The sequence below is a fragment of the Acartia tonsa genome, chromosome 7 (genome assembly GCF_053477335.1).
Source record: "Acartia tonsa isolate MP-2025a chromosome 7, ASM5347733v1, whole genome shotgun sequence".
Classification (NCBI taxonomy): Eukaryota; Metazoa; Arthropoda; class Copepoda; order Calanoida; family Acartiidae; genus Acartia; species Acartia tonsa.
Window position 1 is genome coordinate 30,517,263 of NC_137266.1, and position 144,179 is coordinate 30,661,441.

The 144,179-nt window shown below is 30.3% G+C and overlaps 1 protein-coding gene across 1 annotated transcript; it reads right to left on the reverse strand.

Moving 5' to 3' along the window:
* Positions 1-9,492: 9,492 nt before the first annotated feature.
* On the reverse strand, positions 9,493-110,192 carry LOC145325258 (opioid-binding protein/cell adhesion molecule homolog). The gene is made up of 15 exons (XM_080168192.1): positions 110,100-110,192; positions 67,641-67,741; positions 67,078-67,166; positions 66,475-66,547; positions 65,358-65,412; positions 58,016-58,119; positions 54,634-54,719; positions 38,608-38,690; positions 34,084-34,168; positions 27,589-27,713; positions 26,531-26,593; positions 25,380-25,504; positions 22,916-23,021; positions 13,142-13,246; positions 9,493-10,440 (listed from the first exon to the last, which is right to left on the reverse strand). The coding sequence occupies exons 1-15, from the start codon at positions 110,170-110,172 to the stop codon at positions 10,298-10,300; spliced, it is 1,416 nt and encodes a 471-aa protein (XP_080024318.1). The 5' UTR covers positions 110,173-110,192; the 3' UTR covers positions 9,493-10,297.
* Positions 110,193-144,179: the final 33,987 nt, after the last annotated feature.

The following is a 144,179-nucleotide window of genomic DNA, read 5'->3' on the forward strand; positions in this document are numbered from 1 at the left end:
AATGGACATTATCAAATACATTGCAGAAATAACTCAAATACAGAAGGCTTAATATGGACATACTTACAGTTTAAAGACTTGATTATAGAGATTTCTTGACTATGTTAAATCCTAAAATTTAATACTTGGCTGAAATTTCCTGAACTGTTACTGGATGCAATATGTCAAGTTCGATATCCAACATAAAACAACATTTTAGCTATTCGTTACAGAATAGCTAGATCTCAAATGAACGTCTAAAATTTGAATATATCATCTATATAATGCAAAAAAAAATTGCACAAAAAAAATTATTTAAAGTACGTTGGTTAGAATTTAGAGATATATATAAAAATTATATTATGAACTTTATGCACCTTGAACTTAGCAAAGCAGTTGATAAAATGTATAATCTATATTGGACAATCTAAATCAGTAAATAACACGTAAGATATTATCACCAAACTAATCAGACGACTGGCCTTCTAAGATTCAAAAGTATCATCTCCAATTTAAACAATACAATTGCCACAAATGAAATTATGTTATATATATTATTATAAGATGCTTTTCTTTGCTAAATGTTTAATTTTAGTTTAATATCTGATCACATTACAGACGCAGCGCTAGTATCACATTATTTTTAAACTAAGTTTTCTTTGATTTACTATTTTATAAATTGATTTTCTATTTTATGAATAGAAATTTAATACTTTAATATAATTCAAATAGCAACATGAAATTAAAAAAAAAAGAATTTATTCTTTATAGAGTAAAATAATGGGTCTTAACGTTCTGGTCAATGAGAATTTATTATGGATTTATGGAGCACTATGAGTATTAAACACTCTACTATTGGAAGACTCGAGCTCATATATAGACGTTTATTTCCTATATAGATCTGTCATGGATCTTGATGCAATAAAGCATGCCGTTTTATAAAAAATCTGTCGAAAATAATTCATAAGGTAAAAAACAGAAAAAGTAATCGCTCATATAGGTATAGAATAATGAAAAAAAGTATGAATTTATGTAATAAATCGAAAGGAACAATTATTTTTTTTCTTTCGAGAAACACATTCAAAATAAGACAAAAGTTGTAACAGTCAATAGAAGCGCAGTAAAAAAATCTGTACTAACATAAAAAAATGTGGGAAATACCTATAAAATTAAAAGATGAAAATCCAACACATCCAAAGAATAACATAAAATGATTGACAAAACAGGAAATAAAAGGCTAATTGAAGCAATTCTTAGTGTAAGTAATGTTTTTTTTAGTAATGACGTACAGACCACCAGGGCCAACACAACTGATACAAAGAGAAGCTTCGCTACAAAAAGAAATTGTCTGTCGCCAGGAAATTAAATTTCAAATACAGAAAATTGCAAACTTATGATGAAATATAAAATATATTTTCTTTTAACTTTTTAAAAATTTTCTTTAATAGTGTAGGTCCATCCGTCCGTCCAGAACAGATGTTAGAATTTTAGAATTGTTCTATCGATTGCAAACTTTGCATGATAATTCCTATAAAAGTTAGGTACGAATTAAAAGCATAGCAACTCTTTAATCATTACCAAAAAGTCCGTACTTTCATTTTAAACATGTTATTTTTTTACTTTCTTTAACAAAAAAAAATTTCGATTTATCTGATCTTTAGAATTCGAATACTGATTCTTAGGACAGTCAACAAAGTACAATTTTGTACGCGAAGCATCTCTTTAATCAGGTCTTAAAAATGTAAGTATGTCCTTAAACATTATCATGTATTTCAACAAATTTTCTTACAATTTTGTTTCGACTTTTATACATTTTTTTATATTCTGATTATTCAGTTTTTACGCTCTACAAGTGTTAATGTTTGTTTGTCCTACCGTCTCAGAGCTTCGCTTTTATGGATGTTGTCATCCTTTTTTTGTATGACAGTTTGTACAAGGTTTTTTGGTGCACGTTATTTTTGTTCTGCTAGGATTAGATTCCCTTAAAATGCTTCTCGTTCTCCTATCTAAAAATATTACTAGAAAAAAAAGTTAATGTTTTTGAGAATTGAGAATTGACATACATATTCTTTTATATATTGATATATATTTAATATAAAATATTTATATGTGCAAAAAGCTTGCATTTACACATAGAACCAAAGTAAGATCAGTTAGCAGGAGAAAAGCTCAAAGAAAAAATCTAAATTTTATTTAAGTATTTATAAAAGGAAATAATGAAGTATATACAACATTTATCATATTTTTTAACCCTTAGCGGTCGGGGGGGGGGGGCATTTGAACGCCCCCCCTCCTCCGGTTTTTTCTATCTCATTTTCTGTGTGTGAAAGATAAAGAGCCCAAACTGCATGACTTTTTAAGTATGGATATGAGAGTTGGCTTTCTTTTAATATCTTCATCCTGGCGGGCACAGGATGCCAGCAAACCTGGCAGGGTCATCCAGGTAAAGAGCAAAAATATTATTTTGACTTAAACAAAGCATTTTATCTTACCAAATAGTAAAACATCCTCTAGTAGTATATCCTCATATGAAATACAGGTGTTCAAGTCAATTTCAGGTTCTAGGTATGATCCTGCAGGTCCTGATCCTGCAGGTCTCCAGAAATATTTAAAAGGCTCCTGTGGCCGTAATTTTTTACTTAGATACTTCAAATTTTAAATAAAAAAAATGAAATTTTAAAAAGATGGAAGGAAAGGGAAGTGAGAGAGAGGGACATATAATCTCTAAAAAATGATGAAAAAATGAAACTAATGTCGTAGTATCTTTAAAAAATCTTTATGTGTATGACTTTTTTTGTAGTTGGGTTGATATTCAGTGATTGGACAATGGAAGAAAAAGATTAATATTCAATCTAGCCAATAGCGGGATAATTTTAGAACGCAGCCTCTAGTCGTAAAATAACAGACACACACACAATCCCATATCTAACTACTTAAGATTTTCCTTTAAATCAGAGAGAGAGGAAGCAATTGGCTGTTTATTACACTAGTCCCCAAAGTTTTATAATATCGTTTTTTGTAAGTTGGCTTAACATCTTTGGGGACTTCTGTGAACTTTGATTGTTTGTTTCACTAAGGTGAGTGTTCAAATGTTTTAACCACTAATTTTTTTCACTAAAAGGTGCAATTTTATACCAATATTGGGGACGTACAATTTACATCAATTTATCTTCCATTGTCTTATCCCTTTAGATCCCTGTCTTAAATTCTGATTATATAGTTAATAGGTGCAAAATGCAAGGTAGCTATTTTATACAATGTTCTCGCTTAGTTTTTCTCTAAAGGTGATACAAAAACGAGAAAAAGATTTAATTACGCATAAGATATGGCGTTAGGTTAACCCTACGCAGTCTTTCACAATGTTAAGTCCCTCTAAATATATTTTAAAATAACATATTTTTAACGGGGGAAAAATAAATTTACTTTTTTGTAAGTCTCCTAATCTAAGAATTTATACTCGCATGAAAACAAAAACTTCTTCCCTGGTATTTTTACACAAAATATCTTGTAACACTGAACCCCGACCCCCTCACTCATTTTTAATCAATTAAATATTAGGGGCTGGGTAGTTTTTCGTAAGTTTTTAATACCTTTTTATTTTTAGATCAGGTTAAGTTAGATTATATTGGATTCTGTAAGTCCAAAGGGTTGGGTAAAGGAATAATACTTACTCTTTCTCTCATATTAAATTTCCATTTTTTAGGGGGAGGGGTCAGTTAACAGTGCTTAACACTGCGAAAGCGCATCTTCTCTCTCTCTCTCTCTCTCTCTCTCTCTCTCTCTCTCTCTCTCTCTCTCTCTCTCTCTCTCTCTCTCTCTCTCTCTCTCTCTCTCTCTCTCTCTCTTTCTCTCTCTCTCTCTCTGTCTTTCCCGCATATATGTTTTGCTCTCTATTTTCGTTTATTAAGATAAACTTTAACAACCCCCTTAATTTCAGGAAACAAAGGTTAGATGAATCAATAAAACTTAAAACTTTTTTAATAGGATAATTATCTTTTTTATTTGAAATTAGTTGCTACCTTTCAAGAGGCCTCTAGGGGCATCTCTTTTTCATCCCTTATTCCGTGTCGAATATACACAAACAAACACTTTCTCTCTGATAAAAAATGCAACTTTTTTAATTAAAACTTAAATAAAAAAGTTATTATAATATTTTTTTCTTTTATTGTAATTCATAAAATATAATATATGATTGATTCTAAAATTTTTATCTAAAACGAAAATTGAAATTGATTGCACACTAACAGCTGATTTTGTAAATAAGTTAAAAAAATAATGAATTATTCATTTCTTTATCATTTCAAAGCCAATAGGTGTTCAAACAACCTTTGATCGCACGATCTTTGTCTATAAATACTAAATGTAATTGTAAGGAGAGATTTAATGCCATTACCCTCCCGAAAATAAGCTTGTATATTATGTCTTTATGCTGGATTTGCGAAAATGTTTTTCAGACTCGAGACGTAAATGTTAAAAATAGCTGGAAGTTCTTAGTCTATAAAAAGGAGCAACTTTCACCATTAAATTATACAGTAAGAGTTACTACAGTTGAGTTAAGTACACCCAAGGACTTGGAGAGGGGAGGGGGATACCATAAAAAATTTAAGGTTGACGCTCCCCTTAAAGCATTTTTGCAGATATTTTTATACATCAAAATGTGGACTGTCCCTCACCTTTAAATTTTACCCCTCGCATATTAATGTGTTGGGGGTCAGATTTTTAAAATTAAGCATAGCCAGTAAGGATATCTTTTGAACGATAAAAAATGGGTGACATAAATAATCGATGAATATATAAACATTTTTTTGTTGAAAATTGATACCAATGCATATCTGATCGACTATCTAAATCATAGAATAAAAAGCTTAGAACATACATTGAATATTATAAACTTTGTTCATCAATGGGTCTTTGGCCAATCAAAGTAAAAAAACATTTATTAATAATATGGAGAGAAAAAGTTGAAGACAGCTTTAAAAATCAAATAAATTATACATTAGGAGGAAAACAAGGCTAAAGGCGACATCTATTTTTGGGGGAGAGAACCGTTTGATTCTATAATTTGGTTGCGGTTATAAACTGTTTATAAATTGGAAGTTACATTCTGATTCTGGCATAAAATTTTTATTTTTTTGGCAGTTGCTGGCTACAAAACCGCTGAAATGGCCAGGTAACAGTTCTTTAGTTAACCCTTAACAGTGGGGCCCCTTGCCGCACCTTAATCGGTCGGGGGGGGGGGGAGGGGGGCGCGGAGTTCAACGCCCCCCCCCCCGGCCCCTATTATCTCAGTTCCTATAAGAGCTAGAGGGCTAAGTCCGAATGAATTTCCGACCTTAAGTAAGTCTAAGTCAATTTCCGCTTTATTCGCCCTTTTATTTGATAACCTTTGTTTTTATGTCCTTTTTTATTTAAAAATTACAAACGGCTGTAATTTTCTTTTGTTTGAAGCTAGAATTTTTTTTTGCAGAAAATGTTTATCTTTATGTAAATTTTATATTAGAAATATCAAAACATAATTTTCAGCGGCCGCAGCTGTACTTGGCAGCTGCCAGCCGCCTCAGTCGGCGGTGGATCTTTATGAAATTTTAACACATTATGTAGACATGTAAAAAAAGCTTAAGTTTAAAATTTGAAGTATCTAAGTAAAAAATTACGGCCACAGGAGCCTTTTAAATATTTCTGGAGACCTGCAGGATCAGGACCTGCAGGATCATACCTAGAACCTGAAATTGACTTGAACACCTGTATTTCATATGAGGATATACTACTAGAGGATGTTTTACTATTTGGTAAGATAAAATGCTTTGTTTAAGTCAAAATAATATTTTTGCTCTTTACCTGGATGACCCTGCCAGGTTTGCTGGCATCCTGTGCCCGCCAGGATTAAGATATTAAAAGAAAGCCAACTCTCATATCCATACTTAAAAAGTCATGCAGTTTGGGCTCTTTATCTTTCACACACAGAAAATGAGATAGAAAAAACCGGAGGAGGGGGGGCGTTCAAATGCCCCCCCCCCCCCCCCGACCGCTAAGGGTTAAAAAATATGATAAATGTTGTATATACTTCATTATTTCCTTTTATAAATACTTAAATAAAATTTAGATTTTTTCTTTAAGCTTTTCTCCTGCTAACTGATCTTACTTTGGTTCTATGTGTAAATGCAAGCTTTTTGCACATATAAATATTTTATATTAAATATATATCAATATATAAAAGAATATGTATGTCAATTCTCTATTAATGCATATACATATATACCAAACAAGAATAATAACATCCATAAAACATGAAATTTGGTTGCACAGACGAACATCATGAAATAAAGAGAAACAACGCATTTAAAATTCAACATTATTCCGTGTATGTACATATATCCCAAAATTACTTAAAAACAAGATTTCTTATTATGGACATACTTACATTTTAATACTTGATTATACAGTTGCTTTCTGACTTTCTCGTATATATCATAGAGTCTATACGCTTTTCTAATTATACCAACTTATAGTTAAATTAACATAATTATTTATATATCTATTCTAACATGCCTAAATTATAGATAACAGCTACGGACCGACCCTCCTAAATATAGAAAATCGGCGCTTTAAATCATGGACAGTAGCAACTTTCGGAGTATATCATTACTTGTAGAGAAGATACGCCACTAAATAAAGAATTGCAAAGAAATGCAGAAGAAAGGAAAAGTTTAGACTTTTTAATGTCGCTCTAGCAAAAAATGATTTATTGCATAAAAAAAGCAAGGACTATTATATCCATTTATGACCCTTTCAAAGTTTGTAATATTATGAACAATAAATGGTTATTGCTTCAGGGTAAAATGCACAAGAGAAGGAAAGATGAAGAGATAAAAAAAATTGACTGAGAGGGATAAAAAAGGTGTCAAATCAATAGACGATATTGAATGAAATTCATTTGCAAACTGTATTATTGATGGACATACATGACTAACAATAGAGTAGCAACGCTTCTTCAAGAAGGACTTCTCATAAAAAAGTTACTGCAATAATAATAATAGAAATGGATTTTGTTTTATTGTATGTTTTCATGTAATTGTCCTTTGCGTTACAATTATTGGTTTATACGAAGGTTAAGATAAGATTTCCCTAGATAAAGGGTCCTTAAATCGCATTTTAGTCGTTCCGTTCATAAGCTACAAATTCAATATATTCAATATTTGTTTTGAAGATTCATCTGATCTGCAGTCACTAAGTATGTATATCCTTATTTCTATATCTAATGCCTCTAGGGGGATACGTTAAATGTTTCCTTTTCAATATACTTTAAGATCAGGCATTTTCCAGAAATATCCGCTGGGCGACGCTCTATATTTTTATTGATTTTGGTGATTTCTCTTAGGTGGGTGGTGTCACCCACGCACACCCCCAAATGGCTATAAACCATCCCAGGACCTATGAGAAGCTACAATGTAAACAATGAGAACCATACTAGTTAAATGGTTAGCAGCGAGTACACACAGACATCCTTATACTTTATTATAAGAATTATTTTTTTCGCCTCAGCTATGTTTGAGCTAACTGCAAGAAAAAAAGTGTTCTTTTTTTAATCATTAATAAATTTCTAATACAAATTGAGTTTGGAAAATCCACGAAACACAAGAACAATTATAATTGATGATAAAGAATTTACTTATATGAATGTTGAATTATTAAATGTATAATTTTAGGAAATCTACAATTTCTTATAATCTTATATATTCAGAAAAATAATTTTTCTTTCAACAAGGATAAAAAAAATCTAAATCTCTAAATCACTGTAAAGGAGAACTATATCGTTCTAGCGATTAGTGAGAACTTTTTATATACGGACATTAACATAATTCTATCATAGCTTTGGGGATTAGAGCCTATCAACTTTAACGAAATAAAAAAAACAGGCACTTAAAAAGAACATACAAAGTAACTAATTGAAATGCTTTGCTGGTGAAGTAACTCCAATGGAGAAGCCTTTAGGTAATTTTGTCCGCAATTGTTCTGCTGTCAGCTAAACCATTCATTTATCTTACAATATTCACACTCAACCAACTTTCCAGGGATCAAGGGGATGTAAATTAGCATTACGTTAAAAAATACTTTATATTTTAGGGATCTTAAAGGATATGAAAATGGCCAATAAATTGATGTACATCCCCAATGATTATACACAAAATTATGCCTTCTGTAGATTACAATTAGTTGTTGAAACGTTTGGACACTCACCTAAATAAACCAACCAATCGAAATTTACTAAAGTTGTTGAGGGAACAAATACTTTGGGAAATTTACAATTGCAATAGATCAGATATCTTATTATCAGAGTAGCTTCACCTTAGTTTTCATGAAGGTTTTGATAAATAATTGGGATAGATCAAATTCGGAAACCATAATGGAAAAACTTTAGACATTCATAAACTAATACTTCCCTTTAATTGCACTAGTGGCTACGCCCCTAGAGGCATCTAGGGGTAAAGGAGGTAATGGGGGCTTGAATTCGACCCACATTTTTCATTTCTATTTCAAAAATAAAATTTAAAAAAAATTGTTGAGGGTGGCGGTATCCTCTTCCTAAATTGCCTTAAACCTTTGGCCATTACCTATTTGAAATTTCACTGTAAAGGAAAACCATATCGGTTCAGCGATTAGCGAGATACTTCGCTATAGACAAAAAAAACCTAATATTTTTGTCATAGAATAGGTTTCTTTAATTTTGAAATGCCTTTTGGTACAAAAATGTTATACCTGTAAATGATTCTTTGATCAATAAAACTTTTGTTAAACATTAATTTCTTCTGATCTTTTGAAAGTTTATTCATTTCAAATTTAGCTATTATATATACTATGGATTAAATTTTAAATATATATTATTTTCCCTTCTTGTGAATAACCCATTTTTGTTTTACATGTAGATGCGCTGCGCATAAAGTAATTATTAATAAAACAAGGATGACCACATCCATAAAACCGAAGCTCTGAAATGGAAGGACAGACGATTATTAACACTTGTAAAGTGTCATAACCGAATAAACTTAGTATCAAGTCTATACAAAATTTTAAGTAAATTTGTTGCAAAACTGATTAAATACACAATACTGTTTAAGGACATATTGACTTTTTTAGGACTTGATTATAGAGACGATATGCTTATAATATTGTACCTTGTTGTAATAGGAATCAGTAGAATCAGAAAAATGGGATGATAATTTAACATACAATAATTTGTAGTCAAAGGAGTAAAAAAACTGCTTGTTTTAAATGGAAGTACGGACTTTCTGGTAACGATTATAGTGTTGCTACAACTTCTAAGTCGTCCTAAATGTTATTAGAATCAGCATGCAAAGTTTGAAATGAATAGGACAATTCTAACCTGTTTGAATTAACGAATAGAGCTGATCGTTTTGGACGTACTTACGGACGGACCGACCCTAATCATAGAAAAGCTCGCTTTAAAAAAACCAGCTAATTAGGCCTTACAAGAATTACAGAGATAAAACTTTTTATATACTAAATTTATTATAAATTTTTTACTATACAACATTACATAGAAACACAAATATATTTTTATTTTTTTACATTATTATTAATTAAATCATTTAAAAATAATCAAATATCGCATTTAAATTAAACCTAGAAAACTATTAAAATTAAACCTCATGAGTTTCTTTTTTTTTCTCTACTGAATATTTATCTTTAAACACACAGTGTTTGAAATTAATTTTAAAAAGTGCTGAAAAATAATTATTTCCTTTTTACGCATGCTTTACCAATCACAGCAGTAGTAAGCAAAGGACAATTACGTTCAATAGAAGCCACATCAACAATCTTTAATTCTGGAAGCTGTTTATAGTACCCATAAAAAACATTGACGCCAAACAATACAAATTACCAATCGTTGGCTGATACATAGACTAAATTACCAATTACAGGCAACTATATATGTAATTTAATTGACCAATGGTAGGCTTACATGACGTCATTTTTTTTACAAGGCACTATAAAAAGCTTCTTGAACTTAAAACCATAGAAGCTGTGTTTACACACATATATATTTCTTTAGATGAAACATCATTGCCTACCGTTAAGCTTATAAACAACCAAGGACGTCTCAGCTTTTGATATTATTTTATTTTTAGGGGGTGGGGGGTTAGATGATTTGGAGGCGGGGAGGAAGTAATCTAATGTACTTTAACAATTTTAGGGTAGAAAATATCCCTTTAATCACCCTTATACGTCCCTGAGATAAAGTCACCACAATATATATAGACATGTTGACAAACTTCACAAACCTCCTAGCAATAAATATTTACTTAAATACAATCATTCTAAAGATAATAAAAACAATTAATAGTACAGGGTTACAAGATACATTAGAAGAGCCAGATAAAATGAGCTGTGGCTTGGGATCATTGGCATTGGGTACACTTGAACTCAAGGATCTACTTGCTTCTGAAAATAAAAAGGATATCTTTACTAAAAAATTATAAAATCGTCAATATGTAATAGTATTGACAATACATTTTTTTTCTTTTATTTTTTGAATAAATTACAGATCCTAATATGAAATTTCTAAATATGAGTAATAAGAAAATGATCATTTCAAATTCCTTCAATCTATCTTTTTAATGTAAAATAAGGTTGTTAAAATTTACACAAAATTAAACGCTGTACTTAACATCCTTCTTCTATGAAGCTAGTAAAAGTGGCTGACTCAGATTATGACGTCAAAAAAAATAAACCAATGAGATGCCAGTATACACTGTAATTGACCAAAGGTAAAATTTATAGTGGCCTCTCATTGGTTAATTTTTTTGACGCCATAATCTGAGTCAGCCAGTTTTAATAGCTTTTTCTTTTATAAGTCTAGTAAAATAATCAAATTATTTTTATATTTCTTGCATTTCGCGCAATTTTTAAAATTCACTAATAGAGGTATAATTGCAACAAAATATGTAAAAATAAGTAGCACAAAACTTGAATAAAAAGGTAAAATCTTCTTGGTTTGTGTTATAATCATACAAATACATAATTTGACGGGATGAAATAAATTATCTTAAAATAGTATTATTTTGCACCCTTAGTTTAAATTAATAAATTGTAAAATTGAAATTAGGTTTTCAATATAAATGGAAATATTAAATTTCTTACTTCTATAGAAAAGATTTTGTTATATTTAAAATAAATGTAAAGGGTAACAAAGGTCCATGAAATAGGAAAATAAACTGATATATTAGATAGTGATGGGATAGGATGTCTATATGACTGTGTATAGATTAAAATGAAACCGATATGGTTTTCCTTCACAAAGAAGCTAACTAAATGTCCAAGGAAGGTTTATAACTATTTTGGGGGAGGGCCCCACCTCCCTATCAAGAGAAAATATGAACCTCAGAATATTTTTTTACATTTTTTTATTTTTAGAACTAAAATTAAAATTTGAGTATCAACTTCCAACATCAACCCCTTTCACATAAGAAATTCTGTAAGAATCTAGGGGCGTGATCGCTATCGCATCAAGAAATCAGAAAGAGAGGGGACAATGGGCTGTTTATCACACTAGTCCCCAAAGTTTAACAATAACTGTTACTGATTTTTAAGTGGTTGGTTTATTAAGTTGTGTGTTCAAACGTTTCAACCACAGCTAATTTAAATCTACATAAGGGGTAATTTTGTGTGTCATCATTGGTGGTGTATATCAATTTATCAGCCATTGTCATATACCTTTAGATCATTGTAAAAAAGTACCTTTGGTTTAAAAAGATTACATAAGTGTTATAAAATATAAGAAAAAGTATAAAAGTTAGATAATTAACAAATCTAAACTTTTGTCTAAATTATAAAGTTATCAAACTGATGAAAATGGAAAAAGATTTATAGAAGACAAAATTTTACTTTGATATAAAAGTATAGAGTGGTTATTTATTCAATTGACAAGAAAATACCTTTATAACTAATAAAAACTTTAAACCATTGTTATATTAATTTTAAAATAGCAATCTATGATTTATAGCTAGATCTTTTTTTTCCCAGGGCTCGGCAGCCGCGCTTCAGCCGCGCGCCAACCGCCAGTAAGCCTCAGGGAAATCAACCTTTTGCTATTTAAAAAACGCTTGACGTGCGTCTGTCGATAACAGTATTTTTATAAATTTTATTTAAAAATCTTTTTAAAAATGACTGTAAGTTTATAACACCCTGTAGGTATTAAATATTAGGTGCATTGCAGGTCATGACAGCTTATCGAAAAACCAACATTTTTCTTATTCTTTAAATTGGGTAAAAAATTTGCAATGCGTTGCACTTGTAAATAATGATTATTGTCATTTTAACAAGCTTATTTGCTGCTATAATTTTGATAATTTTTAAAATATATATTTGAAAATGAATGAATATGCTTTATATAGTATTTTCTGGTTGTTTGCTCTAATTTCAACTTAAAATAAATCTCAACAGAAAATTTTAAATTAGCTTTACCACAATTCAAGAATAGTTATTTCTTTCATCGTATTATAAACGGCTTTCCGCGGATATAGAATGTGCAATTATAAGATTAAAACCGTTTTTTTAGCCTCGAGATGCCGAAGGCACAGGCTAAAAAAACTGGTTTTAATCTTATGATTGTACATTTCTATATTCGTAGAAAACTGGATATAATACGATGCTAGACATAGTTTTTTCGTATGGATGAGATCCGGTTCCTATCCACCGGATTCGAATGAATACGAGAAAAGTTATTTATCGCATCGTATTATAAACAGCGGATATGAGAATATTTATTTCCTTCATCGTATTATAAACTGCTTTCCGCGGATATAGAATGTACAATTATAAGATTAAAACTGGTTATAATCTTATGATTGTACATTTTTATATTCGTAGAAAGCTAGATATAATACGATGCTAGACATAGTTTTTTCGTATGGATGAGAACCGGTTCCTATTCACCGGATTCGAATGAATACGAGAATGTACAATTATAAGATTGAAACACGTTTTGCTAACCCAGAGATACCGAAACTGGTTTTAATCTTATGATTGTACATTTCTATTAGCGTATAATACGATACGATACATGATTTTTCAGTTTGGCTTAGAACCAGTTCTAATCCAACGGATATTAGTCGGTTTCGAAGCCATACTGGAATTCATTTACCTGATTTTGGAGTTATCACATATAGAACGTCCGATTCCTGACTCCAACCAAAGATATTATAGCTCTGAACCATAACCTCGTATCTTGTATCGGGCCACAGTTTATCTGAAATAATATCCATGGTAAAAGATGAATAAGGGAAAGGAAACAAACAAAAATCACAAAACCTTTTTTTGCAACTATTCTGATTTGTTTTTGTAATTCAACCATAACCTTTATCCATGACTAAAAGGTAGCCAATTTATTCCTTTCTGACTAAATAACAAGTGATTTAAATGAAGTATCATCCAATAGACAACCAACTGTTTGTTTGAATGACCTTTGTCTGGAAGTCTTAACTGTGCATGGTAATGATTTGCAATGGTTTTTGGACAAGGCATTCTTTCTTCTCTAACTATTAATGTATCTCAACTGACATAACAGCTGCACAAATTATAACCTTATAACTGGTACTTGGCAACAATTTTTATAAAGTATTATATAGCCAACATTCATTTTATTATTTAGAATAGATGATCTAAATATAAGTATTCTTTTATTATTCTAAATAAATATAAAAAGTATGAATAATCAAAGAGAAATATATTGGAATGTTACATTTCATTTCTGTTGTCAATGTAAAAAAAAATAAACCAGAATTTTCTCCTTTTTTGAATTTAGTTGGAAAAAATAGGAGAAAGAAAAAAACATTATAAAATAATAGCGGTTTATGTGTAAGATTAGATGTGTAAGTCATATGCCAAAGCATTAACCCTACGGTGTCCTAGCCCTACTGGTTTACCATGTACCTAACACAAAAAAAAACTCTCCGCCTTGTTTCGACTATTTATCTTTCATAAAAAGTGGTAGTGGCTGATATAATAAAGACAAGCTCTTTTTACAAGAATTTGACAAAATTTACTTTGGCTATATGCCTTTAATAAAAGTGTTCGTTGCTAACATTATATCGACATATCCACAGTATAGAGGGGTAAGGGGTTAAATAACCGTATTTCCCACCCTATGGGCTTTGATTTGGGTCTTTCAATATCAGCCAATGGCATCGTAAATTTTAACTCAGCCAAGTTGCTACAAAAAAGTAGAAAGAAATTTGCTAGCAGACGAAAAAGACCGGGGCCAGGTAGTTGTCTGGGTTATTCATGTATACTTATTACATTTATTGATCGACCATAAGTATACATTAAGGCTCTAAATAATCTCTATTGTTTAAAATGCTAGACAATTAACTAAAGCTATCTAAATTAGATTAATCAATCCTGGAGTAGGGGGAAAATTAGAAATGACGGAAATATAAACAAAACAGGAAAATATACGAATCTTTTGGTATTTTTTTGTAAACCTACATATTTTGGACCATTGAAACCTAATATTCTGTGGTCAAGTTTCTTTATCCAAACCTGACCAAATACTAAGGTGCTCTAATATATTTGATATTAGACAGAACCCAATAAATATAATGAATAAGATTCTTGAATTGTGTTTTTCAATTATTTTCCATTATGGCCTCGAAACCGATTAATATCCACTAGATTAGAACCAGTCCTACACCATACTGAAAAATCGTGTAACGTATCCTATTATATACAAGACTAGCGGCTTCGCCCCTAGCCTCTAGGGGCTTTGCCCAAAGAGGTTTGATCAACCTATTTTTGTTTTATCTAAATTTAAAAAGAAAAAGAAAAAAAAATTAGGGGGGGGGAGGAAATTTTTTTGGGAAAGGGGGGGTAGTCGACCCCCTATTAAAATTTTAGCTTTAAAAAGAATTTTTTTTTGGGGGGGGTTATTTTTCATTTTTTGGGAGGGTTGGGGGTGTCCCAGCCCCCAAAAAAGAGCTTAAAACCATCACAGGACCAGTAGGTATATTCCCTGAAGAGTAGAGCTCAATCGGTTCAGTGGTTAAAATAAAAAAAACCTAAAATTTAAATCAGTTTTGTTGGCCCGGGTTTGGAAATAATCTCATAATTTTTTATTTTTCTTTCCGCAGAAAGCTGTTTATAATACAAACGATAAAAACTATTTCTAGCCTTATTGTGCTACCGTGTTACCCAATATTAGAAAACATTAAGATAAAAGACATTTTAACTAGAAAATGTGCACTTTTCCAAATAAAAGATCTAACCTTTCTAGAGATCAGAGGACAAGAAAATTCATAATTTTTTTATCATTTATGGAATTAAAGTTTTTTTTTTATAAAATATACACTGACGTTCAGTGCTTTATTAACAACTTGAGGGCAGGAGGGGGGGGGGGGGAGGACGTCGACAACCCCAATTTCAATTGTAGTTTTAAAAAGAAAATGTATTTTTTAGGAGGGGGGGGGGGGGGTTTCTATCGATTTTAAATGTAGAAAGTCTAAATGTTCCATTCCTAAATTGAACCAATAAGAACACAGTGTAGGTATGATCTGACCACATTATTGGTTTGAAACAAAAGGGCAGTTATTTATCATTTTGCTTTGCTTTTGAAAATTATATCATCGAAATATTTCGTAACTCTTAGCATGAGATTTCAGATCTGTTTATAAATTTACTTTATATTAACCCTTAACGGTCGGTCCCCTTTACATACCTTAATTTGCTTCCATCACCCTTTAATTTAACAACATTTATTTTTAGTTCCTTTATTACTTAAATTTTTAAACAGCTTTCATTACAGTCAAATTTAATTAAAGTGTTTATATTAATTTGTTTATTCGCTAAAAAGTAGTCTCCTTTAAATTGAAACTTATACATATAGATTTAACCCTGAAAATTTTGCACTTCCTTCGTTTTTCTCTCTCCTAATATAGGAAATTCACCTTTGACACTGAGAATTTATACAACTTTAAAACTGCATTACCAAACCATTTTCAATTTCATTCCACACATATATAATATTTTTCAAATCAGTTTCAAACAGTGGTTTGTAGGGTTGTTGTCTAACTATTTACAATAACATACTTATAGGTCCCAGGGAGAAGTTTAACTATATACACCCTCCTTAAATAAATCTCCCATTTTTAAAAATAAAATAAAAATTTAAGGGGTCAATCTCAACCCCACACCCCACTCCCCTTACTGACTTTTAGGATAATGATACCCCCCGAACTATTTTCATGGGGGGTATATCAGGGACAGTAAACTCCAATCAAAGAAGTAAACACCTAGATCATAAATGAGAGAAAGAGACAGAAGGAGAGAAATAGAAGGAGTAAAGAATATCAAAATGAATGAATTGATAACAGAGAACAAGAAAAGGGAGATAATTGATTTTAATTTCGAAGGAAAAACTTAGAATTTATAATCTTGTTGATACATTCTTGCTTGGCCTACACATGCGTTGCCTTAACCCTGTGGGGCTACCCAGTACCTAAGATATCTTAACCCACCATGACTTAAATTAAAAAAAAAAAATAAAAAATACTTCTACCTTTATTTAAGGCGGGATAAGTTTTGTGTCTGACTAGGCACTTTAAAAGGAAAGGAATACAAGCGAACATCAATTGAGGTAATTTTTGTTTTTAACTTTTCTATTGTATTAAAAATATTGTTAGTTATCATGACTACGATATTTATGAACGTAGTCATTCATGTTTGTCAGTATGATTAAAAAAATAAAATTGAAAATTAGGTAAAGCTACTAAATAAGTGGGTTTGTCTGTCTGTCTTGATGTTGTGTTTGATTTTAGCAAATAAAAAATTTTAATAACTTATGATAGTATTTTTCCCTCTTGCTTTTTCTTTTTGTTTCTTTTTAAAAATTTTTCTCTCTTCTCTATTTTTATTTTTCTAATCCTCCTAACAGCTTCTTTCAGACGTTATCGTTTTTCCCCTGAAATATGGACAAAAACATTTATTTATAAATAGTAGAAGAATTTTATATTTAGAATATTTTTTCTTGTTCAAATATTTGATCAATTTAATAGGAAAAATCATTGTTCTGTAGTTGAAAATATTTTTTTAAAGTCTTTTTTATTCATGAATTGAATATGATACGTATTTTCAATATTGTCAATTATGTCCAAAAAAAGCTAAGATTTTTTGTAATGATTTGTCCAAGGAAGAGGTATGCCTATCCTTAAAGCTAAAAGGTAAAGCTATATTGAGCGTTACTGACAGACAGACGGTTTATAAATATATTATTCAGATGAAAAAAGTTAAAATATATCTTTGAAACTTTCAAAGTGGATTATATCTTAAGATATCTGTCTGATTTCTTTGATTATGTTCTTGTTACTATATTATTTTAAAGTCATGACTATAATTGGTAGTTTCATGTTGTAATTCAATAATTCATGCCTCACCCATGCTTGCTTGGGGGGAGGGGTATGATTAAGTATGATTTGGATTAGTATTATTCAACTCCGAGGGAATATTAATTTTTTTTACAATGTAGTTGTTACAAATTACATTAAGCCACAATGGTTGTGAAGCATTTCTTCAACTTTTCTATTTGGCAAGTTGTACAAGTTTATAATTTACTCTTATAATAATATCCAAAATGAGTCGGGGAGGTTATAGGTTCGAATCTCGGCTTAACACCGCGTCATAAATAAAGACGTTAAAATGGTTCTACTGCTGCTATGTCAGGTGTGCGACATAAATAGTTAGAGTGTTAGGAGGAATGCATTTTCCTAAAACTCATTACCATGCACAGTTAAACTTTTATAACAAAGGACGTGCAATCAAAGGCTTGGTTGTCTATAGGGCTGTGGACGCTTTACACTGGAATTAAGACGCGGAGTATGTTTTAAGGTGTGTTGAGAGGTCTAGAACCCAAAGCGACACCTAACCCTCTAATGATCATCATTAAATAAGGAGAACGACTAAACTACATAACTTTTGTGTCACTTTTGAGGAAGACGATTCCCTTTTCTCCCATCTATTTTAGAGATATTTTCTTCCTCCCTTCCCTTTTTCTTTTCCGAAATGTATATGACGTCACATGAATCGTCTTCCTCAAAAGTGACACAAAAGTTATGTAGTTTAGTCTTTCTCTTAAATAAGCAAAAATCAAACTTCAGAACAATGGAACGAAATATAAATTAACTCTAAAGCAGAGTCTATTCAAACGTTTACTAAAGAATTGTGCCTTCATTCAACCTTGAAATTTGTAATTCACAAAATCATAAAATCATTAAAAATAGCTTCTGTAAACTAAAACAGAGCAAATGAGAGAGAAAGGGAAAAAGAATAAATTTAATCATAGGAAGTGAAACAACGCCAAGCTTGCAGTATTATTTTTTTTTTTTTGCAAATATCCACGATAAATTGTTGTGCATCTCCAATGATGACACACAAGATTAATGTAGCTTAAACGTTTGAACTCTTAACTTAATAAACCAACCAATCAAAATTCAGTAAAAGTCGCTAAGTCTGTTAAGCGAACACAGTAATAGTGTCTGACTGATTATGACGTAACAAAACAAATTAGCCAATGAGAGGCCGTTATTGACTAATGGTAAAATTTATAGTGGCCTCTCATTGGCTATTTTTTTTGTTACGTCATAATCAGTCAGACACTATTACTGTGTTCCTGTTAAGCCAAATAATAAGAAAACGTTATTATAAAACTTTGGGGACTAGTGTAATTAACAGCCCATTGTCCCTTCTCTCTCTGAGATTAATGATGTCAAAATTCGTATGATACCACTTGTAATATTTGACGGACTGTGGAATAACTGTCATAGTTGCCCTACCAACATTAGAGAGTCAGAGAGTTGCTCTATAAACTTTGAAAGTGGAAATAGCGATAATTCTATTTTTTTCCACCACTTTTTTTGCTAAAAGTTTTGAATTGCAATTCCATTAATTTGCAATTATATGCAGCAACAATACACTAGTGGCTGTCACTGATTTTAAACTCTGCTTTAAATCACATTCACGTGCATAATTTTTTGTATGTAGCACTTAAAAATTTGTTGTTTGTGAAAAGAAGTGGATTAAATTCAGGATAATATAAAAATGGGCAATGTTGCTACAATTGCGGGTTGTTTACTTTCTAGGAGCAGAATATCATGATTAAAAACGGTGACCAAAAAAAAGGAAAATATAGGCGGCTGCTATCAAAGTGGTATTAATCAGCAGGGATTTTCTTATCGAAACTTGCTGCTGAATAATTGTAGAAGAAGATTTTTAGAGACCTGCAGAAAAAATAACTTTGCTATCGAAGTATAAGGAAAAAATAACCATAAACAGCGCAGCATAAATGAATAAAGATGATTTTATCTAGCATAGGAGTATAATTTTAATGTTTGATGAATAAGGGGGGGGGGGGGGAAGTTCTGCCACTTTCGCGTAAACAGTGTGCAGTGGACTAGGTATTGATTTTAGATTATAGGTTATTTAGGATAAAAGTTTACTTTTGGGTATTAGTTCACGTATATTTAATCATTTTTTGAATAGGTCTCCAGGTCCAGGTGCTGCAGGCTGGAAGGTCGTTTCTGGACAGGTAAAAAAATTAAAAATTTTTTGTTTGAAGAGTTAGAGAGCAACTTATAAAACAAAATATGCTTCTTTTTGAATTTTATTAACATATCTGCAGAAAAAATTAAATTCGGCCTCCAGGTTCAGGTGCTGCAGGCCTCCAGGTACACTCTGGACAGGTAAAAATTTTAAAAAAATTATTTGAAGAGTTAGAGGTACACTTATTAAACCAAATATGCATCTTTTTGAATGTTATTACCATATTAGAAGAAAAAATGACAATTGGCCTCCAGGTTCAGGTGCTGCAGGCCTCCAGGTACACTCTGGACAGGTAAAAATTAAGTTTTCTTATTTGAAGAGTTAGAGGTACACTTATTTAACCAAATATGCATCTTTATGGATTTTATCATCATATTTGCAGAAAAATTTAAAATCGGCCTCCAGGTTTAGGTGCTGCAGGCCTCCAGGTACACTCTGGACAGGTAAAAATTAAAATTTCTTATTTGAAGAGTTTGATGTACACTTATTTAACCAAATATGCATCTTTTTGGATGTTATTACCATATTTGAAGAAAAAGTGACAATCGGCCTCCAGGTTCAGGTGCTGCAGGCCTCCAGGTACACTCTGGACAGGTAAAAATTAAAAACATTTATTTGAAGAGTTAGAGGTACACTTATTTAACCAAATATGCATCTTTATGAATGTTATTACCATATTAGAAGAAAAAATGACAATCGGCCTCCAGGTTCAGGTGCTGCAGGCCTCCAGGTACACTCTGGACAGGTAAAAATTAAAATTTCTTATTCGAAGAGTTTGATGTATACTTATTTAACCAAATATGCATCTTTTTGGATGTTATTACCATATTTGAAGAAAAAATGGAAATCGGCCTCCAGGTTCAGGAGCTGCAGGCCTCCAGGTACACTCTGGACAGGTAGAAATTAAAATTTTTTATTTGAAGAGTTAGAGGTACACTTATAAAACAAAATATGCATCTTTTTGGATGTTATTACCATATTTGAAGGTAAATTGACAATCGGCCTCCAGGTTTAGGTGCTGCAGGCCTCCAGGTACACTCTGGACAGGTAAAAATTTAAATTTCTTATTTGAAGAGTTAGAGGTACACTTATTAATCTAAATATGCGTGTTTTTGGATGTTATTATCATATTTGAAGATAAATTGACAATCAGCCTCCAGGTTCAGGTACTGGAGGCCTCCAGGTCAACTCTGGACAGGCAGTTAAAATATTTTTTAATACTTTTTAATTTGGAAACCTTACCTGGATCCTGTTGACTGCTGGTTGTTGGTAGCCAGTTAAAAAATCCTAAATGGTTATTTTTGAATTTATAGGAATGGTTTCTAAAAAGAAAATGGCTAAATTATAATAATTTAGTATAATATAGCATTTAAGGCTCCAGACAGGCTGTAGGCGGCCTCCAAGAGCCTGCTGGACAGGTAAATCAAATGTGTAATCTTTTATTTAAAAGAAAGGTATACTATGTAGAAATAGAAAAGAAACTTTATATAAAAAATTAGAGCATAAAATTTGCAATGTTATCCTAAATAATATTCACATAACTTTCGTCATTTACTTATTTCCAGTGAACAATAAATTTTTCTTCATTTTAGAACTCTGAAAAAAATATTTTACAGATCAAATTATCTTTTTTAAAATATGTACAACTTACAACTGCCTGTCCAGAGTGTACCTGGAGGCCTGCAGCACCTGAAACTGGAGGCTGATTGTCAATTTACCTTCAAATATGGTAATAACATCCAATAAGTTGCATATTTGGTTTAATAAGTGTATCTCTAACTCTTTAAAAAAGAAATTTAAATTTCACCTGTCCAGAGTGTACCTGGAGGCCTGCAGCACCTAAACCTGGAGGCCGATTGTCAATTTACCTTCAAATATGGTAATAACATCCAAAAAGATGCATATTTGGTTAAATAAGTGTACCTCTTCAAATAAGAAATTTTAATTTCTACCTGTCCAGAGTGTACCTGGAGGCCTGCAGCACCTGAACCTGGAGGCCGATTGTCACTTTTTCTTCAAATATGGTAATAACATCCAAAAAGATGCATATTTGGTTAAATAAGTGTACATCAAACTCTTCAAATAAGAAATTTTAATTTTTACCTGTCCAGAGTGTACCTGGAGGCCTGCAGCACCTGAACCTGGATGCCGATTGTCATTTTTTCTTCAAATATGGTAATAACATCCAAAAAGATGCATATTTGGTTAAATAAGTGTACCTCTAACCCTTCAAATAAATGTTTTTAATTTTTACCTGTCCAGAGTGTACCTGGAGGCCTGCAGCACCTGAACCTGGAGGCCGATTGTCATTTTTTCTTCAAATATGGTAATAACATCCAAAAAGATGCATATTTGGTTAAATAAGTGTACATCAAACTCTTCAAATAAGAAATTTTAATTTTTACCTGTCCAGAGTGTACCTGGAGGCCTGCAGCACCTAAACCTGGAGGCCGATTTTAAATTTTTCTGCAAATATGATGATAACATCCATAAAGATGCATATTTGGTTAAATAAGTGTACCTCTAACTCTTCAAATAAGAAAACTTAATTTTTACCTGTCCAGAGTGTACCTGGAGGCCTGCAGCACCTGAACCTGGAGGCCGATTGTCATTTTTTCTTCTAATATGGTAATAACATTCAAAAAGATGCATATTTGGTTTAATAAGTGTACCTCTAACTCTTCAAATAATTTTTTTTAAATTTTTACCTGTCCAGAGTGTACCTGGAGGCCTGCAGCACCTGAACCTGGAGGCCGAATTTAATTTTTTCTGCAGATATGTTAATAACATTCAAAAAGAAGCATATTTTGTTTTATAAGTTGCTCTCTAACTCTTCAAACAAAAATTTTTTAATTTTTTTACCTGTCCAGAAACGACCTTCCAGCCTGCAGCACCTGAATCTGGAGACCTATTCAAAAAATGATTAAATATACGTGAACTAATACCCAAAAGTAAACTTTTATCCTAAATAACCTATAATCTAAAATCAATACCTAGTCCACTGCACACTGTTTACGCGAAAGTGGCAGAACTTCCCCCCCCCCTTATTTAGTTAATATAAATATTACATATAAATAAAGGACATTTATGACCATAAGAGCAGATCACAAATTGATTTTGAAAATAAAACTTGAAGCAGCTTACAATGCATTATAAAAATAAAGTCAAACATATCAAATGACCAATGATAGGCCAATATACATTTTAATTTACATATGGTAAAATTTATATTGTATGCCATAATTTTTTATTGGAACTAATACCGGCTTCAAATAAGACAATTATAACCATATGTAGCACAGCACAAATTAATTAGACATATTGAACTCACCTAGTACATAAGTATAATTATAGTGTATAGAAGAGGAATTATTTGTTTCTCCTGGCACCAGAAGTAATTCAACCCAAGCATAGAACTGATCCAGCCCTTGTGTATTCTGAAAAGAAAAGAAAAAAATTTATTTTACCTCTTTTAAAAAGGAAAGATCTGTAAGCCTGTAAGCCTTGGTTGGAGATTCTTATAACAACAAGGTATAATATTGAAACTTTATGAGCCACTCTAAATGCATTAATATTTGGAATTTGAAATGATGATTTTGAAATAAAAGTACAACACTACTAAGCAGCATTTTCATAAATCTAATAACAAAATGATCCTGATTGTCTTTGAGTCTTTTCTATTTTCAAGGTATTACTTTGTTGTACTTGAAGATATCAAATAAAATCTTTCATCTACAAAAATAATAGGAAAACTTTTTTTATTTAATTGTTTTCTTTCAAAACACGCAGACATACAGAGAGACAAAAAAAGTAATTAAAAGAAAATTCTTTAGGGATTGTTGGCGAATGATATTATATTGTAAAGAAATATAATCTTTTATCAAGGTGTCTACACTAAAGTTATAACGGGGGGCGTAAAGCGAAGCTTTTTCCAGTGCCTATAAAAAATGACATCATACTGGCCTGCCATTGATCAATTAAATTGTATACTGCCCTACCGTTGGTAATTTAGATTGCGTATTTGCCTATCATTGGTCATTTGTTTTTTTTTATAGGCACTATAAAGAGTTTGAAGTGGTTTACACATAGTAAATGTTATTGGTGGGTTTAAATAGTTTACTGTAGGAGGAGATTGTATCGCCGTCATATTAATCTGAATTGATGTAGAATCACCTCCCCCCCCCCCCCTACCTGTAAATTTTGATTAGCATAATTTCTCATATTTGACACACCTTACACACCCTTTAGCACGCTCTTTTCATTTCTTAATACAATCAAAATATAACTATTTTCTTAAAAGATGACTCCAATCTTAAATCTTACTTGCGAAAAAATAGGAAGGTAACATTTACAAAAAGCTTTTTTAAAGATAAAGATTAGTCTTTAATAATTAATATTCTTTTCTAGATATGCGGAAATTATCATGTGTGACGTCATAAAAATATGTCTATTATTCATCTCTTTTTTAGGCAGTTTTCTTTCTCACCTGCTTCCCTTCTCTAATCCTTTCTTTGTAGACGTATTTTTATGACGTCATACATGACACTTTTAGTTATGCAATTGTAGAAAATAAACAAAAACTTTAAAGTAATTTTAAATTTTTGCTAAAAAATAAAAATGACACATAGGAAAATTGTAAATATAAATCCTATAGAGAATATCTTAAGTTAGAGAAAATTGATACACACGGATATATCTACTATTTAACTTTTCTCATTAGATTTGTTTTTCTTTTGTAGCCACAAACTTTTTAATAACATAATTATAATTAAACCTTTCAATGTAGTGTATATGTGATACAATGCTGTTGATATTATTTATTAAACTTTAATTTTTGGTTCTTTAATGCTTAGGCAAAAGGAAAAAACTTTTAAAAAATAAACTTTTCAACCAAAATGTTTTATTTATATATTTTTCAAAGCTAAATTAAATAGACTTGGGAAGAAAAGGGGTGGGATAACCTTCTCTCAATATAACATGCTCACATACGTAGGCTTGTCGCATATTTAATAACATTAAGACAAGGAAAATTATACTATAGTTTTTATTGTTTTAAATATAATTATTATATTAATTTTTATCATAGTTTATGTCTCCTTATTATGTACACTAAACTAAACTAAACATATTCTTCTAGGGTTGGACAAATTTTTCCTTGCAATAACAAATTATTTTGTCATTCAGTGACAAGTTTTAAAATGCACAGGAAAGGCATTCAACATTTTTAAAAGTTTACATAGAACTTTCACAAATCAGTCAAATTCAAATATGAGGTGTTTAAAAAAATATTAAAGAATATAAAATTAAATGCAGTAAATCTTTTTTGAAAGCAGAAAATAGTGCCGAATAAAAATGATATGCCAGCATATATTTTACCATTGCTCAATATAAATATACACTGGCCTATCATTGGTCATTTGCATTGTTTGACGTCAATTTTTACTAGGCACTAATTGCTGTTTCTTTTTTTGTTGTAATTAGAGTCAGTTTGACCTAAGAATGACATTTGATTAATCGGAAAATTTTAGGTGAGATGTATATAAATTAACAATTCTACCGGAATTTTTTGTGCTCACTAATGAGAGTACTAAGTGGTGAGAGAGATCTTTTGGTATAGACAGACAGACAAACATGCAGAAATTCTAACCCTTTAACAAAATTATGATAATAGGCGAATATTGATTTCAACAAATTGGTAATACAGGAAATAAAACATTTTTTTTACAAAAAGGCCAATAGATTGATTTCTAATAATACTGATAATCACAAATAACATGTCTGTAATAGTCACAAACCTGCATTTTCCTGTACTGAAGCTTGTACTTGAGTATAGGAGAATAACTGATGGTATTCCAGAATATTGAAATAGGAGAAGACAGCTGACTCTCCAGCTCGTGCAGGTCTGAAGGCTCTGGTAAACCTAAAACAAGATCAATCATGGTAATCAAAAAATTAAATTTGCTCACTAAAGGTATGAAAACACATTGAAACTTAAAAGCTAAAAACTGAATACTAAACGGGCTGATAAGCCATCCTCATTCCTCATTATGGATGATTAGACATTTGATTATGGTACATTATGACATTTCTATTTCCTATTTTTAGACAAGGTAGTACCCGATATTAATATTAATGCAAAAAATCCTTAAACATAACAACAGCAATCAAAAATTGTTTTTTTTTATTAATTTGATAGATGAATTTTGTTGAATATTTGTCATGTTAAAGTATTTCTTTACAAATATATTTGTAACCAATTGATTCAAATTTGTCTTAATAGAATTCGCAATATTTTAAGTTTCTTTATATATATTGAAAAATTGTATTTAAAAAAAATTACTTATATACAAATATTTTCCCAAAAAAAAGATAAAAATTCAAATTCATAAAAAAATATTTAAAGATCAAGGAAAAATTTATTTAAATTAATTTCAATATTTTTAATCTGTTTAATTTTAGTCAATATGAAAAGTAGCAGGTATTGCCCTTCAATCATTGTTAAGCTAATAAAAAAATCGTAAATTTTTTAAACTTTAGTAGATTTTCCCTGGACAGTAAATAGTTACCAACCACTTGACCAATGCAAAGTTTACAAAAATATTTTACATACAAGTTCGATTTAAACTTAGAAACAAGGACAAGTAGTTAGAAAAAAAGACATATTTAAGCAGGGATATACAATGAATTATACTTTAATGCATAATCTAAATCAAAAGCATGCTTGAACGTCAAACAATTAAGGGCTTAAGGACAAGGATTGTAAGGGTGGGGGTGTCGAAACCTGATAAAACTAGATTAGCAAGGATATCATAATACCTTTGTTATTCGCAATGGACACCAATGCATGCAATACTTATAATAATAATATCCTGTCGTTGCTGTGGTACTAATGGACATAATTATACCTATTTTCAAACATCAAATATCTGTAAAAGTTTGAATTTACCTGTTAGCTGAATATAAGCTTCATTTTTGCCAAATATATTGCTGGCCACACAACTGTAATTTCCTGAGTACAAATACAAAACTTTAAACTTTTATATACACATTTCTACACGGAGAAAAAGATATATTAATATGGTATAAGCTGGTTTATCCAAATAAACTTTTTTTAAAACAAATCTTATCTAATTTGTTTTAGGTTCGGTGGGTAAAATCAATATTCTATATTATAAAGTAGTTAGGTTTTATTTGTCTAAAGCTATAGATCTTAGGAACTGCTGGTTTGAATTTATTTTACTTTTCAGGGAAGCATTCTAAGTGTCTTTGGGTTTCCTTTCGACCACCCCTAAAGGTTAGGGGCGCAGCAACTAGTACTTTTAAATATCCTGAATGAAGTTATCTATTTAAGCCTTTTTGAAACCACGCAGAAAGACTAACTATCCTATTATATAAAGTAGTAAACGTTTTTTGTCTGTCCCAAAGGATCTCGCTAACCGCTGAACCGATATTGTTCTCCTTTACAGTGAAGCTTCTTATAGGTTCTGGGAAGGTTTTTAACTATTTTTGGGAGGGTTTTACACCCCCCTCCCCCCCAAAAAAAATGTTCTTTTTGACTCTTTTGAAACTCAAATTTGAAATGGGATAAGGTCAACTAGAGGCTTCTAGGGGCGTAGCCGCTAGTACATAATAAAACAAAGGATAAATAAATCACAACTATTACTCAAACCCTGAGAGCATCTACATTTCATTTCAAAAGTCGATACTCAACTTGAAGAGAGAGATCATATTAGTGACACATAAGCTAAGATGAAAGATAAAATAAATAGAAGTTCAAGTATTTTTTTTATATTTGTACATACAACATAGCAAGTGGTCTTTCTAAATATGCCTTTTTCACGCCCTTTCGAATTTCTTTTTCCACTTCTCATTGGTCTTTTTTCTACCCTATACTGATATTCACAAGTCTTTCGATTGATTTCATAATGAATTTTACCACCCCCAACTTATAATGCTGCATAACGCCATCTATTGGTAAAATTTCACACTAAAATGTAAACTTACCAAAATTTTGCATCTGCAGACGTCTGATGGTCATTGTGTGCAGTGTTCCTTTCTTGTGGAAATATATATTGTTGTCAGACTCCAGTAACATTGTGTCACGATACCAGGATACTTCAGATACAGGGCTGAAAAATTAATGAGCTGAGGATGGGACACCTGCCATTAAAATATCAACTTATGTGTATCTATCCTTAGGGTTAGGATGACACTAAAGTATCTCTTAAAAACTGAAGCTTCTTATATGTCCTAAGAAGGTTTTCATCTATTTTGAGAGATGACAGCTTAATCTTTTTAATAAAAACGTCCTTTAAATCCTTCCCTATCTTTGAGCTACCCTTTTGTGCAAGCAATGCTTCATTGAACAACATTATAAGATTAGACTACATTTGGAACCTAATATCGATTTGATTTTTTTAGATTTCCTCATATAGGTTGACATTGAGTTTGAAATTGCAAATGTAAATAATTTATCTAGTAAACAAACACAAACATTTAGTCCAAATAGTTACCTAAACATCTAACAAAGTGTCTATACATTGTAAACTATTTCTATAAAAGCTAATTTGCTTAACACTTAACTTTTTAGCTCGTAAAATTTATTATAGCAGTTTACGATTAGATCAAGAACATCAAAATTTAAGTAAACCATGATTTAAAGTTGATTTAAAACAATACTTGAAATTGTATTTACAACCTTTTAATTATATTTATAGAGGTACTCAAGTTTATAGATTAGATAGTGTTAAATAATCATATTGATAACAAAAAAATACATTCAAAAAAAATAATAACCTGTGTTTGTTAGAAAATCCTCTAATGGTTTTTTAAAAAACTGTAAACAAAGTAACGCTTAAAATGATCCGCATAAACTATCCCTTTTTACTATAAACACACCTTAGATTAGCAACAATTTGTTAAGGTAAAAAGTTTGACTTGTTTGTTTAAACCCGTGTCAGCAAGTATAATAAACATAATAGAGGCACAATTTGTAAATTATGTAGGTCCAAAATTTAATTAACCCAAAACTAAAACTGTATTCAATGTAAGAAATTCTAGATTATTACAAAACAATCTATCGTATTATTTCAATATTTCAACTGATAAAAACGTTTAAACAATATTGAAGACATCAACATCCAACCCCTCCCCCCCTCCAAAAAAAAAAAAGAAAAATTTAAAAAATTGGGTTGTATTTGATCGTACTAAAATGATACAAAATACAAAGCATACAGAAAACTGTGTATATCTACTTTTTAACATTTCTATGCAGAATTAATCTACCATTTCCGAGTTTCAAAGCCCCACTTCCTTTACTTCCTATATTCAAATATCCATACCTGGTATAATTTTATTTCCCTTTTCCATAACCCTCCCCCCCCACCCTCCAGCCACCCATTCTATATAATATAAACTTGACATTGTGGAACTGGAAATTTGTTTGATATTTTGTCAAAGCTTGCCAACCGCCTGCAAAATATTCTGATCAGCAATAAATCCAAATAGAACTGCTTTTTTTAACACAGAAAGAGAGAAGGGACAATGGGCTGCTCTTACAGTAGTCCTCAAAGTTTTTTAATAACGTTTTCTTATTTGTTGGGATAACAACTTTGGGGAATTTTGATTGGTTGATTCATTAAGTTGAGTGTTCAATTGTTTCAACCACAAATTTTAATTTACAGCAGATATTTTGTGTATCATTATCGGGGTTACACATCCTTTTATCCCCCATTGTCTTATCCCTTTATATCCCTGTCTTTTTAACGAACTATTTTTTTTAATTTAAAATTCGCTGCCAGTGTTACTAAGAATTTCAACCGTAGCATCAGCCAGCCGCTCTAAATCTGGGCAGCTGCCAAGTCATGTATTTTGTCTACTGTGATGTATATTTTGAATATGCAAATATTTGTTTATATCTATTTTTTATGGTTGAAATATTTTATGTATATCTTAAAGTACATACACTTTCATATTTTTTTTAAAGAAAAGAAATCAAAAAAGGTATTCTTTAAGAAGATAAGATACAAATTATAGAAATTAATTACAATGACTTATTTTCCTTTATTTTTATTAACAAAACAATAATATAAGGGGGAGATTATCTATCCCACTCTTGAGGTTAAGCCCCATTAGGCTAGAAACAAAGCCACTTTTAAGACTTTGTCTCCAGAAATCAGCTCTATAAAAATTAATGGTGAATTTACTAAAATAATCATGCACTAATTGATCCTTAAATACTTTATTTTAATAATGTTACAATTATAAGGACTTTTTCTACTTAATTTTAATTTCATCAATCGAATATTTTGGTACTTATTTTTGTTACACAAAATTGTACAATCAATTAAGTTTAAAAGATTAAAATGTAGTTAATAACAAAATATTTAAAAGTACATAGTACAAAATTATTGATAATTTTGTTCTTTGTAAAATTATTAAAGTATATAGTACAAATATTTTTGAATGAATATAATTAAAAGAAGGTGAAAGACTTAAAATATTAATTAAGGACATGAAAGAGAATTTTATAAATTTCTTAGTTTATGAAAGTTTTTGAGAAAAAATTCGCAAAATTCCAAGACGTCACTTAGTGCATGTGCTAATTTTTGGAAAATGTTTTCTACGGCATGACTTTTTAACGCCTAGACTTCTACTTATTTCTTAGACTTTTGGAGCATAAAAGGTTATCAAATAGAGAATCTAAAGTGTTCATCCTGTTGTTAATACTCTTAGACAAATAATGTCGTCCAATGAAAACTACTACGTTTTAAGTAAGAAAATTATATATAGTTCTTACTTCTACTATGTCAAACACGTGTTGAGAGGCATAATCCTTTATAAAATGTTTGGACCCGCAAACAGCCAAAAGTTAGTAATTAAGGGTAGTATATTCAAAGAGTAAGAGGTAAATTGCTGAATATATAATGACTCCCCAAACAAATAAAAAAAAACAAGACCTAGTGGTACTCTAAAGATCAAATACAAATATACATCCTACTACTTAATGTATTCGTTTTCTTGTAGAAAAATTAACTTGTAGATATAAATCCGTGTGAATGTTAATAATAAAGTTTAGAGGAATTGTTGATATTTGAGAACTGAATAATAATACAAATATATCATAATACTAAACAGTATACACTATCAGACATACAGAGATAGGTCAATAAAGAAATAATATACCAAATGAAATAAAGGGTTCATAGTTGACATACTAGCGACATTTGCGAGCTTTATTTCACGGGCGTCCAAGCTGTTTTTTTGGAGGGGGGGTAAAAAATTTTTAAGGGGGGGGTAATTCGTTTTTTGTGGGGTAAAATGGCGCCCGAAGCGTGCCGCAAATTTTTTTTACCCCCCCTGAAATCTTTTGGCAGGGGTAAATCTAGTTTACCCCCCCAAAATTTACCCCCGGGGTAAAATTTTTTTGGGGGGGGTAATTTAAATTTTATTGAATATATAGTATTAAAAATGAGCGCGAAGCGCGCAAAAATTTTTTATTAGAGATTTTTTATTTTGGGGGGAGTATTTACCCCCCAAAAATTGTTTGGGGGGGTTAAATACTCCCTCCTAAATGGTTGGGGATGCCGTAGGCACCCTCAGGGTAGGGGTAAATTTTAAATGGGGGGGGGGGGTAAAATGAAAAAAATCGTTTGGGGGGGGTAATAGCCCCATTACCCCCCCCCCCCTTGGACGTCTATGCTTTATTTGTTAACCCTTACAGATCCGGGGGGGGGGGGGGGCTCCAAGAGCCCCCCCCCCTCTAGTTTTTTCAATCTCATTTTTTTTGTAGGTAAGATGGAGAGCTGTAACTTCATGACTTTTTAAGTTTAGTAATTATACGTCGGAAAGAGTTGATTTTATTAGGATATCTGGTCTGTGTCGGTCGTGGTGTCCGGTCAAAGTCGGTTGGGTAGCAAAAAAAATAGAAAAAAATTCTAAAAAAATCTTAATTTCTACATTATGACTTTTGTGTATAAGGTAAAAACCTAAAATTTTTTTTGGTGAATACTTAGATATCAATGACCTTCTGAGAAAAGTGGTGTTATGACCGTTTGACCGCTCCCTGACCGATTTTATGACCGATTTTTGTCTGTCTTTTACTACAGACATATATCATGAATATCGTGGCTTCTATTACAGCTAGAGACCTATAATTTTTTTTGGTAAATCCTTGAGCAATAATAAACAGATAAAAATAATAATTTGCGCCGCCAACCGCCGTTTTACCGCCGTAACCGCCGAAAATGGCGGTATCCGTTATTTGCCGTTTTTTGGCGATGATCAGAAATAGTAATTTTTTTGTTATGAAAAATAAAAGTTCGTCCTAAAATTTGGTCATCCTAGCTGCAAAATTGCCTGCTCTACAGCTGTTTTAAAATTTAGCGGCTGGCCGCTAAAAAGCGGCTAAGGAGCGGTCTGACTGCTATGACTAGAAAAAGTAATTTTCTCTAAAATACACATGAACCACCAGAAAAAAATTTACGTCTTTATCTGTACCAGGAGCCGAGATAGAGGGGGGGGGCTCTTGGATATTTTTGACATTTTTAACGACAAGAAACATTTATAAAACTCAAGAATAAAAAATATGCATTTACATAGTAGACAGTATATTTATCTCTTGGAGATTAATTTTTCTCTCATTATCGAATCCCTAAATACTTGCCAAATCATGCATATAAACATATATTCTGTCAGATAATTTTACATATTCAAATCTTCAACAGAGAATAGATAGATAGAAAGAATAGTAGTGGTAGAGAGAGAGAGAGAGAGAGAGAGAGAGAGAAAGAGAAATTTCGATGAAAGGGTGAGAAAAATGAGAATAATAGAAATGAAGAATGACATAAAGATTTGAATATTAACATATGTTGATATGATCATCATATCATATGCAAAATATCTGCTGTGCCTCCAAATCCGCACAAAAAAAAAACAAAGTCAACTTTTAAATTTGGCTATTTTGACATTAGAGTGAAACACAGAAGGGGAAGTGGTTGAATAACTGTATATCTCCATCCCAAGGAACTTGTGCCATTTATTTGAAAATCAACCAATAGTGTCGAGAATAATAAGCTAAGTACAGCTAAGTAGCAGAAAACATTAGTTAGCGGACGAAAAAAGGTCCTTGGAAAAGGGGGGCAGGTAGATATTTGTATATACATCTATACTATTTTTGATGGTTACGTTTTTAAAGTTTTCATTTGGATGTTAATCTAATGATTAAACATGATGCTTTGTTAACAATGTACTTGGCGTTTTTATAGAAAAGTATTTTGGACTATCTGAAACAAGATTTTTACAATATGGTCATTTGCGTTCTGATTAAGCGATAATACCAGTTGGGGCTACTGATACTTATGCAGAAATGATGCCACACCATGTAAAATATCTATGAGAAATATTATCCTTTCTCAGATTATATATCTGTAAAATCCTTGTATTTTTTAGTTGACCCAACCCTCTTTATATAAAATATTTGAGCAGTTATTCAATTAAGCTAAGAAAAAATATTCATATCTTTATTAAGGGAGTAGTTACAGATTGGTCAGGGGAATTTTAGTAGTTTATCTCATATAGCAGCTGAGAAACTAATCATTCCCCATTGTCACAAAGGACGGCTGGTAGAGTATATCTTTGATCAAAGGCTATCTCATATAGCAGCTGACTAAATAACAGCCAAAGTAAGCAATCAATAATTTTTGTTGCAAAAAACAAAACAATATACCTAAATATCGTTTTTAGGTCCAATTTAAGAAGAATGGAAATTTACCCATATATAATGTATCTAATGTAAATTTATATGAATTTTTATAAAGAAAATACTGGGAATTTAAGTTTGCAGGAAATAAATTTGGATTAAAACTCTCTTTCATGTAAAGTCAAAACATTAACTAAACATGTAAGTTCTTATTCAATATTTTTTCTAACTCTTAGGTAACTTTAAAAACCCAGGGGGGGAGGGGACATTGGCCTGTTTATTACACTAGGCCCCAAAGTTTTATAATAACGTTTTCTTATTTGTTATCACTTTTGAGGATTTTTATTGAATTTTGATTGGCTGTTTCATTAAGTTGAGTGTCCAAACGTTTCAACAATTAATTGTAATCTACATAATATTCACTGAATTCTTTTGTGTAAGGTTCTGCAATCGGTCCTTAGAGCTGTTGGTAAGTAAAAGCTGTAGTTGAATTGTTCTATCTTTAACTGATTTTCAATTTTGTATTAATTCTCTAGGGGCTTTTTTTCTACAATGCCAAATAGGCTAAAGACAGCTGTTTGGTAGATATAAGTGGATATATTACCTATTACAAAGCTTGTGATTAAAAAGTTCGAAACTTTTAACTATCAACAGGATAAGTGACACCTCTACTAACGTTTATCTTAAACCAAGATGAAAAGTTTTAAAATCTTCAAAAATACAGACTGGATAATAGTGACCTTCAAGTACCTATCCTTTAGACACTGAGTTAAATGTTCGAAACCATGATGAAAATTTACCTTGAGTAGACAATGCAAGAAATGTCGACTGGATAAGCGGGTCCACCATGTACTTGTTTACGTTCTGCATGTACTTCAGGAGCATCTAAAAACATAATTCACAATAATTATACAAAATAAATGGTTGATTGTTTGCTTATCCAGTAAATTACAATCTTTTGGCCTAAAATGTTTTTAGTCTAGGAAAAAATCCTTTCTTTAAAAACAACTAATTTAGTTGGGGTAAATCTGTAACATTTTTTACAGAAGGCTCTAAATAATGAACACATTTTTCCTTAAAAGAATAAAATCTTATTGGAATTATTTAGCTGGTAATTCTTAAAATTAATCAGTAGATCCGAGGAAAGACGAAGCAATGAAAGGAAAAATGTTGGGACATCATTTTTCTGAGTTAAACCAAATAGGACATATGTTATGCGTATTAAGGCATTGATAGAAACATGTATTTCACATAATAATTGAAAATAAATGAAGGATTAATATTAAATGTAAAGAGTATGATTTTTTAAGATAGACTGTTAATTTTGAATATTTATCGTCCAAATGGCCACATTGTATATAACTTACTTTGCTGTCCATCTGTTTAAAACACAATAAAAAATTGACTATAAAGTAACACATATCCCCAGTAATTATAAACAAAACTACCCTTTTTGAAGATTAAAGTAATTGGTTGTAAACCAACTAACCAAAATTCAATAAAAGTATCCAAAGTTTTTAAGATAACGAATAAGTATATAAAGATTTGGGGATCAGTATAATTTACAGTCGAGTCCAATGTTCTGTCCCTCCCTGGTATAATTGCAAGACATGTTGTAAGGATAAATTGATTATAGAAGCATTTGCCAACATACGAATATTCACAAAATATATTATATCAGTCTTTTGCAATATGATTATATATACGGTAATACTTATATGTATGGTGCATTATTTGCCAAATGTACCACTTTTCTGCACTACCTCTCCGATTTTGTTAATACTCTATATTTTGGTCCGTTGGGTCATTCAAGGATGCTGGATGGTCAAAAAAAAGTTTCAGAGTCCCTGGATGTCTAGATATCTAGCTATCTATGAAGGTAGGTAACAAAAATGTAAAAAACACCCATTTTTTCACAATTTTAAAAATTAATTTTTTCATCAATCTTACATCCAATCTATACATTTTATACACCAAAATGATCGTTTATTCATGTAAAAAGCGCACATAATGCTATTTTGGCCAAAACTCTAATTTTACAGGGTGTCCAACAAAAAGTGTATTTTGGATATCTAGCGTAATACCCAAAATACCTGTCCGAAAAAAATCATTTTTTTTGGCTTAAATCCTGTGTTTTATCTGTGTGCATATGTGGTATATAACGGTTCGGACCACCCGGGACTATAAGGTTGTCAAATTTCACTTTGGGACACCCTGTAAATGGGATTTTTGCGTCTGTTGAGCTAAAACTTGGTCCAAATTGGCTATTTTTTTCAAATTACTCTAATATGTGTCTTAGTATGTTTGGCCATAGTGTTTTCTGACCAGATCATTAATTTCATATTTTTTGGACACCCTGTATTTTTAAAAAAAGAGAAAAAAAAATTTTGTTTTTTTTAAAATTTTTTTTCTATTTTTAAGTTACTTAAAACTGTCGTATAGATACAGATTTTGACTAATAACAATAATATTTGCCTATTTTACAATTTTTTACACTTTTGGGACACCCTGTGCATGTTTTTGAAAAATGATGGTTTTTGCCCATTTTTTGGGGGAAGGAGTCGTTTTAGGGCCATAGACTATTTCTTCATTTTTGTAGAACTTTTCAAGACACATCATTTGTTATTTATGCAAAAACCGCAAAAACCGAACCGTTTTGCCGTTATTCACCGCCAAAGGCGGAATTTTTTTACGTTTTTGCCGTTCCGGAGGTTGTAATGGGCATTTGTGGTAAGAAAACGTTGATTTATCAAGATCCCTCTTAAATACTTTTATTTAGGTAATTTAATTTACTAAATTTCATATTAAGTAAAATTTTTTGTGCAGCTAACCGTTTTTCATCGAGATGGATTTCAATTGTTAAAACAAGAAAATTAAGTGAATATAACATAAATAATTGCTATAACATAAGTGATAAAAGAAACATAAATCATGTGCATTTGAAATTCCTTTTGACAAAAATCGTTTGGATATACAAAAAAATTTACTTCACATGAAATTTAGTAAATTAAAATGCCAAAATAAAAGTATTTTACAGTTATCTTGATAAATCAACGTCTTCTTACCACAAATGCCCATTAGAACCTCGGGAACGGCAAAAAACGTAAAAAATTCCGCCTTTGGCGGTGAATAACGGCAAAACGGTTCGGTTTTTGCGGTTTTTGCATAAATAACAAATGTTGTGTCTTGAAAAGTCCTACAAAAATGAAGAAATGGTCTATGGCCCTAAAACGACTCCTTCCCCCCAAAAATGGGCAAAAACCATCATTTTTCAAAAACATGCACAGGGTGTCCCAAAAGTGTAAAAAATTGTAAAATAGGCAAATATTATTGTTATTAGTCAAAATCTGTATCTATATGACAGTTTTAAGTAACTTAAAAATAGAAAATAATTAAAAAAAAAAAAAAAAAATTTTCTCTTTTTTTGAAAATACAGGGTGTCCAAAAAATATGAAATTAATGATCTGGTCAGAAAACACTATGGCCAAACATACTAAGACACATATTAGAGTAATTTGAAAAAAATAGCCAATTTGGACCAAGTTTTAGCTCAACAGACGCAAAAATCCCATTTACAGGGTGTCCCAAAGTGAAATTTGACAACCTTATAGTCCCGGGTGGTCCGAACCGTTATATACCACATATGCACACAGATAAAACACAGGATTTAAGCCAAAAAAAATGATTTTTTTCGGACAGGTATTTTGGGTATTAAGCTAGATATCCAAAATACACTTTTTGTTGGACACCCTGTAAAATTAGAGTTTTGGCCAAAATAGCATTATGTGCGCTTTTTACATGAATAAACGATCATTTTGGTGTATAAAATGTATAGATTGGATGTAAGATTGATGAAAAAATTAATTTTTAAAATTGTGAAAAAATGGGTGTTTTTTACATTTTTGTTACCTACCTTCATAGATAGCTAGATATCTAGACATCCAGGGACTCTGAAACTTTTTTTTGACCATCCAGCATCCTTGAATGACCCAACGGACCAAAATATAGAGTATTAACAAAATCGGAGAGGTAGTGCAGAAAAGTGGTACATTTGGCAAATAATGCACCGTATGTATTGCTATTCTTTTTTATAAGCGTAGCTACTCTAAAGATTAATTTAGTCTTATGAAATTGCCATTTCAACCCAACAGGTCTTAAAAATGTGCAATTTCACATGTATAAGGTACAACCAACCAGCGAAATAAATCAAAAATAATAATTGGGAGGCAGATGGAATGGTCGTCATTTTCACTGTGTGTTGCCCCCCAACGACAGCTGAAAAACACGTATGGGTTTCGTGATTTTTTTCGAATTATTTTCGTTGTTGGTATAAGCTGGCAATTTCAGAAAGAATAATATCCTTTAAAATTAAAATTTATCTTTTTTCACCCTAACAATTATTCTAATTGCAAGATCCATTACTACTCTTTAATTTATTAAATTGTATTTGCTGCGTTAGTTTTTAGGATATACTTCATATGAATTACTTTCTATTTTGTTTCTGCAAGTAAATTGTACTCGTAAACTAACATCTTACATAATAAAATTTTGTAAATATTAACAAAAGACAATTGATATTAGATTTTCAAAAACTAATTCATTTTTAATTAATAGGTGAAAATTAATCTATTTGGAAGATTTTTAGACCAATGAGAGATTCTAATAGTATTGAATATGAATTTTAATGATATTTTCGGACGCTTATGAAAGAAACAAATCAAAAAATTTAGTCTTTTATTGATATTTATATAAATTGTTTTACAATTTTAGCTTCGTTACTTTAATAATAATGTCAGCCTTGTTGTTTTTATACGTAATGCAATTAAGTTTACAGTTTCATATTCATTGTTTGCGAGTTACAACATTTAATTAAATTTTAAATTAATAAATGGACATATAGACATTATAAAATATATTTAGATATTTACTTACAATCAACTAATGTTTTAACAGTCTTTCTGACAAATAAAATATGGACATACAGATATTGTAAAATATAGAATAGCTTCGGTACTTTTAGATATTAACTTACAATTAACTGACAATCTAACAAACATCTATTGTAAAATATAGAGTAGCTGCGCAGTTTTATATATTTACTTACAATCAACTGATATTCTAACAGTCTTCCTAGCCGGATAACCAATACATTTACATGGACATACATACATTGTAAAATATAGAGAAGCTGCTCAATTCTATATATTTACTTACAATCAACTGATATTCTAACAGTCTTCCTAGCCGGATAACCAATACATTTACATGGACATACATACATTGTAAATTATAGAGTAGCTGCTCAGTTTTATATATTTACTTACAATCAACTGATATTCTAACAGTCTTCCTAGCCGGATAACCAATACCATTCTCTGCGGAGCAGGCATATTCATCTTCTGTGTGCCTATAATAGATAGGAGTGATACAATATAACAAAAACAATTAGGTCCAAAAATATCAACGAATTTTTTATTACATATACATTTAATTAATAGTCAATTTCAGGGGGTTGATCTTCAATTAAAGAATATCTGTCTTTATTTAGACTTACTGTAATCAGGGCTCGGAGTCGGCAGCCATGCATAAGCAAGGTAAAAGCCGCTCAGATGTTGGTGTTTCGTAGCTTAAAAATCAGCTTGATGTCAAAACATATCCTTAATTTGGCCATATGTGCATGAAGTAGTAGGATTAAATAAGCGGCTCCTGCGATATTGCTAAAACTTTCTTTTTTTCAGCGTTACCACTTATTTTTTATTATTTTAATTTTTAGCTCAAGACAAAGCAACATAAACCCTAAAGTGTGCTTTTTCCCTAATTAATTTTGTAGTACCTATGGTAAAAAGTTTGTCTATCCCCATGAATATTAGAATACATAGACTTTATCCATCCATGCGCTGCCCTACCATGTTAATCTTTGGTCATGGTATTTTATCAACAACATATCGTCTTACCATCAGAATGTCGATAATTTGAACTTGTATGTTTCTAGTAGCCTTTCTTATACATATTCATAAAGTAAAATAAAAAATTTTACCAACGGGTCTGCATTTTGTCAGCCATTACCACTTTTATTAAATACAGTTAGTTTGATAGAGTCTTTTGAAAATGTATGGCAACAAAAGTATTACAAGGTTTAACAGGCCAGCCTTCACCAAAGATACACTAGTACAAAACTTTTATGAAAAATATAAATTCCAATTTATGTCAGGCTTCAAATAATTTTAATTTTCTATTTTGGCTTTGCCTCCTAGCCTTTAAAAATTCACTTCCAAATTTGCTGTTGTTATTATTTCTCCATCAGTATATAGAAAGTACTCATAATGTCTTTAGGATAAATTCATCACAATAAAAAGCCAGTCATAGCCGCTTTTGATAAATGGCATGAAATCGAAATAATAATATATTTAAATTAAAATTATCATTTGATTAATAGCATTTCGGTTTAATGTGTAAGACATTTTCTCGTATTCATTCGAATCTGTTGTATAGGAACCTGTTCTTATCCATACGAAAAAACTATGTCTAGCATCATATTATATTCAGCTTTCTACGAATATAAAAATGTACAATCGGCAACTCGGGGCTAAAAAAAACTGGTTATAATCTTATAATTGTACATTCTATATCCGCGGAAAGCTGTTTATAATACGATGCAAGAAATAACTATTATCTAATACATAGTTGACATAAATTATTGAAATTGCCTCGACTAAAGGGATTTACGGGGTCGGGGTAATCATTTCCCTCATCATTGATGGTAGATAATTTCTATAGAGGGGTGGGATGATTGGATTGGCTGTTTTTCTTAAGGGGGTAATATTTCATTCTCAAAACCAGAGATAGTCCCCAAAGTTTTACTATAAAGTTTTCTTATTCATTGGCTTTACAACTTTGGGGACTTTTACTGAATGTTGATTAGTTGGTTTATTAAGTTGATTATTCAAACGTTTTAACCAATAGTTTCAATCTACAGAAAGGGTAATTTTATGTGTCGTCATTGGGGATGTACATCAATTTATCGGCCATTTTCAAAACCCCTTAGGTCCCTGTCACCAAACTGATAAAAAAGTGTCTAAAGGATCTAAAAAAGCTTCCCTCCTTGTAAACCAAGATAATCTTTTTGCCAACATTTTCAACTCGACCAACTTAACATAAATTCTAATTCAAAATGTAAAATTTTCCATCCTGATTTTAATATTTAAAAATTATGCAAAATCAAATGTTTTCCTGAATTTTTAACCTGACTTTGATCATACATTCTTTTTCAATCTAAATAATTTTCACCAGAAACTATAAAATTATTTTTTTCATGAAAAAATGTTATGAAATTAGATTTTTTTAGATAAAAGTGTTAAAAATGCATATACTGCACTTATATAAGAAAATAAAGGGAAACTCTCTTACTTTAATTTAATTTAAATTAATGACCAATACTTCAGTTTTACATTATATCTTGTTTTTAGTTGAAAGAAAAGTAAGAAAAAAATTACATTGCATATAAGGAATCAAAAGCAAATTAATAGAAAGGATGTTTTCAGCGTTTTCAATATGAAAATTATTTGACTACAAAGCAGTGGCGTGCTAACGGTTTTTACACCCCCTTGTTCCAAAATCTAGGGGATTGTTATCTTTCGGGGGTAGATTAGGTACAACAAAAGGGTTTTAAAGGTTTTAAAGGGTGGATAAATCCCCCTTGGTATCCATTAATTAATTGAAAAGTCAAAAAAAGCTTCCCTGGATAAGTAAATTGACCCGAACAGCGTACAAATTTTTACCCTGACACCCCGTCGGCTGTATTAGGGGGATGTAACAGGGGGGAGTAGACCCTTATTAAGAGAGTTGTATTTAACCCCCTTAATTTTGCAAGGGGCCGGATACACCCCCTTCAATTAAGTTCAAAATATACTAATCGCCCCCAAAATTTTTGTTTTACCTTTTTCAACTTTAAAAGAAACCTTTATTTGACATAACACTACTTTTTAATTGAAAAGAAAACAGAACTAATGACTTCCCCTTTGTATACAACAGTTTTACTGAGTCAGGATAAAGAATTTTTAAAATTAAATTGCCACGTTTTATTTTTTAGGATAAAAAGTAACAAATGTTTAGTGCTTCTTAGAGCATGTACAATACTTTTTTAACAGGAAAAAATACAACGCATAAAATCGTAATAAAGAAACCTTTGTATTAAAAATATGAATTTAAAATGATATTAATAGTTATTTCTCGCATCGTATTATAAACGGCTTTTCGCGGATATAGAATGTACAATTATAAGATTAAAACTATTTTTTTAGCCCGAGGTGCCGAAGGCACCGGCTAAAAAAACTAAAAAAACATGACGGATGAATGGTAGATATGTGTGATAAAAGTGTACATTATCATAGGTCTACCTATTTGTAAGGGTTCCCAGAAAAAAAAAAAAAAAATTCCTATTTTGTGAGACATTGGGTCTTTGAAGATCAACCAATAGTGTCAGGAATATTAATAACGCCAAGTAGCAGAAAAATTAGCTCCAAGACGAAAAAGGTCCTTGGAAAATGGGGGCAGGTAGTTATCTGTATATACATCTATTAGGAATATCATAAAACACTGAAATATTTTCATCTATTTCTTTACAGAAAAAATTAGCTTATAGCCACGTTATTCTATTTATTGGCTAAAAACTTTGGGTTCTTTTCATTGAATTGTTTTGTTTCAAAATACAATTATTAATCAATTATTTTCAAAATATAATTTTGATCTATTGATGGGGTAATTTTTTATTTATCTGCATTGGGGGTGTACATTTATTTATAGTCCATTGTCTTATCCCATAATATCCCTGTAGATAGGGGAGTACGTATGGTATACACATATTGTATCATCTTAATATGTCAGAAACTCAACTAACCATAAAAAATTATGCTTAACTTACAAAGTATAAAAGAATGTAATATAAGATTATATCAATGAATAAGAATTATAAAAATCTGCTCAACAATTTATATATTGCACGTTGCTGCGCACCTAGCCTCCAGGGGAGGACGAATATGTCAGGAAAACAGCCTAAAACCACCCCCAAGACATGTATAAACCTACCCGGAAAAGAATTACACATAAGGATCAGCCATTTACGAGATCTTTAGCTAAAGACTAAAAATACCTTACAAATTTATTTTATAGGATATAAATATTTCTAGCCCCCTAGCACGAAGATTTTGACATTTTATTTTGATATAAATACTTTTCAAATTTACACCAACAAATAATAAAATAAAATAGATCCCATTGCAAATTACAAAATGAAATGAAATTGTATTCTGAAGTATACTTAATAAATATTTTGAAGCCCCTTTTTAGTAGCGATGCTACTATAAAATCCTAAGATGATAATACCAGATTACCAAATCTGAAATAAACAAATAACAATAATGAAACTCAATTCAAACTATAATTTAAAAAAACATTGACTGGTAGGTCTGAACAAAAACAATAGTACAAACGTAGGTAAGTTTCATTCTTAGATATTGAAGGAAATAAAAAAGCACATTGAAAATGTGTATTATATTACATATGGGTTGCAAAGTAAAGATAAAAGTATGAAAAGAATGACAACATCCATAAAAGCGAAGGTCTAAATTCAGTAAAGGACAAACGATCAATAACTTTCATCGGTGTCAGAAATTAATAGGCTTAACATTAATATGAAAGTCTAAACAATATTGTACATAAATTTGAACGTGCGTGACTTTTATAGTGTTGCCACGCTTACTAAATCGTACCTAAATGTTATACGAAACATCATGCAAGGATTGAAATCGATAGGTTAAATTAAGGTTACATGTCTAAATTAACGAAAAGATACAACCTATACGGACGGACAAACGTAGGCCATCCCTAATCATAAAAACGCTTTGCTTTTAAAAAGTGAGACTTAAGATTTTGTATCGTGTATTCTTATATCTACGTCAAAAGCAGCAAAGTTTTGGAATTAGATTAGATATTGTTTCCCCGTTTTAAAACTTTCGTCATGAAGGTTTTAGAACCACATTGTCTCTTTCATCAAAATAGACTTGTTCTTATAGTTTATGTCAACTATATGACCATAAATAATTGACATTTTGTTAATTGTAGCAGACGTAATATTGAAATCTTATGCTGATGTAATAACAACCAGAGAGAGAGGGGACAATGGACTGTTTATAACACTAGTCCCCAAAGTTGTATAATAACGTTTTCTGGTTAGTTGTCTTAACAACTTTGGGGACTTTAGTGAATTTTGATTTGTTGGTTTATCAAATTGAATGTGTTTCAACCTCTAAATTTACACTACAGAAGGGGTAATTTTGTGTATCATCATTGGGGATGTATATCAATTTAACTGCTATTGTCTTATCCATTTAGATCCCTGAATAACAGCATTACCAATCCTTTTTTTTGTACTGCCAAGTAAACTAAAGAGTTGTATTTTTGTTACAATAATATGTTGATGCTATTTTCATGTTTTTACACGGAAATCTTGACATTTATCGTAAACTTTTAATAGTAGTTTCTTAAATAGATATAGATTAATGTGTACAAAACTAATAGCCTATATATGTGTGTCTGTCTGATATTATTCCCTTAAGATCTTGCTAACTTCTAAAATAATTTGAATTTTTGAAAAAGATTTAAAGGGTGTAAACAAACCTCTATTTTTCATTATTAAACCTCACACTTTGGTCCTAAAGTTATAAAAATTATCTTATTCATGTTCAAATAATGACAAGAAATCAATTATGAATAGTGAATCTGCTTATACCCCCACGGCCCACAGGGCACCAATAGCTTGAGATCTAGCTCTTGTTTAGAATTTAGCTCTACCCAGCTGAGTATTTTTTCTTATTTTATTAAAATATTAGTTTCAGTTAGGTTTAAAACATTCAAAATATTTTCATCTTATGACAAAGCTCTAATTTGCCAACAAATCTAATATATTAACAATGTCTTATTTCAATAAATAATTAAATCATTTTACAAAATTGTGCTAAATTTTTTTATGTCTATATTTGACAACAACAGAAATTAGATTTGACATTTAATAGTATAAAACAAAATTTCCTTGTTTTGGAAAATTAAATTTTGTGTTTACAAAAACACATTATGACATTTCATTGTTAAAAGTTATGAAACAAAATTGAAAAGAAGGTGTATTAACTTTTATGGATCATATGAAGAAAATGAAGTCATTCCTAAAAAGGACAGAAATTCCCTTCCTTGGGTAAAGGAAGGCTATTTACTTTCCTTTTTCTTACAAATTCTCAGTAAGGAAGGTGATTTCTGTCCACTATCTTACAAATTCTCACTAAAGGAAGGTGACCTCTGTCCACCATCTTACAAATTCTTTCTAATTCTTAGAAATTCTTCCTTTTCCTCACTATTACAACTATGCTTAATAAATCTACCTTATTTACCCAAATTCTTACTTATTCTCAGAAATTCTACCTTAATTACACAAATTCTCCCTTATTCTAAGAAGACCTACCTTATTCTAGCAAATTCTTCCTTATTCTAAGAAAATCTACCTTTTTCCCTCAAATTCTTCCTTATTCTAAGAAATACTTCCTAATTCTATGAAAATCTACCTTATTATAAGACATTCTTCCTTATTCTAAGAAAATCTAACTTATTCTAAGACATTCTTCCTTATTCTAAGAAATTCTTCCTTATTCTAATAAGATCTACCTTATTCTAAGAAATACTTCCTAATTCTATGAAAATCTACCTTATCATAAGACATTCTTCCTTATTCTGAGAAAATCTACCTTATTCTAATAAGATCTACCTTATTCTAAGACATTCTTCCTTATTCTAAGAAAATCTACCTTATTCTAAGACATTCTTCCTTATTCTAAGAAAATCTACCTTATTCTAAGACATTCTTCCTTTTTCTAAGAAATTCTTCCTTATTCTAATAAGATCTACCTTATTCTAAGAAATACTTCCTAATTCTATGAAAATCTACCTTATTCTAAGACATTATTCCTTATTCTAAGAAAATCTACCTTATTCTAAGACATTCTTCCTTATTCTAAGAAAATCTAGCTTATTCTAAGTAATTCTTCCTTTTCCTTACTAATTCTCTCTTGTTTTCAGATAACCTAGCTTATTCTATGAAGTTCTTCCTTAATTCCCCTAATTCTTCCTTTTTCTCAGATAATTTTCCTAATTTATATTGGGATATCATAACTGAAATAGAGGTATAGAGAATATATAAATTCTGCCTTTTCACCTTCCTTATTCTCTCAAAATCTTGGTTTTTCTCACATATATTTCCTTATGTTTATTGGGATATCAGAACACATGTGTAGGATAAGTTTGGGTTGTATCTTTTGACCTGAGGTGGAATGTTCATAAAGTACATTTTAATAGAAGGAACCACAGTCTGTAAAACAAGTATGAAATTATCTTAAGAAATAATAGTACATTCAGTATTTTTTTGGTTGTATCTTTTGACATTTAGTGTTTATGTTTTTATTCATAAAATTATTGATAATATTAACATAATTTTACTGAGAAATAAACCTTATAATAACAGGATGGCAGAAAATAAGAACAGGAGTCTTCATAATCCTTCACTAGCCAACACATACAAATATTAGACCAAGACCAAAAAAGTAATAATTTCAAAAAAAAATTAAATATTTTGTATATTTTACTGATATTTTTTTCAATAACTATATGTAATTATCATTCCTTTTATAAAAGTAACAGGATGTTTGTCTGGGCTCCCAAGAGAAATTGCTTAAAGAAAAAGTTCCTCCCCTACCCATCAGAAGAAAATTAATTTCCTTGTCAAAAATAAAATCCCAGGCTTAGAGTCAGACATTTTTATTTGATTAATTACCCTAAGTGTCCATGGAAGCCTCTAGTGGCGTAGCTGCTAGTCTCAACCAATGTAATTTTTTTTTTTCACATTCCCATTTATGTGGTACAAACTCTATAGAAGGTTGGCAACTTATTTTTTTCGCCGGAAGTGATTGAACAGCTGATACTTATGAAATCAATTCAAGGGCGTACATTGAAGTTTTACTATTTAACCAAAATGGGGGTAAAAGTTTAATACATAGGTAATAGAAAAAAATAAATAGAAAGTAGTAATTAATTAATTAAACTTGGAAATTAAAATTATTTTACCGGCCATTATCTTATCCCTTAGATCTTTAACTCTGGTTTTCACATATTATCCACCCCATAAACTGCAGACGGAAGCAAAGATTTTCTATAATTAGGGTCGTTCCGTCCATGTGTTAGCTTTTTTCGTTTATTTAGACATTCAAAACATGCGGATTTTTTTACAACTTTTTGTATGAAACTAGCGGCTGCGTCCCTAGCCTTTGGGGGCTTTGTATTTCAATGGGTAGAAAAGAGCAGAATAGACTAAAACCATCCCTAGACTTAAATTAAAATAAAAAAGTTGCCTAAAACCATCCTGTACCTATGTAAAGGTTCTCTAATCGGTTCAGCGGTTAGCGATATATCAAATTTACTTTATATACTTGGAATAGCGGCTGCGCCCCTGGCATCTAGTAGACTCTTTCTGTTGAGGGGTAAGGAGGTGGAAGAAAAATAGCCTAAAACCATCCCAAGGCTTAAATATAAAATAGCCTAAAACCATCCCGGGACCTATGGGAAGGTTCTCTACAATGGAGAACCTAATCGGTTCAGCGGTTAGCAAGATCCTTTGTTACAGACCAAAAAAAGCTTACTACTTTATATAATACTAGCGGCTACGCCCCTAGAAGCCTCTAGGGGCACTGCACTGGTAGGAGAAGGAAAAGTCGACCTCATCCTATTTTAAATTTGAGTTTCCAAAGAGTTATAAAAATATTTTTTTGGGGGGAGAGGGGGGTTAGGACACCCTCTCGAAAAATAGTTTAAAACCTTCCCAGGACCTATAAGAAGCTTCACTGTAAAGGAGAACAATATCGGTTCAGCGGTTAGCGAGATCCTTTGGGACAGACAACAAACGCATACTACTTTATATAATAGGACTAGCGGCTACGCCCCTAGAGGCCTCTAGGGACATGTAATTTTTTTTCTCTTGTCAATCTATTTTAAAATCAGCTATTTACCAAAAATATTTTTTCGCTGATAGATTGTGTTAGTTATGTTTTTTCCCGGGACATATGAGAAGCTACCCTGTTAAGGAGAACCCGATCGGTTCAGCAGTTAGCAAGATCCTTCGGTACAAACTTACAAACACAGAGACATCCTGTTACTTTATTATAAGGATTTATTTATATATGTAACATGGGTTATTTTTTTTACATTTTATTAATGGAAGACAATTGTTTCACTATTAAACAGATCATCGGTTCCAATTAAAATGTATTGTATAAAAAGAGTTACATCTTTATATAATAGGATAATTATCCTATTCACCATACTTTGGGAATAATGATTCCTAGGACAACAAGGTACAATATCATATTCAAGGCATCTCTCTAATCAAATCCTAATAAAAAAGTACATATATATAAACAGTATCCTGTATTTAACAGTTTAAACATTTTTACAGTAACACATTTACAGTCGGATTATTTAGTTCTTTAGTTTTAATGTTCTTCTTTCCCGCCGTTTTAGAGCTTCGGTTTTATGGATGTTGTCATCCTTTTTAAAACTAAAATAGGGGTTGTGGGTTGACCTCCCCTCACCTTAGGTGCCCTTAAAAGCCTTGAGGAGCGCAACTACTAGTCAATATTCAAAATTAACATTGTGTGTTTGTGTATATCTGTCAATACCTGGATTATAAATGTATATCGAAAGATCTCGCTAACTGCTAGACCAATTTCTGGTTCTCCTTTGCATAAATTGGGGAAGGTACCCCCACTCTCCCAAGAGAAATTACTTAGAGAAACAGGGTTCAATGGGTTGTTCAATAATAGTCCCCAAATTTTTATTATAATGATTTTTATTCGTTGGCTTATTAACTTTGTGGAATATAGTGAATTTTTATTTTTTTATTTTTTGTGTTCAAACGTTTCAACCACAAATTTTTAAGGAGTAATTTTGTGTATCATCATTGGGTTGTACATCACTTTAACGGCCATTGTATTATCCCTTTACATCCCTGGAAAAATCAGAGAAGAAACAACTTTAAAATCAAATTAACCAGCATAAAAACTAAAGGCTTAAAAATAGTTCCTACTATCTCAACTGCGCGACATTAATAGTTAAAGTATGTAGAATGCCTTGGCCCCAAACAGTCACAACTCATTACCAATCCCATTTAGGACTTCTCCGACAAAGGTTTTGCAATCAAAATGGTGGTTGTCTGATGGGTGTTAGTGTTACTTAACCTAATACCTCGGGTGTTTGGGCAGTTATTTTGGTTTGTTGGACCTGGCGTTTGAATTAATTGATAATACCCAGGGATCTAAAGGGATAAGATAATGGCTAATAAAATTATGTAAATCTCAATGTTAAAAAACAAAATTACCCCTTCTGTAGATTACAATTCGGGGTTAAAACATTTGGACACTCAACTTAATACACCAACCAATTAAAATTTATTAAAAGTCCACAAAGTTGTTAAGCCAACTAATAAGAAAATGTTATTGTAAATATTTTTGGACTTGTGTAATTAACAGCCCAATGTCCCCTTTCTCTCTCTCTCTCTGCAAACACCAATATTCACTGTTTATGTAATACTTTTTGAACCACGGTAGCGCGTACATCCCCAATGATTATGCACAAAATTATCCCTTCTGTAGATTAAAATTATTGGCTGAAACGTCTGAACACTTAATTAACCAACCAATAAAAATTCACTCAAGTGCGTAAAGTTGTATAAACTTACAAATAATAAAACATTATAATAAAACTTTGGGGACTAGTGTAATAAACAGACCATTGTCCCCTCTCTCCCTGAAATAATAAAAGTATAAACAAAATTAAACATGGATGACAGCATCCAAAAAAGCGAAGCTCTAAAACGGTAGGACTTACGGACACTAACACATGTATAGTGTCAGAACTGAATAATCAGAATATAAAACAAGGATGACAACATCCATAAAAGCGAAGCACTGAAACGGTAAGACAAACGGACATTAACACTTGTATAGTGTCTGAACTGAATAATCAGAATATAAAAGTATAAGAGTCGAAGCAAAAGTGTAAGTAAATTTTTTGCTAAACTGCTTGATACAGGATAATGTTCATGGACATACTTTTGCTAAACTGCTTGATACAGAATAATGTTTATGGACATACTTACATTTTGATGACTTGATTATAGAGTTGCTTCGCTTATAAAATTGTTCTTTGTTGTCCCAGGAATCAATATACCAAAAATCAGATCAAACGGATAATTAGATCACATAAAAATTTTTTGTTAAAAAAGTAGAAAAATCAATATGTTTAAAATGGACGTACGGACATTATGGTAATGATTATAGAGTTGCTACGCTTTCTAAATCGTACCTAACTACTACAGGAATCACTATGCAAAGTTTGAAATCGATAGGACAATTCTAACATGCCTAAATTAACGAATAAAAGCTATCTATCTCGGACGGACGGACCGACCCTAATTATAGAAAAGCTTCGCTTTCAAAAAGGAGTCAAAGCAAAATTGTGAGTAAATTTGTTGGAAAAACTTCTTGATAGAGGATAATGTTTATGGACATATTTTATTTTTTTGGACTTGATTATAGAGTAGCTTGCTTATAATATTGTACTTTGTTGTCCCAGAATCACTATACCAACAAATTATAACAATCGGATTATTAGATCACATAAAAATTTGTTGTTAAAAAAGTAAAGAACCAACATGTTTAAAATGGACGTACGGACATTCTGGTAATGATTATAGAGTTGCTATGCTTTCTTAATCATACTATCTACTAAAGGAATCACCATGAAATCGACAGGATTCTAACATGCCTAAATTAATGAAAAAAGCTATCTCTCTCAGACGTACGGACGGACGGACGGACGGACGAACGGACGGACTAACCCTAATTATAGAAAAGCTTCGCTTTTTAAAAAAATGACAACATCCATAAAAATGAAGCTCTGAAATCAGAAGGACCTCATTGTTATAGGAATCATCATGCCAAGTTTAAAATTGATAAAACAATTTTAACTGTTTAAATTAACGAAAAAAGCTAACTGTTACATACAGACGGACCAACCCTAATTATAGAAAACCTTTGCTTCGACCACTTTGAAGTCTCAGGGATTTAAAGGGATAAGATTATGTGTTCAATTTTTCAACTATAAGTTAAGTCAGTATTTAAATTATGTATCGTACAGACTTTAAGGTTAAAGAAAACATTCACACTTTTAAAAGAAAATATACAATTTAGATAGCCTGATATCTAGTTGCCGAATGTGTACGCAGTTTCCTGAGTGTTTCCTCATCCTCGCTCAATATTTACTACTAGCTACAAATCTTCAAACTTCCCTTAAAAAAATCAAAATTTGAATGTGTAAACGATTTATACAATATACATTATAAATTTGAATTTTTTAAATTTTGATTTTTTTTTTTTGAAGTTTGAAGCTTTTTTAGCTAGTAGTAAATATTGAGCTAGGATGAGGAAACACTCAGGAAACTGCGTACACATTCGGCAACTAGATATCAGGCTATCACAATTTAACATTAGCGATTGGGTGGGGGTGGGTAGATAGATAGATAAATACTATGCTATTTTTTGTACAGTTTACATGATTTGTAAATTACATAATTCTAATCTTACGTACCTCCAGTCTTGTATATTTTAATGTTTTTATTTGCAATCTTAGTTCGTTATCGATAAATAATTGCTATTCTGCATAATTTTACACATTGCTATCGTGTTATATAAAGATAAATGATGATCACTGTTCAAAAAGTTTAATTTTAAATATTTCTGGAGAGAACAACAAAAACTTTCTTTATACCCCAAATAGTAAAAATTCATAGTACGCCCTTGCATCCATTACATAATTATCAGCTGATTTATAGACAGACTGAAAATTAAGTTGCCAACCATTTGAGGGGGGGGGGGGGTTGTACTTTTCATTATATACAAATATCTGACTCTCTACCTGGGTTTTTATTTTATTATTGTAAAGAAAAATTTTTTTTCATCCATGTTTTTCCATTTTGGTCTAATATTTGTATCAGTTGGCAAGTAGAACAGATTATTGATACAGCTAGTGTGTTCTTTAATCCTGATTAACAAGAATTATAACTAAGAAGTTTATGTAGTATGCAGCTGTTAGGGAGATCCTTCAGTGCACACAGATAAACAGACAGACAGAGATTCTGTTTATCTCTAATGACTGGGGTTTCTAAATTTTATTAAATGTACTTACACTTACCTGTCCAAATGACTGGGGTTTCTAAATTTTATTAAATGTACTTATTACCATTCTGAATGTACTATTTGTATGTAGGAAATAATTTCTTATTCTTGTTCTGATATCCCAATATAAAAGGATCAAAAGGTCAAAGGATACAACCAAAAATGCACTGTACAAATCCTACTTATTATGTACTTATATATTCTCTATACCTGTATTTCAGTTCTGACATCCCAATATAAATTAGGAAAATTATCTGAGGAAAAGGAAGAATTAGAGGGATTAAGGAAGGTGTTGGTAGAATTTGAGGGAATAAGGTAGATTTTCTTAGAACAAGGAAGAATGTCTTAGAATAAGGTAGATTTTCTTAGAATAAGGAAGAATGTCTTAGAATAAGGTAGATTTTCTTAGAATAAGGAAGAATGTCTTATAATAAGGTAGATTTTCATAGAATTAGGAAGTATTTCTTAGAATAAGGTAGATCTTATTAGAATAACTAAGAATTATTTAGAATAAGGAAGAATGTCTTAGAATAAGGTAGATTTTCTTAGAATAAGGAAGAATGTCTTAGAATAAGGTAAATTTTCTTAGAATAAGGAAGAATGTCTTATAATAAGGTAGATTTTCATAGAATTAGGAAGTATTTCTTAGAATAAGGTAGATCTTATTAGAATAAGGAAGAATTTCTTAGAATAAGGAAGAATGTCTTAGAATAAGGTAAATTTTCTTAGAATAAGGAAGAATGTCTTATAATAAGGTAGATTTTTATAGAATTAGGAAGAATTTCTTAGAATAAGGAAGAATGTCTTAGAATAACTAAGAATTTCTTAGAATAAGGAAGAATGTCTCAGAATAAGGTAGATTTTCTTAGAATAAGGAAGAATGTCTTAGAATAAGGTAGATTTTCTTAGAACAAGGAAGAATGTCTTAGAATAAGGTAGATTTTCTTAGAATAAGGAAGAATGTCTTATAATAAGGTAGATTTTCATAGAATTAGGAAGTATTTCTTAGAATAAGGTAGATCTTATTAGAATAACTAAGAATTATTTAGAATAAGGAAGAATGTCTTAGAATAAGGTAGATTTTCTTAGAATAAGGAAGAATGTCTTAGAATAAGGTAAATTTTCTTAGAATAAGGAAGAATGTCTTATAATAAGGTAGATTTTCATAGAATTAGGAAGTATTTCTTAGAATAAGGTAGATCTTATTAGAATAAGGAAGAATTTCTTAGAATAAGGAAGAATGTCTTAGAATAAGGTAAATTTTCTTAGAATAAGGAAGAATGTCTTATAATAAGGTAGATTTTTATAGAATTAGGAAGAATTTCTTAGAATAAGGAAGAATGTCTTAGAATAACTAAGAATTTCTTAGAATAAGGAAGAATGTCTCAGAATAAGGTAGATTTTCTTAGAATAAGGAAGAATGTCTTATAATAAGGTAGATTTTCATAGAATTAGGAAGAATTTCTTAGAATAAGGAAGAATGTCTTAGAATAAGGTAGATTTTCTTAGAATAAGGAAGAATGTCTTAGAATAAGGTAGATTTTCTTAGAATAAGGAAGAATTTCTTAGAATAAGGTAGGTTATCTGAGAATAAGGGAGAATTTGTAAGGACAAGGAAGAATTTCTTAGAATAAGGTAGATTATCTGAGAATAAGGAAGAACTTGGAGGTATTGGATTAATTTTCTTAGAATTAGGAAGAATAAGTGAGATTTAGGAAGGTGATTTTTATCCTCTTTTTCAGATATGTGAGAAAAAGGAGAGTGATTTTTGTCCATATTTGAGATATCTGAGAAAAAGGAAGATGATTTCTGTCCTTTTTGGAAGGGAATTTCTGTCCTTTTTAGGAATGACTTCATTTCCTTCATATGATCCACTTTTATTTTTATAGCTAGCCGGTGCTTTTAGTAAGTAGTAGATGTAAAATTTTCCATAGAATTCAGATATGCAATTTTTTTTTGTAGACCTCTTATTTTTAAAGTAATTTAAGTTTTTTTTAAAAAAATAAGTCTATTTTAAGGAACTAAAACGCAACAAAAAAGGAAGAAAATGGCCATTATGAACAAAAATAGTAAGATCTTTAATTTGACACCTTACTTTTTGAATTATGTGAGGTAATTATTGAAAAAATCGATTTTTTAAACCCACGAGAATAAAAACTTTGAACTTATTTATATCATTTCACAGGCATAAAAAATATGGGTTCATATATACCATTAGAATCAGAAAAATATTACGAATCCATTGTAAGCAAAATTGAAAAAAAGTAAAATAATAAAAAATAAAAAAATGGCCTAACACATTTTTTTGTACAGGTAACACTTTCTTCATCCCCTCTTTACCCCTTTCCCATTTTTATTCTCAAAACAAGAAATAAGATGGTTGCCTGTATAATGTAATATAATATTTTCATATAATTCCTTTTTTTGTAGTTTATTTAATATTTTGTAAACTTTTTATTTCAATTCTGCTTAGAATGGATTTGTAATATTTTTCTCATTCTAAAAGTATATATAACGCCTATTTCTTATGCCTGGGTAATGAAATCGATTTTTTCAATAATTACCTCACAGAATTCAAAAAGTAAGGTGTTAAATTAAAGATCTTACTATTTGTGTTCATAATGGCCATTTTCTTATCTTTTTTTTTGCATTTTAGTACTTAAAAAAAATTTAATTACTTAAAAAAAATAAGAGGTCTACAAAAAAACCGATTGCATATCTGAATTCTATGGAAAAAATTTACATTTACTACTTACTAAAAGCACCGGCTAGCTATAAAAATAAAAGTTAATACACCTTCTTTAGAACAATTCAGTTTTGAATAACTATTAAAGATATGTTATGTTTTTATTCAATATTGGATCAAATCCTAAATAGTTTCATAAAAATTAGGGTTTTCTTCAGACTAGATTAAAATGAATTTGTAAAACTTAGGAAACCCTCAAGCTTGTATATCAATTTATCATCCATTGTTTTTTCTATTGAGATCTCTGACACGACCCTAGCTGCTGAAGTGATTCAACTTACCTTGAAACATTTGACAAAACCAGAGAAGCTTGATCTTGAGAAATATCGCTCCAAGATATCTGCCCCATACTCCTACTCCATGTTATCTAATATACAAGTACTTTCAAATTCATAATTTATAACTCTTTTTTTCAATATCACTTCAAATCCCATTAATATATGTTGGATTAGATACGGTGCTCAGCCTACTAAAAAAATATGTATCGTAATATATCCAATTGTCTACAAATATAAAAAATGTACAATTATTAGATTAAAACCAGTTTTTATATCCGCGGAAAGCTTTTTATAATACGATAAATGTCTATTATCTTAGTTTGTTCACATTTGCGATACAATTAGTTCAAAGATTTATTTGACCTTTTTATTTTCTCTGACCTTTCTTTAAATATTGTTGCACTCATTAAAAGGTGAAAAAAACATACAACCTCTTAGTTACTTAATTAATTTTTATTTTCTACAAAGAAACAAAAGGTTTAATAAGTAAATTCTGAAAATTTTATAGGAAAATAGTTTTAAACATTATACATAATAGTGCATGACGTAATTTTTTCAGAAACTTTAAACTATTTATCATCCTTGTCTATTATTTGATTGAAAAAAGTCATTAATATAAACTTTGCAAGAATGAAAAGAATTTTTTTAAAGTATGATTCTAGGGAAATATCCCGTATAGTGCTTTGTTGAGCACTGAACCCCCCTTATCATTTTTGTATAAATAGAGCACGAGCGGGGGAGATTTTTGCTTGTTTGTTTATAAATTTAGGTTTCTTAACAGCCCCACGGGATTAAGGCCCTGCAGGGGATAGGCAGAGCTAAAACGTTGTTACTATTTTCAATTCATTTACCATAAATAGGGGTTGGGAGAAGGGTTCAATTCAATTCTTATTCGCTAGTTTTCGTGGTCTTAGTATCGGCTTAATGGTCCTAAATATGACAATTAGAGGAATGCCCTGTAAATTAAACAGGCACAAATCATTGTCCTGAACACAGAACTGGTTCTAATCCAAGGATATAAATCGGTTGCGAAGCAATACTGGGATTGTTAATTAACAAATCGTATAAAAGACAGCTCTCTGCGGATATTAAAAAAGTTAAAAGAGTATGACCGAAGGCCTTACAACTGGTTCTAATCCAGTAGATATTAACTGGTTTCGAAGCCTTTCTGTAAAATACTTTTTTCAAAATCGGCCTAAATGATGAAAAACATCAAATGTACATAGATAGATATACATCTGGAATGTAGAAATAATTCACTAGTATGGGTTACCATTTGGCAGGCACACCATGGCACATCTAATTTATTTCTTTAGCTTGCTATATATATATACATATTGTATATGGCTTGGTTAGGTAAGGCCAAAACTTTGACCTTAAATATAGTTATTTTTTAACTAGTGGCTTAGCCCCAAAAAGATTCGAACCCTTCCTAAAAAATCACACAACCTATGTGAAGCTTCGCTGTAAAGAAGTTCATATCGCTCCAGCGTTAAGCGAGATCCTTTGGTACAAACTGACACAGACTAACAGACATCTTGACATTTTTTTTAAGGATATGTCATTAATTTTATTTCAAAAATTTTACATCTAGTATTTAATCTAGTATCCAAAAAATATTAAAAAACATGGACGTCCTTGCCTATGTGATAAAAAGATTAACCCCCCCCCCCCCCAAAAAAAAAAGAAATTTAAATTTTGAATTTTTAACACCCTCCAAATGAAAAAGCTTGGACACCCTTGCTTTAGCTATTAAAAATTATCAAAAGAATCTGACTCATATGTAATCAACATGAATAGCAAAAATTCCAAAAATAATAAATAAAATCTGAATTTGTACTCTTTAAAATTACAAACAGATTAACAAATACATATTTACTATAAAATATTAACATAAACCTAATTAACAAATATGTAAATCTAGGAATAATCATATTTTTAGGATTTTTCTAATGTTTTTATTGCATTTAAATATTATAAAAACATATGATAATTAGGTTCCAGGACAAACGCAGGAGTCCCAGACGTCAGAGTGTTAAAATATTAATTTAATTAAGTATTTCTATACAGGTTAGGTTAGGTTAAGATATGAATACACAAATAAGCCTCCCGCAGGGGTTAGGCATGTAAAAACCTATAAGATAGGTTAGGTTAAGTATCCACTCCGACGTTTGGGACTCCTGCGTTTGTCGTAGGACCGATAATTACAGTGAATTTTGGAGTAATTTTATTATCCTAATTTGAGATAAAATATAGTTTTATAACAGCTAAGTATCTCTAAAAGTCACCTTTAACAATGTGAAAATAAATATGTTCAGAAGCATAGTTTAGGTCATTTCGGTAACGTTTCTACTACCAACATTTTTTCAACCACTAGAAAGTTTTTGCGATTCTCATGTAGATTAGGTTGTCTATGTATTTTTTCGATGTTGTTCAACGTTTTTTAAATGTTTTTAAAAACATTGAAAAAACAAAATTTTCGAACTGAAAAACATTGAGAAAAAAATCCTGCAATGAAAACATCTAATAATGTTATTGCTAATATGTCTCGTGCTCCGTGTAAAAATGGTAGATTTTAGGATAATTGTAGGAAGGGTTGCATTCGCATAAAATACAAATCTTTCCCTCCCTCACATCAACACACTAAGTATTTTAAGACATTGGACAGATAGTTCTATGAACTTAAGAGAAGCTTTGATTTTTTTCTTTACCACGCATCTTTCTTACGTTTTTTATATAGTAAGCAGTTTCGTTGTTAGAAGTATGTACATTGTACAATGTACATAGCTTATGTAACTGATATATAAAAAATCTTTTGTAAACTCGGAAGAAAAGGAAAATCTGTGTTTATCCTCACTCACAATAGATCTAAATCCAGCCATTCTCATTAAAGCTAGCCATTTTCACACATAAAGTCGGTTCAAAAGACAATTTTTAGTTTTATATAGCATGGCACTAATAGAATGATGCTAACATTAATTTACGGTGGTTAAGAAATCTTGGAAACCACATTAGGCTAATAAAATTGACATTAAATAGACACTTCTTTACTTAGGCTTATGTAGATTTTATATTTATAAATATATATATTAAAGAGCAGTTCTTTTAGGTCTAGTCTAAGATTCTAGTCCTTATTAGCTCATTTGCAATGTCCTAATTATAGATGTGAGCTCAAAAAATGTACATATACTCTCAAACGATTAGAATTAAAGGCTTGAACAAAGCGAAATATTCTACTGAAGAAGCCTGTTCTTTTTTGTGTAGTCTAGCTTTATACTGCTGCTGTAAATTATATCTTATTTTACCAAAATATGATTTTTGAATAAGCATTTGGAAGGATATTACAAAAAAAACTAAACTTTACGACTATCCATTTAAATAATACCTTAGGAGGTGGAAATCCAGTAACTTTACATTTAATGGTGACAGTAGAGCCCTTGACAACTCGTATCAAGCCAAGATTGTCTGTTCTCACTATTTGTGGAGCTTCTGAAATAGATAGATATACATTAGTACTTAATTTAGAAAAAAATTTCCTATTTTTGTTCCCGGATTTTTTTTGTTTTAATTTTGTTTTTCGGTCATTTATTATTCCTAGTTTGATTATTATAACAAATGACAATTAGCAATGTCAAATGAATCCGCTGGGTTAGAACCGGTTGTGAGCAATACGAAAAAATTTATCGTCTTGTATTGCAAACAACTTCCCACGTATAATAAAATTAAAATCATAAAACGATAAATAAGTATCATATTCCTCACATTCTGACTTTTATTGATTTTATCATTTTTGTGTTAGTTTAAAATTAAACTTCCATGGAAAAGAAAATTAATATAAATACCAACAATAAGACATAAAGAGTACAAAACAGCTATTGGAACATCTTGTACTTTTAAGTACATAAAAGTGTTTTTTTTGTTGATTTTGAAGGAATAAGTTAATTAATAAAAAAAAAGAGTTTAAATAGAAAAAAAATGTAAAATCAAATGCTTTGTTGATATCTAAGTGTAATAAATGTCAGCTCAGTTGATGATTTAATAACTTTTAAACTAGAAACATTCATATTTTTGTTTTATGTACATTTTTACCCAATCAATTGATTAAAAATACAGTTTAGTTAATTTGATTTATTCCCATTGATTATATTGCATCTATATTTGATTATCAAAGCAAAGCTTTTCATATTTGCTGTCTGTCTATCTGTTTGTTCGTCCTGAGGGAGAAACGTGATTTACTTGTTTGCAATAAGTTATATACAGCTTTTTTTTGTGTATATTCTGCAGCTTTGCTTTATAACTGACTTGCTGATACGCCCCCTCTCGAAGCCTCTAGGATCATTCAAGGTGGGAGGGGGGGTTGACCCGTCCCCAATTTTTTTCTTTGATATTTCTTGATCAAAGAAAACAAATGATGGTTTAAAAGCTCATTGTTTATTATCCTTATATAATGATCTTCGCTACTAATGGATGTTTTAATTCAATTTATTTTTTTAAACTTTGTGAACAATTTATTTTATGACACATACAAAAATACCATACATACTTTAATGTATTTGTTATTAGATCAATCACAAAAAAAACACTAAAATTAATGATGATTAGTTACAGTATAATAACAAAGTTAATAAAATTCACATATAAGAATGGCAGTGCGCCAAAAGACTAAATAATCCAGAGAGAGTTAGGACAATAGGGCCATGGGCTGTTTATTAGACTAGATCCCAAATACAGTTGTTTTATTCGTTGGCTTAACAACTTTGGAGACTTTAATGAAGTTTAATGTGTTGCTTTATTAAGTTGAATGTTAAAACGATTCAACCACTGATCTTAATCTACAGAAGGGGTAATTTTGTTTACTATCTTTGTGAATGTACATTAATTTATCGGCCATTGTCTTATCCCTTTAGATCCAAGATTCTTGGATCTGGACCAAGATATAATCATTTTCGATGTTATATTATTGTATTATTTTATTCTCCTAAATTCTTTCTATCCTTTTAAGATTGAAAGTGAAGAATCTGTGTGAAACAATCAACCTTTATCTTACAGGTAAAACTGTTTAAAAGTTTGTAGTTATTGAATGAAGCTGCCTAGGTACAGGGATTCAAAGTTTTATAAACAAATGAAGAATGGTTCAAATATGTGTAGTACCCAGATTTCAGGGACCAAGGGTTCTATTGACTTGTAAAAAAATATCATTGTACTAAAGACTTAAAGATTATTAAATTCAGAAATTCTGATTTGAAATTGCCTTTTAGTAAGTTTTTTTGATGGTCTGTCATAATCAGTACATTATATCAGTATAGAATGGAAAAAAAAAATTTAAGGATCGAGGTATCTTATTTCATTTATGATAATAATGCCAAAAAAAATGTAAACTATTTCACTTTATCCCTGCTTATTAAAATATAAAAGTTTAAAGCACACACACTCACTTAGGCAAACTATACAACATATCCTACAAATATTTCAAAAATTTACACTAAATTTGAACAGTTTTATAGTAGTTTCACTTTTAAATATCCCAATACACTTTGCAACCCAGAATCGCACTTTTATTGCTTTGTAGAATTATTATATTGTTAAAGAATGAATATGAAATGAAAATATAGTATAAATGGTAAGAATAGAGAAAACATTTGCCACTATTGTCTGATGATTAATAGATTAAAATTACAATTTTTTCTAAAGTGTAGTCAAAATGAAATATCTTTTTATATAAAGAAGTAATTTTTTATGGATCATTCAGATCTTGCTAATTACTGAACTGATTGTATTTTTCATCTAAGAGATGCTTCAAATTGGTTAAAGTCTATTTTATTCCAAATTTTAAGTCTTGGGGTGGTTTTAAGCCATCTTTATGTGTCTTTACCCTCCCTTTAAATACAGAGCCATATGTAAATGCTAGGGTTGCAACCGCCAGTAAGTAAACTAGCTTATTTAATTGAAATAATCTTTTACTTTAATAACTAAGATGACTAATATTAATTATGCAATAAATATTGATTCGACAATTTAATTATGGTTGAGTATTCCTGCCTATAATAATTTAGCAGAATATATTTATTATTGTAGATTTTAAAATCTACTTTTTTGTTTGTTTGATTAGTTTGTTCCTTAGAGTTTGGACCTAAAACTCTTGGAGTTTAACAAGCCACTTTTGTATAGCCACAGGGCTAGCTCAAGCTAGGTTTATAACGTTTTTATCTACTTATCATTGTTTTGTTTTCAAATGGAATAATCTAAATAAATTTGTTGATGAATTAAACGATATTCATGATTTGGCGTAATTATCCTAATTCCACCATCAGAGCTTTTAAAAATAAAATAAAAATAAAGAACAAGAAAAAAATATTTGCGTCAATGTTTGGGATTCAATTAATTTTCAGGTCAACTGTAGAAACATGAAAATATAGTTTTAGGAAAATATAATTTTTTGGATAAATTTTACGACTTTTCCCAATAAAATGGACATTTATGTATTTGCAAATATGATTATAATATGAGATATACTTGCCTTTAACATTTATCTTTCCTGCATATTCACTAAGATGTGGACATAAATCTTGTCTTATTTCCATTTTGTTGGCATAATTCCTTCAGGTCATGATTCATAACTCTATCATACACAAATGCATTTAACAGAGAGAGGTAAGAATTTGCCTGACAATGTAGCAAAGATTTAATATTATATTTTAATATAAAAGAAGGAAAGTATCAAAAGCAAAATATCTTTTAAATTATCTTAATTATTCTTTCTTAAATCACAGTGGGGATTAAAGTAGTCGCAGGTCTTCGATTATTTCTAAACAAATAATACACGAGAAAAGATATTGAAAACAAAAATTAAGTTTGATATAATTCATACCTAGATTTCTAGACAAAACTATACAGATTTTTAAAATTTCCAGAAAAAACAAATTTTAAGAAATTGAACCCTGGAAATCTAATTTTCTTCCCTAAATATGCAAGTAAATAGTGTAAGTCTATTTTCTATTTTTTGCTTCAAAATGGCTCCAAAAACAAGTATTGCCGATTTTTTAAACTATGTTTTAAAATGTTGAATTTGGCTATAAAAAAAATATTGAAGGTAAGGAATCCACACATTTGAGCATAGACCTTGTTTGAGTGGTCATAAATCTTTTATTTTATTGCTACAAATATATTTACAGCAAAGAGTTGATACTGACAAAGATTGAATCATATCTCACCACAAGAAATGCAAAATTTAATTGAAAATATGATTGATATGAATCTTTAAATTACAATGTTGGTTCAACAAACAAAACATTAAACTTTTTGAATATCAGAGTGTTCTTATGAACTAAGAAAATTTTCACAAGATCTGGTTATTTTTCTTTTTCAAGGTTTTAAAGGTTTGCTGAGGAGGGGGGAGGGGAAACAACCTGATAAATCTTATGAACCACTTACTCCTGGCTCATAGTTTGATGTGGATGGTAATAACCACTCTACACCTCTGGCACCCCACCTCCCTCATATAATACCCCATTGAATTCTCTGATAACATAATGAAAGATTAAAAAAACTGACACCTTCCTAACAAATAAAAGGTTTGAATGAAAAAAAAACTCTGAATATACATATGAAAAATTTATAACAAAGCAGGTCTATTTATTTTTTAATCCTCTGAAATAATGTTAAACAAAATCAACATTGGTTTTAGGAGAAGCAATTGCCTTTGGCATAGAAAGTTTGTTTTAACTCAAGCATATATGGAATAGAAATTATCTTAGGGAATATTCTAGATTTTAAGAAATATTTAAATATAGAAAAGAATAATAAAATCTTTATATCTAGAACAGTTAATCTTAATGTTTTTTTTTCTGTGACATAACTGAAAACAATTCACTTTTATTCCTGGCTTTAACCAGGAAAAGATTAATTTAGTTTGGTTTGCTTGCATATTGTAGAGAAATGCAATCTGTATGTAGCCAGCTGGATAAACTGCAACTTCCTTTGAAGTTATGGCAACTCTGTAACCATCCACCTTTTTCATTTCCTTCCTTATGATTAATATGATATTACATTTATTTCTTATAGATTTATGTTAAATAAGTTACGATTGGACTAGCAGATTAAGATTAATTAAACTTGCAAGATCATTCAAAGTAAATTAGAAAGTGGCAGGTATTATCTGAACTGGAAGGAAGTGGGCTAATCCTGTTTGAATACCCTTACTCTCATTTTCTGCCAGTTCCATTTCATTTGTGTCAAAATTTCTGATGGAAATGGATTTTTGTATTAACATTATATAAAAGAGGTAGGATGTCTTCTGTCTGTGAAGTAAAAACCGCTAAATGATTTAAGTTTCTCTCTTCAGTGGAGCATCTCATAGTTTTTTAATTCTTTAGGGAAGGTTGAATGAACCTTCCAAACAGAATAACAAAATGTGGAAAAAACAATCCCCCCCCCCCCTCCTATATATGTATGACAAAGTCAAACTATTTCTGATCGTCTGTGTGTCTGTCCGTCAGATCTTAATAACCACTGAACCAATTATTTTTACTGTTTAGAGAATAAAGAATATTTAAAATCTATTGATACTTATTTATTTTTAATTTTATCAAATAAACACAACAAGTTTTCAAATAAGCCATTTTTTAAATTTGATGTTGACATCTATGACTTGATAAATATGTAAATTTAGAATTTCTGTAGGGAAGAAGTGATGCAATTAAAGAATCCTAATTAAGATAACTATTCAAACCTGAATACTTGAACATAATTTTCTTCTCCTTGACCTACAAATGCATTTTTGAGTAATTTGTAAATAGATAAACTCAAATCTTTCAAAGTAGAAAATTTTCTGCAGTTACTTTTGAAACAATTATAAAATAAAACATTTTTTGAATCTTTAATTTTTTTAGATAAAGCCTTTAATTAAAATCAAAGAAATGACACAAAAATATGAATACTTAAAAGTTTTAAAATATTTCATTGAGACACCTTAGGTATAATGTTTTGACTAAATTTAAAGCAAGAAAGTTATTTAAAGCCTAGAAATTACTCTTTATACTAATAATTGTGGAAATGTATATTCACCCTTAGCCAATTAACATTAATTGAGTTTACTTTATTGAACTAGAAATGACAAATATTTTTATTTTTCAGTACACATATCAAAATAAAATATTCAAATTGCAGAAAATGTAAGTGTATGTTTAGGTTACTCTGTTTCAATTGCAATATTCTATCAAAATATATACATATTCACTTGTGGGTAAATTGCTCGGGCAAATTGAGTATATGGAGTACACAATGTCATTTAGCCCACTTGGGAAATAGCATATACATGTTTTTATTTAGATATTTCATGCAATTTTTTGATTAGTTATTTAAATGCTTTTTGTATTTTGCTTGGTATAATGATTTTAATTTAAAACAGGAACTTTAAATGCATGTTAATATTTACTAAATTAATCAACAATCAAAAATATAGTATTGATGAATACATTTTGAAAATCAGATTACACAGTGTTTTCTTACTCATACTTATAAGTAGGTTTCAAAACCCCCTGACACTTATAGTAAATTTTTGGAAGAAAAAAAAAATAGTCCCTGTGGACCTTGAAGATTTTAACCATCTGAGTTTCTATCCCTGCGGGGATATTCTAATATTTTATAACCTAATTTAGCCTGTTTATTGTAGTCCTTATGTGATATGAGGAAAACTGCCAATTTTGTTGATCTTTCAAAATCAATTATAAAAATTTAGTCTAAACTGTAGTCGCATGCCAGGTTGTTGTCACCAACATTTTATTAACCAGTTTTAATCCAGCGGATGTTAATGGGTTTCGAAAAAAACTATTACATTTTTTTAAAACAAGTTAAAGCAAACACTCTACTACTGTGTATTTATTCTAATTTGAAGAGGTGGTGGCTAATTCTATTCTTAGAATATGCACACTTTGTTAATTGTACCTACATAACAAGAAATAATTACATTGTACAGTTAAACTCACTTAAGAAATAAAAAAATTTCTGTGTAGCTAAAAATCTCAATTCCTATGTTATGGAATATCCAAATAGGTTACCTACACATATTATGGAGAGCTCCTAGATGCTAGGAGCACAGCAACTAGAATTAAACAAATTTATTATCCAAAGAAAGAGACCACATTTTGAAAACTATTTCTAAACAACACAAATATTTGAAATACATATTGTCTCTCAGCAATAGTATGTGTGTGTATATGGTATGTATGCAAAGTTTCAACTGCATTGGACAAACCAAGTTTAGAAATACTTTTCCTAGATTAAATCATATAATGCACCACAGTGTCAAGGATGGGAGTGGTTTGTATCGTTTTAAATCATTTTAGATTAGTTACTTTCCCCACAAATCTAACTAGAAGAGATTGCAAAACAAGAAGGAAAGGACGGATACACATAATACCTGAAATTTGTATTGTATATGTATCACTATACATATCTGGGTGGAAGGGAACATTGAACTATATGAGTAAAAGTTTTATAACCATGTTATCTTTTTCCTTGGCTCCAAAACCTTGGGTATTTGTATTGAATTTTGTTTGGTTAGTTTCAAACAAGTAGTGTCTAAACTTTTCATCCAATCATTTAAATCTGCAGAATTTATATTCATTTCCGAATATCACTTCCAAATCAAATATAACAATTGAATGCCATATACAGTGTTAATTGCTATAATTTTTCGCACACTAAGTGCATATACATAAAAACCTTACCTAAAATCTGTAAGGTGTGCACAAGCGTTAACGGATTCTCAATATCATTTTCAACCTAAAAAAAGTGTAATTCTATTAAAAATACCCAAAATCTACGTAAAAAAATAAAAATCAGTTTTATATAAAACAAGGGTAAACAAGAAATGTTGCACAGGAATAAAAACATTTTATTTTAAATAAATTAACTTTAATGAAAGTTATAAAGTAGATACTTATTAATTAAAGAAATTTCCTTCTAAAATTAAAACTCCAAACATAAGAGTCTGAAATCAAATCTTTACATAGCATTATTGTTACGTACGTACCAAACTAAGTGACTTATAACATATCGGTCATTACATTTCAGTCCTCTATCTTTGTAAGAAGCCATGTAAGCCACATTTCCCTTGTAAAAATAAAAAGACTCAAAATACACTGAAGGATAATAAATACTTAAAAATGCAATTTGTTATGAATGTATTATTTTCTTACTATGATGATTATACTTTTGGGAAATCTTTGCAAATAATTGATATATAACTTTATAAAATATATGTATTGTGTTATTATCATTGACAGAAAAGTAGATTATCTCTGTATAATAACAAGGATGACGATATGACTAGCAAAGATTCACCGAAATCAAAACAATTATGAAATAGAGTAGATGTTCATAAATCAGGAAACGTTTAGAAAATGACATCACTCTCAATCATTTTCAACTTTTAAAAAAACCATGATGATACTAGCCATTGCAGGAAACTCTGTAACCCTACGGAGATTCATTTGCAATAACTTACTCTACCTTAATATAAAATAAGGATCGAAATAATGAGTTGTGAAATAGGGATTTGGTGCATACGGAAAGTGTCATGTGTGACGTCATAAAAAAACATCTAATTCCATCTCTTTTTTGGGGGGTTTCCTTTTCACTTTTCCTCTCATCCTTCCTTTTTAGACGTTTTTTATGACGTCACACCAGACACTTTTCGTATCTCCAGGGATTTGACTCATATAAAAGCTTATATATCTAATATATCATAATATTCATATAACACTAATAGATAAATGTTCTATAAAATAATAGACATAACATATCTAGATGTTCCTTCTGACTTCACAATAAAATAAAGCTTACCTCACAAGTATAGCTACCAGCATCCTGACTTGTCAAGTTCAAGAGAACAAGATTATTTTCTTCCAAGGATACCCTGATGTTATAGTTAATTATAGATTAGGGCGGAGATTGCTTATTGAATTAGATATCTTTCATTTGCTTCTCCCCAACCTTACTTAATTTTTTCCTAGAAGGGAGGTGATATTAGATGTTTATTACACTAGTTCCCAAAGTTTCTAATATTGGCTTAGCAACCTTGGTGACTTTCATTAAATTTGATGGGTTGGTTATTAAGTTGAGTGTCTAAACGTTTGAACTACTAATTGTAATCTAAAAAAAGGGTAGTTTTGTATATCATTATTGGGGATATACATCATTTTATTATCCCTTTAGATTCTTGATCTTATCTAACACTTAAAAGGTTTGTTAAACTTAAAGTTTCCAAGACTTACTTTTGAAATAAACCTTCTATCATTTTGATTTAAAGTGTTTAACAATAAATATAACATCACAATAAATCCCCTATTTTTTGTTGTTGATGAAATAGTCATATTGAATATTAGAGGAAAGTGTTAAATTCTAAAAACGTACAAACAAACGTTTTGAATCTATAAATTTCTATGCCTGGAATCTTTTTTGACAACCAGGTTGCCAGCTGTGAGGACACGGGTGCCATGTTTCCATACTGTCACCATGGTTCCCAGATTTCTAACCTGAATATTACAAAATTTGAATAAAAAATCTAAAAAAAGTATATTTGAAGTTGATATTTATAATTTTTGTACGTCGGTCAGTCCGCACTTTTACATTGAACTAAGCTACTCTAAATACACTATTAAACTTGAAGAAAATAGATTTCATAATCTGACTAAAATCAATTAAATTAGACTTCACATAGCTTGTAGCAAAAGGACAGAAAACAATTTCCTTTTCATTATATAAAGTAGTATGTTTTTAGTCTATAGCTTTAGATCTCAATAACTACTGAACCAATTGGATTCTCTATTTTAGGTAAGCTTCACACAGATCTTTTGATTGTTAGAGGCTCTTTTATTTTCAGATGAAAGTCTTGGAATGGTTTTAAGCTATTTTTTCTAGCCCCTTCCTGACCCTTTCCTGATACAAATCCTGTAGATGCTAGGGGTGCATCTGCTAGTTTGTGCAGAGAGCAATAAGAACAATAATACCTGGCATGGAAAGACAGCATTCTCTCCTGCCTGTTTTCTTATCAACTTTGGCTCAGACAAAATCTGGATACTTTCTGCCCGTAGCTGGCTGTCTGGACTCACTAAATAGATATATACATAGATACATATAGATGGAGATAAAGATAGAAAGACAGTTAGAAAGATAGATAGATAGAATAATAGATAAAAAGATAAATAAAAACTATATAAATAGAAAGATAGATAGAAGGATAGATAGATAGAAAGATATATAGTAAAATAGATTGTAACACCTGCATAAATATGCAAAATTCATATTTTGTTTGGGAGTTAAATAAAAACAGTTGTTTAGAGATAGAAACAAAAATAGATAGTTATATTTTTTTGGATAAGTAGATGGTAGTAGTTTAGATGGATAGATGTATAGATAAACAGTTGATTATACAGATAGAAAGATAGACAGTTGTTTAAATAGATAGATGCACACTTGCACAGACTTTATAATTTTATGCTGTAGAGATTTTAAATCCTTTAAAATTCAGTGTTTAGATTAAAATGTCTAATTATGTAAATTAAAAACAAAACCAGCTAAATATTAAGATTCTATTTATTTTAGCCGAGTATTAATAGTAGCGAAGCTACTATAGAATTTGAAATGTCCGTCTGTCTGAAACTTTTGGGAAAAGCGTGATTTTTCGGTTCCTATAAAAGATGCTGAAATTTTTTTTGTCAATATTCCCTTCATTATGCATCCTAAAATCTGACTGCTTTTAAGCAGCTTTTTAGCTGCTTTTCTTCTTACAACTTTCAAAATCTTAAAACTTATTTTTTATGGTTTCGTAATTTTAAGTTTTTACATATTCTCTCTCTTTCTTTTCTTTGTTATGATAACAGATAATCTGCTCTATAACTCACTTTGTTCGTTTGTCTATTTCATAATAGATTTTTTGCTTCGTTACTTATGGATGTTGTCACCCTTGTTTATATGTAAATAGGTTGGTTTCATAATATGTTATGAGGGATAAGAAAACCCTCTTTTAGTCCGAGAGTTTTTTTTTAATTATGAAAGTTTTAATACTTAAGTGTGAAGCTGACTCTTTATTATTCTCCTCTTCTACTAATTTTTCTCAATTTAATCTAATATTATATATAATTATTTTGGGAACTTTTTATTTCAGGGCTAATGTTATATAAAATATTAACATTCAAAAAATGCTTTTGTTGCTAAAATATGCATAATTTACATAAGTTCATTAAGTAACTGAAAATCAATTGTAACTGTGTTTGTAAAAGGGAACCTTAGGATTAGTGCTTATTCGAGAAATGAAACCGGTGCTTAACAAATAAAAAGTATAAATACTTGTACTTTCGATCTATAAACCCTAGTAGTTTTTAAATCTGACAAGTAGTGACAAAACCTTGTCTAATCTGAGTTTTGACAGGTTTTCCTCAGGTTTTAATCTGCCCGCCCCTCATCAATCAACTCTGACATTTGCTTACATTTCGTCAGATTGTAATCTGACAAAACCTGTGTTTTTGCGCAAAAAGGTACTAAAACTCAGATTACTCAGGATTTGCCGCCAAATTTTTAATCTGTCAGGGGGGATTTCAGATTATAATCTGACGAATCTGACTCAATGTGAGCAAAGTTCAGGTGATTAAGATCGTAATCTGTGATTAAATTGACCCTCAAAATTTGCCCAGTTAATCCCTTATCTGACATTTGATGACAAACAGTCATACTCTAACCTGACATTTGATGACAAACAGTCATACTCTAATCTGACAATTGATGACAAACAGTCATACTCTAATCTGACATTTGATGACAAACAGTCATACTGTAATCTGACATTTGATGACAAACAGTCATACTCTAATCTGACATTTGATGACAAACAGTCATACTGTAATCTGACATTTGATAACAAACAGTCCTACTCTAATCTGACATTTGATAACAAATGGTCATACTCCTAACTGACTTTTAGTGACACACAGTCATACTTTAATCTGACATTTGATGACAAACAGTCATACTCTAATCTGACATTTGATGACAAACAGTCATACTCTAATCTGACAATTGATGACAAACAGTCATACTTTAATCTGACATTTGAAGACAAACAGTCATACTTTAATCTGACATTTGATGACAAACAGTCATACTCTAATCTGACATTTGATGACAAACAGTCATACTCTAATCTGACATTTGATAACAAATGGTCATACTCCTAACTGACTTTTAGTGACAAACAGTCATACTCTAATCTGACATTTGATGACAAACAGTCATACTCTAATCTGATATTTGATAACAAATGGTCATACTCCTAACTGACTTTTAGTGACAAACAGTCATACTTTAATCTGACATTTGATGACAAACAGTCATACTCTAATCTGACATTTGATGACAAACAGTCATACTCTTATCTGACAATTGATGACAAACAGTCATACTATAATCTGACATTTGAAGACAAACAGTCATACTTTAATCTGACACTTGATGACAAACAGTCATACCTTAATCAGACATTTGATTACAAACAGTCATACTCTAATCTGACATTTGATGACAAACAGTCATACTCTAATCTGACAATTGATGACAGACAGTCATACTCTAATCTGACATTTGATGACAAACAGTCATACTCTAATCTGACAATTGATGACAAACAGTCATACTATAATCTGACATTTGAAGACAATTAGTCATACTCTAATCTGACATATGATGACAAACAGTCATACTCTAATCTGACATTTGAAGACAAACAGTCATACTCAAATCTGACATTTGATGACAAACAGTCATACTCTAATCTGACATTTGATGACAAACAGTCATACTCTAATCTGACATTTGATGACAAACAGTCATACTCTAACCTGACTTTTGATGACAAACAGTCATACTCTAATCTGATATTTGATGACAAATAGTCATACTCTAAACTGACTTTTAGTGACAAACAGTCATACTCCATACTGACTTTTAGTGACAAACAGTCATACTCTAAACTGCCTTTTAGTGACAAACAGTCATACTCTAATCTGAATTCAAGTGAAAAATAGTCATACTCTAATCTGACTCTTAATGACAAATAGTCATACTCTTTATTTAAACAAATAATAATTCTGATATTTTGATTTTAATAGCAATAAATTTTACAAAATTAAAAAATATTTAATTAAAAAATATAAAACTATAAAATTAAATGATGGTACTCTTCAAAAGATTCTGGTTGTTCTAGTTGTGCAAATGGGTCAACAGAAGTAACTATCATAAACGATTTTGTACTTATGTAACAATCTTTTAATTAGTTATTCTATTGAAAATTTTCTCTTTCTTGGTTTCTCATTTCTTTGTTTGTGTGGTAACTGCATCAAAAACTGTTCATCAACAATTTAAAAATAAGTTATGATGTAGTTTTAAGATTTTCAAAACCACCTCAACACCAGACTAAAAAAAATAACAACCTGACATTGAAGTGATTCTAAAATTTTGTGTTAAATTAATTTTTGACAATAGGTATACTAATTAGAAATGATTACAAATCAACATATAATATCTAAAGGGATAGTTGCATAAAGTGTATTAAAAAAGTTTGATGGCAAACATAAGTTACAAAAATACCATCTAACATATATAATTTTCAAGTCTTGATATTTTTAAAACTACCTGGTAGAAAATTGAAATTATTACAAATGTATGTCCTCTAGATAAACTATTGAACATAAAAAAATATGCAGTTCACTAAATTCAAGTTTAAATGCAATTCTTGCAACTACCCCTTTGATGCAAAAAATAAGGAAAAATTTAATACTATTAATTAGATATCTATGAATATTTGATTTCAACATTCAATTATACAAATTATACATTAACCCTTAACAGTCGGGCCCCTTGCCGCACCTTAATCAGTCGGGGGGGGGGGGGGGGGGGGGTGCAAGTCCCCTGTGTTATGGTGAATTTCCTACCTTAAGTAAGTCAAGGTCAATTTCCGCTTCCTTCACCCTTTTATTTAACAACCTTTGTTTTTAGGTCCTTTTTTACTTAAAAATGTCAAACGGCTGTAATTTTTTTATTTTTAAAGCTAGAAGAAATTTTTTTTTGCAGAAAATGTTTATTTTTATTTAAATTTTATAATTGAAATATCAAAACATAAGTTTCAGCGGCCGCAGCTGTACTTGGCAGCTGCCAGCCGCCGCAGGTGGCGGTCGGCGGGAAAACGGCGGCGGATCTTTATGAAATTTTAATACATTATGTAGACATGTAAGAAAAGCTTAAGTTTAAAATTTGAAGTCTCTAAGTCAAAATTTGCGGCCACAGGAGCATTTAAAGATTTCTGGAGACCTGGAGGATCAGGGCCTGCAGGATCATACCTGGAACCTGAAATTGATTTGAACACCTGTATTTAATATGAGGATGTACTACTAGAGGATATTTTAGTATTTTGGTAAGATAAAATGCTTTGTTTAAGTCAAAAACAAATTTTTGTTCTTTACCTGGATGACCCTGCCAGGTTTGCTGGCATCCTGTGCCCGCCAGGATGGAGATATTCAAAAAATTCCAACTCTCAGTTATGTGTCATACCCATACTTAAAAAGTCAAGCAGTTTGGGCTCTTTATCTTTCACACACAGAAAATGAGATAGAAAAAACCGGATGGGGGGGCGTTCAACGCCCCCCCCCCCCCCCCCGACCGTTAAGGGTTAAACTAAATAATAATAATATATCAGAAAAAAAAACTAAAGAACACAGAATATGCAACAATATTTTTTGTTTTTGTTAATGTAGCTAAGATGAAGATTTATATTGTGATATATTTTGAAGTAGTTTCTATATTTTTTTAATATCCTCCCCCCCATAAAGTTTTTTTGTCTCTTATTTTGAATGTTAGATTTACAAAATTTCTTTTTAAATTACACAAATATGCAACCTTTACTGTAATTTTTTTACTCCTAGCTGTCACCAATTTTTTTGCACGAAACACAAAGTAACATTGATTATAATCCTACTAAAACCTTTTTTTAAATGACTCAGTACTTATAATCTAAAGTGTTCTTCTAACTTTTACACAATTTTAATGAAAATTTTTAAAACTTTCAGTCTGTATGTTTGACATGTAACATCCAATCAATATTTTTAAATAATATTCAAAGATTTTAAGCCAACAAATTAGAGATTATAGAACCAGTATAATTTCCAGTCCAATGTCCACTCCCTCTGTGGTTTATGCAAATAACTTGATTGTTATATAACACAAAAATTTAACCACAAAAACGATTTTCTAGAAAAAAAACTAACCGGAAAGGATATCTAAAAAAGATACAACACAAAATATTTTCTCCAACTATTTAAATTTAAATTAGTTTTTTTTTATATATTTTTTTTCCTTTTAAAACTTAAACTTTACTATCTATCTATTGAAAGTAACAATTCATATATTTGTTTCTCCTTATATAAAAGTAACAGGATGTCTATATGAGAGTGTCAGTTTGTCTGTTAATACAATGGGATCTCTCTAACTGCTGAACCAGTATGGTTATAATTAACAATGTAGCTTCTCATAGGTCCTGAAAAGATGTTTCTTACCTTTTCTTTATAAAACTAGAATTGAATATTAAGGGAAGTTGATTCGTCCCACCCCCCCCCCCATTAGAGGCTTTTAGGGGTGTAGCCGCTAATTAGAAATAAAATACAGGTAGGGTAAAACCATGGGCATTTTAATACACTATTCCCCAAAGTTTTCTAATAACCTTTCCTTGTTCTTTGTCTCGCCAGCTCTAGGGATATTTATTGTATTTTTATTGATTGGTTCATAAAGTTGAGTGTTCAAACGTTTCAACCACTTATTTCAATCTACAGATGGGTTAATTTTGTGTATTATCATTGGGGATATACAACAACAATTTATCGGCCCTTGCCTTATCCCTTTAGATCCCTGAAGAAAATAGCAATATGTAATGAAACTCAGGGATAAGACAATGGCAGATAAATGGATGTACATATCAATGGCACACAAAATTACACCTTCTGAAGATTAAAATTAGTGGTTGAAACGTTTGAACACTCAATATAATAAATCAACCAATCATAATTTTGTAAAAGTTATTAAACCAACGAATGAGAAAACATTATCATAAAACTTTGTGTACCAGTGTTATAAACAGCCCAATGTAGGGAAAAAGAAAGTACCCAAAGTTTTATCACCACATTGTCCAGAGAGAGAGGGAACAATGAGCTATTTATTACACTGGTCCCCAAAGTTTTTTAATAACGTTTACTCATTCGCTGATTTAACAACTTTAGGGACTTTTACTAAAAAAAATTGTGTAAACAAAAAAGTGGAAAATCAACCCGCCTTAACATACATCTCCAATGATGATGCACAAAATTACCCCTTCTGTAAATTATAATTAGTAGTTAAAACATTTGGAGACTCAAAATGAGTAAAAAAGTCCCTAAAGTTGTTGTGCAAATGAATGAAAAAACGTTAAAGATTTAACAGGAATTCAAGAGATAAACCAATGGACAAAACATTTATTCATATCCCAAATGATGATAAACAAGATAATCCTACTGTAGAATAAAATTATTGGTTGAAAAATTTGCACTCTTCTAATGTAGAAAAAAAACATTCAAAATTTAATAAGAAAAACCTGTAAGTGTTGTCAACCGAAGATAACTTTGGGTGCCAGCGTAATTTAAAGCCCAATGTCCCCTCCCTACCTGGTCAAAAAGAGAGGGAGGAGACATTGAACTGTATATTACAATAATACCAAAGTTTTAGTTCATTCGCTCTACACTTTGGGTACTTTTATTAAATTTGATTAGTCAATTAATATACCAGCAGTGTCCAAACGTTTTAACCAATAATTATAGAATTTAGAAGGGGTATTTTGATGTATCATCCATTGTTTTATCCCTTTTATCACTGACAATGTTATACGTCTCTGAAAAGCAGGTGGATTCTAAGCTGTGAAGGATTAATTGTAGTATTAATTATAGACAGTTGACCAATGATATTGGTCATCTTTTAGCTAGGCTACTTCAAGTAAGAGCATCATCTAAAAATCAGTCTGCTAAAATGAATATCAGGAAATATCTCTCAATTTTATAAATGCACCTCAGCCCCCCCCCCCCCCTTATATTAAACTTTCCAAAATTTCACCTAAACATATCAAAGGACACTTGAACTAATTGATAAAAATAAAATGTTTTAAATGGATGTGTGGACTTTCTGATAACATTTATAGAATAATTATGAAAAGTTTGAAATGGAAAGAACATTTTAACATGTACAATTAATGAAATATAACAATTATGTATGGACAAACAGACCCTAACTATATAAAAAGCTTCTCTTTTGACGAGGAAACATACAAAAGCGAAGCTCCAAAGTAGTAAAACCAGGGAAAAGGGATTGGATACTAACAAACAATTCTAAGTAAAAATATCCCCACAATCTCCTTCCCCTTTTTCTGCAGTTATTACCCACTTCCCTTCATTTACATCAAGAAACAAGTTTTACGCTAACTCTAGGCCAACAACATATTTATCAAAAAAAATAATATTTGTTGATTATCAATAGGATAATTCTAGCTAACCGGACCGACCCGAATTATACAAAGTCGCTTTAAAAAAAACCAGGGATCTAAAGGGATAAGACAATGGCTGATAAATTGATGTACTTCCCCAATGATTATACACAAAATCACCGTTTCTGTAGATTAAAATTATTGGTTGAAACGTTTGAACTTTCAACTTAATGAAACAACAAATCAAAATTAACTAAAGAGCCCAAAGTTGAAAAGCCAATGAATAAGAAAACATTTTTATAATAATTTGAGGACTAGTGTAATAAACAACCCATTGTCCCCTCTTTCTCTGAAAAAAAAACAGTATAGTAGTTGGGGAGGGAGGGGACATTGGGCTCTTTATTACTATAGTCCCCAAAGTCTTATGATAATGTTTTCTTATTCATTGCAAACTTCGTTGAAAACTTTGGGGACTTTCAACCAATAATTGTAATCTACAGAAGGGATAATTTTGTGTACCATCATTGGGGATGTACATCAAATCATCGGCCATTGTCTTATCCCTTTCGATCCCTGAAAAGAAGTTAGCTATGCATAAGTAACAATTGTTAAATGTCCTATAATTCTGGTTGGTCTTTCCATATGTCCGTTCAAAACGCATAGCTCTTTTGAATAATTTAGATATGTCATAATTGTCCTATCAAATTCAAACAGTTAGGTACGATCTAAGAAGCGTAGTATTCAATTCAAGTATTTTATAAAGATGCATGCTTGTCATTCTTGTTCAAGGGCGTGCAAGCATATTTAAATAGGGAGGGGGGAAATAACCAGTTTGTAAATACTAGACTTTGCAACATTAATAACAAGGATGACAATATCCACAAGAAACAAAGCAAAAACTTATTATTAGAGAGGATGGTCAGCTGATATAGAAAAGAAAAAAAATATGAAATAAATTTTAGTACCAAATATTTAAGGGGTCAATATTAAATATTAGCATCGCCCACTTAGAGTTACTGACGGACTGATGGACAAAGACAATCATAGAGTAGCTTTGCTACAAAATATAAGTGGAAAAAAATTTAAGTACCAAATATTTAAGCGGTCTATCTTAAACATTAGCATTGCCCACATAGAGTTACGAACAGTCTAAAGGACAAAGATAATTATAGAGTAGCTTTGCTAAAAATAGAAGTGGAAAAAAGTTCAAATTAATATAGTCGTCGACTATATAGCTGTTAAAATGATAGCCTTGGCAGACATATTATCGTCAATCTATTTTTTCAAGTATATTACTTAGAGAATCAATTTGAATATCTTCAGGGAGGAGGGTAAAGTATCCAAAGTTTTAAAATCACGTTGATCTATTCGTTGGATAAAAAAAACTATAATTTTATTAAACTTTACTTATAAAGGGATGGCTACCCCCCTATCCAAAAAAAAGCTTGGACGTCCTTGATACCACGAGTTTTTAGGAGGTAATTAAGTTAGGTCTGTACATCCGTAATTAATAAATTCTGTCCCATTGCATTGCAATGCATTAGTTTCAAGCTTTGCACGATAAATAGTTGGCTGGTTTTGCTGTGCTACTTATTGTTGAAATTGTACTTGGTTAGAATAAGTATAGCTAGTTTGAAGTGCACTTTTATTTTATAGCTGTATATTATTAAAATAAGAAACATATATTGCTGCGGTATTTCTTCTATTAGAAATAATTACAGAATGCTATTGTTATGTTAGTATGGATAGGATTTCATAGTTCTTATTAGACATTCTATTTAAAATATTTTGCTTCGCTAATCATGATCATAATTTTCCTTATTAATATAAAATTGTCAGCTAGATTTTCTTCCAGAGACGGAGAGGGAGGGAGGGATGGAGGGAGAAAGAGGGAGGGAAGGGGGAGAGAGAGAGAGAGAGAGAGAGAGAGGGGGAGAGAGAGAGAGAGGACAATGAGCTGTTTAAAACACTTGTTCTCAAAGTTTTATATTTACGTTTTCTTATTCGTTGGCCAAACAATATTGAGAAATTTAAATGAAATTAGATTGGTTGGTTATTAAATTGAGTGTCCAAATACTTTTACCACTAATTGTAATCTACAGAAGAGGCAAATTTGTGTTTTAAAATTGGAGATGTACATCAATTTATTAGCCAGTCTCTTATCCATTAAGTTCCCTGACTATTTCAGGACATAAATACTAGGACGTCCAAGCTTTATTTTTCTGGAGGGTGGTTAAAAAGAGGCCCTTCGAAGGTCAGAGGGGAGGAAATTGGGGATCAAATGTACTTTCAAAATTTTTTGGGGGGAGGGTATATAATAGATAGTTCTATATAGCTGCACATCTTATAGACAAAAAAAACTTCACTACTTAGAGATAAATTGTTCATAAATGTATAAATAGATTTAATTATATCTGCACTACTTGACTTAATTTTTAAAAGCAAACCTTTTCTATTATTAGTGTCAGTTCGTCCGTAGTAACTGATAGCTTTTTCCGTTAATTTAGGCAAGTTATAATTGTCCTATCGATTTCAAACTTTGCATGATTATTCCTGTAGTAGTTAGGTACGATTTAGAAAGCGTAGCAACTCTATAATCGTTACTAGAATGTCCGTAAGTTCATTTTAAACATGTTGATTTTTATCTTTTTTAATAATATAATTTTATTTCAGATCCGATTGACTGAAATACTGATTCCTAATAAAAAAGGTACAATATTATAAGCGAAGCATCTATATAATCAAGTCAGAATTCTGTATTTAAGAAGTTTTGTTACAACAAGGATGACAACATCCATAAAAGCGAAGAACTGAAACGGTAGGTCAAACGGACATTAACACTTGTATAGTGTCTGAACTGAATAGTCAGAATATAATGTATAAGAGGCAACGAACCCGGTATTAGTGTCGGACTGATTATGACGTAACAAAAAAAATTAGCCAATGAGAGGACATTATTGACCAATGGTAAAATTCATAGTGGCCTCTTATTGGCTTATTTTTTTTGTTACGTCATAATCAGTCCGACACTAATACCGGGTTCAGAGGCAACGCAAAATTGTAAATAAATTTGTTGAAAAACTGCTTGATACAGGATACTGTTTATGGACATTCCTACATTTTTAGGACTTGATTATAGAGTTGCTTCGCTTGAATATTGTTCTTTGTTGTCTTCGGAATCAATATACCAAAAATCACATCAAAAATTTGTTTTCAAAAAAGTAGAAAAATCAATGTTTAAAATGGATGTACGGACATTCTGATAATGCTTATAGAGTTGCTACTCTTTCTAAATTGTACCTAACTACTACAGGAATCACCATGCAAAGTTTGAAATCGATAGGACAATTCTAACATGCCTAAATTAACGAAAAAAGCTATCTATCTCGGACGGACGGACCGACCCTAATTATAGAAAAGCTTCGCTTTTAAAAATATACATATAATTTTGTCAAAAATTTTATATTTATATTTTGTAAATTCAGTTCTGATACTCTATAAGAGTTAATGTTCGTCTGTCATACAGTTTCAAGGCTTCGCTTTTATGGATTTTGTCATTCTTGTAACTTCATAAAAATGCATGTTTATCATTCTTGTTAAAAGCAACGCTATTCTTATTATATCAAACAAGGATGACAACATCCATAACAGCGAAGCACTGAAACGGTAGGACAAACGTTAATGTAAACGTTATGGTAATTGCTACGCTTTCTAAATCGTACCTAAATACTACAGGAATCACCATGCAAAGTTTGAAATCGATAGGACAATTCTAACATGCCTAAATTAACGAATAAAAGCTATCTATCTCGGACGGACGGACCGACCCTATTTATAGAAAAGCTTCGCTTTTAAAAAACGTTGTCTGGGAGGTAATGGTGTGCAAGCTTTTTCAAATGGGGAGGGGGCAAATACCCAGATTTAGAATACTAGACTGCGAAATATTAATAACAAGGATGACAACATCCATAAAAGCGAAGCTCTGAAATGGAAGGGCAAACAAACATTAACACTTGTAGATTGTCAGAACTGAATTAGCAGAATATTAATGCATCAATACAAACAATATTGTAAGTAAATTTGTTGCAAAACTGTTTATAGAGATGCTTTGCTTATAACATTGTACCTTGTTGTAATAGGAATCAGTTTTCAAAAAATCAGAATAATCGGATAATTTTAACATACAAAATTTGTTGTCAAAAAAGTTAAAAATCGACATGTTTCAAATGCAAGTACAGAATTCTGGTATTGATTATAGAGTTGCTACGCTTTCTAAATTGAACCGAACTACTACAGGAATCATCATGCAAAGTTTGAAATCGATAGGACAATTCTAACCTGTTTAAATTAACGAAAAGAGATAACTCTCTGTGACTGACGTACGGACGGACGGTCGTACGGACAGACCAACCCTAATTATAGAAAAGCTTCGCCTTTAACAAGAAAGATAACATCCATAAGAAACAAAGCACAAAACTTATTATTATAGAGAGGATTGTCGGCTGATAAAAAAGAAGAAAATATGAAATAAATTTTAGTACTAAATAATGGGTACAGTCCCTTTCGTGAAAACGCCTCTTAAGGGGCATTTCTTCTTATTTTCACATTAGTTTTTATAATTTATTTTAGGTTAGGTTATTTTAGGTTTAGGTGAATTTCCCGCATGGGCTAGAAATAGGGGAAAAGCTACTGTGAAAATACGACGAAACACCCCTTAAGAGGCATTGCCACGAAAGGGACTATACCCCCAAAAATTAAGCAGTCTGTTAGTTCACAACATTGCATCGCCATCCATAGTGTTACGGACGGACTGATGGACAAAGAGGATTATTGAGAGAATTGTAGAGTTCTACACAACTTATAATTATTTCTTTATTTTTATCCAGGGATAATAGGAGATAAGTCAATTGACTATATTTTGATATACGGCCCTAATGCAATGATAATAAATGAAGAAAGTTGAGGAAGGGAAAATTACACTAGAACCCAAAGTTTTAAAATCAAGTTTTTAATCGTAGGATTAAAAACTTTGGGTACTTAAATTAAATTTTTATTTGGTAGTTTTTTTTAAAAGCTTTCAACTAATAATTTTAATTTACAGAAATGGTAATTAATTATGTTTGTTTTATCCTTTAAGATCCCTGACAAAGTTTCCCCTTCTGTAGATTAAAATTATTGACCAAAAATTAAGACAAAGCAATCAAAATTCATGGAAATAAAATAAGATAATGCGGTTATAAAACTTTGGGTACCAAAATGCGGTTATAAAACTTTAGGTACCAATGTAATTTACGGTCAAACGGCCCCTCCTTCAAAAATATAAAAAAAAATGAAATAATTATGCCTAACAAACAGCAACCCAATTTCAACTATATCCAATGGCCGAGTTATTGATGTATATCCCTAATGATGATTTACAAAAGAACCCCTTCTGTAGATTACAATTAGTGGTTGAAACGTTTGGACACTCAACTAAATATTACACAAACCAATCAAAATCTAATAAGTCCCCAAAGTTGTTAAGCCAACGAATAAGAAACGTTTTTATAAAATTTTGGGGACTCTAACTTTCGATAAAGTTATATGTGGGAATCTTAACCCTATCTTATATTTTATTTGTTTAGGAAGGGTAATAAATCAGGGATGTTAAGGGATAAGACGATAATACAATGGATAATAAATTGATGTACATACCCAATGATGATAAACAATTACCCCATATGTAAATAAAGTTTATCTGCTACCAACCAACCACAATTCAATAAAAGTAAACAAAATATTTGTAGCAAGGAATAAGAATAAGGTGGTAATAAGATTTTAAGTACCAGTGTAATTTACAATTTCTTGTCCCCTTCCCTGGATATAAATTGATCATAAATGCTTGATTAAATCCCCCATCTCTTCTTATACTCTATCATTCTTAACCCAAGCTATTTCAACTCCGCCCATTTCCTTATTAGTATTCAAAACGTTTGGGATTTGATAATATACACAAATTTAAAACAAAAGGTATTAATCATTTACTAAGTTATTGTTCTTACCTCTTGGTTTACTTTTAGATGATCATGTTGACGTTTTTCGTTCTATACATTTTTTCTCTCTTTGGTTTAAGGTTAAATGAATTATAATTAAACATTGCTAATAAACAGCCAAATTTCAAACCGTTAAATTGCAGCATTTGAATTTAACTGTTTAAAGCACTATTTAAATAAACAATAGAAATATAATTTGAACTTTGAGTTGGAATTCCTTATTTGAATAGTTATTATTAACTTATTATTAAACAACACTTATTACATTGAATCTTTGCATCAAAACTCACGTAGTATCTTCACACTGTAACCTGTTTTTCACAACTGGCTGACCGAAAGCAAATGCGCGCGCGCACACACACACACAAACCCATTCTCTCATGACTAAAGGTTACCTTGCGGTTATTAGAGAGAGAGAGAGATTTCAATTCAAGCAATAATTTAAATCTACAGATGGGGTAATTTTGTGCATCACAATTGGGTATATACTTCAATTTATTGGCACTTGTCTTATCTCTTTAGATCCCTGTGCGGTTATACTTATTTAGATTGACGTATCTAACAATTTAGGTTAAGTTGTGTACATTTGAAGTTGTTAAGGTAGCGAATAAGAAAACGTTATTATAAAATTTTGGGAACTAGTGTAATAAACAGCCAATTATTACCTTCCTTTCTGCAGACTAAACCACTGGGAGGGAGGGGGGGGATTGTTTCTCCATTGAAAGTTTGAGAATAAAATGCCTATTTTTTTTCATATTTTCCATTTCACATTTTTTATTTAGTAGAATGCAGGGAGGGAGAAGAGATTGGACTGTTTATTACACTGGCCCCCAAAGTTTTTTAATAACGTTTTCTAATTGGTTAGCATAACAACTTTGGGAACTATTATTGATTTTTTTGGTTGATTAATTAAGGTAACTTTTCAACCACTAATTGCTTTCTACAGAAGGTGTATTTTTGTGTATAAATATTGGAGAATTACATCAATTTATCGGCCATTGTCTTGTCCCTTTAGATCGCTGAGTAGAATTAGATCAATCATGTCCATATCTAGCGAAGCATTTTGTTAGAACATCCAGGGACCTTGGGGGATTAGACAATGGCCTAAAAATCATTGAAATTTCCCCAATAGTGGTTAACAAATTTACCCCTTTTGTAGATAAAAATTATCAGCGGAAAAGTTTGGACACTGATAGTATATATTGTAGCATTTTAAAAAGCGCATCTTTTCTATAATTAAGGCTGTTCCGTCCAAACGTCTATGTATATACGAAACGATAGCTCTTATTGTTAGTTTAGGCATGTTAGTTGTCCTATTGATTTCAAACTTGGCATAATGATTCTATAACAGTTAGATACAATTTGAAATCGTGGCAACTCTAATAATTACCAGATTCCTGGGACAAAATGATAGCGAAGCATCTCCACAATCAAGTCTAAAAATAAACAGAATTCTGTATTTAAGTAATTTAGAACATATTTTCATACAATTTTGTTCAGACTTATTCATTTAAATTCAGCTTATGAAGTTCTGACACTCTACAATTGTAAATGTTCGTTTGTCTTTTGCTTCTATAGATGTTGTCATCCTTGTTTTTATATAATAGTAATTCTATACTATAAGAACATAATAGCGGCTACGCCCCTGAAAAGCTTTAGGATCGACCTCCCCCCCCCCCCCCTATTATTAATTTACGTTTTAAAAAGTAATATTAAATAAATTGAGGGGGGGGGGGTTTCAAGACAATTTCTTTATTTCTCTTGGGAGGTTGAGTTACCAACACCAAACCCTTCCCTAAACATATAATAAGATTCACTGTAAAGGATAACTATATCGGTTCAGTGGTTAGAGAGATATTTCGCTATGGATAAAAAAAACATACTACTTTTTATTAAGTACATAAATGCCTTAAAAAAAAACACTTTAGACCACTCTGTTACTAAAAAATATTTCCAGTATGGCTTTAAAACCGATTAGCATCTGCTAGATTAGAACAGGGTCTCAGTCATACAAAAAAATCATGTAAAGTATCATATTACAGACAATTTTCACAAATTCAAAATAAAAATAATAAAATTAATACCAGTTTTGTTAGACCCTTGAGACTAACAAAATTTTTGAATTTTTTTTTTATATCTGCGGAAAGATGTCTATAACTAGATAACTATTCTAACTAGTTAGGGGGGAAGGGGACATTTGGCTGTTTATTACACTAGTCCCTTATTCGTTGGCTTAACAAATTATATTTTTAAAAGAAAATGACTGATAAAACAATGTATAGACTAGATGTGCATGTGTCATGGATCTCTTCACTATTAATTTCAGCAGTCTATCTTTCATAGCACGAGAGAAAGTTAAATAGCTTTATGGACTGACTTGGAGACTAATCCAACAAAAAAAAGTGTACTTTTCTCGTATTCATTTGAATCCGGTGGATAGGAACCGGTTCTCATGAATACGAAAAAACTATGTCTAGCATCGTATTATATCCAGTTTTCTACGAATATAGAAATGTACAATCATAAGATTAAAACTAGTTTTTTTAGCCGGTGCCTTCGGCACCACGGGGCTAAAAAAACTAGTTTTAATCTGATAATTGTACATTCTATATCCGTGGAAAGCCGTTTATAATACGATACGAGAAATAACTATTCCAGTATAGCTTCAAAACCGATTAAAATCCGCTGGATTAGAAACTGTTCACAGCCATACTGAAAATCATGTATAACATCATATTATAGAAAATTTTCTTCAAATAGTAAATTCATTATTCTTAATACAATTGATACCAGCTCTGTTGGCCCGTGCTTTTGAGCCTCAGGTATAACAAAACTGGAATAATTCTTACAAATTATCATGTTACTGCCTATAAATGATGCAATAAATAACTCTTAACATTTTTGCCAGTTATCCCTTAACAATTTGGCCCCTTCCCCTCAAATATCTCAGCCCTCATTAGAGCTAGAGCTAACATTTTTTGTGCATGTCCCAAAGCTAATAATAGACTGACTCAGAATATGACGTCAAAAAAATTAACCAATGAGAGGCCAGTATACACTGCAATTGTCCAATGGTAAAATTTAGTGGCCTCTCACTGGTTATTTTTTTGACATAGTCTGAGTCAGCCACTTTTACTTGCTTCCATGTCCTCTGTTTGATAATGAGTTTCCGACTATAAGTGAATCAAAGTCAAATTTTGCTTTCTTCAACCTTTTTTTTAACAACGTTTGTTTTTTACTAACAAATTTCTAACGGCTGTAATTTTTTTTTTTTGAAGCTAGAAATACATCTAAAAAAAAGTTTTTTATCTTTATATAAATTTTATTAGAAATTAAAAAAAACAAAAAAACAGCCGCAGCTGTACTAGGCAGTTGCTACCCTCCAAAGTCGGCGGTCAGGGGAGGCTTTAAAAGATTTCTGGAGACCTAAGGGATCAGGACCTGCAGGACCATACCTGGAACCTGAAATTTAATTGAACACCTTAAGTTTAAGTCAAAAAATATTTTGCTTTTTACCTGGATGACCCTGCCAGGTTTGCTGGAATCCTGTGCCTGCCAGGATGGAGGTATTAAAAACATTACAACTCTCAGTTATGTTTCATACCCATATTTAAAAAATCACTCATTTTTTTTGTGGGTAAGATGGAGAGCTGTACCTTCATGACTTTTTAAGTTTAGTAATTATACGTCGGCAAGAGTTGATTTTATTAGGATATCTGGTTTGTGTCAGTCGTGGTGTCCGGTCAAAGTCGGTTGATTAGCAAAAAAAATTAGAAAAAATTATAAATAAATCTTAATTTCTACATTATGACTTTTGTGTATAAGGTAGAAACCTAAAATTTTTTTGGTGAATACTTAGATATCAATGACCTTCTGAGAAAAGTGGTGTTATGACCGTTTGACCGCTCCCTGACTGACTTTATGACCGATTTTTGTCCGGCTTTTACTACAGACATATATCATGAATATCGTAACTTCTATTACAGCTAGAGACCTATATTTTTTTTTGGTAAATCCTTGAGTAATAATAAACAGATAAAAACATTAATTTGCGCCGCCAATCGCCGTTTTACCGCCGTAACCGCCGAAAATAGCGCTTTCCGTTATTTGCCGTTTTTCAGCGATGATCAGAAAAAGTAATTTTTTTTGTTATGAAAAATAAAAGTTCGTCCTAAAATTTGGTCATCCTAGATGCAAAATTGGCCGCTCTACAGCTGTTTTAAAATTTAGTCTTTATCTGTACCAGGAGCCGAGATAGAGGGGGGCTCTTGGAGCCCCCCCCCCCCCCTGATCTATTAAGGTGGGAATTGGGGCCTGATCTGTAAGGGTTAAGGGTTAAAGTTAGTTTATCAAATTATATAATCCATTTCATGTTGAGCCTTTTACTTAAACAATGCACTGGGTGTATCTAAACAATGTCTCTTCAAAGAAGTAATATTTTTCAAATTATTAAAGGAAGACTGCAAGAAATACCACGCTTAAAGGACGCCTGCAAGAAATACCACGCTTTAACTTCTGAAAGACTGCCACAAGTAGACCCAATACTCCAAATTTAAAGCCTTTAGCTTCAATAACAAAAAAGTTCTAGGTATTTCAAAATAGCATTTTATGTACAATGAAATTTTTGAAAGATTTCCAATGCTCATAAAAGAAAAAACAATATTAAATTACGTTGCCCAGACACAAAATTATAACCTTATCTTTGTCAGAAACTTAGATTACCGGTAACTGATTACATATTTACAATAAAAACACCACATTTCATGTCAAAATCTATGAAAAAAATTCGATTTAAATTGCATTAAAATCAAAACCCCAAATTTGATGCCTTCAGCTTCAATAAATAAAACGTTCTAATCATTTCAAAATTACATTTTATCTACAATGACAATTTTGAAAAATTTGCATTGCTTACAAAAGAAATTATAATATTAAATTACATCGCCTAGACACAAAATTATGACCTTATGTTTGTCAGAAACTTAGATTGCTGGTAACTGATTTCTTTTCTATAATAAAAACACCACTTTTATAGTCAAAATCTCAAAAATTTGGTTTAATATGCGTTTGTAAGCATAAAATTATAGCAGAAACAATTGAAACTAAATTAAGCTCAGCTGTGATTGTTCGTTGAGCTGATTCAGCCTTCTGATTGGCTGGAAATACTACAGTACTCTAGGTACAATGTAAGTTAAACTTATTTTGTTTAATGATTTTGACTATAAAAATAGGTATTTTTAAAAATAAATATAATTAGTTACTGGCAACCTAAATTTATGACAAAAAAAGCTTATAATTATGTCTCTAGGCTACGTAGTTTAATTTCAAAGTTTTTAACATGAGTGTTGAAAATCTTTCAAAATTTTCTTTGTACATAAATTGTCATTTTAAAGTGCAAACAACTTTTTTGTTATTAAAGCTGAAGACTTCAAATTTGGGGTATTGGATCTACTTGTAACAGTCTTTCAATAGTTAAAGCGTGGTATTTCTTGCAGGCTTCCTTTAAGTAATTTTCTCAACTCTGACTCTATGTCAATACATGTGATATATGAATTCTAGCAACAATGTGTCAGATAAGGTATTTTCCCCAACTTTGACTATGTCGCTAAATGTTATATCTGACTTTTGGTAACAATATGTCAGATTAGGTAATTTTCTCACACTGACTCTATGTCACTAAATTTCATATATGATTTTTGTTACCAATGTGTCAGATTAGGAAGTTTCCTCAACTCTGACTCTATGTCACTAAATATCATATATGACTTTTGGTAACAATGTGTCAGATTAGGTAATTTTCTCAACTCTGACTCTATGACTATAAAAATAGGTATTTTTAAAAATAAATATAATTAGTTACTGGCAACCTAAATTTATGACAAAAAAAGCTTATAATTATGTCTCTAGGCTACGTAGTTTAATTTCAAAGTTTTTAACATGAGTGTTGAAAATCTTTCAAAATTTTCTTTGTACATAAATTGTCATTTTAAAGTGCAAACAACTTTTTTGTTATTAAAGCTGAAGACTTCAAATTTGGGGTATTGGATCTACTTGTAACAGTCTTTCAATAGTTAAAGCGTGGTATTTCTTGCAGGCTTCCTTTAAGTAATTTTCTCAACTCTGACTCTATGTCAATACATGTGATATATGAATTCTAGCAACAATGTGTCAGATAAGGTATTTTCCCCAACTTTGACTATGTCGCTAAATGTTATATCTGACTTTTGGTAACAATATGTCAGATTAGGTAATTTTCTCACACTGACTCTATGTCACTAAATTTCATATATGATTTTTGTTACCAATGTGTCAGATTAGGAAGTTTCCTCAACTCTGACTCTATGTCACTAAATATCATATATGACTTTTGGTAACAATGTGTCAGATTAGGTAATTTTCTCAACTCTGACTCTATGACTATAAAAATAGGTATTTTTAAAAATAAATATAATTAGTTACTGGCAACCTAAATTTATGACAAAAAAAGCTTATAATTATGTCTCTAGGCTACGTAGTTTAATTTCAAAGTTTTTAACATGAGTGTTGAAAATCTTTCAAAATTTTCTTTGTACATAAATTGTCATTTTAAAGTGCAAACAACTTTTTTGTTATTAAAGCTGAAGACTTCAAATTTGGGGTATTGGATCTACTTGTAACAGTCTTTCAATAGTTAAAGCGTGGTATTTCTTGCAGGCTTCCTTTAAGTAATTTTCTCAACTCTGACTCTATGTCAATACATGTGATATATGAATTCTAGCAACAATGTGTCAGATAAGGTATTTTCCCCAACTTTGACTATGTCGCTAAATGTTATAACTGACTTTTGGTAACAATATGTCAGATTAGGTAATTTTCTCACACTGACTCTATGTCACTAAATTTCATATATGATTTTTGTTACCAATGTGTCAGATTAGGAAGTTTCCTCAACTCTGACTCTATGTCACTAAATATCATATATGACTTTTGGTAACAATGTGTCAGATTAGGTAATTTTCTCAACTCTGACTCTATGTCACTAAATGTCATATATGACTTTTGGCAACAATGTGTCATATTAGGTAATTTCCCCAACTCTGACTCTTATGTCACTAAATGTCTTATATGACTTTTGATGATATTGTGTCAGATTAGGTAATTTTCTCAACTCTGACTCTATGTCACTAAATGTCATATCTGACTTTTGGCAACAATGTGTCAGATTATGTAATTTCCCCAACTCTGACTCTATGTCACTAAATATCATATATGACTTTTTGTAATAATGTGTCAGATTAGGTAATTTCCCCAACTCTGACTCTATGTCACTAAATGTCATATATGACTTTTGGTAATAATGTGTCAGATTAGGTAGTTTCGTCAACTCTGACTCTATGTCACTAAATATCATATATGACTTTTGGTAACAATGTGTCAGATTAAGTAATTTCCCCAACTCTGACTCTATGTCACTAAATGTCATATATGACTTTTGGTAATAATGTGTCAGATTAGGTAATTTCCCCAACTCTGACTTTTTGTCACTAAATATCATATATGACTTTTGATGATATTGTGTCAGAATAGGTAATTTTCTCAACTCTGACTCTTTGTCACTAAATGTCGTATATGACTTTTGATGATATTGTGTCAGTTTAGGTAATTTCCCCAATTCTGACTCTATGTCACTAAATGTCATATATGACTTTTGATGATATTGTGTCATATTAGGTAATTTCCCCAACTCTGACTCTATGTCACTAAATGTCATATATGACTTTTGGCAACAATGTGTCATATTAGGTAATTTTCGTAACTATGACTCTATGTCACTAAATGTCATATATGACTTTTGGTGATATTGTGTCAGATTAGGTAATTTCCCCAACTCTGACTCTATGTCACTAAATATAATATATGACTTTTGGTGAAATTGTGTCAGATTAGGTAATTTTCTTAACTCTGACTCTATGTCACTAAATGTCATATCTGACTTTTGGCAACAATGTGTCAGATTAGGTAATCATTATTTACCCCTCCCAACATATTGGAGGGGGAGTAATTAACTCCCCCCCCCCCCAAGCAAATTAGGTAATTTCCCCAACTCTGACTCTATTTCACTAAATGTCATATATGACTTTTGGTAACAATGTGTCAGATATGGTGATTGCCCCAACTCTGACTCTATGTCAATAAATGTCATATATGAATTCTGATAACAATGTGTCAGATTAGGTAATTATTTTCAACTCTGACTCTATCTCACTAAATGTCATATATGACTTTTGGTAACAATGTGTCAGATTGTGTAGTTTCTCAACTCTGACTTTATGTCAATACATGTCATACATGACTTTTGCAAACAATGTGTCAGGTAAAGTAAATTCCTCAACTATGACTTTTGGTAACAATGTGTCAGATATGGTAATTGCCCCAACTCTGACTCTATGTCACTAAATGTCATATATGATTTATGGTAACAATTTGTCAGATTAGGTAGTTTTCTCAAGTCTGACCCTAAATCACTAAATGTCATATATGACTTTTGGTAACTATGTGTCAGATATGGTAATTTTCCCAACTCTGACTCTTTTTCACTAAATGTCATATATGACTTTTGGCAATAATGTGTCAGATTAGGTAATTTCCCCAACTCTGACTCTATGTCACTAAATGTCATATATGACTTTTAGTAACATTGTGTCAGATTAGGTAATTTCCCCAACTCTGACTCTATGTCACTAAATGTCATACATATATGACTTTTAGTGAAATTGTGTCAGATTAGGTAATTTTCTCAACTCTGACTCTATTTCACTAAATGTCATATATGACTTTTGGCAATAATGTGTCAGATTAGGTAATTTCCCCAACTCTGACTCTATGTCACTAAATGTCATATATGACTTTTAGTGATATTGTGTCAGATTAGGTAATTTCCCCAACTCTGACTCTATGTCACTAAATGTCATATATGACTTTTAGTGATATTGTGTCAGATTAGGTTATTTTTTCAACTCTGACTCTATTTCACTAAATGTCATATATGACTTTTGGCAATAATGTGTCAGATTAGGTAATTTCCTCAACTCTGACTCTATGTCACTAAATGTCATATATGACTTTTAGTAACATTGTGTCAGATTAGGTAATTTCCCCAACTCTGACTCTATGTCACTAAATGTAATATATGACTTTTAGTGATATTGTGTCAGATTAGGTAATTTCCCCAACTCTGACTCTATTTCACTAAATGTCATATATGACTTTTGGCAATAATGTGTCAGATTAGGTAATTTCCCCAACTCTGACTCTATGTCACTAAATGTCATATATGACTTTTAGTAACATTGTGTCAGATTAGGTAATTTCCCCAACTCTGACTCTATGTCACTAAATGTCATATATGACTTTTAGTGTTATTGTGTCAGATTAGGTAATTTCCCCAACTCTGACTCTATGTCACTAAATGTCATACATATATGACTTTTAGTGATATTGTGTCAGATTAGGTAATTTTCTCAACTCTGACTCTATTTCACTAAATGTCATATATGACTTTTGGCAATAATGTGTCAGATTAGGTAATTTCCCCAACTCTGACTCTATGTCACTAAATGTCATATATGACTTTTAGTGATATTGTGTCAGATTAGGTAATTTCCCCAACTCTGACTCTATGTCACTAAATGTCATATATGACTTTTAGTGATATTGTGTCAGATTAGGTTATTTTTTCAACTCTGACTCTATTTCACTAAATGTCATATATGACTTTTGGCAATAATGTGTCAGATTAGGTAATTTCCTCAACTCTGACTCTATGTCACTAAATGTCATATATGACTTTTAGTAACATTGTGTCAGATTAGGTAATTTCCCCAACTCTGACTCTATGTCACTAAATGTAATATATGACTTTTAGTGATATTGTGTCAGATTAGGTAATTTCCCCAACTCTGACTCTATTTCACTAAATGTCATATATGACTTTTGGCAATAATGTGTCAGATTAGGTAATTTCCCCAACTCTGACTCTATGTCACTAAATGTCATATATGACTTTTAGTAACATTGTGTCAGATTAGGTAATTTCCCCAACTCTGACTCTATGTCACTAAATGTCATATATGACTTTTAGTGTTATTGTGTCAGATTAGGTAATTTCCCCAACTCTGACTCTATGTCACTAAATGTCATATATGACTTTTAGTGTTATTGTGTCATATTAGGTAATTTCCCCAACTCTGACTCTATGTCTCTAAATGTCATATATGACTTTTAGTGATATTGTGTCAGATTAGGTAATTTTCTCAACTCTGACTCTATTTCACTAAATGTCATATATGACTTTTGGCAATAATGTGTCAGATTAGGTAATTTCCCCAACTCTGACTCTATGTCACTAAATGTCATATATGACTTTTGGTGATATTGTGTCAGATTTGTTTGCATTGCCAAAAATGAGAAAATAACCTGACATAATGTCACTAAATTTCAGATTGAAATCTGAACTTTGATCAAATTTTGTCATATCTGAACTTTGGTAACAAAGAGTCATATTGAGACAGATTTAAATCTGAAATCTAGTGACTGTGGATTTCTAATCTGACCGAAAAGGGGTAAAAACTACTAGGGAAACCGTTGTCCGTAGATAGGAAAAGTAAAATATATGTTTGTTTATATGTTTGATACTAAAATCTATACTTCTTTTATTAAGACATTATATAAATCTTCCAATTCTTTGAATATTAATTCCCCTTTAAGTTTGTTTTAAGGTTGAAACAAAAATTAACAACAAATATTTTGGAGATTAATTCATTCACAGGTTTATGTACTCGGACCTGACCCAATTCAGAGGTCCACCCAGTGGATGTAACCAAATAGTTATCGTAATTCCTTTGAGTTAAATTTACCCAATTCATAACTTTACATGTTATCCTTTCAATCTAACAGGACCTTCCTCCGTATAATATTAATTCCTACACTTTTTTGATATTTTTTGAAACTAACTCAGTTTTGTCAGTTAAAAAAAAAAATATTTTTCTAAAAATAAAAATAAACCTTTTTAACTTAAAATTCAACTTTTATAGAGTCCTTTAACAATCTGAATTTACTTGAGAAGTTTTAGGAATCAAGGTCATGATTTCTATTGATAGAGAGCATTTATGCTAAAGAAATTATATTTTTTTCAAAATTGTTTGGCTTAGAATTTTTATAAAAAGGACATGCATTGAATTACATAGGATTGAGTAGCTTTTGAATCCAACTTTGTATGGGTGTTAACTTTCAGTATGCTCTTCAAAAGAAGCTTTTTATAGTGTCTAAACAAAAAAGACGTTATACAATACAAATGACCAATGATAGGCCAATACACTGACCAAATTACCAATGGAAGGCCAGTATACAAATTAATTGACCAATGGTAGGCCAGTATGACATAAATTTTTATAGGCACTATAAAAAGCTTCTCTTCACAAACTTTTGATTTTAAGCCATGATATAGGGAATGAGGGGGGAGGAGACAAACTTATTATAAGATTTGCCCTGGGAAAAACAACTCCTCAAAAAATATTGTCTTTTCAAAATAGTAAAAAATGTACTGAATAAAACATTCAAGGGCGAAGCCATTGTTTATTAAAAGTAAATCCAAACAAAACAAATATAAATTTTCGAGTATATGTAGTATAATAACATTTACAAGAAGTGTATTTGCAAAGGTTTCTAAGATTAGCAGAGGATTAGTTATGATTAGTTTTCAATTCTAACAAATCTAATATTCAATCATTTCATATATAATACACCGTATAAACAAATCAATTTTAACAGGGATCTAAAGGGATAAGACAATGACCGAAAAATTTATGTGCACCAAAACACAAAATTACCTTTTTGTATATCAAAATAAGTGGTTGAAACGGTTGGACACTTAACTTAATGAATCAACCAATTACAATCCAGTAAAGTTGTGTAGCCAAAGGATAAGTAAACGTTATCATAAAATTTTTGGGGACTAGTGTAATAAACAGCCCTTTTCCCCTCTCTATGATTGTACGACCTAATTAAACTTGGATGAGCTGTACCTGTAGGATTTTACATGGAACTTTATTTTTTATTAGATTTTGTAATATTTAAGATCTTCTCAAAAGTAAAAAAAATTGCGTAATTTGCCATGTTTACCAAAAAATGTGTAAAAAGCCTAAATTTTGAATGAGTGAATAGAATTTTATATAACGTCTAAATATTTGGTAAAATCTTTTTATCAGAAAATGGAGTCAATATTAACAGCCCCATTCCACCCGATATGGTTATTATTAGGATTTCTATATGTTTTTACCTGTCTTCTAATAAATGTTAAAATCAATGTGTTTTTGAAGAGCTTTCTTTTGATTGAAAATAAACAAGTTTTAGGCTATTGTAATACCAATGACAAGAGCATAAAACGTGTGTCAGAACTCAAGACGTTTTGGCCCGAAACTAGTGGTACTAATTGCCATGTACAGTTAAACATTCCAAAAAAGGTCTTGCAATAAAAGATACAGTATTATTTAATTTGGGATACCTCTTACGGTCCACTATGAAAAAAAGGGTTACTCCATAAATTCTTTTGAGTAAAGAAATTGCATTTAGACTTTTCAATCTTTTTATCACACAAACTACATTCAACAAATTTTATAAGAAAAACATAAATAAATACATCATGGAATCTACAAGTTGGTACATTGTTATATTTTTCCAGGTTTTGGTTGTGCAGCTACTCTAGATATAATGTGTATTCTTGCCTGTCACAATAAATATATAGTATAGATGTATAACCAGACAACTACCTTGATCCCCCTGTTGAGTGCTTTTTTCGTCTGCTAGAAAATTGCTTTCTTCTCTTTTGCAGCGTCTTGGCTGTGTTAATATTCCCGACGCTTAATGTTGGTTAATTTTAAAAGACCCAATTGAAAGTCGGCACAGGGTCCTCGAGAAGGGGACACACAGTTAATTAACCCCTTCCCACTTTAATGTTTTACTCTAATTCTGTCACAAACAAAAGGTATTTTTTAAATGTTGTGATCATAACCAACAGGAAGGGTACACTACAAACTTTTATAATTTGCCAACCAACCCTTTGTCTGCACTAATAAGAATCTTCGTATGAAGCCTAACATACCAGGAATAATAACAATTTTAAACGTCCTTCTTATGACGAAGTTTTTGAGATTTATCAACTGATAATGATCAGATGCATTCACACTAAGATTTAGAGATAAGTAATACTTTAATAAGTAGATGGATTAAATGTTTCTAAAGTATTCTTATATTATATAAATATTTTGGTTAAAAAGCGTCGTACCCATTATCTTTCCTATTCAATTAAGATACAATAAATTACATAACACTAGGAAAACTGACAAAAAAACACAGAAAATTGCAATAAAAAAGATTAGCATGTTCTTTTTTTTCTTTTTTCTTGTTTGTAAATATCCAATAACATCCCTATTTGCTTATACATCAAAGGTTGGAGAGTAACTAATTTTGCAACAAAAACAAGAATCATTATATTCATATATGCTAAGCAGAAATGAAAACAACATAAATCCGAGTCTTGTAAATCAAGAAACAACTTTCTAAAAGAAAAAAATAGAAGGTAGTAATCATAGACAAGATATCAAAAAAGAACCAAATTATTATTGAAAGATAAAAAGAAAAAATTCTTAAAATAAGAAAATTAAGCCAGTTTAATATGCATAAATAAAAGTAGGAGATAGAATGAAAGTGAAAAAGATCGAGAAATAAAGGGTAAGAGAGAGGGATAGGCAGAAAAATAACCAAAAATGCTAAATTTTATATTAAACTTAACTTTAGAAAGGGAAAAGAAACATAAAAAATTGTAGAGAAACTTTGTATCTAAAAAAGGGTTGAAACCAAATATAATACAAATATATTTACTCAATGGTGTACAAACACTTCCGCATAAACTATATTTTTTATGATTATTAATAGTCATCAGTTATGCAAATTTTTACTATATGCTTCCCATATATTTGCGCTATCACACAAGTATCATCTTGATCACTGTGTCCATCCCCTCCTATTTTGAAATAGCCTAAAAATAGAGTTTGTTTATCAAATCAGGTTTGGTTGAGTAAGTTTATATTTGGTAGTGGATAACCCCGCAGAGTAAGGGCCTCCCACAGGCAAACGGAAAACAAACAACCCCCCTTTTATTTTCAATTTATTTATAAGGGGAACCGGCCACATGTAAGAAGGCACATATTTACTCAGATAAAAAACACCACCTCTAATTTCCTTAGCTATTGCTTTTTTGCTAATATAAAACATTATCCAGATATGAAACTTTTGCGGAAATTTCTGGCACATCCTACCCAACCAGGATATACAATATTGATAAACAAATAAATGAACATCATCCGGTCCCGTCTTCAAACATTTTTTTTGTTTGATTTTCGGGGATCTAAAAAGAGTATTTGATATTATCCCTTTCAATATTTTTATTAAACATTAAATTTTTAGTTACTACAATATGATTGTAAGTCATATCTAGTATGTCTGTACAAATAATAAAGTTATTTAAAATAACGTTTCCCAAAAGGTTCATAACGACAGTTGAACTTTCAGAGTTATAGAGTAGCTTTGCTATTAAAAGGGGTTTAGATTTATTCATCATATACTAAGCTTATGCTTTTATTGTTCTTTGCAATTATGCATGTTATTTTCCTTGTATAGGTGTGTTTTACTTTTACTTTTTCTCATGTAATTTAGATTTATATACTTTATGTCCAGTTTAGTTTTATGGTGTTGAGGGATCAATAAATTATTATAAATTTTTTTGTCTGTTTTTCTTCTTTTTAAATTTAAATTCATTGAAAAATATGTAGCATGTTATTTGTAAAGAGAAAAACAAAGATATTAGAACCATTAGGTCAAAACTGATAACAAGTAAAAAGCTTATTCAATACTTTTACATAATGAAGTAATTTTTTGTTGTTGTTGTCTGAAGCATAATAATTAAATAACTACTGAACAGATTGAGTTTTAGGGAAGCTAACGTGGGTCTTGGGTGGTTTTAGACTAATCTATTTTCATACTTCAGCCTTTTGGTGTATTTAGGCTTTTTGCTCTCCCCTCTTTACTTTTTTAATGAAGAGCCTAAAGAGCCACAAGTAAATATTTTAAAGTAAATAAACTCAATTAAGAGCAAATACATAAAGTTTGACTTTCGTTGATTATTACATCATTCTTAAGTCAAAACTGTTGCCTATCCCTTTATTTTTGTTAACTGTATAACCTGCAAATCTTTTCCTTTGCCTTTCCCCACTTGAACTAAAAACTTTTCTCATCTTACTTTAACAACATCGGGGATCAAGGTATTATTTTCAACGGGGTTTAGCAGATTTACATCATGTTAAAATTGTATGAGATTATTTTTTGTTTGTTATCGAAATGGCGTAGTTGAAGGATGAAAAAAATAATTATATAGGTTAAAAAACAAAATTTGAACTACAATTTCAAGTTTGAAATTACAATTATATGAATTTTTACCATGTAAGATTGAAGAATTTTCCATCGGCATAATATTTGATTATGATACTTTTTTTTTAAATCTTGCATGTCATAAATCAAATAAGCTTTCTATAAAGATATCAATGCATAGGGGTTATATAAAAGCTATCAGGTAACAATAAGATTATTATTATTATTGGTCAAAACCATCGTATAAGGTTTCCTATTATTTTGTTATATTTTCCACGAAAATTTCTCTGGTTTTCTATTAGACAAAGTTATTTGAAAAGTTAAGGATTTTGTAAATCTTTAGACAGATTAAATAGATAAAGATATTATAGGGAAGGTGGTTTACAATAAACTTTATTATATACAATTTATTTTTAGATTTTTAAAGGAAATGCCTCTTACAAGTTCAAGTTTAGCGTTTTAGCAATTTAATCTACAAAACTAACCAAAAACCTTGTAAAAATTTGCAATTATTAGCCAGCAATTATTTTTGCATTCTTTCAAAGTAGCTTTTTAAAAATAGTATGGCAAATTTTGTAACAGTTTTGTATGATGGAATAATCTTAACAATTTATTTATATTAATAAAGATTATATAAATCAAATTTACATCAATTTCAAATGAAAAATAATCAAAGAAAGTTTTCCTATCTATAATACAAAGTAGCTTGATGTCTGTCTGTCCGTCCGTCCGTCCGTCTGTCTGTCCGTCTGAAGCTTAAGATCTCGGTAACCACTGAACCGATCGGATTCTACTCTTCAGGGTATATACCTATTGGTCCTGTGGTGGTTTTAAGCTATTTTCTTGGGGGGTGGGACACCCCAAACCCCCAAAAAACAAAAAAATCCCCGCCCCATTTTTTTTGTTTTTTTGTTTTTTTCTTTTTCTTTATTCTTTTTCTTTTTTCTTTATTTTTTCTTTTTTTTTTCTTTTTTCTTTTTTCTTTCTTTTTTCTTTCTTTTTTTTTTCTTTTTTTTTTCTCTTTTTTTTTTTTTCTTTTTTTTTCTTTTTTTTTTTTCTTTTTTTTTCTTTTTTTTTTCCTTTTTTTTTTTTTTTGCTGAAGATTTCCTTGGTCCTTTATGTTTTGTAGAAGATTTCGATTTCCTCGGTCCTTTATGTTTTGTAGAAGATTTCCTTGGTCCTTTAACGTATTTCGCCTTAATTTTTTTTATCACCTCTTGGGGCAAAGCCCCTAGAGGCTAGGGGCGAAGCCACTAGTATAATAAAAATCATTAGAATCTTTTCAGAAAATTTGAAACTATTTAATAAGTTCTTGATAAAAAGTATAAAAGTATTTATCAAAACCTATGAATATGTTACATGCATCTTTAATTAGAGTGGGTTCATTTTATATAAATTTTTAGATAAGAATTTTCAGCCAAGCAAATCTTAAGTTCAAATCAACTTATATTTCTTAATCTCTTTAAAATTGAAAGCACAGATAAATGATACTTTAAATGTATAGAAGGACTAATTTTGTTTATCATCATTATCAATTTATCATAAATTGTCTTATCCCTTAAGATCCCTGAACTATAGATGTAGTAATTGTCCAACTTAAATTTCAATCCATCCTATTTTGTGTATGTGTGTGTGTGTGTGTATATTTATGTTTACCTAAGTTGATTGCACCCACCAATTTCAAGGTTTTATTCCACTTTGCCCTGGATTTAACTTTTATCAAGACTAGCTACTCTATAAGTATTTGTGATGTTGGTCTGGTAAGCTCTTGTCTTTTAATTAGAAAATCTTTGAATATCTATAAAAAACCTTTTCATATGTTTAATTTCATTGGCGTGCACATGGATTCACGGAGGGGATATTAAACCAAAAGGCGGTTAAAAAAGGGGAAGGCATTCCTTTCCAATTTCAACTTTAAATGAGAGAATTGACACCTACCAAATGCACTCCACTGTTTTTAAACAAAAGGAAGGGAAAATAAAATGTTTAACTAAATAATAAAAAACAATTTAAAATTAAAATTGACATATATTCTAATGAACTTCGCTAGTGTTAAATCCTATCTTTCTTGTTAGTCCTACAAAACTTTAAAACTTAAACAAAATATGGAAACAATTCTCTTTTTAAACCACAATTAAGGAAAACTAAATATGAATTTGAGAACAATTTAATATTTTTTTTAACTTGGTCCAAAACAAATGAAAACCCTTATTTTGTAAAGAAATATAATGTTTAACTGTGTATTTGTGACGTATCTTAAAAGATAAGTAATTCATTATTTTGTTGTTTAGAAAAAAATAACCTAAAATGTTGTTTAAACATTTATAAAATTGAGCTATAAATAAAAATTCAACCCTCTTATTTTCAATAATGCATAACAGATTAATACTTTGCACACCCAGGGATCTGGGGACCAGACAATGGCCGATAAATTGATATTCATCAACAATGATGATACAAAAAATTTTTGGTTGAAATGTTTGGACACTCAACTTGATTAAACAACCAATAAAAACTCAATAAAAGTCCCCAAATTTTTTAAGCAAACGAATAAGAAAATGGTATTATACAACTTTGGAGACTAGTGCAATAAACATCAATTATCCCTTCTTTCCTGTTGCACCCCCCTCTATTTTATGCTTCATAGCCTAAAGGTAAAACTATATTTTTTACAGTACATGTATAATATTGAAAAGAAAAGGTTATAAAATAAAGGCAATACTGTCACGTCTTTTCTAGCACCGTTAAAACTCTATAAATTCTAGTTAATGGAAGGTAGGGCATTACAAAAAGAGTTTATTTACTACTTCTACACTAGACCTCTTTTTATATCCAATATTTTTAGTAAGAAAAGTACATAGCACAGTCTCTATGTAGATATATATTTTACAAATTGAGTAACTTTCATTCAACAAAAATCAACAGAAAACGTAATGTTATACATATATCATTTAATGCTATTAAATCAACATTTATAATATTTTACTATCACTATGTAGATAATATGTCATCTAAGACCACTTTTGTTTGGTGCCTTATTCGTCAAAACTAATAATTACATATCGTTTTGATATGTCAGTTTTGACTACGTTTTTAAAATTATTGTATGTTGTAGGTTGATATTATTAATAGTAGAGTCGGCCTTGAACAAAACATAAAACTTGTAATTTTTAAAAAAGCTTTCATATAAATGTGTATAAGGTAAAAAATATAATTTAAAATAAAATAGCCATTTTGTTGTTAAGCCGTATGTGTCACTACCAGCACAAATTTTCCCATCAAATAGAAAATTCATTGTTGTTTGCAAAAGTTTTGAAAGAAAAGAATAAAATATATCCCAATCACAATTTCACACAAAATGTAAATAAGGGGAAAAAGAGCGAAAAAAAGGGGTTGAATGGGAATATGGGCACATTGGTAACTTTGCCAAGGATGACAACACCCATTAAATCGATGCTCTAAAACGGTAGGACGAAAAAACATTAACACTTTTAGAGTGTCAGAACTAAGCCGAATATAAATGTATAAGTCGAAACAAAATTGTAAGTAAATTTGTTGCAAAACTGCTTACATAACAGATACTTTTTAAGGTCATACTTATATTTTTAGGACTTGATTATAGATATTTTTCGTCTATAACATTGTACCTTATAGTTAAAAATCGACATGTTTTAAATGGACGGACGGACCGAGAAAAGTATCAATTAAAAAAATAAATGAGTTGCTGTAGAAATGATTACAACAGTATACTCTTTGTGCAGGAATGATATAACAATAGCATGACAATCTTTTTCTGTGCTCTTCACGTCCTTATTTAGGATGGATATAAGATAATTTAACAGCAGAGACTTATGAATACCTACCCAGGCTTGAGTATGGCAGGTGTCCTAATTAATCCACCCTAGAAAATGAAGCACACATATGCAGAATTTCTTTAAATAAATAAGAAAGCTTTAAATGAAATAAGTTTTGCTACACTATGAAGTGGTTGTCTTTTTAAAATAACTCTTTGAGAATTAGGTTTTATTTAATAATAAATCTAAATAACTAATAAATAATTTAATTTTCTCTATATCTAAATATTTGTTTTAACTGATAAAGGTTTGAGATTACAATTTTCTGTTCCTGTAAACAGTGAGTAATAAACGAGCAAAAACTTTCAAATAAATAAATTATAAATTTTCTTTCTTTTAACATAACACATTATATAACTACTTCTGTAATTTTTTAGTTCAACTTTTTTTAAAATAAGAAATATAATTGATCTGCATAGATGAAGTACAGATAGCGACATAGACCAAATTGTGTCAAAAATGATCCATGTGACGTCATAAAAATAAGAGATTATCCATATGTTTTTTAGGCGGTTTCTTCCCCTCTTCTCCTCTCATCTCTCTCATTTTTATGACGTCACATAGATCGTTTTTGAAACAATTTGGTCATTGACTAGAAAGTCTATAGCTTTCATAGTTTTGATGGTCAGAACATACATCTCAGCAACTTTGAATAACTACAGGAAGAAGGGAGTAAATATTGGACTGTAAATTACGCTGGTACCCAAACTAATAGTGTCCAATCTTTTTAATAATTATCATTGTAGATGTTATTATTCTAACATTATTTATTTTTAAATTTTTGTATATCTCCCTATCAAGAATTATTTTATACTAATACATTGAATTACTTCTAAAAGTAGGAGTTTTATAAAGTTAGTATCGAAATTTATGAAAATTTTAGAAGTATTTTAAAAATCGTATTAATGTTTGAAGTTAAAAGATTATTTTACACTCTTCTCCTTTTAATTAAAATTTATAATAATTATTAATTATTAATATATAGAATTACTTCTATAAGTAACAGTTATATAAAGTTTGAATTAAAATTTATGAAATTTTTAAATATATTTTAAAAATTTTATAAACATTTCAAGTTAAAAGAATATTTTACATTCTCTAACTTTCAATTAAAATTTATAATAATTACATTGCAATATGATTTCAAGATACTGTAACAAATACATATTAAATATAACCAGAAAATATTCCATAAAATTGTCTTTATATCGGCCTTTTATGATGATAATTCATAAATTTAAGTTTAGAGAAGCTCATAACACTGTGTTTAATCGTTCTCTGAGTTTCTGTGAGTTTTCCAGTAAAAAATTAATGTATTACAATTATTCTATTGTATAAAAATATATAGCTTAATCCTATTCTCTTAAATTAAATAGTAGTAAGCTTTTTTGCCTGTATTCAGCTAATCACTGAGCCTGTATGGTTCTCCTTTACAGTAAAGCATTTTATAGATCCATGGACTGTTTATAACTATTTTTGGGGAGGTATCTCAAACAAACCTCCCAAGATAATCACCCCTAGAATTAAAGTACCCCTGTTTTTTTTACTTTTTTTTTTAAACTGGTCGCCTCCCAATCTCCTACCACTTTAAGTGGCTTAACCGCTAGTATATTTATAAAATGGATATAGGTAAATGTACATCTTAGAAGTAGAAAAGATTGCTTTTAAAAAAAACTCTCTTACAATAAAAGTGAATGTGAATGGTTTTACTATATCTATGACAAAACTGGGTTAAAGAGTTTTATCGACACTCACACAAATATCTTTACATTGTATATACATTTAGTTATATCTAAGGGATCCAGAGATAATATGGTGTTACAAAAAAGATGTATTTTTTTAGGTTTTGTTAGTTTTTATAGGCCAACGCATATTCATTTTCTTCAACTTCAAAATAAAAAGATGCTATAGATAAGAATTATTTGGGTTTAATTTAAATGTAAGTAAAAGTCTTATATAATACATTAACTACAATTATCCTTTAATTTAAAGAAGTAAGGTTTTCTGTCTAGGCTTTATAAACTTCAAGGTAGGTTTTAGGGTATTTTCCTGACTTCTTTTGGCTACCCCTAGAGGCTAGAAATGGGGCTTTTCGTAAAATACAAATAAACATACTTTTATGATTTTCTATCATATAAGTAATGGTTTACAAAAACATTTGCCATAAGTCAAATTTATCGGCGTGTCAAGAATAGTTCTATTTGCACTTTAGTCTGAGTTCTTTTAGTTTACTTTGTTAATTAAAATTATTACACAAGTTTCTTTTAAAATTAATTCTATAACTAAACAAATAACTATTTTCCTTTATAGCGTTCTGAAATTGTAGATACAATTTTCCGTTTTTGGGATCTTTTATAGGACAAATGCCCTACGTTGTAGCTATGTGGAATTTATGCATAATTTAAGTCAGCTTGACTTAAGGATAGCATATGATTCAAAAAAGAAGAATCTATAAATAAAAATTACCAGGGATAAGGGATGGGAAACCTGACCGAAAATTAGGTCTCAGCCTCCTTTTTAAAGTGATGGGGCAACTTTTCTTTTTTGCCTATAAAATCAACTCATTTCCTCCAGTTCCTTATTGGCTGTAGGCCAATATCCAATAGCCTGAAACTTGCTTTTAGCATTAACCAATTAATTAATAACCAACGCTTCCTCCAGTTCCTTATTGGCTAAATTAATTCAAGCAAACATAAATTTCTGCTATTAGAATGACAACAATGAAAATTCTCTGCTATCAGAATGACAACAATATATATGACGCTCAATCACATCAACTTATTATTAAATCTACACATTAATAAATGTCCATATAGCAAAACATAAACAGAGAGATTGTTTTTTGAAGAATGAGTAGGATTCAACATTTTATACTTTAGAACAATGTAAAAAACTCATGTCTTTAGACAATTTAAAAGTTATATTTCATGTGGAATTGATAACACACCTAAATGATTACAAATACAAAACTAGTTCAATATGTAAATAAAAGTGTACTGTGTTTTGTTAAAAAAAATTTTTCATTAATTTTGGTAAAAATTATTGCACACTTAATTGAACTTTTCTGTTAATTTTTAACGTAACATTAATTTTTTTTTTAATTTTTAATTTATATGTATGCTATGGAACAATTAGTTGATAGAATGTTACCCATGTACTTATTCAATTCTACTTATTTTATTTATTAAAGCTGGGGGGCTAAAGCGGTGTTTATTTCTATATACAAATTTTGGGGTGAAGTGGATCCCCCCTTAAAATGTTTAAAAATAAATCAGATTTAACCATCTTAAAAAAACTTTTTTTTTAAATGGGGGGGGGGGGGGTTGGCGAAGTAATGACCATCTTAACGGGATTCTACTTAAAGCCACTTTTATATTGGTTCTTTGAAAAGTTTTTATTATATTTTATGCTAGGTGGAATCAACTACCTGAATTATATTCTATACTTTTTTTCTTTGCATTCAACTAATAGCTATATCATCATTGTTCATAGTTTTCAAATCTAACTACTGCGTCATCCCGTAACTGGTTTTTTAGGCCTAGTTGGAAAATAGGCCTGTAATAATATTTTCTTACCTTTCCCATCCCTTATCCCTGAAAATTACAGGTTGTTTGTGTGTCCGTCTGTCCATGTGTGTGGCAAAGAAAAGCGATGAGCTATGAACCTATATGGTTCCCTTAACAGTGAAGCTTTCCATATGTCCAGTTAACTTTTATTACTATTTTCTTTTTTTGGGGGGGGGAGGTGCCATTACCCTCCCATTTAAATCACACCTAGAAAAAGATTTACTCCCCCCCAACAATTTTCTCCCTAATAAATTAAAGTTAAAAGTTGAATGTCGATTTTTCCCCATCCCTTTCCCTTCGAATGCCTCTAGAGGCCTCTAAGGGAGTAGCCTTTAGTTAAGAAAAAGAAAAATTGTAAATATTGTAGCCCTACTAACCACACTAAAATATAGAAAAAGAGCCCCAGAACATTTTTCTGTACGATTCATAGTTTAAGGGATAGGAAAATGGAAATTAAGAATATTATTGTGCTTAAATCTGACTTTAGTAGATTAAAAATAGAGTGAAATAGGATAAGTGTAGAAGGCAAATTTTATATTTATTAACGTATCCCCCCTTGCTAGAATTGAGTGCAGAGGAGAATAAGAAATAGCATCTTTTTCTCTTACTAAACACCCCACAAACATCCAACCACCCTTATCAATGCTGCACAGTTGACAATACAAATCATTTTACAATTTATAAAGCATTTTATTTAATAATACACGCTGATTTCAAATGAATGGGTTATGAAATTATTTCAGATGATCCATCTGAGTTATTAACATCCCCTTTATATACTTTACTTTTTAATTCTGTTTGTTTTCTAGACATCATTAAATTTTTGTGCTTCGCTACATATGGATGTTGTCATTCCTGTTTAAGTATAAAGACTAGAAGGCTATATGTGACAATTGTAACGCATAGTGAATAAGTGATATAGGTATTGTTTATAAATCCACAAATATTTTGTAGTGTTTTGAATCCTCCCCCCCCCCCCCCCCTCCCGCATTTCCTCTATCCCTTGCACAATATTGAAAGATCAAACAATCTCTAACCAACACAATATGGTCATAAACAAGGTTGCAACTTCACAGAAAAAAGGACAATTATGCCAATAAGTAGCACAGCAATAATTCTTTTTCTGTAAGTGAACAAAAGCAAAAATTTATGAGGTTAAGTTTGAGGTTTGATGTGTAACACTAGGGTAAATTTAAAATAATAGAGTAGATGCGCTATTTAATAAGATAAGGCTTAAATTTGATATTACTTATTAACATTCTTGTAAAAATATTAATGCAATGATAATTTGACAATTATTACTTTTATAATAACTCCTTTATCGCTAAACCGTGCACAATATTTTGACAATAAATAAATATATATGGGATATTTGCACTAAATTGAAATAAATAAAACAAATCAATATTTTCTACCACATAAACAAACACACACTAAAACAAGGATGACAATATCCATTATGAATGCTTATACAGTATGAAACGATCTAAAAATATGTATTTAAACCATTTCATGTTGAACTAGCCTCTTGAGGGAAGGTGGGGTGGAGGTTGGGTTAGGGAGTCGACCCTCCACTTTACATATTTCTATACAATTTTTTATGAGAAAACTTTAGAAAAGATATTTTTTCCATGGTCGATTTCTCTTAGGAGGATGTACCCTTCCTTAAAATATTTATAACCTTCCCAAGACCAGTGGGAATCTTGACTGTACAGGAAAATCATTTCAGTCCAACGGTTAGTAGTACACACAGACAGACAGGATATATACGGATAACAGTAATTGAAAGAAAATACAATAATCAAGAAACCTAGCAGTTAAAACTTAACATTTCAAAACTAGTTATTTTGCATTTAGCAACTGATGGTTAATCAGACGACGGGTAAGACATACCATTTAGTTTTATAGTAGCTTTTCTACTAAAAATTATATAGAACTTTTACTTAACAAAAAAATGAAAAACCAAGTTTATTTTTGGTTGAAAATAAAATACAAAAAGAAAATAAACAAGCAGAAGTCACTTTGTTAAATTAAATGGATTGTAACTTTTTTTTTATTTGCTGTAAAAAGTCACATAGTGTGTAAAAAAGGGAAAGAAAATGAGCATAAGGAATTGTAAAATATAATCTACTTATTGCTTATATTCATTTCTATATTATATCTAAAGATTTAGGATTTGAAATAACAATGACTTATCCTTATAATAAAGTAACAGGATTTCTCTCTGTCTTTCTGTTTATTTGATTTTTTTTCTGTAACGAATGATCTCGCTTATCGCTGAACCGATGTTGTTCTCTTTACAGGATAGCTTCTCATAGATCCTGGGAAAGTTTATGACTAATGAGGGTACCACTACAATGAACCCGGTATTAGTGTCTTAGAAATTATCTTAGTGACGTAACTAAAAACGAGGGATTAGAGGGGAGGTGGGAAAGGTAACCCCTAAAAAAGAGATGGATAATAGAGGTGATTGATAATTGATAATTGATAAAGAAAATGTAGGAAATAATTTATACTCTCTGTACTTTCTACCATAGATTAATTAATTTGTATTTTCTAGACAAGGATGACAACATCCATAAAAACGAAGCACAAAAATCAGAAGGTAGAACAAACGCACAATAGCTAGAGTGTCAGAACTTAATAAGCAGAATATTAATTTTGAAGTCTAAATGAAATTGCACATAAATTTGTTGCAAAATTGCGTAAATATAGCATACAGTAAAAGGACATACTTCCGTGCAAAATTTGAAATCAATAGTATAATTCTAATATGTCTAATAAATGTTGTCAAAAAAAGGTTGAAAAAAGTCCGCATATTTGATTAAATTTTTCTTAAAATCCGCATATTATGTTGATATAAACTATAATATATTATCACTAGCAGTAACATCACTAGAAGCTTTTAGGGTGGTAAGGGGGAAAGTTCATTCTTCCAATTTTCAATTTAAGTTTTAAAACAAAGAAGTAAAATTGCGGAGATGGTACTTTTTTTCTAGGTGTTATTTTTTTTGGAGAGTGGAGAGCCCTCTTCCTAAATAGTTATAAACTTCTCTATACCTATAATAAGCTTCACTGTAAAGAAGAACCCTTTAGGTTCAGCGGTTAACAAGATCCGTTGCTACAGTCAAAAAAAGCTTAGCTTACTAATTTATATAATAGGATATAATAAAGTAACAGGATGTCTGTTTGTCTGTCTCTTTGTTTGTCTTTTTCTTTTAAAATCTAGAAAAATAAATTGGTTTATTAAATTGGACTCTCTCCTCCTCAAGTGCCCCAAGAGGCCTCTAAGGCGTAGCCGCTAGTAATAGGATACAGTAACAAAATGCTAATCCTTATATCAAAGTAAAAGAATGTTTGTGTGTGTGTGTCTATTTATATGGAAGGATCTTCCTAACTAATATGCTTCTCCTTTGCAGGGACATAGGTCATAGGTCATGGGAAGGTTTATAACTATTTTAGGATAGGGTACCTGCACCCTCACGCGCTTAGAAAAAAACCACCAACATTTTTAAAAATTTTTTCTTTTAAAACTAAATTGTCCTTTTAAGTATATCTGTCAGACAGACAGACAATAAATATATGGAGCAGATCTGTATAAATATAAGGTATCTTGACTAAAACTTACAGCTGGCTATCTAAAAAAGCAGTCGTGAAAATAACATTTCTCCAACAATAAGGTTTTTTAAGCATGACCGACAGTCAGACAGACAAAATAATGTATAGAGTAGATGCAGGGGGGGGGAAGGGGTGATTACTTGAGGGCACCCTCAAATTTTGGAAGTCGTTAAGTAGATGCACATATATCTTGGGTATAGTCCCTTTCATGACAATGCCTCTTAAGGGACGTTTCTTGGTATTTTCACAGTAGATTTTATCCTATTTCTAGCCACTGCGGGGGGGGGGGCTCTATCCATGCGGGGCCATTTTCCTAACCCTGCAGGGCAATCACCTAACCTAACCTAAAATAATCCATCAAAAGCTACTGTAAAAAAAAATACATTAAAACACCTCTTAAAAGACCTTTTCACTTAAAATTTCAGTTGTCTTTCTTCAATAGCAGCCAAAAAACACACAAAGCATGTTTTAAATGGACGTACTGACTTTCTGTTAACAATGATAGAGTTGCTTTCTAAATTATACCTAACTGTCATAGGAATCATCATGAAGAGTTTGAAATTGATAGGATAATTCTAACATGTCTTGTTTAATAATCTAAAATCAATTAATAATTTTATCTAATTTCAATTTCAATTTATCTATGAAATAAATGTAAAGCTGTACAGGTTAAGGCTACTATCTGACTCAATACATTTCTTTTTCTCCTCTTTTTAGCAACCGAATGAAAGTAATTCTTTTCAATTCCAGATAATTATAAGAATTGGTAACATTTGCTTAGATATTTATTTTATAAAAACATAGCAAAAAAAATAATAACCGTATTATAATACAGGTATTAAATATTTATATACAAACAATAAAATTGAATATGAATAAAAATTAAGGATAGATCAATCAAATAATAATTATGTACAGTGTCAAAGGACTAAACAATCTTGTGAGAGGTAATATAACTTATGCATTTTAAAAAGATATTTGTTAAATAGACTGATTATTTAAAGACATATTTGTTAAATATGTTGCTCTACTGGATATCATTACCCTTGTTAGAATGTACCATTCATAAAGAAGGTTATTTTTTAATGGCAAAACTGTTTAAGCTAGCTTTTTTAACAATTACGTTCAAATTCCGTTAAATTTATTGATATAAATAATCTAATAATTGATTGTTTTGTTTTTATTCGTAATTGTCTTTTTTATATATACATTATTATGCTTAATTAAAAATTTCTGATAAACATCTCATTATATTTAAAGAAAAATTAGCTGTCTCTAAATTTAATATAGAAATAAAATTATTATGGAAAATCAATTGATTTTTCATGGTAACAGTTATAAGTTATAAAATACAGACGAACTTATAGATGTAATCTTGAAAAGATAGCTTTAATTTAAAATGATAAATATGCGTTATTTTTACCAAAAACTAGACAAAACCCTTTTTTGTTGTTGTTGATAGCAATATCTTATTTCTTTACTCTCGTTTATATATAGTTTTAACCTAATATCTTTTGATTTAATTGTTATTGGTTTGAAATTTTGACTAAAAAGCTGGCTTAAAAAATAGCTCATATGTGATAAAATATATAGCATTTTGCGCTAACTTATGAGGGGTTTATACAATAAGTATAGTTATAAAAGCAAATATTTGAAAATTATTTAAAATCATTCAATGTTTAATGTAAGATTAAGCCAATTATTAATCACAAAATTACATAAAGGTTTTTTATTATTTTGCTAAATAATCTATAAAAATTTACACATTGTAAGTCAACTCTTGAGTTATGTAAGAAGTACAATTGATCAGCTGATAGATCTTATTTCAATTTTGAAAGATAATTTTATAAAAAAAAATAAAAAAAAAATTGATTTTGTTTTTTTAAAGTGAGCAAAAATAATGTAGAATTTTTAGAAATATTTTTAATATTTTTAAAAGCACAAAAAATCTTGATTTCAGGCCTATATTAACAATTCTTAAAAATCCTAGTAGTATCGACACATCCTATTTTTTTTACGTCACTAAGATAATTTCTAAGACACTAATACCGGGTTCCACTACAATCCCAAGAGAAATCGCCCCTAGAAAAATCCCCCCCCCCCCTAAAAATAATAAAAGATTCAATTTAAATTCATAAAAAAAAAAAACCAAGTCAAAAAGACTTAAATCATATTTACTTAGCTGGATGTTAATTTGTGTTTCCATTGAAATGAGTGGTCTATAATTTTTAAAAGGCTTTTTGGGGAAGGATATATTAACCCTTATGAAAAATATCCTGAAAACAATATCTGAACATCCTTCTATGACATATTAGGCTAAGTAGATTTGTAAGATTGAATGCTGAGGTTTTACACGTAATTGGTTGATATTAACTTGATCTTTACTTACCTTGTAAGAACTGTAGAGACAGAATACAGAATATTGGATTGATCATGCTCAACAAACCATCATTTATTAACATTATCACTCTGAAAATAGATATTAAATCAAACAGTTATAATGAAGCATTAATTAGAGGTTTACCTCATATCGCATATGAACTATTTGAAAAAAATATTCAAGGTTAGGTTAGTTAAACTATTTTTATTTTTTATTCTCTTCAGGGAAGCTTTTCTTATGAATGTTTTAGTCTATTTGTTCTACTCCTATACCCTAATAAACAAAAGTCTTTGGACTGCAAAGCTATTCATTGTGCTTAATAGAAGCTTAAAAAATATAATTGCGATTGACCTTAACCCCTTGCCCCCTCCTGATAAATAATATAAGAATCTTAGATTATACCAACCAGTTTTATGGCCAATTTGTTACAATTAAAGATATTCTAATAATAATGCAGCCTTGCTGCCAATAATTTCATTTGTATTAAACTGAAAGTTATTTTGTTCTAAATTGATGAATGCCGTGAAAAAGTGCATTTATCTAATTAAGTCAGAAAATAAAGCTGAGAAATATCTTTTTGCTGAAGGATACAAATAATTCTCCCACACCCCTCCTATATGTAAGAATGATTTTTTTATGGTTATTTTGTTGGGAGGGGGGGGGGGGTTATATATTTGTACACTTTATCCCTTTCAATATTTTCATCTAAACTTATTCAGTTAAGGAAAGGCGGGGGTGGGGAGGGTGTGTGGTATATCAGAAAAAAAGGATCCAACCAATAAAGCAACTAGAGAATTTATAAATTGCAAAAATATTTGGCTAATAGGCAATTTTTACAACAAAATGGCGAGCTCTGCAATGAAAATATACATTATGAACCAGCTTAGCTACAGAATATAAAGTGTTTATTATTACTTTTAGAAACTACTCTATACTTATTGGACAGTTTCAACACTTAAATTAGACAACACACACACATACTAACAAGCTTAGTAGTATGATAATTAGTAAACTACAATGTCAGCAAAATATGTAACAAGGAGGACAACATACATAAGAAGGACACTTTCCTTTTATATGGTATTACAGACACATCAATAGGCAAAGTTAATTGTAGTGTAGATATTCATAGATAAGCTTTCTTTTTATATCAACATTCCAGAAATTCTCGATAGATTCATTTCAAATTATAGAGTAACTTCGCTACAAAAAAGGCAGTTAAGTCAAAACGTTTAGGGTCTAATTATAATAAGACAATAAAATTATTTTCTCTTTTTTCATATTTGACTAAATCGTCCTTGTTTACATTATGTACAAAGTTGTTCCAAATACATAATGTGTGCAAAACTATAAAATGATGAAAAAACACATTTACAATAATGTTGTCAAATAACAAGAATGAGAAAAGTTCAACAATGAGAGAATTTGTTTTTAACAAATTAGTGTTAAGAATAAGCTTAAATCGGAAGCTTTTGAATATAGACTGTTAAATCTCTTTTAAAGATTTAGTTTACTATCTTTATCTTACATCTACCTCACTTGGTCCATTTGTGTCTGTCTGAAATGCTCTTACGGAAATAGAATTCATTTGGATTTTATTTCTCAGCTGCTTTAAGGATTCGTATGTACATTTCCATCCTTGTTTTTTCATATCCGTTAGATATCTAAACATTCTGATGGATAGTTGTTCCTGTGTGATATGTTTCACATCTAAAAATAAACTTATTCTATAGAGTAGCTTTAAAACATTTAAGAACATATATTAAACAAAATTCACAAAATATTCCCATAAAATTCCTTTGGATATTCAATATAAAACCAATTTGTAAATATTTATTTGCAGTAAAGTTAATTAATTGCATATAATTATTTAATTAGCAACCCCAGCACTGCCCAATTAATCATAATTAATGATGAAAATACAAATTTCTTCTGACATTTACTTGAACATGTTAATTAGTGTTTCTTTTAACTCAGTTGTTGGAAAAAATTGTACAGGGAAAATTATTTTCCTTTGCACGTTGAATTCTTGCATTAACATGTTTTTTTAACCTTATAATTTTAGACAATCTCAAAATTTTACTAATTATAATTATTTAACCTGTCTCGAATTTTGAAAGGTTATTTTTCATATTATAATGTTGTAATTGTTATCAATAGAGTGGAATGTTTAATATTAACAATGATTGAATGCAAAAAAAATTCTAAAGATGTTATATTCCTCTCTGTTTCAAGACAAGACATCTTTAATGCATTATTATTGGGAATTTATTGCATCGTATTATAGACAACTTTCCGCGGAAATGTAAATGAAAAAAAAATAAGATTTAAGCCAGTATTGTTTGTCCCAAGGGGCCGAAGATCCGAACTAACAAAACTGGTATTAATTTTATGATTTTACATTTGGATTTTTTGACGACACGTAGAAAATTGTCTTTTTTGTAATACGATGCTTTTAAAGATTTTTTAGTATGACCGAGAACCGGTTCTAATCCAACGGATATTAATTGGTTTCGAAGTCATACTTTAAAAGTGCTTATTAAATCTAATATTCTTCATACTTTATAAAGGTCCTTTTAATTCACTCATTTTTTAATGACAACATTGAACGTCAAACACAAAATATGAAATTTACCCTTGTCTGATATTCTCTTAAATGTCTGATATTGAGGAATGTAATCTTAATTAATCCTAACTCTTTCCTAACCCCACTTCAACTTGTGTAATGCTCAGCCATTTCAATCAGAGGGGAGAATATGCATATTAAACCTTAATAATTGATTTTGACCTACCAAATAATACATGACATGTCAAAATACACTTTTTTGTGCCAAAAATAATATCATTCACAAAAAAATATGTTTTAACTATGTTATCTATAAACAAATTAATCACTTATATCTGAATTTTGATATAAAGCAACCCCAAGGCTTACTAGATACCTTCATGAAAAACACAACTTAAACCACTAATTAATTTCAAAGATCCTTTGCTTAAAGCACTACTCAAACTTACTACCTTATGATTAGTGGTTTGAGATTTGTGAAAAGCATTTGACACTGTTTATGCTCAACTTTTAACAGAAAACACCGATTAATAAACTTTGATCCTCTTTTCTTTCCAAGTGAACACATCTTTGACCTAAATATTAAATTCTGAGAAATTACGTTCAAAGAATTTCAATTTCTCTTAAAAGATATTAAATGTTAATAGAAACTGAATTATTTGTTTGAAATTAAAAATTAATGTCTTTTAATGTTCTGTAAAACATTGTTTCCCTTAGTCTGTTTTTCTGCAAATCAGTATTTATGGCATGCATATTCTTCTTTATTATGTAGTTACATCTTAAAATAAACTATATATTTATTATGTAGTTACATCTTAGAATAAACTATATATTTATTGATCATAAAATCGTGTACCGTATTACATTTCTTGAAGAAAGTTAAGTTTTTATGAAACTTTTAAAATAGTTTGCAAAATCACGTCTTTGTTACCTAAACCAAACCTAATATTGTATCATAGTTGAATTGAAAATATGTTTTTTTTTATCATTGAATTTTTCTTACATAAATATAATATAATACTCTATAACATTGTAAGATATTTCAATAAAACAGGAAGTACGCCCTCCTATCTTTGTTAAAGTAAACAGGAGCAAGAAACCCAATAATTTATCTTTGCGAGCACTTGACAAAGTATACAGAATCATTGATTATACAGTTTGTTTTGGGTGACAGGGCTCTCTTACAAAATTGCAATGTTATTTTTTTTAAATTTCAAAATGCAATAATAAGTGCTTTCCATAGTAAAAAAGAATAATTATAATCTTTATAATAAAGTAACAGGATCTGTGTCTGTCTGTGTGTACCAAAGGATCTTGCTAACCACTGAACCGATATAGTTCTTCTTTACAGGGTACTGGTAGCTTCTCATAGGTCCTAAAAAGGTTTATAACTATTTTGGGGGAGAGTACTAGAGCTAACCCCCCCCCCCCCCCCAAGAGAAAAATTACCTCCTCCCAAAAAATCATAATTTTTAAAACTAAAATTTAAAGTTAGGTGAATCGATTCTCCCCTCCCCCCCCCCCCATAAAATGCCCATAGAGGCCTCAAGGGGCGTAACCATTAGTATATTAAAAAGCTCTGGCAGAAATATATAATCGAAATGCAAATATTTGAAAATTTGTTTTGATAGCATGGAAGATGAATCATCTAAAAGTACAAGTTTTTTTTACTTTAATCTTCTTAATCTTTATAACCCCACTTTCTATACAATCAAATAAAAACTCGGAGAAGATTAATAGATAGATAGGGAAAACAAGAATGATATTTTGTTATATTAAAAAGACAAGACTGATTATTAATAGAACATAGGTAACATAAATCTTTATTTCATTATTGTGTTAATTCAAAAAAATATATTTTCTAGTATATGATAATTAAATCCGCGGTATTACCACAAGCTTGCTGTCGGGAAGATGTCGGGATTGAGTCTGAACCACACCACATCATACTAGAAAAGGTCATATCTTTTCACATAAACAGGCGCAACTCATCGCCTTACAAATACATGACTTTCCGACAAAGGTCATGCAATCAAAGGGATCTTAGACAAAGTAGCTTCGGACAAAGTAGCTTCAGGACAAAGTAGCTTCAGGACATTTACTTAAGAAAAATATCTTACTAAGAAAAATCGTCTCCAATATGGCCGCAGCGCTCGGCCCCCTGGCCTGCCTAGCCGCGGGCGCCCTAGCCTATAACCTAACCTAACCTAACTATATGTTAGCCTGAGAACATTTTTTAAGAAAAATATCATCAACTGATAATACATAGGTGGTATAGAATTTCGGGGATTTTAGAAAAAGTGGTTGATACATTTATACAATTTTTAAAATTGTTTTTACAAGTTTTAATAATGTTTTTCACAATTTTTTGGTTTTGTTAGGCTAGGTTATAGGCTAGAGGGCCGAACGCCCCCGGGTAGGCAGGCCAGGGGGCCGAGCGCTACGGCCATGACCTTTATTAACAGTGGAGGCTACTTTCCTTAGGAGGCTACTTTGTCCTGAAGCTACTTTGTCTGAAGCTACTTTGTCCGAAGCTACTTTGTCCAAGATCCAATTAAAGAGTAGGTTGTATGTTACTTGACCTAATAATTTATAGAGGGCGCTATAGTATTAAATCCTATTACAAGCTAGGTATAAACATTTTAAATGATAGCGATAATGAGAGAGAAGCTCTACTCCTAAAAAAAGAATGTATTTATTTACAAGGACAATTAGGTTTAACTGATGACCTGAAACAACATGTGTGTGCATGTATTTAGGTTTTATTATAGGATTTTCTATAAAAAGTTGAAAAATAGCTGTTATGCTTAGATACTTTTAATAAAGTATAAGGATGTTTGTCTGTTTTTTTTGTCTGTCTTTCTGTACGGAAGGATCTTGCTAACCGCTGCACTGTTATGGTTCTCCTTTTTTACATGGTAGCTTTTCATAAGGTACTAAGAAAGTTTATAACTATTTTGGGGGAGGGTACCACCACCCTCCCCAAATAAAAGAAATGAATAACCTTATTATGAAAAGTTAATCTTCGATTGTGTTTTTTTTAAATAAGTGATATATGTAGGTAAGTTTTTATTTACAACCAATAATAATAAATTTCTAACTTGTATGTACATGGTTCTTGGTATGTGAGTGCATTTCTTCTGTTTTCAACCTTAAAAGCTATTGTTATTTTTTCTTCAACAACATTAAAGGGTAGCTAGTCCACAGTTGACCCAAATTGTTGCATATGACTGTTCTTGTATTTGTTTACTTTTGAGTTCTATGTAAAGAATTCACCTTATTTATCAGAAAGCATCCATTACTGAAGTCTTTAATAGTTAAGTTAGCTTAGCCCATACATTAGTTAGGCTCTGTATCACCTAGGCTTCTTGCAGGGGTTTAAAAATGGTTCGGATATTGTAAAAAATGCTGTTTATAACAACAAAATCATATTATATAAAATTTTAAGGTTTTTTTTTGTCTGAATCGATTTCAATAACTACTGAACAAATTGCGATCTCCTTTCACGAAAGCTTAATATAGATCCCGGCATGGTTTTAGGATATTCTATTTTTAAGATTTAAGCTTTCAGATGTTTTTAGGCTGTTTATCTGACTCCTTCTTACCCCTTTGAATGCAGAAAACTTAGATGCTAGTGGAGCAGTCGCTAGTGTTACATAAGGAAAGTTGCTTTGTATGGTGTAAACGCCATTTCAGTTTTAAGTCAGCGATGCATAACTTAGATTATTGGATGTCCTTGTTCAACGGTGTGTACCCACCCAATAAAATATGTAAATGTAGTATTATGTTGTGTAACTACTGTATGTCCGGACATTGTGAATTCTGTGTAGAAACTTTACAATGTGGGCACAACTACAGGAGCAACTACAATAAGGTACAAAGGAAAAAAACAAATCCAAAAAATTTAATTAGAGAGTCATTTGTTTGCGTATTTTCCAAATGACTATCTTTGTAGAATAGCCAAATTTTATGGAAATTTAATAGATTTTTTTATATTAGTTTTGGTTTGATACAAATTAGTCCATGGGCTTAAAATATTTTCAAAAGATAATTCAAAATCAGTTGTATTGATAAATATGAAATCCTTACATAACATTGTTGATAACAGCTATCTTGTGGTGGCACTGAAACTTTACAAGTTATATTTATATTTATGGATTGCTCATGTATTCAAAGAGTTTTGATGGAAAAACTTTGTCAATAGAATCTGACCAATTTTAGGATTTGTGTTGGGGGGGGGGGGGGGAGATTGTAGCTTCTGTTGGCTGGCATATGACAGGCAGGGCCTAAAACTTTGTTCGCACCATGGCAAGGATGATATACTAAAATATTTCTAATTAACTCTCCTTTAGCAGGGATCTAAAGGGATAAGACAATGGCCATTAAATTAATGTAAATCCCCAACGATGCTACACAAAAATAACCCTTCTGTAAATCAAAATTAGTGGTTGAAACGTGTAAACACTGAACATAATGAAATAACCAATCAAAATTTACTGAAGTCTCCTAAGTTGTTGAGCCAATAAATAATAAAACATTACTATAAAACTATGGATACCAGTGTAATAAACAGCCCATTGTTCCCTTTCTCTGGTCCTTTATACTAAAGTTGTCAATTGAATACATATTAAGTATACTTCAAAATATAAAAATATATATTAACTCATATGGTTTTAAATGGATTAAGTCAGGTTTCAAGGTATACTATTATTGTTAATTATACTAGTTCACTCTTTAAGGAAATAGTTAATACTTTTGACCTACATAAAAAAATCTTTAAAATAATCATTCTATTGCCAACTATTTCAATCTAATGGCTAATAGTTATCAATCATGTAAAATGTATGTAAAATAATCCTTGTGAATCTATAAAATATAAAATCATATTTGGAACAAGATACAGCATAATTCTTTTATCATGTTGTCTTATATTAAAAAACTATTTATCTTACTTGGCCTAAATTCTATATTTGTAGCAACAATTATATTTTCTTGTTTGTAATAATATAAAACTTTTATGTATATTAATGATAATTATTTTTTAGTTGAATTACGATATTGAAATTTTAGTTACCTAATTTGGATCATGAAAAGAAAACGAAGTTCCTTGGTTTCGTAGTATTTTCACAGTAGCTTTTGATAGGTTATTTTAGGTTAGTTAAATTTTAATAATTGCCCCTCAGGGTTAGTAAATTGGTCCGTAGGGCTAGACCCCCCTGTCGGGGCTAGAAATAGGGAAAAAAAGCTACTGCGAAAAATACACGAAACCCGCAACTTCGTTTTCTTTCCATGATCCGCTAATTTTGATATTTTTTGTACATTATGGAAAGTGGAATATTTTGTCATGATTATTTTCGTCTGGGTGTCCTTGAATATTATTAATTTCCGTATACCTTAGGGAATTCACACAAATCACGAAAATCAATGAAAATCAGACAGGTACTCAATCTTAAAACATTATTTAATAATTTATTAACGACTACGCTCCTAACTTTTAGGGACAGTTATAATTTTTTACCAGGGCTCGGCAGCCGCGCATAAGCCTCAAATTAAAACCCGCATTTTAGCAAAAAAAGTTATCCGAAAAGGTGGATTGTCTGTTCGAAACAGGTTTAGACTTTCAGCTGAATTTTAAAGTTTTGATTCAGTCACTGCTGCTTAAACACGGCTTACGCGCGGATGCCGAGCTCTGATTTTTGTAAAGCACATAAAGCTTCTTTAAATGGAAAACAAAATCAGTTCAGGGGTTGGCTAGATTCAGATACACAAAACACTTCTTTATGATAAAGTAATTTCAAGTTAAAATTTAAAACATTCTAGTGTGGCCTAAATAACAGAAAATTAACAGAAAATTAATTGAAAAAGTTATTTTTTATTTCCCATTGATGAGTGACATATTTAGTTACAGTAACTGCCAGAATGTTTTGTATATTATAAGATATCCATTTGGATAGTTTTAAGTTTTATTTTCAAATTATAGAGCATTCTTGTAAGTGTTTACTTATGCTAAACACACCTTATACTAAGACACATTTTCATATTATTCAAATTTAAAATTTCAACAAACAATTCAAATATTAGTGCTTTCCAACAAGCGGCAAGTTGCCCACTGATACCCACCCCATTGTATTAAAAAAAAACTGAAAATAAAGAGCGGGTTGGTTGGTTTAATTTTATAGTCCTAAACCGTGTAGGGCCTTACCTGAGGTGTCATAGCCCTATAGGTGTACACAATATATAAGCTAACCTAGCCTGACTTAAAGTATTACACAATTACACCCTTCAGTTTTTTTCATTATCTAAAAATAAGGTGAACTTTATAACACCCTATAATACATCAATTTAATATCTTTCAAAATTAATGAAATAAAAAGTTTTTAAAAATAAAATATTACTTACAAAATGAATATGCTCCCTGAAGGTATTCATTATATTCATTTTCTTGATATCAAATGAGTTGAATATTATTCAAAATTCCATTGCTTTGTAACATTTCTAAATAAATGTTTAAAATGGTTGTATTAAAGTTATTTGTGTGAAGGGCGATGAATCAAATAATAGCCATAATTTTCCCATTACAGCTTAAGCTTGTCAGGGATCGTTAACTGCACAAGCTTGAACCTAAAAACATCAAGAGCATATAGCTCCAAAAGTAGGCATAATCCTTAAAACAACTCGGTTGCAATTAAAACCTGCTTTAGAATTGAAATCTAAAAAGAAATATTTTAATTTTAAATTTAAATTCAAACTAGCGGCTATGCCCCTGGAGCCCTCTTGGACTATTTACATTTTAATTTGAAAAAGAAAAAAGAAAAAAGCTTTTGTGGGGAATTAGGGAGATATTTTTTTTAGTGGTTATTTTTCTTGTGGTGAGTATGGAGGTAAAATCCCCCAAAATAGTACAAACCTTCCCTGGACCTGTAAGAATTTCGATAAGAAAGATCCTTCTGTACAAACACACAGCCATCCTGTTACTTTTACAATAGTACTTTCCCTGAGTGTATTTCTGCGGTTAATAAAATATTACTTTGCGGTTGGCAATTTCTTATTGAAAAAGAATAAAACTAAAATTTGTTGAAAAGTGCATCAAAATTAAGTGAAAGCTCCTGGAAATGGAATGAAATCAAAGAATAATAACGTCGGCTGAAAAAATGCAATTAAAACAAACTACTACTTTTGTAACATTACAAATAAAAGATGTTGAGTTCTCTTTTTAAGGGTAGCTTTATAAATGTATTTAGCTCTTTATATCTTTCTTCTGTCTGAAATTTAATTTGCCCATATAGACTATGTAACATAATTTTACTTTTGCTTTATAATAGCATCATCAGAATAGTGTTATAAGTTGATATACAATTATAATGGTAATAATTGAATTTTGAATTATTAAGCCAATTCGCTAAGAGTTAAGAATTTATGAATTATTTAAATTAAAATTTTGTTTAATTTATCAGGAGTAAAATAAGGTTAAAATAATATCTTTTTAAGAGTCTCAAAGTTTCGGTATGTTTGTTAATTAAGCCATTTAAATCACATGGAAACAAAGTAAAAAAAGAATTACAGACAAAACAAACTATATACGTTAGTTATTCCGTAGTTAATTAATTCTTATATAATTGCAAAACTCCTTTGTAAGCTTATCATCATTTAAAAGATTTTCTTTACATATTGTTTATTCACAAAGAAATGATTCACTTTGAGGAATTAGTACAAAAGATGTTTTTTTCTTTTGCTAAAAAAAACAAATGAAATTTAAATGAAAAAGATGAAAGAAAATTTGTATAGAGAGCTGTAGCTTGAAATATGAAATATAAACAAATTAATTATGAATTTCAAGATTCATACTCTCACACAAACAACTTCCATTTACAATACAAATGAAGAAAGATAGGTTGAAAGGTAATAAGAAAGAAATCAGGCAGATAATAAATTTCTCTAATAAATCGTAAATCTTGAACAAAAAGATACACAAAAACATGATTTGTTTTTATTTTACCTTAATGAAACTAAGAAAGCCACATTAAGATCAAACTGATGGTTTAGATAAACTTTTTTTCTATAACTTATTAAATGTTAGTTAAATGCTTCGCTTCTCTGGAATTATTGTTTCTGTTTGGTTTTATAATCATTCATGTTGCAAAATAAATGAAATTTTACATAAGTTACTATAAACAGAATAAATATCTTTTTTTGAAAAGAATTTAAATTGAATCTTTTGACTAGAATATAAGTAAAAAATTACTTTTGGTTTAGGTAGAACAACTGAATATAGAATGAAGAAATAATTAATTTTTGTACAGAATAAAGTTAGCATTTATTGAATAATTGAAGTAGAAAAAAATTATAATTGCCCATTTTAGTTTTTAAGAATATTTCACCTTTTAGAATGCAGATTTTTGTTTTTGATATCAATTATTAGCGCACATTTGTTTCCCAAATTTTTTTACTATAATTAACCTTATTGATTGATTTTGAGGTTATACAAAATCATTTCATTAGACTTAATTTTGTATGTTAATCTTTGAGCCCTGCATTTTTTAAGTTATCATTCTCATGAAAATATGTTTTTATTTTTATTATTTTAAATTTTATTGTTTTATAAACATAATAAAATCTAAATTTGAATAGATATAATATTAAAAGGCCTTTTGTAGCCCATCCCCCCCTTGAGATATAAGGAACAATAGATTTCTGGCTTTCAGACAAATATAAATAAACATATAACATAGATAAAGGTATAGCAAGTAAAACAATATATATAGATATTTTAAATAAAAGACAAAGTGAATAATCAAGCAATGGCACATTTTTTTTAAAATCTGTATTTGATTTGTACTTCAAAATTATTACAAGAAAAGGATCTAATCAAAAGAAAAATGTCATTTTTAAAAAGAAAAATTTTAAGTAAGCCGCCAAAAAAATCCTTTATTCTTACACGATTCCAGGCTGTGTTTACAAAAGCAGCCTAAAAATGACGTTATACAATATAAATGACCAATAATAGGCTATTACACAAACTAAATTGCCAATGGCAGGCTATTATACTTTTAAATTGACCAATGGTAGGCCAGTATGATGTCATTTTATAGGCAATATAAAAAGCTTCTTTGCAAGAAAAACATTTCAGTTCAAATTGTAGGTATACTCTATGTATACATATTAATATTTTTTTATGTTGAATGTCTATCCATTCAACAAATATTCCTTAGCCTTGTTTGAATACTAATTTTGGCAAACAAAATTTAGTTCAGACTTTGAGACTCAAACTCTACACTCTTTCTTTTAGTTTCTGCATTTTAATTCACAACCTGTAGGTTTATTATGGAAATTTTAGGGGGGTTCATTCACAAATTTGATTTTAGATTTTCATCAGACCGGCTCGCACACACACACACAAAAAGGCATAAAAAGTTAAAACAATTACAAATTAGTTTAAAAGTATATTTAATATGGATTAACTATAGGTCTTTTTAAAATTTTTTTTAAAAATACAATCAAGTTTAGTTCTGTATTGCATTTTACTAATCTTTTTTAATTTTAATTGATTTTTATTCTTAGCTTCCTTAAAAATCAGATGCATAAATATTTAACTTAAAATTGTATTCAAGAACTAAAATATTTTTGACTCAATTTTGTAAAAAATCCACAATAAATAAAAAACTTAAGTAAAAATCTCCATATATTATCAAACGCCTCTCTAAAGTCTAAAGTGCGTGAAAAAAATCAACTGAATAAAAAAGAAATTATTAATAATTGTACAATAGTCTTTGCGAATTTCAAACTTATTTTTTAACTTAACATCTAAAAAAGAGTTGGGGATATCAGAAAACCTTAAACCTAAAACCACTCCAAGACATTTATAAATCTTCTCTGAAATGTACAACCCATTTGGACCAACAGTTTCTAAGATCTTTAGCTTCGGACCAAAGAACCTTATTATGTCATATTATAGAAATGATATATCTCCTTTAAATAATGTATGTCTGTGTCCCTAATTGACATTCTTATGGTGAAAACAATTCCACATAATCTGTCACTGAGCAAAAAAAATGAGCCCTCTACACTTTTCCTTAGTGTGCGATCATGTCCGCCTAATATCAATACCGAAATTAATATCATCAAAAATCTGAAAATTTGTATAGTGTTAAAGTATTACCTTAGTCAAAACAAACTTTTTAAAAAGATTTATTAGTACAAAGAATCTGATGTTGATAAAGTCATTCAGATCAGAAATTAAAAATATAAAAATAAACATATGAAAATAGTGAGCTTCAAAATGAACTTGTTATTTCAGCCCTTTTAATAATTATTTTAATGTTGTATATTTTTTGGTCAATATAATTTTGATAAAATTTTATTAATGATATCAAGAAATTTTTATATTTAACATCTATTATTCTTGTATCCATTGTAATAATCTTTGACGTCAGGTTATTTTGTTCTTGGTGTTTCTAATAAACTATTGTTGTGCGAAAGTGATTGCACATCCACACTTTTCCTTACCGAAGTTGGGTTCTAAAACCTTCTCTCCAACTAGAATTACATTAAATTAGCAGCTGTATAACAGAACTGAAATATAGAAAAAAGTAATGGAACTGTGGGTCAAGGAACCAATTAAGGACATTTGTAAAGAAAAAGGGTTTGGAATTCAGACTGAGCTCAGCTCAAAAAAACAAGGATGAAAATATCAGAAAATAAATTTGTTATTGGTTAAAACATAAAAGAAGGTAACCATTATTTTATAACTAATAAGTCTTCATTATAGTTTAAATAATGTTAAATTTAGAGTTTGAAAAAATAATCTAAATCTTATACAGGGGCTCTGTATTTTACAGAATTGGAAATAATAAGAATTATCCTGAAGCCATATGTAAAGCTTCTCTAAAATGGAGAACTCAATCGGTTCAGTAGTTAGGGACAAAATACTTTTCTTTTTTAAATAATACGATTATTGAATTTATTTAGCCAAACAACATTTTTAAAGTTAGAAAATGAATTTGCACAGAGATACATCGTATCTAGAATTTTGTTCAGAATGTGTAAAGAAAAATAAGTGGGCTAGCTTTCAATATTAACATAAATTCTAAATCTATTTAACTTTAATTTATGTGTAGTACAGCGCATACATACTCAAATCATCTCTTTGTAAAATTTCAAATTCAATTATATATTTGGGTTTCTCTTAAGAAAAGAGTAAGATCCTAGACAAACAAATGATCTTTGGTATGTTTTCAAAATATTTAAATATTTTAGAGTGGAATAGACAATTACTTTAAAATATATTTTATAATTCTTTAAAACTTATTCAGCAACAGATACCCTCACCAAACAGCATTTAGTAGCCGAAGCCTCTGTAATACACATTCAACTGCTTAGACAAAACTGAATTAGCAGCCGCAACTAATCCCGCAGCTTCGAGAAATCTAGAATAAGGCACACTTAGCCGCAGCCATCAAATTTTATTTTAGCTAAACTCAGTCGTAGCCAGCAATTGTTACCCTCAACCGTAGCCACCCTAAGCTACAGCCGCAGCTGTGCAGCTTAGGGCGAAACTGTTGATTCCTTGAAAATCACGAACTGTTATGACGAACAGATTGTTGTTCATTTATTTGTTAAAATTACGAAAACGAAAACAAATACAAACTCCTTGACGTCATAGCTAATGTAAATATGGGTAAATAAATCTTAATCTGCTGCATTGGGTTTTTACAGAGGTGTGGGTCCGAAAAGTGAACAATGTTGAGTAAAAAATCTATCTGACTCTTAATATAATAAGAAAACAAACGACATAATTAAAGTTGTTTCAGACCAAAAAAAAAGAGAAATAGAGGAAATGAATTTGCTTAAATAATACTAATCTTATGGGAAACGAAAAAAAATCATTCATTTGCATACAAACCCTATAAAAATGTCTTAGCTGTAACATTTTTGAAAGACAGAAAGACACACACACACACACACAAACACACACATACACACTAGAAATCCTATTACTTTAATAAAAGTCTAATAAGCCTTTATTAACTGTTATATGGATCCAAACCCCTAGTATGTGTTATGGTATATTTACCTATACTCGTCTAGATACATCTTAAGAATAATGATTATAAGATTTATGTCCAATAATATTACATTGTATTGTAATAGAGACAAGTACCTACATGCCGTTTTTTTAAGCAGCTTATAGTGCCTAATAAAAAATGACGTCTTACAATTCATATGACCAACTATATATTGTAATTGATCAATGGAAAAATGTATACTGGTCATCATTGGTCATTTGTATTGTATGAATGGGCCATACCTATAACCTTGGCTTGAACGCTAATACTTTATATAATCTTTTCCTGATGCAGGATATTTCTAATGTTTAGGATAAAATATTCTAAAAAATAAAGTAGTAAGGTTAGTTGTCTATTTAGCTAAAAGTCTCAGAAAATTCTGGCCATAATATATTGTACATTTCAGGAAAGCTTCATACATGTCTTGGCTCCATGATAATTTATTGACCTCTCTAGAAGCTAGGGACAAAGCAACTAGTATATAATAATACAAAAGTAAAATTTTTGTTGAATTCTACATTAATTTTTATAGTTTTAGATAAATAAGGTTTGTTAAAAATTGTTTAACACATTTTAACAAAAGTTTTATAATCTTGCATCTAGAAAACAAGACTCATTAATATATAAAAAAAGAGTAAAACATCATTAACGGTTTATTGGCAAATTTTTTCAAGGTTAATTACTTCTACAAAAATATAAATTATTTTCCCTAAAACAAGAATAATATAAGCACTACAGTGGAGTTCTTAAACCTTCTATAAACCAATACATACTTACTTGAAAATTGTGGTGCAATCAGTCCTGACATTCACGAGATCTTAGCGGACAGATAAGCATCATTATAATTCAAATAGGGCATATATAGATATACGGCTAATTGCCTTCCCCCTAGTTGTGTAAGAAGAGAAATAACTGAGTAGTTTGGATACTAAATACTCACATAACATTATTACAAGCTTCTCTGTGGATAGCGTCAATCATTTTTAAGACCAAAGACATCTCATTAACTCCATTATCTACTTAAGTCCAACCACACAATAAGAACAATAGATACACAGACACAAACACACACACACATATATTTGTAGAAAACCTTTGCTTTAAAAAATGACGTTTTATTCTAAAAAAGATTAAAATGATGAATGATAACATATGTTTATACGTTCAAACATAAACATTTCTTTTTCTCATGCAGAAAAATGCTTCCCATCGAAATAAATATATTTCAAGATGTAACTTTAAAGATTTGCTTTTAGTATTGTACTGAATCATCATAAAATTTCAAACATCAAGTTAATATGATATTTTTATCATGTTGAAAAAAAGGTTTTAGAATAATAACTCATTGCTATAGGAATAAATAATGGCACACTTTTAAAAGATTAAATCAGCTGAAAATCTAAATAAAAATTTTTTAAAATTAATTTTTTGTTTATGTAAGCGAACATAATGCATATTCTTTACAGTTCAGTAACAACACCAAGTTAAGTTGTGCATGCAACAGACTTTTATTCAAGAAGGTTACAGGGATATGAAATTAGAAGAAAAAATAATATTCTTTAAATTTCAAAGGTCAAACATTTGCACAGGGTTTTGACATAGGGGTGGAAACCTTTGAAAGGGTGAAAAAAGGGAAAATTATGTCCAACCAATCTTCAGTTTTAACATAGGTGTTTTGATGTATTACAGTATAATGTTCTTTTCCTAAGCAATGTTAGCTTTCATGAAAAAAAAGATTGTGCGTTAAAATGCTCGATGTCTTTAAAAATTTCAATTTTTTTAAAACTATTTTTTTATGAAAAAAAATATATTTTTTTTATGAAGATGCCCTATCCCGTAAATCCCTGTTTATTCACCACATCCATAATGTATGACTGCTCTTTATCAAGAAAATTGAATATTCTAAAAGATGATTATTCTTATTTTTGATTACAAAAGAATGTTATAAAAACTTAATTTAAACTAAGGTCATGATATAATACATATGGCTATACAAAAATTGCACTTTTTAATCGTTTGTTACTTAAAATCCATCAAAAATATTAAAACGATTGTTTACTTTTAGGGAGCCCCGCAGGAATAGTACTCCGAAGAATTATAGCCCCCCGCAGGGGCTATAATATTCTATTATATCAAGGTTGAAGGGTTGAATCTAATAACCTATTGAATATTAGTGGTTGTGTAAGTAAAGGATGTCCCTGACCTTACAACCAGGGAGTAAGGGAGGGGACAATGGGCAGTTAATTCAATTTTATAGTTGTGACCCTTTAAGGTTGAAAACCCAGATATTTCCAGATAAAACAAGTATTAGCAATATAGCAACCTTTAGTGGAAATTTTTGACTTTTTGAATTGTTTTTAATTCGAAATGCACCATCCTTAAACTGATGCTTTACTACAAGCCTTTGATTCTAGAGATCAAACTCCTTGTAAACCATTCATTTCCATAACTGTTATTATTTAAACTTCGGAAAATTAAGGAAACGTACCATTTTACTTTTACAACTTCTTTTACCCAAATTTTTTTATTGTATTTATTAAATAGCTTAGACATGAAAAAGCCTTTAAATAATTATATTACAAAACTTGCTAAAACAATTACCTTCCTACAGAACTTTTAACTCAAGTTATTTCATTTAACGAAATAAAAATGAGATACCTTGCGTCAAAATTTCATACTACATAAATAAAATAGTTGAGAACATAAGTACATTTTAATTTTAAAGATCTTAAGGTTTAAGTAACATATCTTAGGATAACTGGTAGCTGCGCTCCTAGCATCCAGGACATAAAAATAAAATAACACCATCTTGAGATTTTAATGATAAACAAACCTTGAACAACTCAGGACTTCGTGAATTTTCCCTAAAATTTTGAAATTAATCGGATCATTAATTACATAAATATTAAGCTAAAGACAAAAAACTTTTGCCTTTACATTAAATCAATAAGAAACATCTAACATGTCTAAAGTAACAAAAAGAGCTAACCGTTACAGACGTACAAATGTGCGGGACCTAATTATAGGAAGGCTTTGCTCATAATAACTAATAATCTTAATATAATTTCTTTCTACAACGCACTAATCGGAATGAATTAACATTAAACAAGAATTAGATATAAAACAGTTAGGGAGTTGAATCCATTTTTATAGAAGCAGAAATATAATCTATGATTATGGTTTGGACCCTCTAAAACTGTAATCTACCTTTCCACTTTCCCCTCTCTTGGTGAAGATATCTTCAACGCCGATACGATTTTTGAAATGTAAGATTCTACTTTCCCTTCTCTTGGTGAAGATATCTTCAACGCCGATACGATTTTTGAAATGTAAGATTCCACTTTCCCCTCTCTTGGTGAAGATATCTTCAACGCCGATACGATTTTTGAAATTTAAGATTCCACTTTTGCCTCTCTTGGTGAAGATATCTTCAACAAGAGAGACAAAAGTGGAATCTTATATTTCAAAAATCGTATCGGCGTTGAAGATATCTTCACCAAGAGAGGGGAAAGTGGAAGGGTAGATTATAGTTTTAGAGGGTCCAAACCATAATCATAGATTATATTTCTGCTTCTATAAAAATGGATTCAACTCCCTAACTGTAAAAAATGTAATGATTCAATTTACAAAATAATTTTCAAAATCAAAATATTCTGTCTGCTTGTTATTGTTTATCTTTTTGTTGACGCGCTAGTTTGCCGCGAGATTATGCATGATTTTGCGTGACGTCATTCATAATTGGTCCCCAAGATTGGTTAGAAACTGCTAAATTCTTGCATGTTCCCTTTTAGCCAGTCCCCAAAGTCTGAGACTCCTAAAAATTGAATATTCGATCCATTGTCCCCTCCCTTACTCCCTGCCTTACAACAGAAAAAGTGTGCTTTCATTTCCGCATGATAAAACAGTTTGTTATTATGGCAAAATCAGAATCGCTAATTTTAATCTATATTTCTAATAAAGGGCCTTACATGGAGTAGCCCTGTTATATTATTGATATAAAATTCTAAATCAAATTGGGGGGGGGGGGAGTGGGCAGATGAAAACGTTGATTTTACACCGAAACTTTACCAGGCCCCCCGCCCCCCCCCCCCCCCCCAACAAAAAAAAATCATAAAAAAAGCTGAAATTACCAAAAAATATTATTTAGTTGTTATTTACAAGTGTGTTACTATATATGTACAGGGTGGGGCAAATAAGACCGGACAAATTCTAACTTCTAAACAAATTAACATAAAATCGTCAATTTTAAAGATTTTATTGAATTTTAAAAACTGGCAAACAAAATAGGTATATGACTATTAGATTATTCAATAAAATCGCCGCCAGCCTCAATCACCGCCTTCACCCGCCCCCTGAACCGCCCGCAGGCCCTGGTCACCATGTCCCTGTCCAAGCTGGCGAATTTCTCCTTGATGGTGGCAATGAGGGAGGTCTTTGTTGTATAGGCACGTCTATTGGTGCATGCTTCAAAGTAGCCGTAGGCCTAAAAGTCCATTGAATTAAGATCGGGCTGCTGGGAGGCCCCATTTCCTTAGGAACGTGAGTAACCGCAGGATCCAAATTCACCCAACTTTAACGCTACCCTTTGACACAGAGGCTCTTATTTGGACCACAGTTGAGCTGGAACGACGTTCTATACCTTTTTGGAAATGGCATAAAGATTCAGATAGGGTTGTCAGCTCAATTCATAGTCTAAAGTGAGTTTTTAAGTTCCATATGGGTCTCTAACGTCGAGAACCGAGAAATTTTCACGATTTCACACAATTTTTGACATCTTTAAATCTGCCACGTTTCACTTTGCCGGAGTACTACAGCCAAGCCACTTTAGATAGAGAGCTCTAGTCTTTTCTAGTGTCTTACTTTTGTATCTAACAGTATCCCCAGCAAGTTGCATAACTCTACCTCATCTACAGATGGGCTGAGATCCGATTTAGTGGGCCCTGGTCGAGAATCCAGATTACTCCACCGGCGCATTTCAAATCTGCCTTGTTGAACATAAGCGCGGCCAGCTCGGAGTACAAGCCCATCTTTGTCCAAAGATTTTTTTGTGCTAATAGGTTATTACCTAAGCTTTTTATAGTGGGGTCAAACGTCTTGATCGGTCAAGTAGTTTTGGCGCTATGGCCGTTTAAAATTTGTCCGGTCTTATTTGCCCCACCCTGTATGTTGAAATGATAGCACACCACGAGAAATATCCAAGTTACATTCTTAAATTGAAACACAATATGTCCTATTACAGGGAGGGGAGGAAACATTAAACGGTAAATTATACTGGTACCCAAAGTTTATAACCGCAATATATTATTAGTTGGCTCAAAAGCTTTGGGTACCTTTTTGATTGGCTGGTTACAATCTTAAGTGTTAAACCTAACAAAGAAGATAAAGTATAGAATAGAATCCAGGTAGAAGATTCTGCCTGGCTAGCCTGAAGTAAAATCGGAACTTTTGAAAGACCAAAACGGCTACAAGGCTGTTAGTAAATAACATGATTTCAGTAATTATTCAGAAAAATTATTCAAAATAAATTTCTTTTCCAATGATTTACTAAAAGCCATGTAGCCAAGAATCCAGCTTCCTCTTCCCTATTCACAATGGATTAAAAATGAATTTAATGTGCATATCAAGCCTTAAAAAAATAATTATGTAAGAAAATTTACAAAAAAAATATTGGTCTCAGTATTTATATTATAAAACTAGGTTGCGCTCTTATGTTTCTTATATTAGATGTTGATACAAATTAAACTTTTCTAGTTTTGTCCAACTAGTCATTGTAATTTGTACTATATCATTATTGTCTTTACTGCGCAAGTCAAAGATTCCTTCAAAGAAGTTGTATCAACTTTTTTTTTTATAGCTAGCCGGTCCTTTTAGTAAGTAGTAGATGTAAAATTTTTCATAGAATTCAGATATGCAATCGGTTTTTTTGTAGACCTCTTATTTTTTAAGTAATTTAAGTTTAAAAAAAAAAAATTAAGTCGATTTTAAGGTACTAAAATGCAACAAAAAAAAGAAAGAAAATGGCCATTATGAACAAAAATAGTAAGATCTTTAATTTGACACCTTACTTTTTCAATTCTGTCAGGTAATTATTGAAAAAATCGATTTTTTTAAACCCACAAGAATAAAAACTTTGAACTCAATTTTATCATTTCACAAGTAAAAAAATATGGGTTCATATATACCTTTAGAATCAGAAAAATATTACGAATCCATTGTAAGCAAAATTGAAAAAAAAAGTTTACAATATAGTATATAAACTACAATAAAAGGAATTATATGAAAATATCATATTATATTGTACAGGCAACGTCTTAACTTTTGAATTGGGTATAAAAATGGGAAGGGGGTATAGAGGGGGTAAAGAGGGGGTAAAAAAGGGAAGACGATAGTGTTGCCAGAACAAAAAATACAATTGGCCATTTTTATATTTTTATATTTTTTTACTTTTTTTCAATTTTGCTTACAATGGATTCGTAATATTTTTCTGATTCTAAAGGTATATATGAACCCATGTTTTTTATGTCTGTTTGAGAAAATATTTAGGTCTAAAGTTTTTATTAAACTGAGGTTAAAAAAATAGATTTTTTCAATAATTACTCAACAGAATTTTAAAAGTAAGGTGTCAAATTAAAGATCTTACTTTTTTTGTTCTTACTGGCCATTTTCTTCTTTTATTTTGTTGCGTTTTAGTACCTTAAAACCGACTTAATTATTTTTAAAAAAAACTTAAATTACTTTAAAAATAAGAGGTCTACAAAAAAACCGATTGCATATCTGAATTCTATGAAAAATTTTACATCAACTACTTACTAAAAGAACCGGCTAGCTATAAAAAAAAAAGTTGATACACCTTCTTTACCAGAAATATTTAGGGTTTTCATTTCTATTCCTCCTTATTCTATGAAACCTAATCAATAAAAAATTTCAATCTACATATGGTATAATTTTGTATATCATCATTGAGGACGTACATCAATTTATCGGCCATTGTATTATCCCTATAGATCTCTGGTCCTACTGTCCTCCAGAGATAGGAGGATTAGAGAGTGAGATAAAAATAATCATAACACAAACATGATAATTTGGGGGGAGAATAATTTTAGACAATAATAATAATGTAAAGGTCAATATGATGTAAAATAAATATTTATATTATAAAGATCTTATGGCATATACAGTAAATTTAATCTTAATGTTTAGACGTCAATTTATCTGGATATTTTAAACTGCAAGACGTCAAACTTCAAGCTAATGTAAAAATAAAAACTTTTTAGATAACTTTCAAAAAAAGCAATATATTGATTTAATGGCCAATCATTTTAATCAAGTAAAAACATCGAATAATAAAAAGTAGTAATGTTTTTTTTGTCTAAAGATCTCTAAAACTACTTAATTGTTTTCGTGAAAAATCCACCAAATCAAAAATCCACAAAAATCCACTAGGCGATTCGTGGGGCAAATATTTTTTAAGAATCCACCTCTGGTTCGAGTCGGTTATAATTTTTGTAAAGCTTAATGAAATTCTAAGGATGACTTCCAACTATTTTCCCGACATCCCCCCCATCGTTTCTAGGAGCTAGGGGGTAGTACAAGAAAAACTAACGCTCACATAAAATTACTATAAAATTACTAAGGTTGATAAACCAATCTGATATAGGTAGATAGTTATAAACTTACATAAATTGTAATTGATTCTGATTGGTTAAGGTGAAAGAAATTCTAAATATTCTGGATTTAAGTTAGCATGCAAAATAAGTCATTAATTTTTAATATTTTAAAAAGTTTTAGTGCATACTTAGGAGGTAAGTTAGTATAGAGGCAAAAGGAAAATCTTTAACTTACTTTTCAATGAAAAAAATTGTGTAAAAAATAAAATTGAAAGCATATATGATAAGCGAAGAAATTTGAATACAGCCATTCTATGAATCTTAAGATACACGGCCGATTTTACAAAGTTAAAATACGTGACTAGGGTGTTTGAGAGAAAAAATAAGTTTAAAGATTACAAACAAGTTAGATTACGCTCTTTAGTAGCGAAATTTTTGAAGTATAGAATAAAAGTAAGAGAAAGATGGCACGTATGAGAAAGAGAAAGAAATATAGCGACACTAGAAAGAAAGACATACAAGGATGTCCATGGCGTTAGGGTAGAAAATTTTGAATAAAACCCTATTTAAATAACCCCCTTTCCCTTCCAAAGAAAATATGCTTGGACGTCTTAGGAGGAAACAAACAGACTTTTATATAATAGCTTCACGCTCTAAATGTCAATTGTTCAATTTTTCATTTTATAAAGTACAATTATATTATTGTTTTTCAATTTGCTAAGATTTCATGATTTATAATTGCAATTTGGCGACAAAACTTTGCCAATTTAAATTGTTTTCCCCCAAGATTTATTAGACTAATCTTTTACAAACAGAAAGAAATTAAACTATTTCTATTGTAAAACATTTTATGCGGCTAATGCTCTTTTAATAATGCTGCACCCATAACCTCAAGGGCGGAGAGGGGGCTACTCGGTATCTTTCGGGTTTCTTAACTCCTTAAAAATAGCTTTCAACTTGTAAGATGTAATCATGGATTCCGATAAAATATAATAGAAATATCATGCCGTTTTGAGATATTACTGGACACACATATAAACAACCAATTGTAGATAAAAGTGTATGGCATAAAATCTCGTCTTGTTTTATACTTTTTGTCGTTTTTTTTCTCCTGCAAAAAAAAATCTTACTTTCTTTAACTAGTACTAGCGGCTACGCCCCTAGAGGCCTCTAGTGGCCTTTAAATGTTTTTTATTTTATTTTAAATATCTAATTTGAGAAATAACTTATCTATGTTAAATTCATGGGTCTACGCAGCGCGACTAAACATTTAAAATTTATTTCTCTACGTAGCGCGACTATGCTAGCGACACTATGCGGCGGAAATATTTAATATTTTTGATTTTATTGGGATTTCTCTTGGGAGGGTGGTGGTACCCTCCCCCAAAATAGTTATAAACCTTCCCGGGACCTATGAGAAGCTACCCTGTTACGGAGAACCCGATCGGTTCAGCGGTTAGCGAGATCCTTAGGTACAGACACACAGATACACAGACAAACAAACATCCTGTTACTTTAGTATAAGGATAACAAACAGAGTTACAAGTTACAAAAGAAACAAGTAAAGTTAATTTAAAGAAAATAGGTAGGCCAAATAATCATAGGAGTGACAACACATTGCTTAATAATTTTAACATTACTTTAATTCAATTTTTTGCAAAAGACCTCATAAAATTTTGTCTTTTATATTATTTTGTTAAAATATATTTTAATTAGAATTAGTTTCTTTTTAAAAATCTTCAGTTTTTGGACAAATTCAAAGTCCAATGTACCATCCTTCTCTGGGCATTCCCCCACAGTTATGGAATCTCGACTACAAAGTTTTTTTATCCAATCTTGACAAGTGAGGTATTTTTGGAAAGAGGAATATACATAGAAAACGCCTATGTAAATTAGAAAATCCACAGAAATCATATTTGCAAGTTATTTGCAAAAATCTGCAATTTTAATTTGCAAAATTAATTTCATGCCTTAAATGACTTATATAAAAAATCTTTTATAAAATGTGTTTATCTATAAGTTTAAAACATACTTAAGGCAAAAAAAATTTCTTTAGTGTTACTTTTTTCACCTTATGTATGAAAAAAGTAGTTTCTCACAATTTATGATGAAAAAAGGTATAGGAATAAAAATAATGTTTTTTTTCTTGATGTAAACACAATAATTGGCATAAAATCTATCATTCTAAATGTAAAAATCAGATATAGACTCCTTTTTAGAGCAAATATAGAGCAAAAAGTAACCAAGACATTTTTGCAAAGTATGAAAATCTAAAGAAAATAGTTCTTTTTTATTTTGATATACATATCAGATAAATGTATATAAAATTAGTGATCAAAAACTATAAAACAAGTTATAATTTTTTTCAACCCTATCATTGATTAAAATGCACTCTTAGGTTTACTCATTACCAAAGTTGCACATAAAAAACTCTTTTTTTAAAGTTATTAAACAAAATAAATTCAAATCAACAATTATGCGTTTTTTATAATGCAGTAGGCCATTTTGTAGTTGGTTTTTTGGCATTTATTTTGTTTAATTACTACATAAAAAGAGTTTTTATGCACTACTTTGGCAATTCTTAAACCTAAAAGTGCAATTCAATCAATGACAGTGTTGAAAAAACTTATAACATGTTTTATAGTTTTGATCACTAATTTTATATACATTTATCTGATATGTATATCAAAAGCAAAAAGAACTATTTTCTTTGGATTTTCATACTTTGCAAAAATGTCTTGGTTACTTTTTGCATGATATTGACTCTAAAAAGGATTCTATATCTGATTTTTACATTTAGGATGATAGATTTTATGCCAATTTTTGTGTTTACATCAAGAAAAAACATATTTTTTGTTCCTATAACTTTTTTATCATAAATTGTGAGAAACTGCTTTTTTCATATATAAGGTGAAAAAGGAACACTAAAGAAATTTATTTTGCCTTAATTATGTTTTTTTCTAAATCTGTCATTTAAGGCATGAAATAAATTTTGCAAATTAACATTGCAGATTTTTGGAAATAACTTGCAAATGTGATTTCAGCGGATTTTCTAATTTACATAGGCGTTTTCTATGTATATTCCTCTTTCTAAAAATACCTCACTTGTCAAGATTGGATAAAAAAATCTTTGTGGTCGAGATTCCATAACTGTGCCCCGTGGTGTTGTTAGTCTTTTTAAGAAGAGGACTTTTGTCCCCACACCTTATAAAGGAAACCTATAGTTGCATAAAAAGCTCACAGTAATAGTTATCTGCCAGGGATAATAATTATAATAAAAACTATTTTACCACAACTTTTAGCTAGTCTAAATTATGTTTTCATTACTGGCTTCAAAACTCAAGAGCCGCAGCTGAAATGATTTGTAGGCTTACAGCTGCTTTCATTCAAGACATCCATAGCCGCCGCAGCTCTAAGAAAGCTGCAACTTCGAAAAATAAAAAATATGCTTAATTTTACCAGCTACCAAGCCCTAATAGTTATGCTATGATATTGTAGAATAAGCTGTTAACAAATATGTTTTTCTGAATACTATTTGATTTTAAATACACTATCCCTTCATTTTAACTAAAGTATCTGGTTTATGTACATATAAAAGTCCCATAATAAAGCAGAGAATAGCATAAAGGAAGATAATTTGTAACTCATTATTATCATAAAATACACCGTCATACAATACTCTATAACATAAAGTTGGGAATATAGTTATGAATAAATATGCATACAGAATAATAAGTATTCACTAACAACAACAAAAACAAGTATGACAACACTAATTAAGGAACTTTTGAGTTACATTTACGTTGTTGTAACAAAAATCCTCAAAATTAATTCTATATTACCTCTAAAAGTTCCAATGAGATTCAACTTGTCTAGGCATAAATTAAAACAGTTAAATATCACACTGGCTATACTTATAGAATGGCTTTGCTCAGTACGTAATGTTTTTTTTATACAAATAGTTTTTTTCTCTCCAAAATTACTGTTCAAATATCTAAAGACTTTAATTTCCTAGCCCATTGAATACACTATTGCAATGCAAATAATTTTACATAATCATTTTACTTTAAGAAAATTAAAAAAGATATATCTATCTATGTTTGTAATGGTTACAAAAATAATACATTAAAATTAAAAATAATTCTCTTAAGGCTAACTTGTAAATCAATAACGTAAAGATTAGTATTTTAGCTACTTTACAAATCAAAATATGTCTTTTTTATGCAATTGTAAGAATTAGAATCTATGGAAAAGAAATAAAAAATTGTATGCTCCTATTAAGATGCATGACTAAGGTTTTTAAAAGATCCTCATAACCAATGAGCATCTACTCTCTACCAAATTATCTATCTGGCTTCTGTTACTGTCGAATCTAACTAAGTTTAATTATGATTAGACAATTTTATGAAGCCAAAATAAATGTATAATACTCACTGTAATATATAGATTAGATACACCACAAAAAGATGTATACAATGAGGCTCTTAGAAAATATCTGTTGTATGATTGTATGCTTTGGTTCGTGTCTCAATAATAGGAAAACCTATTCAATCTGTGTAGTTGTACTGTCAAAAAAATATTGATTTTTTTTCTTATCTAATACATGCTTTTATAACAATAATACTGAAATCTAAATTTCATAATAAACAAGCAGTCATATTTTTAAAACCTGCTTTTCCAACTACGATATGAGGTAAACCGTCCAAAATGTCAAAATTTTAAACTAGAATTGAGACAACGAAGACAACAAAAGTCTTTTAACACACCCACAAAAAAAGTAACTTAGTAGCTTCGCTGCTACTAGTTTATTTGTTTACCCTAAATATTTTAAAAATATTTTCTCATCAATAATGAATATAATTTTTTTATCGAACAAGTGTTCTTTTGATGCAAATTTTATTTATTTTGTACATAATTTTCATTTCCATTTTTTTCTCAGAAAAACAATATAAAAATCTGAAGTTAAAATTCAATACTTTGAATATAGTTAACCATCTATTAAGTTAAAATTTTACTTAATCTAAGCTTAAAGGCAGAAGCTTTGAATGTGCTTCTTGAATTGTTACATATCGCTTACAAGATTTTATGAGGATAGGACAACTTTTAAAACAATATCAGAATGCTACAGACTTATAACAAAATTTTTAAAATAAGAGTTATGTTTTAACCTGGATCAAAAAAGGCTGTATAGAATGTGATGTTTTTTTTGTTTTAAAAATGGCTTTATTTAAATTTGTATCTAAATAATCTTCCTGCTTTCCAATAAATTTTCTTTTCTGGCTAATTAACAAGTCATTGCTTTATATACCCAATGAATCCTTTAAATCAACAGAATATTCTACTTTTTCCTGTTACTAAAAAGAAAAAAAAACTGTGTCTGGTTCTAGTTGCAGAAGTAGAGAGGCAGTCATTCTATATCAATCAAGACTATTGTTTTAGGCAAACAAAAGCCAGGAATATAGAACTCGGTTGGCTTTTTGTACAGTTGTTAAACATGATTCTAAAGTCAAACTGACAACAAAATTTATATGCATTATTAGTGATTAAATGTTGGATAAAATGCATATGGAAATAAATACAAATTTAAAAACACTTTCTAAATAAATTCTTTATACATAGTAATCGTGTCTTTACTTCTATTTCATTTGAGTTTTTTAACTAAAAAAGCAGAGGAGAGGGACATAAATATTAGCAAAAATATACGAATAAAATTACTATATGTAACTAACGAAAAAGACACAGCGATTAAGCAATTCAAGCTTTCTTTTGCTTTTTTTCATGGTTCATATTCCTTCATCCTATTCCCGTGTTATTTTATGTAAACAAAAGCAGCCAAGATAATTACAATTATTATGCCAGTGGCGAGATTAGTCACAAATTAAGGGATTGTCAAATATATTTAACTAGTTGCCAATGGCCTCTAGAGAAGGCGAGACATGTCTGCAATATAGCTTAAAACCAACCCAAGAACCCCTCAAAATTACAAACCAATAATATCGAAGGAGCTTCAGACAAAAAAAAACTTACTCATGTATTTTTGTCTGTAGCTTTAGATTTCTAAACTACTGACATGTCTGAGCTGTTCATTTTAGGGAAACATTATATAGGTCCCAGAATGGTTTTAGACTTTTTTCCTTTTAGGTTTAAGTAAGGTTTTTGGCTATTCAACTGACATTCCATACCTCTTCGAACATAATGTCCCGTAAGCTCTAGCATTCATTTTTTAAATATCCATAGACAATTTCTGTAGGGATTAATGCCAAACCATCACCCAAATAATTGCTATGAAATAATATAAAAGAAATGACAGACATAGCCATACATGATACTTTTGTTCTATTCAGGGTTATATTAGGATAAAACGCACCCTTATCATAATTTAAGCTGCGTTTTAATGAGGTTTTCCTAATTTATTTCAGTATGTTAATAATAGAAATTATATTATCAAACATGAAAAATCAGTGCATGATAATTATTTCTTTTTTTAAAAAGAAATTAAAAAAAAACGAAGTAGTAGATTTTAAAAATCTGTTGATTCACTAACTTGAATCTCAAAATTGAAAATTCACTTAAAGAAAAAAGTTTAGATATGTGGTTATCACTGATTTAGTCACATATTGAAGACCAACTAAAACTAAAAACTTAGGCCTAGTTTGATCGCCCCTCCCCCATTTAATCTTTTCTCCCATTTCCTTATTCCCTCTCCCACTTTCTTATATACCTCTCTTCCCCTATCGTACCTCTGTCAAAATTGCCCCTCTCTTGTTTTCTTTTCCTGTATGGTTTTTCACCGGAGTTTCAGTGGAGAAATAGCCAGAGAATTTTCATATTTTCCCTAGATTTCTCGTACTCCGAGAAGTAAGATTTTTTTTGAACGTATATTATTTTGTGTCTTGAAGAAACAGTTAAAAGAAATAATAATATTTATGAATAAAATGTAAAACAGATTTTTTTGCTAAGTCTTTATTTTGAGAAGACTCTCTATGAATCGTTTATCTGTCCACCCGTGACTCGCCTGTGATTCCGTCCAATTCTTAAAGTAGCAGGCTGTCTTTTTTTTGGACCAAAGGATCCCTTATAAACTGAAGCCTTTAGGGCCAATTTAGGGAAGGGTGGATAGGTAGATGGGGAGAGTGAAAAAAATTATTTTTAGGGTTTAATTTTCTAGGGGCGATTTATTTTAGGAGGAGGGTGCAGGTACACTCCCTCAAAAGGTTATGAACCTTTTACTTAGGAGATATCTCCTGGTATAATACAAATACTAATAAAAAATATGGATCTACTGCAGTTCACGGTAAATATTGCTGGTAACGAATATTGTTAGAAATCTATGAATTTTAAAGGCTGCTAGCTGCCAAACGGCTGAACGTACAGATCATGCCCGCACACTGTTTTAAGCGGCATAAGAAGGCCTACAAATAATCTGGAATAGCCATAAATCAAAAATGCATAATTATCTCGCAGTGCAGAGAAATGCGCGAAAAAGGCCTATTTTACACGTTTTTTCTTCAGTGAAGCTTTCCCTGTGCATCATTAGATCTTGGCTATTCCAGATTATTTGTAGGCCTTCTTAAACCGCTTAAAAAGGTGTGTGGGTCTGGGTATGATCTGTACGTTCAGCCATTTGACAGCTAGCAGCCTTTAAAATTCATAGATTTTTGGCGATATTCGTTACCAGCAATATTTTACCGTGAACTGCACTAGATCCAAAAAAATATTTTAGGTTAAAAATTACAAGGTATCACGATAAAACTGTAAATATGACTAATTTATACATTTTTAGTGTGTTATGCTTTGACTATAATATAATATCTATTGTTCTATTTTTTGAAAATATAATACAAAAAAAATTTAAAATTGCTTTAACCTAGGGATATAAGGGGATAAGACAATGACCGATAAATTGATGATACCCAAAATTACCCCTTCTGTAGAATACAATTAGTTGTTGAACATTTGGTCACTTAACTAAATGGACGAACCGATCAAAATTAAATTAAAGTCCCCAAGGTTGTTAAGCTAATAAACAGTCCAATGTCCCATCCCTCCTTGACTTTAACCACAATACTACTTGTTTGTTACTGTGTTACGCATGGATATGGCCGTTCTATCTATGCTGAACAAACTCTTAAGTAATTTGTATGACATATTTAAAATTTTGTGTCGTCATTTCAGATTTTTCCGATATCCAAAATGTCTGTACCATTACAATGACGTACTCTTATATGAAAGAAAATTATATATGCATTTACAAATTTGTCAACCTCTTTAGTTTTTAATTTATTTAAACGGGACAATAATGTTTATAAGTAGAACAACATTACAGTCTAAGACAAAAAAAAAAATATTTTTTGTCAACTAGGGCAGACTATAACTAAGTGCTTTAAATACGAACCGTAATATTTACGGACAGAAATAGTAGTAAAATTTTACTTTAAAGAAGGATGACAACTTCCTTAAAAGGAAATTCGGAAACGGTAGGACAAACAAACATTAATACTTGTATAGTGTCAGAACTGAATAATCATAATATAAATGTATAAGTATAAACAGAGCAATGAAAAAAGCTATCCGTTCCAGACGGCCGTACGGACCGATCCTAATTATAAAAAAATCATCGCTTTTAAGAATATAGACAGTGTTTTACGCTTAAAATCTGTTATTGAAATCCAGGTATAAAAACAAGCAAAATAAATCTAAAATAATACTTGGGGGCAGATGAAAGGTCAACAATTTTGATAAGTGTTTCCCCCCAACGACAGCTGATAATCGAGTAGAGGTTTCGTGACTTTTTTCCAATTAATTTCATTGTTGTATAGGCTGATTTATATCACTTGTACATAAGTACAAACTGACAAATACATTTTCATTCGCTGTACAGTTTTGTATTTAACAATTTATAAAACGTTTAAAAAACTTGATTTTTCAGAAATTAAATTTATTTAATTTGAAGTGGGGTTTATTTTACTTGATATTGTATATTTAAATTAAAACAAATATTAGGTACTTAACTCATTTCTTCTCAAATATGCTAAAGAGTAAAATATAAAATAATTAATTAGTTTTTATAAAGAAGCTAAACTACTCTTTAATTTAAATTGTCCACGTGTAAGAAAATATTGTTGAATCGCGATTTTTACAGCTGCTTTTAAAGATATAGATCTGAATTTTGTCTAATATTCCTCATTGAGCAGCTATATTGGAAAAAGGATTGAATTTCTCTTATGTTCGTGACTCTTTAAGCCCTGCTTGTGGATAATGTCATCCTTGCTTTTTTACAGAAAATTTAAGCAAACAGGATTCAAAATGTTTGCTAAAATATTACAATCCCTAATAATCAATTGTTATTTTAAATGGAGATTTATTGGCCGATGATATATATTAAATCCAATAAATAACATAATGAGTTATCCCCCCCCCCTGCCCTCCTTCTTTATAATGATAACAAAGTAATAACATAGGGCTATAATATTTTATTGGTTGGAGGGAGGGGGGGAGGATTATTCCCCAGTCCCCGCCCCTAGCATATGTTATCTATTAATCTTATTAAAACATGCGAAACTTTTCTGCGATTGGGGACTAAACGTCCGCTTTTTAAGAAAATTAATGCGTGATAAAATTGTCCTATTTAGCTAAAACACAATGAATATAAAACAAAAATATGCGTAGAAACCACCCTAAAACTAACTACAAAAAAATCAGAACGTCAATTTAAAACACATCAATAAATTTTGATACAACAAAAATCTGATTCATGAATAATTTTAGAATGTTTTAATGATTATTACAATAAAAGCAATCATTAGCTTTAAGCCCTTATGTGCAGAGAGAAAATGGACATTGTGATGTTTATTACACTAGTCTCCAAAGTTTTATAATAACGTTTTCTTATTCGTTGGCTTAACAACTTTGGGGACTTAAAATAATTTTGATTGGTTGTTACATGAATAAGAGTGTTCAAACGTGTTAACTACTAATTTTATCTACAAAAAGGGTAATTTTGTGTATCATCATTTGGTATGTACACCAATTTATCGGCTATTGTCTTATCCCTTTAGATCCCTGACTTAGTTGCATTTTATATTACGGCTATAGAAATAAATATTTTATTCTGAGCTTTGCTTTTATGGTTGTTTTGATCCTTGTTTATTTTATTAGCGTAAGGTTATGATTCTTATGAATAATATTGAATACGCTTCATTTAGGATTAATTTGTATTCACTGTAAAAAAAATTGTATAATTTCATAAATTATGAATATTGTTGTTTATATAGTACTTAGTTGTTATTTCTTAAAGCAAAGCTTTTCTATATTGACTCCGTTCTTGCGTCCTTCCGTCAGTAATGTTTATTTGTTTGATTTTGTATGACATAATTATCCTATTAACATGAAATATTAAAAAGATTTACATCTTAACTGTTAATGGTTTCAAGTGAAAGTTTTATCGCTTATCTTAAAACTAAATATAAGTAGTCTTGACTGACATAATATCGACATACTATTTCTAAAATACTTTTTGGCCAATATTTACGTCGACTAAATGTCTTTGCTAAGATTATATTAACAATAAACTTACTTCATACTAGTTATATTGATCTAATAACGACACAATTGGTTGCAATTTAAGTTTTCTATGAGTGCCTGGTATTCACCTGATTTAAGAAAAACATATCCCTTACATAATAAGTATATTGCACTAGAAGGCAAATAAGACACAATAATTCGTCTAACTTAGAAGTAATTTATGTAAGATTTTTGTTAATAGCTTCTCCCATATCCTTATAATAAAGTAACAGGATGTCTGAAGAAAGAAATTTATGTTTCATTATTGGGGATTTAAATCAATTTATCGGCCATTGTCTTATCCCTTTAGATCCCCGTACTTATACACATATCCATTTGTCATAAGAATAACAACAAGGAAGACACTATGACTAATTGCGAATCTATTATTAATAATCTGTTACTATTTCATATTCTAGTGGCTGCGCCCATACATACGTTTTTGTGGGAAAGGGGGTATTTTATTTATATAGTCCATATATTTGAAAATTGTTAAGTCAACTGAGATTTTAATGAACAAACAGTTTTCAGTACGGTTTAGGTTTTCAAAAGCGAAGCTTTTCTATAATTATGTTAGGTCCGTCCGTTCAGAACAGATAACTTTGTTCGTTAATTTAGGCATGTTAGTCCTATCGATTTCAAACTTTGCATGGAGATTCCTGTAGTAGTTAAGTACGATTTAAAAAGCGTAGCAACTCTATAATCGTTACCAGTATGTCCGTACGCTCATTTTAAACTTGTTGATTTTTAACTCTTCTAACAACAAATTTTTATGCGATAGAATTATACTATTGGTTTAATTTTTGGACAGATTCCCAAGTACACTGCTATAAGCGAAGCATCTCTGTAATAAAGTCCTAAAAATGTAAGTTTGTGTTTAAACATTATTTTAAATTTAAGCAGTTTTTTTCACAAATTTACTTTCCGTTTTGTTGTGACTTTTATAAACTCATATTCTGATTATTGAATTCTGTCACTCTACAAGTATTAATATCTGTTTGTCCTTCCTATTGTTTCAGAGCTTCGCTTTAATGAATGTTGTCAACCTTGTTAATTAAAACAGGAAGGGCATCTGTTTGGACAATTTGTTCTTGATAGAGTCACCCTATTATATTAAGACTTATTACAAATAATTGAATTTAACTTAGGAAATATAAAAATTTATTTAGAATCAGAATTTATAAACCCTCAAAGTATAAGCTTGCCTAAAGGGTACTTTCTATCACTGGCAAAATTAAGGAGGTGATTACATACACCCTCATAGGGGTCCACAACAAACCTAACCTTAACG

Coding starts and splice junctions, on each gene's coding strand:
- LOC145325258 (XM_080168192.1), bottom strand. CDS start 110,172: ATGTTAATAAATGATGGTTTGTTGAGCATGATCAATCCAATATTCTGT. Junction 27,714..34,083: donor TCTTGCATTGTCTACTCAAG/GTAAATTTTCAT, acceptor TTAATTTTTCAG/CCCTGTATCTGAAGTATCCT. Junction 10,441..13,141: donor TGTGATAACTCCAAAATCAG/GTAAATGAATTC, acceptor TTTTATTTTCAG/AAGCAAGTAGATCCTTGAGT.